At 32.1% G+C, this 144,179-nt stretch overlaps 10 protein-coding genes and 2 long non-coding RNA genes across 17 annotated transcripts; 4 read left to right on the forward strand and 8 right to left on the reverse strand.

Annotated features, from left to right (window-relative positions):
- Window positions 1–10,973: 10,973 nt before the first annotated feature.
- On the reverse strand, window positions 10,974–11,670 carry LOC135123048 (uncharacterized). 2 transcript variants are annotated; one of them, XM_064047544.1, is made up of 2 exons: window positions 11,408–11,670; window positions 10,974–11,309 (listed from the first exon to the last, which is right to left on the reverse strand). In XM_064047544.1, the coding sequence occupies exons 1-2, from the start codon at window positions 11,651–11,653 to the stop codon at window positions 11,040–11,042; spliced, it is 516 nt and encodes a 171-aa protein (XP_063903614.1). In that variant the 5' UTR covers window positions 11,654–11,670; the 3' UTR covers window positions 10,974–11,039. The 2 variants fall into 2 exon arrangements, with proteins under 2 accessions (XP_063903614.1, XP_063903613.1); XM_064047543.1 differs by having other exon boundaries at window positions 10,974–11,321.
- Window positions 11,671–12,715: 1,045 nt separating this feature from the next.
- Window positions 12,716–13,485, forward strand: LOC135123049 (uncharacterized). Its single transcript, XR_010279530.1, has 2 exons — window positions 12,716–12,913; window positions 12,968–13,485. It is a non-coding gene; the product is annotated as an uncharacterized LOC135123049 (long non-coding RNA).
- Window positions 13,486–20,567: 7,082 nt separating this feature from the next.
- Window positions 20,568–21,847, forward strand: LOC135123050 (ribosomal L1 domain-containing protein CG13096-like). The gene is made up of 2 exons (XM_064047546.1): window positions 20,568–21,573; window positions 21,630–21,847. Exons 1-2 carry the CDS (start codon window positions 20,655–20,657, stop codon window positions 21,797–21,799), a joined length of 1,089 nt encoding a protein of 362 aa, XP_063903616.1. The 5' UTR covers window positions 20,568–20,654; the 3' UTR covers window positions 21,800–21,847.
- A 160-nt stretch (window positions 21,848–22,007) lies between these two features.
- LOC135123458 (uncharacterized) lies at window positions 22,008–39,097 on the forward strand. 3 transcript variants are annotated; one of them, XM_064048114.1, is made up of 5 exons: window positions 22,008–22,203; window positions 27,815–28,254; window positions 28,308–29,035; window positions 33,012–38,375; window positions 38,426–39,097. In XM_064048114.1, exons 2-4 carry the CDS (start codon window positions 28,076–28,078, stop codon window positions 33,038–33,040), a joined length of 936 nt encoding a protein of 311 aa, XP_063904184.1. In that variant the 5' UTR covers window positions 22,008–22,203; window positions 27,815–28,075; the 3' UTR covers window positions 33,041–38,375; window positions 38,426–39,097. The 3 variants fall into 3 exon arrangements, with proteins under 3 accessions (XP_063904184.1, XP_063904182.1, XP_063904183.1); XM_064048112.1 differs by lacking the exons at window positions 33,012–38,375; window positions 38,426–39,097 and having other exon boundaries at window positions 28,308–29,851; XM_064048113.1 differs by lacking the exons at window positions 33,012–38,375; window positions 38,426–39,097 and having other exon boundaries at window positions 28,336–29,851.
- Window positions 39,098–39,138: 41 nt separating this feature from the next.
- Window positions 39,139–62,865, forward strand: LOC135123457 (kinesin-like protein KIF11). The gene is made up of 7 exons (XM_064048111.1): window positions 39,139–39,838; window positions 45,900–46,188; window positions 46,239–46,390; window positions 53,828–55,235; window positions 61,610–61,912; window positions 61,966–62,133; window positions 62,185–62,865. Exons 1-7 carry the CDS (start codon window positions 39,783–39,785, stop codon window positions 62,533–62,535), a joined length of 2,727 nt encoding a protein of 908 aa, XP_063904181.1. The 5' UTR covers window positions 39,139–39,782; the 3' UTR covers window positions 62,536–62,865.
- A 5,376-nt stretch (window positions 62,866–68,241) lies between these two features.
- Window positions 68,242–69,357, reverse strand: LOC135123051 (uncharacterized). 2 transcript variants are annotated; one of them, XR_010279532.1, is made up of 3 exons: window positions 69,168–69,357; window positions 69,024–69,112; window positions 68,242–68,938 (listed from the first exon to the last, which is right to left on the reverse strand). It is a non-coding gene; the product is annotated as an uncharacterized LOC135123051 (long non-coding RNA). The 2 variants fall into 2 exon arrangements; XR_010279531.1 differs by having other exon boundaries at window positions 68,242–68,969.
- A 2,994-nt stretch (window positions 69,358–72,351) lies between these two features.
- Window positions 72,352–73,907, reverse strand: LOC135123052 (CLIP domain-containing serine protease HP8-like). The gene is made up of 5 exons (XM_064047547.1): window positions 73,696–73,907; window positions 73,417–73,648; window positions 73,165–73,364; window positions 72,788–72,927; window positions 72,352–72,734 (listed from the first exon to the last, which is right to left on the reverse strand). Exons 1-5 carry the CDS (start codon window positions 73,760–73,762, stop codon window positions 72,456–72,458), a joined length of 918 nt encoding a protein of 305 aa, XP_063903617.1. The 5' UTR covers window positions 73,763–73,907; the 3' UTR covers window positions 72,352–72,455.
- Window positions 73,908–78,372: 4,465 nt separating this feature from the next.
- LOC135123461 (uncharacterized) lies at window positions 78,373–80,501 on the reverse strand. 2 transcript variants are annotated; one of them, XM_064048118.1, is made up of 6 exons: window positions 80,129–80,500; window positions 79,506–79,665; window positions 79,192–79,447; window positions 79,034–79,144; window positions 78,872–78,974; window positions 78,373–78,819 (listed from the first exon to the last, which is right to left on the reverse strand). In XM_064048118.1, the coding sequence occupies exons 1-6, from the start codon at window positions 80,280–80,282 to the stop codon at window positions 78,671–78,673; spliced, it is 933 nt and encodes a 310-aa protein (XP_063904188.1). In that variant the 5' UTR covers window positions 80,283–80,500; the 3' UTR covers window positions 78,373–78,670. The 2 variants fall into 2 exon arrangements, with proteins under 2 accessions (XP_063904188.1, XP_063904189.1); XM_064048119.1 differs by lacking the exon at window positions 79,506–79,665 and having other exon boundaries at window positions 80,129–80,501.
- A 5,077-nt stretch (window positions 80,502–85,578) lies between these two features.
- LOC135123459 (uncharacterized) lies at window positions 85,579–87,356 on the reverse strand. The gene is made up of 6 exons (XM_064048115.1): window positions 87,039–87,356; window positions 86,556–86,715; window positions 86,247–86,502; window positions 86,089–86,199; window positions 85,924–86,026; window positions 85,579–85,870 (listed from the first exon to the last, which is right to left on the reverse strand). Exons 1-6 carry the CDS (start codon window positions 87,190–87,192, stop codon window positions 85,722–85,724), a joined length of 933 nt encoding a protein of 310 aa, XP_063904185.1. The 5' UTR covers window positions 87,193–87,356; the 3' UTR covers window positions 85,579–85,721.
- A 30,149-nt stretch (window positions 87,357–117,505) lies between these two features.
- Window positions 117,506–119,526, reverse strand: LOC135123460 (alpha-tocopherol transfer protein-like). The gene is made up of 6 exons (XM_064048117.1): window positions 118,841–119,526; window positions 118,347–118,506; window positions 118,038–118,293; window positions 117,880–117,990; window positions 117,721–117,823; window positions 117,506–117,670 (listed from the first exon to the last, which is right to left on the reverse strand). The coding sequence occupies exons 1-6, from the start codon at window positions 118,992–118,994 to the stop codon at window positions 117,522–117,524; spliced, it is 933 nt and encodes a 310-aa protein (XP_063904187.1). The 5' UTR covers window positions 118,995–119,526; the 3' UTR covers window positions 117,506–117,521.
- Window positions 119,527–120,154: 628 nt separating this feature from the next.
- LOC135123462 (alpha-tocopherol transfer protein-like) lies at window positions 120,155–125,359 on the reverse strand. The gene is made up of 6 exons (XM_064048120.1): window positions 124,878–125,359; window positions 121,410–121,569; window positions 121,103–121,358; window positions 120,945–121,055; window positions 120,783–120,885; window positions 120,155–120,729 (listed from the first exon to the last, which is right to left on the reverse strand). Exons 1-6 carry the CDS (start codon window positions 125,029–125,031, stop codon window positions 120,581–120,583), a joined length of 933 nt encoding a protein of 310 aa, XP_063904190.1. The 5' UTR covers window positions 125,032–125,359; the 3' UTR covers window positions 120,155–120,580.
- A 4,566-nt stretch (window positions 125,360–129,925) lies between these two features.
- On the reverse strand, window positions 129,926–132,543 carry LOC135123794 (alpha-tocopherol transfer protein-like). Its single transcript, XM_064048670.1, has 7 exons — window positions 132,371–132,543; window positions 131,114–131,322; window positions 130,756–130,915; window positions 130,446–130,701; window positions 130,287–130,397; window positions 130,125–130,227; window positions 129,926–130,074 (listed from the first exon to the last, which is right to left on the reverse strand). Exons 1-7 carry the CDS (start codon window positions 132,541–132,543, stop codon window positions 129,926–129,928), a joined length of 1,161 nt encoding a protein of 386 aa, XP_063904740.1.
- Window positions 132,544–144,179: the final 11,636 nt, after the last annotated feature.

Genomic DNA, 144,179 nt, shown 5'->3' on the forward strand with positions numbered 1-144,179 from the left:
AATTAGTTTTATTATTTGATCGATAAGACCACATTTAAATCCAAAAACTCTCAAGCCAAATTTATCAGATTTAACTAATGTATTCGAAATTTCATCAAATTCATAATACATTTTATCTTTAAAAAAATATAAATTTCTATATCTGAATGCTCTGCTTATATTTGGAGGTATTCCAGGAAATAATTCTGAAATAAGGCCATTTTTCTTTGATCTAAGCAAACACTCATCAAACTCAGTGTACAAGACTGTATCATAAAATATATATGTCTTTCCAGAATAAGTTCTAAATATTTCATCAATTCTTTTTCCTTTAGATAATCCTACTGGTTATAGAGTTCATACTAAAACTCTATAAGCAGTAGGATTATCTTTAACACCACATCTAGGTTTACTGATCAAAGCAAGTGTTTCTTGATTTAAAGTTCCATCAGTTGGTAAATTATAGAATTCTTGAAACCTTATTAATGCTTCATTTGTTTCTGTTAATGATGATCCATTACTATCTGAATACCCAAATTGCTCAAAATAATTAGTAATATTCATTTCCAAGGGACTACCTGATAAAGATGAAATACTGAGAAATAGTAAAAAATACTGGCAGACCGAAGTAATACATCTCATTTATTACAATAAGAATCATTAATTACCGTTTAAGTGAACTTTTTCTAGGTATTTCTCTCTGGGAAAATAATTAAAATTACTGACAAATTCCTCTTCACGTATATTTATTTCTTTTTCATTTATTTTATCAGCCTTATATAAATGCAACAACTATCTATAAAATTTATAAATCAACTTATATTCTTCAATTCTTTCTGATATTTTTAATCTCTTATCTAATATTTCTGTAACCCCTGCACCAAGAGATAAACAAACTAGTGGAGGAAGGGCTAACGAAGATAATCCCGATGCACTAAATAATAATTTACTAATAGATAATCCAATTCCAATTTTATAAAAATATATGTAACTTTTTCTGGATACATACAAGCGTTTTTGTAGATATTTTTCCATTTATAACATACAAATATTGAAATAGCATTTCATTGAATTCGCCTTCGTCTCATGAGTGGACTATGTCCACGAATTTTTTCTCATTGAAACTACACGGTATCTGTTTAAAAAGAATATAATAATATATCATAAAAATCTTTACCTCTGTTTACATTAATTATTACGTAATTGATTGGATTTCACCACTTCCAAAAATTATAAAATCTTATAACAATTCTTATCATACTACTATTAAAATGAAACCAAAGGCTGTAAATAAAGGAAATGAAAGAAAATTATTAGAAACCGTATATATGATTACATTAACAAATAAAAAACCAAAATTTGAAGTTGGCGATAGAGTTAGATTATCTAATATGGTTGACGTATATCGTAACAAATTAAAAACAAATTGGACAGAAGAAATATTTACAGTTGTAGAAAAACGTGTATATAATGTTTGGATTTATTTTGTTTCTGATCTTAATGGTGAAAAAATTAAAGAGGGTATATACGAAGCAGAACTGCAACTAACATTATTATAAGAATTATTGAAATAATACAAATAAAAATAAATATATTTTTTTTCTTTTCTTTTTTTAATTCAACAATCTTTAAGTTTGCTTTGATTAATAAATTCGCTGTATTCATTTATTAACTAGAAAAAGAGTGTTTGCTAAACGTCTTTTTGCTCGTTCTTTATTGTTATACCTAATAACAGGATTTTTATTCAGTAACGCGTTTATTTTTTCTTCATCATAACTATTTACATCTTTTAATTCTTCTTCCAATACATTAATTTTGTTATCTTTATGCTCGATTTCTTCATCCATCTTTTCTATTGTTTCAACTGCAGCATTTCCTAATTCTTTTAAAATTCTGTTTTCCATATAAAGTTGATTAGATGCTTTAACTTTATTGCCAACAGATAAATTATTAAACTCAATGCAGTCTTTTTTTATTCTATTTTGAATAATTTTTACCTGATTTTTGTCTGCAGCATCAATTAGTGCCATTATTTATTAGATAGGGAATTTATAGTCTTATTAAAATTTTTATCAAATTCTTCTTCAGCCTCTTTTGTACTGCCAGCATTCAGGGACGCTTTGTAATCTGATTGGGATGTGTTTGATTTGTGTTTAGATTTAATTTGTTTCTGTTTTTTGTTATATTGTTCTATATTGTTTGATTTTTTGTTATGTTTAATTAATGTTTCACCAGTGAGAAATTTTATTTGATTCCTAATTGTATTTTCACCAATTTTATTCTGTTTAGCAAACTCTTTTAAGGTAATATTTTTAGAAGTAGGGTCTCCTTTTTGCGCTAAAAAAATTAATGCTAATTGTCTTGATCGCATGTTATTTAAATTCTTCACTGACGGAATACTAGACTCTGTTAATGTGTAATCTTTTTTAATTATTATGTTTATCTTTTGTTTAGCTGACTGTTCGCTTTTGGTATTATGAGTCATTTATTATGAAATAATATCTTCCTAATAAATGGATAAAAAAGTTTGTAAAAACTGCAATACTGAAAAAGATTTGGACAATTTTTATCCAAATAAAAAAAGCAAAGGTGGTTATTCAACTTTGTGTAACATATGTTGGAATAAACAATATAGAGGTAAAAAAATATTATGTAAGTGCGGTAAATTAGTAGAAAAGCAATACGATCCAAAACATATCTTACTAACATATTATAACCATTGATAAAGTTTAAGAGTTTTGAAAAAAATATTTTGCAAAAACTTTTTTCTTATAAATGGAGATACAGAAAGATCAACTTCTTAAAATGAGTCTTGAGGAAATTGTAAAACTTACTAAAGGGGATTTAAAAAAAGTGGGTGAGATAATTGAACAAATCAATAAAGATATTCCGTCCTCGAGTTCACCTTTGGCCAGCGGAGCAGCATTGATGAATAAATATTTTTTAACACCAACATCAGATAATGAGATTGTACTAAATAAACTAAATTTGAAAAAATTAAAAACCATTGCAAGAAGGCAAGGTTTAAAGAACTACTCAAAATATAACTCAAAAACTAAATCAGATCTTATAAAATTAATTTTAAAAGAAGAACTCAATGCTGGAGATTGGCATAACAAACTAAGCAGGATTAGTATTAAAAAATTAAAATCAATTGCTAGCAAACTAAACTTAAATATAAAGAGAAATAGTAAAAAAATAGATCTATTGTATCAAATTTCAGATAATGTAAACAATGATAATATAAACATTCTTCTCAACGAAATCAAATCACCTAGTTTAAAAGAATTATTGAAAGAAGAACCGAAGACTGGCCGAGCCAGCCCAGAGCCAAAGGCGAAGACAAATCTGGATCAAACGTTAAAAGAACTAAGAAAAATTGCTAAAAAAAGAAATATTAAAGGTTACTCAAAAATGAAAAAAGCAGAATTATTACAAAAAATTGGTGAGCAATCTTTTGCATTCGAAGATACTTATTTTACAGAATTTTCAAAAAAACCTACAATTAAAATAATAGAAACAAAAGCTGAATACACCAAAAAATGGAAGAGACATAAAGTTTACTATAAAGTTATATTATTGAAAGAGAAAGAATCATCCGAGTCTAATCTTTCAGACATAATTATGAAAAAAATTACTGTCATTAGAGAGGGTTTAAATGAAATGATTGAAATAGTAAAAGAGAAAACAAATGTCAAAGAAGGAGATTTATTAAATATAGTAGTTAATCACAATGATCTTTGGTCCCCTATTTCCACAGGGTTATCAAGAACTTCTGAAATTGATAATTCGTCTTCGACTCATGAGCCTTCGGTGAATTTATTAAACAAAATTCAAAGTATCTTAACTTCAAATTTAGATATATACGGTTGTACATTTCATGTAGAAGTTGTTAATATGCCTAAAGGTGCTACTAACGCTAAAAGATTATTAAATATAACAGAAGACTCACGAACAAAGAAAAGTATAACACAAATTAAAAATAAAGATAGATTATGTTGTCCAAGAGCTGTTATTGTTGGATTAACTTATCATACAAACATTATACTAGGCAAAGAATATAATGACAATGAATTAAAATATATAAGAATGGGGAGAAATTTACAATCAACTTTAGCTCAAGAGCTATGTAATCAGCTTGGAGAATATAATAATAATTAAGGCGAAGCCCTCATGAGCGAAGCGAATTATTTTACCTTATTAGATGATATTGCAAATATAGAAAAAGTATTAAATATTCAAATAAAAGTCGTAGCAACGGAATGCTTTAATTCCATAATATATTAGGGGCCTGAAAAAGATATAAAAATATATTTATATAAAAATGGAAATCATTTTGATATAATTGGTAGTATGACAGCTTTCTATGGTCAATCTTATTACTGTAAAAAATGTGATAAACCATATCAAAACAAAGATAAACATAAATGCAAAACAAAGGATAAAATATGCATAATGTGTTTCAAATCTAATCACAAAGAAGACTCTGCTAAAAGAATATATTGCGAAAAATGCAATAGATACTGTTTTAATCAAGAATGTTTAGAAAATCATTCTGAAGTTTGTGAAAAATTTCATAAATCCTTAAAGTGTAATAAAATACTCAAAAAAGTTGATAAAATGGTTGACGAAGGTAAAAAAATGATTGAAGAAGGAAATAGATTAATTTGTACAAAACCGAAAATGGTCCAAAAATGTAATAAAATGATAAAAAAAGGTAACAAAATGATAGAAGAGGGTAATAAAGAACACAAATGTGGCTGGGAAAAATGTAGAAATTGTTATAAAGAGGTTGAAATACGTAAACATAAATGTTATATGCAATGGAAGTGGCAAAAAGGTGGAATCTGTCAAACAAAAATAAAAGACGGTGGTAAAGAATACAAAGTAAAAGGTTGTAAAAATTGTGATGGAAAAGGTTGTACAGTAACTTTTCCTGATAAAACAAACAAAAGTGTAAAATATCACATTTATCAATGTAAAGAATGTGAAAATTGTGTTAAAATACCAAGAAAGACTGGCAGGGCCAGCCCAGAGTCGAAGACAAAGAACGAAAACGGTTATCAATGTCTTAATTGCGGATATTCACTTAATACAACTAAATGCTCTTACACACAAAAATATGTATTCTTTGATTATGAGGCGATGCAAGAAACGGGCAAACACGTACCTAATTTAGTTATAGCTCACGATTTTTACGGTAATGTTGATTCTTTTAAGACTAACAAAGATTTCTAGAGATCATAAAGGATACACAGCTATTGCACATTATGGCAAAGGTTATGATTCTTACTTTATTCTAAAATATTGCGTTGAAAAGGGTATTAAACCTTTCTGCATATATAATGGATCTAAAATAATGTTAATGGAAATAAAATCAATTAATTTAAGAATTATTGATAGTAGTAATTTTGTTCAAGGACCTTTAAAAAACTTCCCCAAAACATTCGGTCTAAACGAACTTAAAAAAGGTTATTTTCCACATTTTTTCAATACAACAGAAAATCAGAACTACATATATTGGAAAAATACCAAATACAAAATACTATGATGTTAATTCTATGAAAATAAAATATAGGCAAGAGTTTTTAGAATGGCATAAACAAAAAAGAAAAGAAAATTATTTGTTTGATTTTAAAAATGAACTTTATGATTATTATAATTCTGATGTGGATATATTAAGAAGAGGATGTCTTGAATTAAGAAAACAATTTCTAGAAATAGCTAACATAGATCCTTTTAGATACATTACAATTGCTGGTGTTTGTATGGCTATATATAGATCAAAATATATTAAGAAAGATACAATTGCAGTTGTTGATAATCTAAAAAAAGATCAATATTCTCAACAATCAATTTCTTGGTTGAATAGTTTTCATAATCCAAATATAAAACATGCATTAAACGATGTTGAAGTGAGAATATGTGGATCAAAAGTTGACGGCTTTGATGAAAAAACTAATACAGTCTATCAATATCACGGTTGTTTTTGGCATGGTTGTACAAAATGTTATAGTTCAAATTTTATTAATAATAAGAATAAAACAACTATGGAAGATCTCTATGAACAAACAATAGAAAGAAGCGAGCAAATAAAAAAGCTGGCTATAATTTAATAGAAATGTGGGAATGCAATTGGATTAAATCTAAAGAATATAAAGAAGAAATGAAACAAATTAAAAGCAAATATAAAGAAATTGAAGAACTTAATCCTAGAAATGCATTCTTCGGAGGAAGAACTAATGCTACAAAACTGAAAGTTAATGGAAAGAAAATGAAATATATCGATATTTGTAGTTTATATCCAACAGTACAATGTTATGATGATTATCCAGTTGGACATCCTACTAAAATATTCAAACCTCCTACATATAATTCAAAATGGTATGGTTTAATAAAATGTGCAATTTTACCACCAAGAGGTTTGTATCACCCTGTTTTACCTGTTAAAAATAAAAGGAAATCTGGCGATGAAAAACTAACATTACCATTATGTCAATTCGTGGACCACGTCCACTCATGAGGACCGAAGGTCGAATCTAAAAGATAAATGTACTCATACGGAATCTCAAAGAATTGTCAGAGGAACCTGGTGTACAAACGAAGTAAAAAAAGCAATTGAAAAAGGATACAAAATAATAACTATTGATGAAGTTTGGCATTTTGAACAAAAATCGAGTTATGTATTTGTTTAAAGGATATGTAAAAGCATTTATGAAAATAAAGTTAGAGACAAGTGAGTGGAGAAATGATTTTGAATCAGAAGAAGAATATAGAAAAGCCGTAAAAGAAAATCTAGGTATTGAATTGGGTAAAATAGAAAATAATCCTGGAAAGAGAGCTGTTGCAAAAATCTGTTTAAATTCCTTATGGGGTAAATTTGGTCAAAGACAAAATATGGGTGCGACAGAATATGTTACAGATATTAAGAGATTTTATGAAATTTTATTATACGACAGACTTGATAATATACATATCAATGAATTAAACGAAAATATGTTACAGATTGATTACAAGTATAAAGCTTGCTATGTAGAAAATTATTTCAATACCAATATATTCATAGCTGCTTTTACAACTGCAAATGCAAGGCTAAGATTGTACGAAATGTTAGACATATTAGGAGAAAGCGTGGCATATTATGATACAGATAGCATTGTATATATAGATAATGGTAAAAACACTGTTAAAACAGGTTGTCTATTGGGAGATTGGACCGATGAATTAGGTAAGAACGTATGGATTGCTGATTGGACATCAACAGGTCCAAAAAGTTATTGTTATAAAACTAATACAGGTAAAGTTGTTTGCAAAATTAAAGGATTTACCTTAAACTATGAAACATCCGAAAAGATTAATTCCGATAGCATGAATAATATTTTGGAACGCAAAGACAGTAAAATTTGTACACAATATAATCGAATTACCAGAGATACTAAAACTAAAAAACTTTTAAATAAAATAGAAACAAAAGAATTTGGTTTTGTTTATGACAAGAGAGTTATTCTCGAAAACTTTGATACAATACCGTTTGGATATTAATCCTTTTCTTTGTTAAATGGTAATAAATCAATTGAAAACTCAACGTTCAAGTAATTGCGGTGTCCTAAAACGAATTTTAAATTTTTTATGAATGTAGGTACAGTCGTTTTCAATGACATCCGTGCTGTCAATGTCATTTTTAATACATTGGAACAAATTATACCAATACGACGCACAGAAAATCATAATCAGAGTTCAGAATATAAACAACGCCTGGTTAAAAAAGTGTCAATCAGAAAATTGAAGTTATGGTAAATAAGAATTCATATTTCTTGAAACACAAACAATAAGTAAGAACTCAGTCTATGATATAATAATTGATGGAGGAAAATTTTTAAGTAAGATTTTTTACATAGAATTTTGCAGGCTTTTTAAGATTCATATTTTTTTTAATTTTTAGAGATGATGGATAATTTGAATTTGTCAACTTGCCTCGTCCAGGTAAATTGCCAAATTAGGAAATTCAAAATTTCTAAACTGAAACAGCACAGGATACCAACATAGGTCATATTGACAGCACGGATGTCAGTGAAAACCACTGTATGTATCTTATTTTTTTGGGATGGATAGAAATTTATCAGTATCTAGAAAAATATATCTATATTATTTCTAAATCCTAAATTGGTACTTACTTAGTTTATTTACCAAACATTTTATTTGTCAACATTAGAAAGTACCCTGTGCTCACCGAATGTTACGCCTATGGTGTCGTAGTATAATATGTGTCGTTAGAGGCGCTACCATCCAGGCGCTACAGTCATACCATTGTTTAAGTAATAATGATTATACGAAGATTTTGGCTGCGGGTTTTGTTCAGGTTAATCGCGTCAATTGAAACTGTTGAAAGCAACATGCTGAAAGTTTTTCTGAAAGTATGTCGATGTACTTGTGGTGATTTAAAGTAATAACAACATTAATTCTGATTTACTTTTTATTTATAAAAAGCTTACGTCGCACAACACAAGTGTCAATTCAATTCAAATCACTAAATTTGCTGCATAATGAAAAAATATTCAAAAGGTGATTCGACCGCCTCAAGTAACCGCGAAAATGAACTCATTAATTCCGCTTGTGATGTGCAAATTCAAATTTGCCGCCGCATATTGGAGTAAAAATGGCGACAGTTTGCGGTACTCTCTAAATCTAGGGACACTAATTACAACTTAAAACTGGATAACAGCATTAAACGCACATTTGTAAGTCATGTTTCCGTCACAATTTTTTATGTAGATGTGACGGGCTTGGGAGATTTTCAAAATTAACTTTTGTTAATTTATTATACATAAAACTGTAAAACTCTTGTCGTGGACCTTGTGCCCGACATATAGTGAAAATATTATTTATTTGTTCGTAGGCTGGTTCGTGATGATGGTAACACATTCTAGTGACTGGACAAAGGGACTACTTCAAGTATATGCATTTTGCTTAAATGAATAATTATATTTAATTTAGAAATGAGTATGTACAAAAGAGATTTAGTCATATGAGAATAATTTGGAATAACAATAAATTGTAGTGTAGTTTAATATGCAAATATAATTATCAGAAAATGAACTTCAGTATTAAAACATTTTTAAATAAATTCAAGAAAACTTTATAACTTTGAAACTAAATCTTTGAAAGCATAATAAAACAAATATTTAAAAAAAATCTAAAACAAAAATATAACAAAACTTAAAATTGGTACCATAACTCAAAATTTGGTAACAACTCAAACATTTGTAACAACTCAAAAATTTGGTAAGGAACATTATAGTAGTTGCGTGGTCAGGGTTCATCAAACAATATAACTGTTTAACTAATAATTTCAATGCAAATTAATCTTTAAAAATAGATCTAAATCTCAAAACGTTATTCAATCGAGAATACAAAGGGCGATTTATCATCAAAATTAAATTGAACTTTAAAAATATTAATAAAAACAAAACTTTGAACTTTTTATGAAATCGTGCACATTTTTGGAGATGTCAACACTTACCCCCTTGTGTCACAACACAAACACACACTAACAGGCAACTGGCTAGAGGACTCTGGTCTTTTTTGGATCTTTAGATCTTTTATAAGTAAAGACCCCTCCAAAGGAGTTGTTTTCGCAAAATTGTTTACTAGTTACCAGTTTATTTGGGGAGTCGTAAAAGTATTTGTGTTTCCACCAAATTAGGCTTAATTAACTGTAATATGAAGATTTTTAGTGGCAAAATGTGCTTTTTGTTAAAATTAACAAATTTAAACCATGAAATTATAAAACTGGACAAAGACATCGTGTCCAGCCAAACGGCGCCAATATTTAACTGTGAAATTATAAACCTTGATTAGAATGGTGTGAAATCATAAAATCCAAGTTTCACAAGGACAACCTTGATTTTTACGACAATGACGATTGTTCTGATTCATACCAACATCTCCAAAAATAAGTAAATTTATCGCCCGTTACATAGACAAGCAAAACAACAATCTAAAAAATGCGTAGTTTTGTATTATTAATTTATAGTTTCTTCACGTTCACGTACACTAATAGCTTTTCCGCCAAATTCGAACACTTAAATATGCAGTCAGCAACACTGACGCATAAGCAACCATTTATAATTTGTAGTAGATACTAGATACACCGAATAAAAATTGTAAATACATTTTAGGACCAGAACCAGTACACAGAGTATAAAATGAATTAAAAGGAACTTCAAACTTTAAAGCTGTTCAACAAAAACTGTGTTCTAGTTGGCTTTAAACTTTTAGTTGAGTTTCACAAGCAATAATTTTTACTGAAACGTTTTTTATTCAAATTGTATTTATGTATTTTCAATTTACTTTAATATTTTCAGACACCGAAGATCTTTAGAATCGTTAGACCACTATACAGAGTACACATTATTTGTTATTTACACATCTGTCTAATCACAACAAAACGAATTTTGAAAAAAGATAATCGACAACTGAAAACACTTGACGCAAAGGTGACTTTGATCACGATCATATTTGCTCGGATACGTGTAAAACATTGTCTGTGTATTCTCAAACGACTATCTTGATCTTAAACAAATAATATATAAGTCACGTTAAAGTTGCTTGTTTTATTCTACCTAATAAAATTAACTTCAATGTTTTATTGATTTAGCGACGAATAGTTTGTCATGGCAAAAATGTATGGGACTCGAATCGCAATATGGAACAGTAGACCGATTTAATTAAAATGTTCTACATCAAACGTTACCGTTCAAAAAGCTTTCAGGGTATTTTATGGTTGCAAATTTAAATTGGGACACATATGCTATCTTTTTATTGATAAAGGTACTGTTGTATGTGACAACCAAATCAATATAACTGGGTGTCAAACTGTGTCACTACACGACTTAAAACTCTGTGTTTATAAATAATTCTGCATCACTGCCACTGATAGCAAAAATATCTAATAAAACAATGGAATTTTTCACGATTAAATATGGCGGAAAAAACAAAATAGAAATAACTACGAAAACATATTTAAGATTAATATTTACATATTTGCATTTTTTATTAACTTAATTATTTTTGGTTTTCTGCAAACGCTGGTATTTTCCAATGGCGTCTTGAACTATGGCCGCCGCTGTTGCAAGCTTCTCAGGTGTCATAAAGGCCCGCATCATTGTGTCCTTATCCATGCTTGCGAAGGGTGCAAAGGATATTGTACAAAGTGAAGTGAGAGAGCAAATTGCGGTGACGAAAATTCCTCCAACCACGAAAAGAGCAACGCCGCCGATGAGAAAGAACCCCACTTTCGACAAAAAAGTCAAAATCGCTCCAAGTGGCCTCTGGAACAACAACTATTTAAAGAATTGTATCGTACAAACATATTATTGGTTTCACGGATGACTCGACTATAATTTTCTTGATTAAAAAGAAAATTCACCTGTATAGCAGCTACAGTGGATACTGGTGGATACGACGTATAGTCTTCATATGACGGATACGAGGGATAAGGGTCGTTTTGTAATCCCACATCTTGGTATGTCATGTGCGGTACGTACGCGTTTGATGCGTCCTGTGGTTTATATACGGGATGAGGTTCCATGGAAGTCGATGACATTGTCACCACATCAGCGGAAAACACATCGCAAAACGATAACAAAATTAAGAGAAAGAAAACTTTGTACATTTTGAAACTACTAAACGGACACCGCGTTTGCAAAATTCGGTTTATAACTAAGACCGGTTGGACAGAAGCTGGTCCTTTTATAGATTTTTCCTCGAAGGATGGTTTGGACACAGACAGTTGCTGTTATCACTAGTACTTCCTCTAAATTTTTACCTGTAAATTGTTTCCTCAATTCGGAAAGGTATTCAGGTACTCAGGTATCGGTGCTAAGATTACAAGGTTCGTAAAGTAGTTAGAACAAATACATGGCAACGTTTTGAAAATTCGTCTCACGTTACGTCGAAATGACGTCAGAATGAACCGACTTTTTGACGTGCAACGTCATCGTAATTCCACGTCAAATAAAAATTAGACGCATGACACTTAACCTTTGAAATCTGTGCATTTAATTAAACATGAGAGGTCACAAAATCTAATAGTTCTGTTTAATCAAAACAAGCCGATTTGATAAGAAATTTTTTAAAACTTGGGTTTCCTATAATTCGCCTTGAGTTTGATGTTTGTTTTCTAATTTGCACAATAGCGATAACGCTTATTATTGCAAATATAAAAAAGTGTATCGAACTTTTTATTACAAATTTAATTAAACTGAAGAATCTATGTTATAAAATAGGGACACTACAACATACAAGCATTGGAGATCGTATTCTATAGTGAGGGTATTCTTCTTCTAGTGAGTGTTCTGTGGTATTCTATGGTCAAAAATGATCTCTGTAAGATGATTGACGATAAAACTTAATTTTTCAAACGAAGAGTCAGTTAAAGCTACCAAGTTTTAAGTATTTTATTATAAACACAATACCACGTAAACGTTCTCATTTGGGTTTCTTGACTTCTCGATACCTGAAAACTGTGTTGAAAACTAACTCATCAATATTTCGAAACTTCGCGAGCTTGATCTTGACCAAGGAGGTTAAATGTATAGAGAGAGTATTGGGCTTATTGTTTTGTAGCGCACATATACAAACCAGAGAACATGTTCTCTGTACGAACCCTCTCTGCTGTTCGTATCGTGTTCGTACACACTCGTGAAGGCACGGCATGCACGGATAGAGAGTCAGTAGCGTAACAAAATATTGCTGTTGTGCTGGTTGTTCGTTTTAATATTAGCATTGTATATACTTAAACAATGGTCATACTATACAGGGTTGCCAGGTTTGGCTGTGGTCTTTGATCAATTCAATCTTCAATCGCAATGTTTTTTCGTCAGATTCGATAATCCGTTACTCGTTAGTTTGATTCGTTTATGTGGATGTGTTGGTAAGTTATCTAATATTAATATTTATCATTTACAACTTAAAATTATGACGGTAGGTACTTATGGAGGAAGCGAATGTAGCGAATGTAAACCAAATGCGAATGCCTTGTGTCGTTTACAATCAGGAGACAATAGGAAGAGCACATCAATTATTCGTCGAAAATTGTTTGCCTGAATTTTTTGTGGCCCACGTTGAAGTGGTTAAATGTCCCGCCAAGACGCCTTGTCGATGGTTGGTAGCCTATAAGTTTCGAGATGACCATCGTGAGTATGCAGGAGGAGATTTTGCTAAACGATTGGTTAGAAGATTTGATGCAGCGAAACCGCGGGGTACTAATATAATGAAACCGGCAATACATCTTTTCATGAGCCTTAATGATGGTCCTCGTTATATGATAAATTACGGGGTTCTTTGCAATTGTGAATACAATGAAATATTTTTTGGTGCAGGTGACGACGGCCCATTCAACGTTAATGAGCTTCCTATGTGGGCATAGAGAAATCGGTAAAATGTGTAAATTGTGCTTTTCTAATGTACGTAATTATTTCAAATAAAGTATTCATCTATTTTTCATTTATAGATACAATTTTCACATCAATTTTACAGATAAAGTGTTTTACCCCGTCGGAAAAATCTATCAATATTTGAACTGTTGTGCTGAACAGACCCATCTACATGAGTTTCTATAGCATGCCTTCTACCTTATTAAAACAGGGTAAAATCATCAAAAAAAACAAAGTGTGTTCTGAGGGGGCCTACTAGTACAAAATTCAAAACGGTAAAATCTTTGAAAAATGTTAATTTTAAAATATACTTTAAAAACAAGGTAAAATTTTTAATTTTAAGTGTTTTTAAAAGGGGAATTTGTTCGGCCAAAATCATATTATTCTTATTATTATTATTATTATTATTATTGGTTATGTTGGCCAACAGGTGTGAACCCAATTACAGACCAACAATAAAATTGCAAACATAATCAACAGCTAATTAATTACTGCTTATCTCAGATAAGACTAGTTAAGCAATTCAACCGCAGGTATAATATTAAATTTATCTATTGTATGCAGAAGAACAAAGGGACAGGTAGAAAGAGAAATGAGAGAGCAAGAAAGAGGAGAAATATTATCATGTTTATCTAAATATATCAAAGGAATTCTGAATTAGGTTATATTGATTACACATCTCATAAATAGGAGAGTATTTTTCTATATTAAGACGAGGTGTTCGCAGATAAAAACAGGCGTGAGAACGAGCAGACGATCTAGGAACGAAGAACGATAATTTACTGAGAAGATCAGAACAGTCAATATCAAAATTTATTAACTTTTTAAGAAAAATTAACAAAGCCTTTATTCGTCTTGTATTCAGATCCTCCAACTCAAATCTTGAAAGAAGTGCCGAATTAGGTGATCCTCTGGCTGGGTAAACACCATCCTCCCTATATGCCAAGTATTTTAGAAAACGACGCTGAACTTTTTCCACTGCCTGGATATGACATTGTGTAAACGGTGACCATACTATACTAGCATACTCCAGCTTCGATCGAACATAAGCAAAATATAAAACTCGCATGCAACCAAGGTCCTTAAAATTCCTGCTGCATCTAATAATAAAGCCTAGTGACTTTAGGGCTTTTGAACACATGTTGCTAATATGATTCGCAAATGTCAAATTGGAATTAAAGAAGACTCCTAAATCATAATGTGTCACCACTCTGGTTATAAGTGAATTGCTTAAGCTATAATTAAACAGTATTTGCATGCTTTTATTAGTGATGGACAAGATTTTGCATTTACTGTAATTTACAGGAAGGAAATGGGAAGAACTATAGCTTAGAAAAATATCAAGATCATTCTGCAAAATAATACAATCTTCAACTGATGTAATTTGTCTGTAAATTTTTAAGTCATCAGCATAAATTAAGACATTTGACTTAATGTTTTTAACGATATCATTGATGTATATGACAAACAACAGAGGTCCCAATACCGAGCCTTGAGGCACACCAGAGGGTACAACAGTAGGTAATTATTATCGACTCATGACCTTGATATTTGACACACTGTAATCTACTACACAAATAAGAACCAATTAGCTTAATGAGAGAATCAGAAAAGCCAAAGTTACACAATTTTGCTAACAGGATATTATGATTAAGTTTGTCAAAAGCTTTAGAATAATCGGTGTAAACTACATCAACCTGAAGTTTTGCATCAAGTTGGTCAGCTGCAAACTGTGTAAAAGCACACAAATTTGTAACGGTAGACCGGCCATTGAAAAATCCATGCTGAGAATCACTAATTAAACTGCGAATATTGAAAAAGAAAGATTTATGCAACACCGTTTCCAAGATCTTGGCGAAGTTACATATCAAATCTGTAATTTTCCACAGCAGTTCGTTCACCACATTTAAATACGGGAGAAATTATGGACAATTTCCATACATCAGGGAAAGTGCACGTCTTTAAGATTAGATTAAATAATATGGAAAGAGGATAAGCCAACACAGCTGCACAATCTGACAATAAGAAAGCAGGAATATTGTCATGACCCGATGTATTATTCGCTTTTATTTGCTTAAGAGCACAAAGGACCTCGGATTCAGAAATAGATGTTAAGTTGAAACTTGTGTTTGAAGCTCCGTCAAGAGAATTATCAATATTATCAATATTACAAGTATTATAGTTGCTAGAAAAATGTTCTGCAAAGGCATTAACGATGTCAACAGGTTTTGTTAACAACTTATCAGAGTACATCATCTGCGAAGGAATGGCATAAGAACTATTTAAATTATTAACATAAGACCAAAACCTGCGAGGTTCAAACTTGATTTTAGCTTCAAGATTAGATGTGTAGTTGACAAAAGCAACTTTTATATTCCGTTTAAGTTCAGATCGAACTCTTTTAAAACGACTATATGTTCCCACACTTTTCCTTAATCTGAAATTACGAGGCAGCCTCCATTTAAGTTTTAAATTGCTGATGATTGCAGCCGTGAACCAAGGAGGAAAAGATGATTTCCGTAAGCGATGGGTTTTCGGAACATGCAATTCAAGTGCCATGTTAATCTGATCATAAAAAAGAGAGCAAGCCTGATTGACATCATTAATGTTATTAAGGAACTCCCAATTGTAATCTGTCAAATATTTATATAAACCAGGATAATCAGCTCTTCGAAAATTCCACTGTTTATGAGCAGATCTCTTATTGTTAATCGATTTCTGTTTTGGTTTCTGCCGCTTTATAGTGATCAAAAGGGATGGGTGATGAAGATCCTCATTAACCAGAGAATCAGAAGCCTTTTCAACTAAACAGTGGATTCCTGAAATCACTAAATCGAGACACCACCCATTAGCATTGATGATATTGTTAAACTGTCGGTAATCACAAAAATATAAAAAGTTATATAAAGATGACAGAGGGCTATTACCCGTTACAAAACCAGATGAACTGTATTGATAATTAGAAATATTAAAATCCCCAATTAGGAGAACTCGCTGATTATATAATTTAGTTGTGGCAGAGATTAAATGAAATAACAATTCATATTCCTCGACATTGGCTTTAGGTTGTATATAAATTACGAAAATATAGATAGTGAAACTGGCTGCAGAACATTTGACACAAACTAAATCCGTGAATTGCAACGATCCAAATCCTCGAGACTGTAAATCTATCTGAGATACTGTATATTCGCAAGTAGCAGCTAACAGGACGCCTCCCCCTTTTGACACATTCATTTTTTTTTCAAAGTTCCTATCAGATGTAATAACTTGGAAATGATCTGGACAAAATTCAGAGTCAAAAATCGAAGAGCTAAGCCAAGTCTCCGTAATGCAGACAAGATCAAAATCACAACGAATCATTGAATTACGTAGGTCTGCCAGTTTGGAATTTAAATCTCTAGCATTTTGATAGTAAACTAGAATATTAGGAGAGCGAGTATGAGAAGAAGAATATACAGATACTGATCGTGTAGAAGAAGTCAGGGAAGCGTTGATGTTAATGTGTGAAGCTAAGCTTTCCCAGGAAGAACTTAAATCGTGATTTGTTGTGAAGAAGAAAGGTCCATCCTCGGATAATATGGAAGTTGATTGCTATGCCGATAGTCGAAAGAGATCTTGTTTTATTTTGTTGATGGCCGTGTTATATGCATGACAACTATCGCGGTCCCATGCAGCATGATCGGTATTAATAAGTTCAGAAGTAACAGTACCTTTTATGTTTTTACAATTAATACAGCAAAGAGTCTCTGCTTTACACTCACTTCACTCATGTACAACGAGGACAACATAAATTATTTTTGCAGTATTTAGACGAATGATTGAAACCATTGCACTTAAAACAGCGGGAAATATCGATACCACAAAAAATTGAACAGCTATTTAAACCAATTAAGCAATGACCAATGCTAACAGCTTTTTTATAAGTGCGAATATCTACTTCGATAACTGCTTGGAAGCGATCAGACTTATTTTTTACAGGAGAGTATTTTAATAACTTGTATTCGTTACTGTTATCAAAAATAAATTCATTCTGTTTAGTCAAATAATTTATAACACTGTCTTTATCGACGTCATCAGATATACCAGCTATTCTAATTCGAGGACGCAGCGTTTTAATTTCGCAAATATCATAGGCAGAAGAAAGTTTATTTTTCGCTAATTGTGTAAATTGCTTAAGATCATCACAACCTAATAGCACACAGCCATCTTTAAGGTTCTTCACTTTGCCAATGTTAACCGAAGATTCAACAGGGTCCACGCTAGTCATAATATCAGACTTAGTTTTGTTAACTGTTTGAGTCTTATCCTTTGGTTTGATAATAACAGTTTGCTGAGAATTTTTAGCGATAGCCTCAGCATAAGACGTTTTAGTGGTCACATCAATAGGTGTAAAATTATTTTCAGTAACTGGACAAGAATGTAAATCTTTGGTTAATTTTACGACTTCATTTCAATTTCTGTTTGTAAAATATCAATTTTATCCACGAAAGGCTGCAATTCACTTTTAACAATGCCTGCCACTAATTCTCTAAACTGGTCAGTGGAGAGGTACCAACCTTGTCTTCCAAAGAAACTGTATTACCAGATTTAATGCAAACTCCAGAGATCACACCAGGTTTCGATTTACAAGATGTACAACAAAAGCTAGTAAGGAGTCCTGCATCCTGCATATTATCAAATGCAGTATCTGATACACCATCGCATGAAACGTGATAATTATGGAAACAATCTTTACAGGAGATGTAATTATCCGTACGTCCGATTGTACGCAAACATTTGTGACACTTGACAGCCATTAGGTGATAATTTGCAAATAGCCAAATATAAAGCAACAACTAGAAAAAAATAAAGAAAACACCGCCTCCACAAGGGAGGCAGTGAAAAACACAAATCAGCGCCTATCTACTATGCAGAATGTAAAAACAAGTGATTAAAATATACTACTAGGTCACTGCAGATAATAAACCTAACAATTTTCGCTAATTTAGCACAAACCCTTTAACTTATGGATGCACTAATCCCCCAAGAGGATCAGACCTTTCATTCGTGTATAATGAACCAACAATTCAGAATAGTTTCACAGAAAAACCACTATAAAACCAATCAATTACGACGAGCTCACAGCACACACCACAGCACCACAATCGTAATATGACATGTTCCTAACAAAACAGCTTTTTGAATTTTGATAATTATTGAATCATTCAAATGTAAAGACTTTAAATTCTCAACTAAGCTATTTGGAACTACACCTACATTAGAGATAACTAGGGGTAGAATTGAAATTTTTTTAAGATTCAACATGGATTTCATTTCTATCGATAATTGTAGATATTTTGAAATCTTGGTGTGGTATGTTTGAATAATGTTGTTTGTGTTAGGAACAGCAATGTCAATGAGAATGGCTTCGTTCATGTGTTTTTTGATAAGTATGATGTCTGGTATGTTAGCTGTAATGTTTAAGTCTGTAAGTATTTTGCGATCCCAGTATAATTTGTATTTGTTATTTTCAAGGAACGGAGATGGAATGTAAGTGTAATAGGGTGTCGTATCTTCGATTAAGTTAAAATTAAATTCTTTGTGAATGATTTTGGCTGCGTTGTCGTGTCTAGCTTTGTAGTCAGTTTGTGCCAGGATGCTGCAGGAGGAGATTATGTGCTAGATCGTTTCAGGTTTTGCTTTGCAGAGGCGACAGCAGTGGTTTCTTATATTCGGATCTTTGATGATGTATTTTCTGTAATTCTTGGTATTGATTACTTGGTCTTGAATAGCAAACATAAATCCTTCTGTTTCGGCATACAAACTTGATTTTTTTAACCAAATCAATGACATCTTCTTATTGACATGAGTTTCTTCTAAGTCTTTGTAGAATTTTCCATGTAGTTGTTTTTGTTTTAGCCCACTTATTATTTTGTCTATTGTGTGGGGGGTGTGGATTTCTTCGGTGTTCGACAGATTTAAGGGTGTGTGGTTCAAATCTGCCCTTGTGATAGTGCGAAACATTTCATTTCTTTCTGCTCGTTTCAAGAAATACTTCTTCAGATCTGAGATTTGTCTCTGATATAAGTTTTCTAGGTTCTGGAAACCCCTTCCTCCAATCTGTATTGGTAACGAGAATCTTTCAATGGACGATTTTGGATGATGCCTTCTATACTGTGTGAAGATTTTCTTTGTTGCGATGTTTAAATTTTCAAGATCAGTTTTGGACCATTTAATGACTCCAAAAGAATATGTTAGCAGTGGAACGCAGAATGTATTCACTGCTTTCATTAAATTTTTTCCATTTAACTGTGTCTTCAATATTAATTCTAATCTCGCTAGGTATTGATCTTTCAACTGTGTTTTCGTTTTGCTATGATTGATATGGGAAGATTGACAGAAACCCAGATATTTGTATGTATCATTTCGTTCTTGGGCTTCGATTATTTCGTTATTCTGGGTTATATGTGGTACTTGGTGTTGGACACCTTTTCTGATTGCTTGGGTCTTACATTTCTCAATACCAAAACACATACCAATATCACCGGAAAACTGTTCAGTCAGATTTAATAGGTTTGTTAACTGATTTTGTGTACTTGCATATGTTTTTATGTCATCCATATACAACACGTGACTTATTCTGTTTTCTCTTTGTTTGTTAATTCATATATTGAACCCATAATTGTAGCTGTTCAGGATATCGGAGAGGGGATTTGTTGCTAAGCAGAACCATAACGGGCTAAGAGAAAAATTCCTCTTCGGATCATTATTGGATCTGACTGAATTGTTTGTTCATTTAAGGTTATTTGGAGGGTGGTCTTCCAAAATTCCATGGAACATTTGAGAAAAGTACAGATTTTAGTATCAATTTTGTATAATTCCAGAATTTTGCATAGCTGGGAATGAGGGACAGAATCGTAAGCTTTCTTATAATCAATAAAAGCAGTATATATGTTTCGGTTTTCTTTTCTAGATATGTTCTGTGTCGGTGAACTTGGTAAAACTTCAACAAAAATTTCTAGAATAAAAAATATAAAAATTACAAATTGTTTATAATTCGAGAATGCAACCAACTTTACACCTTCAGTATTTTCGTTTTCTCTCAATGGATGGCTCTATCTTACAAGAAGGCCGCGGTGCCGCGGTCGGAACATTAGCCACTTCCTTATTTTTAACTCAAGTCAAACGTCAATCATATAACCTAAAAATCAGTGTATCAGTTCGCACGTGTTTATATTCTGTACAAAAACCGCAATCATGTTGAAAAGTGCCCTACTCGCGAAATTAAACCCCGAAAAGAAAATAAAGAGGAAAGAACCCCTCAAATCAGCACCACTTAAAAAAGCAATTGCTAAGAAAATCAAAACAAAAACGAAACTTCCACCAGCACCGAGTCCTGAAGAATACGAATTCGGCGAAGAAATCACCGAATGGGCCGAAAAATTCCGCATAGAACCCACCAACGTACAAAAAAGTGTCGAAGGTCTCATTAAATTTACTTCTGAAAATCCCAAGTTGAAAAATAATCTCTTCAGCGACGAACAGTTTCCCATCTACATCCAAATTAATAGCTTCAAAGTGCCCCGCAACCACTCTAGAATAGCCCGCATTCCTTTAAAACACTCAGTTTTCACTCCTGATAGCGAGATCTGTTTGATTGTGGCCGACGTGAAGGGAATTCCAAATAAAAGCCATGAACAACACCTGGAGCACTACGAGAAGTTACTGCGACAAAAAGGAGTCAACAACGTTAAGAAAATCATGACTTTTCACGAGTTCCGCACGGATTATGAAACCTTTGAGCTGAAAAACCGGTTGGTGGAGCTGTATGATGCATTCTTGGTTGATGGTAAAATCAGTGGGAAAACTGTGAAAAAGTGTGGAAAAATATTTTACAAGAAACGTAAAATTCCCACTGCTGTTAAATTGCGGGCGACTAAATTAAAAGATCACATTGACCAAACTTTGAGGAAAACGCCGCTGTATTTGCATTCAAAAGGGGACAGCTTTATGGTGCAGATCGGTCATAGCGACATGAAAGTGGAAGAGTTGGTGGAAAATGCTTACTACGTCGTTAATGGGTTAGACAAGGAATTTCCAGGTGGTTTCGGAAATGTGAGAAGCTTAAATTTGCGTGCGCACCGAGGATTAAGTATTCCAATTTACACAACTCTCAGTAAGTAGTGACAACATTGAAATTTTGAAATAGTGGGATTTTTTTTTTTTTTGTAGAAAGTCCAAATGACGTTCAGCTCACAAAAAATGTGAAAAAAGTGAAGAAGAATGAAACCGTGTCAGATGAACTGAGTACAAAATTAAACACAGGAGTTGTGGTAACATCCAAGGGAGAAGTTACTACATTTAAGTTAAATCAAAAGAAAAATAAGAATAAAGGTGTATAATTGTTAATCTTTATAATTTTTATTAAAGCAGAATGACCGATCTCTGTAGATGTTATCATTTTTTAATCTTTTTTTATGTAGTCTGCTCTCTATGCAGCCAGTATTACATGCGTGTAATCAAGTTAGTTGTTTTTAGTTTTAGGTGATATTTAGTTTGGTTGGCAGCACTTTCAATAATTTTAAACCAACGACTGTCAAAACAAAAACATCGTTCAGCACAAGGTCATTTAATAGATTCTTTCATTTAGTAAATAATCTTGGTTCAACATAGAATATCCAATGTTGAATAATTTTATTTTTTCACTAGTGATTTGAACGTGTTGTGTTTTTTTTTGTAATGTATTTTGTGTATAGTGTAAGCAAGATGAATACCGCCGAAAAAAGATCTGCTTCATCCGAAAAAGGTAAATAAAAAACACGCTTGCAAAAAACTATAGAGTCGATTGAATAACTCAGAAACTATTCATAATAACTTGAAATTTTGTACTGGTTTTGAAGAATGAGTTGAGCCGGACGTCCAAAATTTTAAATACAGATGTGTAATAAATAACCTACGAAAATAACATGTGGTTGAAGGTCAAGTCAGGGGATTATTAATTGTAGTTGCGAACAAAAACATTAGGTGAACGCTACACTGTAAAAGTGAAGTTATTTTCGATAAAAAATGTACTGTAAAAAGTAGGGCTAGAATTAATTATACAGTGGCGGAAATATCATTTCGAACATCATTTTTCTGTAATTTCAAAAATTTGAATGTAGTAGGGTACTCGCAGTGTCAAAAATGTGTTTCACACTTTTTGACAGTGGAATGACATTGATGTCCAAGATTTTTGTTAATATAATAAACTAATAAAAATAATTATATAATTAATAAGGTTGAAGGACAGTTTTAACTGCTTTTGTAAAATATCGAAGATAATTATTTTTCATCTTGAAATTTGTCAGTTAAATAGTTTTAATATAAACTCAAGAAATTTTGGACAACGAAACTGTTATATAAACAGAAAAGGTAATATTAATCTCACCCACTTCTACTTTTAAATTTCATTGGCTTATTTTATTTACTGTGAAATGAAGATTGATTTTTATTTTGTCAACCCGGTTTTTTTCTCGATCACTCGTTTTATTGGACGAAACGTGGATTTTATATTGCTAAATAGGGAAATTTAAACAAAAGAGGTAAAGTAATCCCACCCACCTCCACATTTGAATTTTATTGGCTTATTTTATTTATTGTGCGATGAATATTGAATTTTACTTTGACAAGTGTTCGAATCTACAATTATTGAAACAAACTACTAAGTGGCCCCGCCCACCCACCCGGGTTTTTTCTCGATCAATCATTTTATTGGACGAAAAGTGGATTTTATTTTGATAAATAGTGAAATAGGTATAAACAAAAAAGTAAAAGTCATCCCACCCACTTCCATTCTGGAACTTCATTGGCTTATTTTATTGGATGAAAAGTAAATTTTGTGTTGATGAATAGTGGAATCTAAACTAAAAAGGTAAAACTAATCCCACCCACCAGCAGTTTTTAATTTCATTGGTTTATTTTATGTACTGTGAGATGAAGATTGAATTTTAATTTGACAAGTGACAATCTACAATTATTGAAACAAATTTCGAAGTGGTCTCGCCCACCTACCCAACCATCCAATTGACATGGGGTGGGCGGGGTTTATATTTTCCTTTTTTTTCTTAATATACATAGTATTTTTTGTACAACACGATACTCAAAAATATGTTTTTAATTTCTTGGTTCACGGCGAATAAAAAAGATCATTACAACTGAGACAGGGCGGGTGGGCGGGCCTACATTATGTCTTTTTGTTTTAATACGTGTAGACTCTTTTCACAATATGAAACTTAAAATATATTTAAAATGGAAAATTTGTATAAGGAAATGTCGATTTTGCAATTAAGCTCCACCCATAATTGCAAAATTCATATTTTCTTGCAAAAATGTACAATTTTAACCATGTTTCAAGTTTCTTGATGTGAAAAGATGGCTATGTATATTAAGGAAAAAAAGACAAAATATAAGCCCCGCCCACCCACCCTGTCTCAATTGTGATGAATTTTTCATTCGTTGTCAGACCGAGGGGCGGAGCGTAATTCCAAAATACAAATATACCATTTTAAACATGTTATAAGTTTCTTGTTGTGAAAAGATGAATAAATATTTAAATATATTTTTTTTGGAATTTAAATTTTATTTTGTCAATTGTCGAATTTAACATTAAAAAAACTCCAAAGTGGCCCCGCCCACCTCTTTTTCTTTTGGCTCAGTCATTTTATTGGAAGACGACTTGGTTTTGTACTGATAATTAGTGGAATATAAACAGAAAGGGTAAAACTAGTCCCTTCCACTCCACTTTTAAAATTCATTGGCTTATTTTATTTACTGTGAGATGAGAATTTTACTTTGACAAATGTTTGAATCTACAATTATTGAAACAAATTTCAAAGTGGCCCCGCCTACCCACTCAACCATCCAATTGAGATGGGGTGGGTGGGCGGGGTTTATATTTTGTCATTTTTTTTTCTTAATATGCATAGTATTCTTTGCATAACACGATACTCAAAAACATGTTTTTAATTTCTTGTAAAAAAAGAAAAATTTTGCAGTTAAGCTCCACCCTCTTGGTTCACAGTGAATAAAAATATCATCACAATTAAGATAGGGTGGGTGGGCGGGTTAACATTTTGACTTTTTGTTTTAATACATATATGCAGACATCTTTTCACAACATGAAACTTAGAACATGTTTAAAATGGAAAATTTGTATAAGGAAATATCGATTTTGCAATAAGGCTTCGCCCCTATTTTAAACATGTTTTAAGTTTCTTATTGTGAAAAAATGGCTATGTACATTAAGAAAAAAAGGCAAAATGTATACTCTTAGTTTTTTTTTTTTTTTCAAAAACTATCATTCTTGCAGTAAATTTTGTTTTGCTGTTGCAGCATGTTGGAAATTGTATTGAGCGATAAGTCAAATTTTTCTTAATTACTTTCTTCATGACTTCCAAAACATTACCAGTGCAAAAATTATTATTCTTTAAATAATCTCTCAAATTACAAAATATTTGCTCTACTAAAATTGCTATTTGGAACGCGTTTTCTGAAGCGTAATGTAAAGCACCAGTTTTATATTCTTTTAATGCCACAAATTTTGCATAATTTTCATTACAATTCTTCTTAGAGACAAAAGCAACAAAACATTTTTTGCAAAAATTTTGATTTTTTATCAAGCTTGTAACAACGTAACCTGTGCAACTGTACAAAGCATTTTTTTCTCTCAAAGAAAGTTCTTTTTTCTTCAAATTCCAATTTCTAGGTAAAGCTAAATTTTCTTTTCCTCTAGGAACATCGTTTTCTTTTCTGTTATTATTTTTAATATAACTCAAAAAACCAACTAAAGGTGTTGTTTTGTCCGTTTCTTAACTTGAGTTATTTGAAACGTCCAAATATTGAGAAACTGATAAAAGTTTTAAGTTATATTTAAATTGAATGGCCGGATGTCTTGACCGAATTTGGGAAAATACATTTTGTAAACAATCTTGAGAAAATCTCGATGTTAATAAATATGAGTATTTTTTTTCGTTCAAGAACAAGTTTTGCAGGTCTAAAATTGATGTTGAAGTCAGTATAACACCTGTTTGAATAGGCTTCCAAACTGTTTTTCCAAATTTGTCAAGAGCGACTTTTAAATTTAAAAATAACTTAATGAACTCTTGAAGGAATTCTATAGTTTCCCTATAGACAGCCATATTAAACTTGCTCAAGGCCTAAACAGTTGATCTAGAACTAATCAACTGGAACCATCTATGTACAACATCAATAAAAACGGCTGTCGTTAGAGAAGATTTGCTCTCTCCTCTTCCGCATCAAATTTTATTCCACAACTAACATTTCAATTCAAAACGTTTAGAGAATTTGACACCTTCATTTTGTTAAAATGGTTAGATTGTAAAAGATCCACATTTAATTTAGACGCCCAAATTGCAGCTCAAATTTGCCTTCTTCTTCACAAAAATGTTGCACGTCAACCAAATCAGAAGATAGTTTATATTTTTCAACAGAATCATTTGATAATTGAATGATTTTGTTTTGTACCAAACATTGCTTTATATTTTTTAATAAATGTGGCCCATCTTCTAAAAAGTAAATTTTTTCGTCATTAACTGGGTTTAGGACATAATTATTTGTTTCTCATTTTCTTCCAGCTTTTATCCCAAAGGTTTTCCACATAGCTTGATTCGTCGATCCCATATCTGAGGTTACAGAATGAACCTTCAAATCAATTGCACTGATTTTCTTAAAAACTTCTTTGAGAAAATCAGCTAGAACTGCCCCATTCATACTGTCTCCAGTAAAATAGTATGAAACAATTTGTTTGCAGCGGGTAGTAATACGTCCACAAGAATTACCAACGCTTTTGTCGCTACTCGCTCATGTTTTGGTAAAGTAATTCCCTAATATACGTCCCACTACGTACACATTAATCAACCCCAGCTTTTATATCCATCTCGTCCAATACCACCATACAATCCCTCCCAAAATCCTGATTAAGCGATTCACATTTAATTTTCAAAAACCCTATAATTTCATCCAAAACTCCAGATTTAAACTCTAAATTTTGTAAATGAAAATTCAATGTTCGAATAGCTGGAAATGGTAGTTTCATTTTTCTTAATGAGTTATATCCACTGGTCCCTCATCCAAATTTAAGCTTCAAAGATTTAGTGATTGTTTGCTCGGAACATTTTTTGAATTTCTTCCCTTTTAGAGCCTCAATTTGATCCTTTGTTAATATATTTGCCAAATTTTTCCCTAAATTTGCATTACACACTTTTTGCAAGTATAATTTCTGGCTTAATTTTTTGTTACTAATTTTTAATATTCTATTTTTACAACTTTTCACGCTGCAGCCGGTCATCGTTCAAATTTCTACTTGACGAACGGTTATGAATGTCAAATTGACAACATTAATATAAAATTTCTTTTAAATAGGCCGTGGAAAAAATGATCCACCAATAGAAATGAATCCCGCTCTTTGCCTTTTACTCTTCTCATAATTATTATCTAGGTACACTAGTTAGTACCTGCTAAGATAAAACTGATTTTGACAAACCTGCTAAAATCCGCCATTTTCCAGACATCCGGTATTTCATGGGTGAGAGAAGTTCTCTCTAAATGAGTATGGACCAATTTTTTTCCTTAACGTTTTTATGTAAATGTTTATCTGCAACACTGGACTTTCAATCCTAGTGAATCAGGCTGTCTAATTGGCTAGTCCTTTGCGGGAATGGATGTAAGCCCCAGGAATTCGAGTGGTTAAAATCCATAGCACTTATAATTTCCCTTTTCTTTGTGTGTTTAAATTTGTAATATTCAAATATGTATTTGTATAGATGTATATGGAACATCGTGTCGAGGAATTTAATTCAAGAAAAAATAGTAATATATTTGTATCACATTCCTCAATAATATAGCGAACAGGATGCCTTAGTACTTGAAAAAGATTATGTAAACGTGTTCCTGCCAGTGGAGGACACTTATTTGGTCAAATGCTGTTTCAAAATTCGTCATTCCTTCTGGGTTCTGATTCGTGGAATTTTTAATAAATTTCACAACTAAACTTTGCGGAACACGCCAATGTAGTCATTTTTTTAGAGTGTCAGATTAAGAAGTTTAAGGAGTTCTCTTCAGATTGTGCAACAATATTATATAGTAAAAATACACTAATAGCCGATTGCTTTATGAACACGAGAAAACTTGACTGATACTTTCCTGATCAGAGTGCACACTTTAAGTCTAGTTCTATAGAAAGCAAGAAAGTAGCAATGAAAGCTCTAGTTGATCTAAGCGGAAAAACAGGTACAATTTATTGACCTATGTGAAAACGGTCGTGACCAATTCAACTTAATCAGGATTTTTAAAGATCATGCCGTGATTACGCACTTATAACTCCATCCATTCGGTAAACGAAGTATAGTGTCCTTTTTCAGTTTCAGGTTCAGAAATCAAACAACTAATCAGAAAGAAAAAGCAACAAACAGTCCTCTGTTGACTCATTCGCGCTAATGAATAAAGTAAATATTACAAGAATAAACCTCAGTTTCCACGAAAACTTTTAAAAATAGACCATAAGTTAGTCGTGCGCAGGATGTAGAGAGCCTGCATTTACACAAAAACGCGCAGTGTGATCAATCTGGTTAACATTACATGGTACAGGAATCAACACGTCCACGTTTTTAGAATGTTTGACAATGAAGCGTCTGCGAAATTACGTTTTTCCACGAAAATCTTGTCCGCTCATAGAAAACTTAACAATTGCCATCAAACACGGTTATCTGGACAGAGTAAAAGACCTTTTTTCAAAATCGTTAATCAGAAAACGAAACGAAGCAGGTTTTACGTTGCTTCAAGAATCGATTCTACGCAATCGGTAACGTACAGTTTTTTTTTTACAAATATACTTTAGAGTAGTATTTATTCCAGGAGGTCGATTTTCGAGTATCTGTTACAGTTCCACGACAAAGACGATCTAGAGGTTCGCAGCACCCTTGGTGAAACAGCATTAAGGTACGCACTTGGCCACTATAACAAACAAGATGAGTACTACGCACTGGTGTTAATTGAAAGAGGTGTTTCGCTGAAAGAGAAAGATCCAAAGAAACCTTATCTACACGACGCGGTTAAATTTTCATCCAGAATAACAAAATTTTTGCTGGACAACGGAGCGGACGTGAACTTCGAAAGCCGATATGGTATTACGGCGTTACAAGAGGCACTTTTTAATTCCAGTAAACAAAATAACGACGAAATCATAACTACTCTGCTGTGTTATGGTGCTGATCCATTTAGCGAATTGGCAGACGCACATAATGTGTTTGAGAGTGCTGTAATATATGGACAACCTGCTTTCATTCAAGAACTTTTATTTTTATACACATTTGATGAACATATACCTTGTGACATCATGTTTAAAGTTTTGTTAATACTTGCAAAGAAAAAATCACCCCTGTTCCACACAATCCTTGAACGTGGCATGGATATTTTGGTAAACGAGACAGAAAAAGTTGATTTTGCTAAACTTTTGTATGATTTGTTGGCTCCAGACAGTGATTATTTGGAAATTCTTGTAGAAAAGTGCAACACGCTTGTATCTGACATTTTCGAAAACTTGGTGTTTTACAGTTTTACTTCATATCCGCCGTCTTGCATTGGTGAGTATAACAAATACGAATACGAGGAAGTGTTTAGCTCACATCTTAATCTGCGAAAATTAATTCTTCTTCTTGAAAAAAGTGCGAAGGTGCGTCAAAGTGTCATTGATTTTATTAGTACCCTAAAGAGTAACACACTTTTTCATTGTATATCTGAAGCGAACAATAAATCAATAACAACAGAATTATTCATCTACCTAATATTACACGGTTTAAAAATTGAAACCAAAACCCTGGAAACGGTTTTTTGGAAATATGGTTACAACGATTTATTTAAGCTTCTTTTGCACATGGATCTTGAAGATAATACAGAGGAACGTGATAACACAATGTTATGGAACCACCATTCGAGGATACATGGTTGTTCGGATTTCTTTCCGCAGTGGACCTACCAGTTCGATAATTTAGTGTTGGTTTTTATTTTTTATGTCATTCCGAATCTAGAACTTAAACCTGATAGATGTACTATTTACAACGTTAATGGTCTTTTAGATTGTTTTGCGTGTTCTGAAGTACATAAATTATTGTCAAAACTTGCTAAATCTAGAAAACTATCTGACGAAACTCTAAAAAGGTTACAAAATCATCCACGTGTACCTCTTCTGGCTGAAATAGCGCGAAATGTTTTTAGAAAGTATTTTATGTGTAAATTTAATATTACAACAGCGAAGCAGTTTTATTCTCTTCTTAATGGTCTTCCTATCAGTAGCACTCACAAAAAAGTCATTACTTTAGAAACGAAACTTTATCAGCTGTAAAGTACAAACTGGCTTTTTAATTGTAAAAATTTGACGCTTTTGTTTCTACTTCGTTATAATGTTCAGTATTTTGTTCGAATCTTAACTTTGTTGTATGTTTGTAAAAAAATCTGTAGGTACCTACATTAAAATTACACACTTAAGTGGTAGATTTATTTTACCTGTTAGACTTACCTGTGTACTTACTATACATTCTTCATTTATTATTTTTAGGATATTCTGTCATTTTTTCTGAAACTCATAATTTCTGTTTCTATGTTTCCCTCTGTTCTTGTCTTCCTTTTATCTTTTCGTATGTTCTTTATAATGTCTTTTTCTATCGTCCGTAGTCACAACCACAATTTGTTAATAATTTTTTACATTCTGACTTTTTTTGGTAGCGTATCATTTTCTTTCTGTAGCGTTACATAGTCAGGTGGTTGTTTGCAGTTTAGCGGTTTAGACGAAACAAATTCAGGCCAAAGAGGTTGAGAAGAAAGATAATTATTTGACAGGGGAGATTCAAACTAAAAAGATTCAATGGAGAGCTTACTATTTGAACTATTACTCTGCAAAACTTGTTTTTCAACGAAACAAAATACTCATATTTATAAACATCGAGATTTTCTCAAGATTGTTAACAAAATGTATTTTCCCAAATTCGGTCAAGACATCCGGTCCCTACGGCCATTCAATTTAACTATGACTTAAAACTTTTAAAATTTAGCTTTACCTAGAAATTGGAATTTGAAGAAAAAAGAACTTTCTTTGAGAGAAAAAAAATGCTTTGTACAGTTGCACAAGTTACGTTGCTACAAGTTTGACAAAAAATCAAAATTTTTGCAAAAAATGTATTGTTGCTTTTGTCTCTAAGAAGAATTGTAATGAAAATTATGCAAAATTTGTGGCATTAAAAGAATATAAAACTGGTGCTTTACATTACGCTTCAGAAAACGCGTTCCAAATAGAAATTTTAGTAGAGCAAATATTTTGTAATTTGAGAGATTATTTAAAGAATAATAATTTTTGCATTGGTAATGTTTTGGAAGTCATGAAGAAAGAAATTAGGAAAAATTCTACTTATGGCTCAATACAATTTCCAACATGCTGCAACAGCAAAACAAAATTTACTGCAAGAATGATAGTTTTTGACAAAAAAAAAAAAAAACTAAGAGTATACATTTTACCTTTTTTTCTTAATGTACATAGCCATCTTTTCACAATAAGAAACTTAAAACATGTTTAAAATAGGGGCGGAGCCTAATTGCAAAATCGATATTTCTTTATACAAATTTTCCATTTTAAACATGTTCTGAGATGTCTGCATATATGTATTAAAACAAAAAGTCAAAATGTTAACCCGCCCACCCACCCTATCTTAATTGTGATGATTTTTTTATTCACCGTGAACCAAGAGGGCGGAGCTTAACTGCAAAATTTTTCTTTTTTTACAAGAAATTAAAAACATGTTTTTGAGTATCGTGTTATGCAAAGAATACTATGCATATTAAGAACAAAAAGGCAAAATATAAACCCCGCCCACCCACCCCATCTCAATTGGATGGTTGAGTGGGTAGGCGGGGCCACTTTGAAATTTGTTTCAATAATTGTAGATTCAAACATTTGTCAAAGTAAAATTCAATCTTCATCTCACAGTAAATAAAATAAGCCAATGAAATTTAAAAGTGGAGTGGAAGGGATTAGTTTTACCCTTTCTGTTTATATTCCACTAATTAACAGTACAAAACCAAGTCGTCTTCCAATAAAATGACTGAGCCAAAAGAAAAAGAGGTGGGCGGGGCCACTTTGGAATTTTTTAATGTTAAATTCGACAATTGACAAAATAAAATTTAAATTCCAAAAAAAAAATATTGAAATATTTATTCATCTTTTCACAACAAGAAACTTATAACATATTTAAAATGGTATATTTGTATTTTGGAATTACGCTCCGCCCCTCGGTCTGACAACGAATAAAAAATTCATCACAATTGAGACAGGGTGGGTGGGCGGGGCTTATATTTTGTCTTTTTTTCCTTAATATACATAGCCATATTTTCATATGGATTTTGCAATTATGGGCGGGGCTTAATTGCAAAATCGACATTTCCTTATACAAATTTTCCATTTTAAATATATTTTAAGTTTCATGTTGTGAAAAGAGTCTACACGTATTAAAACAAAAAGACATAATGTAGGAATGTCTCAGTTGTAATGATCTTTTTTAATCGCCGTGAACCAAGGGGGCGGAGCTTAATTGCAAAATTCTTATTTCTTTACAAGAAATTAAAAACACATTTTTGAGTATCGTGTTGTAAAAAAATACTATGTATATTAAGAAAAAAAAAAAAGGAAAATATAAACCCCGCCCACCCACCCCATGTCAATTGGATGGTTGTGTAGGTGGGCGAGACCACTTCGAAATTTGTTTCAATAATTGTAGATTGTCACTTGTCAAAGTAAAATTCAATCTTCATCTCACAGTACATAAAATAAACCAATGAAATTAAAAAGTGCTGGTGGGTGGGATTAGTTTTACCTTTTTAGTTTAGATTCCACTATTCATCAACACAAAATTTACTTTTCATCCAATAAAATAGGCCAATGAAGTTCCAGAATGGAAGTAGGTGGGATTACTTTTAGTTTTTTGTTTATATTTCACTATTTATCAAAATAAAATCCACTTTTCGTCCAATAAAATGATTGATGGAGAAAAAACCCGGGTGGGTGGGCGGGGCCACTTAGTAGTTTGTTTCAATAATTGTAGATTCGAACACTTGTCAAAGTAACTTGACAAAGTAAAAATCAATCTTCATTTCACAGTAAATCAAATAAGCCAATGAAATTTAAAAGTAGGAGTGGGTGGGATTAATATTACCTTTTCTGTTTATATAACAGTTTCGTTGTCCAAAATTTCTTGAGTTTATATTAAAACTATTTAACTGACAAATTTCGAGATAAAAAAAATAATTATCTTCGATATTTTGTTTATTATATTATGTAAATAAGCTTAACCACTAATTCAGTAGTAGCCCCTATTTAAAATTTTCCTAGTAACGCCACTGACCTTTTGGCATTAGTTTTGGATCAAAAATTGGGTCCTTTATGATGTGGTGCTTAATTATTCCTTGTTTAATAGAGTCAGGATGCACCACGTCAAAGAACTTTACAATTTTATTCTTTAACTTTAGATTTTTTTGTATCAAAAAATGGAGTATTAATTTTTTTGTTGTTTTCAGACCATGGACCAAATCTGAAAGTGACTTAAGGCTCCGCCACACAGTCATTAAAAGATGCCAAAATAAGGCAAAACGCCAACCTATTTTGCGCCTTTATTTTAACAGTTGAAGAGCAGGGCGATACATGTGCGTGCTCATGATATAAAAATCTTTAAGGAAGCGTCTTGTATTTTTTAAAAAACGTAGCAGTTTTTAAAATAAAAAATAAAGTGCGTAAAACCCCAGCGGATTTTTAGCGAAAACTATAACTCGGTGTGCTTTTAAAAAATATCGAGGTGATAGAGAATTTTTTTCTACTTTAGGCGCCAGTCTTCGTTTTCTGTTAAAATTTTACTTCTTTTAGTTATTGTAAAAAAACTGCAAAGCATTTTGGGCAAATTTTGGTAAGTTAGGCAACCCAATATATTAGCTGAGGCGCTAAGCTGTAATTTATGGCCCACACAATACCACCTTTTAAATACCTTAAGCTTATTTGACCATTCTTTGAAGTACCTGAGAATAGCATTAAGAAGGATAAAGACGAGTAAAATTTTTACAGAAATATGATGACATTTCTACGTTGTTGTCTTGATTTCATTCCCCCTTTTAATTAAATGAATGATATTAATTAAATGGAATTTTATTATTGGAATACATTTATTCAAGCTATATTAGGGATGTAGGATTTGTCTATGACAATATGTGCAGTAAAGCAAATAAAATTGCAGCTATAAATTACTACAATTCCTAAGAGAGGAGTACTTATACTGCACAAATGGAAACAGGTACAAACTGGCTGATGCGGTAACATCGCACACCTCTTTGGCCATTTGTATATTGTTATCAGCATATCGTGGTCGTTTTGTTGGTGATTCCATATCATTATTGTCATCAACATTATAATAGTCGTAATTACTTTCATCCCTAATCTTCTGAATATATATTGGACACATTCCAATAAATATTTTTCATATTTACTGTACTTTAACGTGGCGCTTACACTTGCTTTTATGAAAGATCTTTGTAGTAAATACCCAAGGGAATTTGCTTTTTTGATGACACTCACTGTCAATTCTGAGTTTACTATTACACTTAGATCCAATTCGGAATTACTTAGTACTGATTAATACTACTCCATCCATTGAGTAAACATATTTATTATTTATTAAAGAATCACAGGAAAAAATCATCATCAATAAAATCATATTAATAAAATAAAAATAATAACAAAAAACCAAAAACCCCTTCAAAGCATAAAATTCAACATTTTACACTTATTGCCAAAAAAACTTAGCACATCTCTATAAATCTTTTTTCAATATATTTCGGAGTTGCTGATTTCGACTCCACCGCGAGTCAATAATTTCTGGTAGCATGGCATTTAAATAAAATTTTTCTAATTCATTTGCCATATGTTTATACCAGAAGTCATCATTTCTTTCAATTAAAAAATATTCTAAATCTACGTTAGTGTAGATGATAAAATAACACCATTTTCTTTTAGTTATATGCAGTTGACCCTGCACCTGATACATATAGTTGTGGTTAGGGTTCAAAATAATTTTATTATCTCCATTTATTGTACAATAATTAATGATTTTATTTTTAATAGCTTCTTTAATATTTTTATCGCAAGCTGCATATGAACATTTAATCTCTGCAATTGAATCAGAATTTATTAAGCCATCTGGAGAAGCTCCTAAAAATTTTTTTTCGTTATCTATAAATAATCCACAGGAGACAACTTTCAAATTTGTCAGAGCTTCAAATTTTTCTTTGGCCTTTTCTTCATTGTCAATACCAAACTGTATAGACTTGGGCAATTTTTTCATAAAAGTTTTATCGGAATGCACAATACCTTTAACGGTATTTGCGGTGTTAGTTCCGTCTCTCATTTTGCACACCTTTCCAAAATTGCTTGCATTTAACCGAACTGCCCTTTCTTTACTCCATTCACAACACATTCGCTGGCCACAAGTAGCTTTTTCAATAGCGTTTACGTTACTTTGTGACAGCTTTATTAATAACTCCGATTTTTTTCTTTCATACACTTCAGGTAATATATCTGCAGTTTTCGTTTGTTCATCGTCGGCGATATTATTTTTGCCGTAATCGGAATCGGCACTTTGGATACGCATCATTTTGATATGGGTTTTATTTTTATTAACAGTTTTTATTTTTTTCAATCTTTTTTCCGCAAATGCCTTCGTATATACACCAACATTGGCCTCCCCAAAAATGTTTTTGAATAACTGAACTAAGAACGTACCCTTATTATTATAACTTATTGCCGCAGCAAAGCATCGCCCTTGATACGACCCTCGTGCAGAAAAATTTATTCTTTTTCCTCCCACAGATTTATTAACGACGGAATTGTAGCATTCCACAGCATTGTTGTCCACATCGAAAAGTAAACTAGACGACAAATTTGCAACTCTATTTAAAACTTGTTTGTAAGGTTCGTATAAAACACTATTTGCAAAAGTAGAAAAAAAAATATCATTTGACTGTCCACTCTTACGACAAAAATAGCTTGCACAGTGTTCGTGATTTCCAAATATATGCTGTGGCCCATTTAAAATATCCTTTTTAAGATTTTCAATTTTTTTATGTAAAGGAATAGGCTCATTTTTGCGAAATTTGATAGCACTTATAATAGCTGTTCTAAATTTTAGAGTACTGTTTTTAAGAACGTTTTTAACAGTGATATCTGCTTTCGTTGTTTTAACTATTTCTCTAATTTTAGAACAATAATTACGAAGTATGTGATTTCTACATTCAATTTTTTCGATAAAATAATGTGCACCATATGGTTTTGCAGCCCGAACTTTTTTTAATACGCTACTATCCCCGTCGCCTATAATTCTCCTATAACGTAAATTGTGAAGTTCCTCAGACTTTCTAAATCCCTCTAAGATAATTGAAGCTTCCATAGACGTAGATGTCTGCTCCCAGTTTTTAAAACAGTTATGTGTTGGAATTTCTTTTTTCTGTTTCATATAGATTTTACAGAAACTACAAAGTTTGTTTTTCACTCCAACATAAAGAATTTTTTTAGTTCTGGCACCAATTACGCATCCTACCCCAGACAATGCATTGTAATTGGATTTGTAAGAGCGTTTGCTCCACGCTCCATCGACAATAACGGTAATATATGGAACGCCATCATTATCTACCTCCCCCGCCTCAACTGCTAATCGGTATTCTTCTTTACCTGCTTTTTTGATTTCTTCTTCTAAAAGTCCTTCTATGCTCTTTAGAACTCTAGCCTCAGCTTTACGGTATGTCGCCTGGGACATTTGAGGGATATCTAGAGCTGAACAAAATTCTGAGATTTGAGAATAGCCTACACCTATTGATATAGCTCCACAAATAGCTGCATCATTCACTTTGTTTATGTGATTTTCAGGTTCAGTACAAAAATTACCGAATATTCCACACATTTGTAATAGAAAAAACTTTTTAAACCGTAACAATTTTCATGAGTTATTTCAATATTATCTAAAGTGCAACCCAACATATTATGACTGATTGATTTCAGTGTTGTTAATAAGTGGCCTATGTCAACAATTCTACGTCCAGTAGGAAAAAAAGTGTTTGTATTGGTCGTAGAAAGAGTATCCTTCTCGACAAGAAATACATCATCTGAAAAATCGCTGTCAGTTTTATAACAATCTAAGTTACTTGTGAACTGCTCTTTCTCTGTTTGAACCACAGTGTTATCATTATTAGACTTTGATTGTTTTTGTTTTTTTATCAGTTTGTTAACTAGTTGTTTTTTACTTTTGCGCTTACCACAAACGCTAGGATTTTTCTTGGAAGAATGCCCCATGTTTTCAAATAGATATATATCTGTCCACTACTTACCTCGTCACTATTCTAAAAACTATTAAATTAACCTACTTAAATGCTACACTAACTAAACACTAATCACTAAAATATTTGTCTATTATATATACGAAAATTCACAAAAGCAACACAAAAATACACGAAGTAGTATGGATACACAGTCAAGTAGGTAACTTTACACTGACAAATGACAAGTAATGAGTTCGTAAGGAGTTGTCGTCTATTTATACAAAATTCCCTTCCCTTAATACCTACTAATATAAAATATAAAAGATATGATGTGCCCAAAGAGTGGAGAGTAATAAAAGTTACAACCATCCTAATCGCTTCAATGAGTGACAGCACGACCGCGCCCCAGGCAGCATTCGGTCTAATTTGGCGGCCACTTTACCTTCTAGAATTTTTCTTTACATTTTAGATTGGCTGGCATTATATTGCAAAACTTATTCTTTATTTTTACCTGAAAACCCAAAGGATTAGTAACTAAGTCCTCGTAATCCAATAACTTCAGGGAATGCCTAATATTCTATAATGAAATGATTTCTGCGAAAGCTCAGGTAAACATCAAATTTATTATTGTTACAGTATTTCGTAGGGGTGTATTTGTCTGATATATAAGTGGTAATACTAACTAGTCACGAATTTCACTAACTTTGTAAAATTTTTCTTTGACCTTTTCTTCATTGTCAATGCCAAATTGTATAGACTTGGGCAATTTTTTCATAAAAGTTTTATCGGAATGCACAATACTTTTAACGGTATTTGCGGTGTTAATTCCGTATCTCATTTTGTCCTTTCTTTACTCCATTCACTACACGTTCGCTGACCACAAATAGTTTTTTCAATAACGTTTACGTTACTCTGTGACAGCTTTATTAATAAATCCGATTTTTTCTTTCATACACTTCAGGTAGGTAATATATCTGCAGTTTTCGTTTGTTCATCGTCGACGATATTATTTTTGCCGGAATTCGCACTTCCGATACGCAACTTTTTAATAGAGGTTTTAATTTTATGAATCGTTTTTATTTTTTTCATTTTTTTTCCGCAAACGCCTTCGTGTACTAACATTGGCCTCCCCAAAAATTTTTTTGAATAACGGAATTATTATTAATTTGCTTCATTCAAAATACATTCCGAGAGGTAACTAGGTACCTACCTAAATTTCTAAGATTTTGGGTTGAAAAATTCCAAGATTAGTAAGAAATACTTCCTTAATCTGCTCTACCTGCTGGGATACACTTCCCCCGCTGACAATAGCAGTAATAAAACTAGTTACTTATTGTAAACGAAGTAAACGATTTTAACCCTTAGAGATGAGTGGCAGCTGTCATAACGAGGTAGCATGGGTGTTTTACAAGTTGCATATCTTTTAAAATAGAAATTTTCTTGAGGTGTGGTAGAGCCTTAAAACAGTTCAGAAAATTCAGCCTGGACAATTCAATTTAAAGTGTGGAAGTATGAAGCAAAACTACATGTTCACTTCATCAAAGGAGGAAATAGGTCCAGACAACGCTAAATATTGAATTTGCCAAGGTATTATCGACATTTTCTTGTTTATTGTTGTATTAAGGGCCAAGTTGTAGGATCCTTCCATTTGTATGATTCTATGGCGGTAATTGACGGATTCTCAGAATCAAAAGTATCAGCTCCATGGTAGAGAAAGCTAAGAAAGAACTGGTAGAAACGAAAAATGAAGCAAGCAAAAACCACATAGATGAAAGATGATCTCTGAACTGGATTTTCCAAAGCTGTTTTCATGTCTTTTGAAACTTGCTTCAATTCCACCAAATTTTGTCATTATTAAAATTATTTGACAAATTTCGTTGAGATATTTTTTCTAAACACGTGGGGTCATTTTATTCAAAAATCACATTGATTGTCATATTGTTGGTACGATAGATGAGGATATCTAAACTTGTGTATTGTATAACAATCAGTGATTGGTCGACAAATAGCGCCAACGTTTCTAGAAATATTTATTTAACTACGTGGTTTCGGTTCTCTCAAGAACCAGCAAATTTATTTAAATGTTTGTAAGAACAGAGTTAATGCAATGAGAGACAAGTAGAAGCGGAATTCGCTGAAACTTGACTAAGTTTCAACAGACATTAAGACGACTTTGGAAAATCTTGAAAGCAGTGCAGGCAATATGAGGATATTTTACCAAATTTGTATACCCTATTGTTTATTTTGGCACGTTGCCTGTTTTTTATGTATGTACATATATTTGTTTGAATAAACAATATTATTTTGTATTACTTTCTAGTAGTTTTCGAGTCAAATTATATTTATTTTATAAAAAGGTTAATAAGTAATTAATGTCTTTGCCATTTCTATTGAAACACCACTTGTTGATCGTAAATTTGGCAACGTTGATATTCAGACAATTTTCTAACTAAAAGCCGTTATCAATCAACCGAAAACTATTAGCAATTGCTAAATTTTAGGCAAAATCAACAGGTGGTGTTTCAATAGAAATGGCAAAGACTATATTTTTAAAATACACTGTTCCATCATTCTCTAATAAAAGTATTTTCGAGAGTTTAATTACAAAAATTCAATAGTCGTTGACATAGATTTAGTTGATAGTTATAAATTTAAAATATGAACAGTATTATAGGACTATCTTAAGGTTATTTTTATTAAAAACAATCAAACATAAACATTTGATGTTGGTATAGGCAACCAGTATTGCACACTTGCATGCCGTGTGTAGAGAATTAATCTAGGGACTTTGACATATTATTTCTAGTTGGGTTGTTCGTTGGTAGCACTTTCAGCAATTTTAAAATTTAACGTTCACCTAGACAAGCCAGTGACAAAAAGTATTTGTTAGACGCAGCTGTACGCAGTGTAGTCACTTTATAATATTATAATTTAGCTTGTTGCTTTGTGTTTTTTATCGTGTAATTTACATACAGTGTATACAAGAGTCACAAGATGAGTGCCACCGAAAAGAAGGATCTACAACTTGTAAAAGTCTTCATCAGAGAAAGGTATTTAAATATAGGGTTGTAAAATATAGGGACTGTTCCGAAGAATTCCAAAACTATAGGGTCATGAGCTCTGAATTCTTTAAATATTGTAGAACATGAAACTGGTAGAGGGTTGAACCCGAATAAATACAGGGGTTATCAGTGATTTATTATTATTATACAGAGTATGTAAATGATTTTTGTATGTAGCAGTATGTTTACTTCAACCTGCAATTAATTCTAAACCTATTTATAGCGAGTTTCGTGGTTGTCGAAAATAGTGTCACTTTTAAAAGGGTGATTCACTCTGTTAATTAATGACGACTGTTCATTATCGTATTGTCGGTATTCTGTTTTTGAGGCGTTACACAACTGAATTTTTTTAAGCGGAAGACCTATATCTTTATACATATTTTCATTAGTTTCTTCTTAGTCCTTATAACTGTCGTTTATTTTTGAAATTTCTAAGCGACGTTGTCACTGTTTTTTAAAGTGCAAATAAAACTTTGATACAATGTTCGTCAAAATTTTGACGCTATTGTATTTATTTAATAAGGGTAATATAATATTTTTCCATAAAATATTATAACAGTTTTAAAAATAACAATTTTGCAATTTGTTTACATATTCTTAAAATAAAATATTACTGAAAACCTTAAGAATAGGTCAATTAGAGCATATAAATGTAGTAGGTATATAGGGTGATCTGTTATTGTACTAACTTGTATATTGCGCCTCACAAACAAAGCATTATAATTATATTTCTGAAAATAATTTTGGGTTATGCAACTCAAAAAACCATATTAATATAAAAACATTGGTTGAACGTTATTTCGACAGAACTAAACAAATAAATTTTGCTAAACGATTTACCATGATTACGATAACCTTAAAATATTTAGATTTCAGAGCAATCGGTTTTGCAGTTTCAAAGTTATAATGCAAAACATAGTTGTTCAGTTTTGAATTTTTTCCAAAAATTCTGGATATCTACACACCACAAATGTAGGAGTATCTTATTTTAAAAGATTAAAAAAAAAGTTTTATTATAAATTTTGGAAATGGCGTCACCCCATTGGTAACGGGGATGATTATCCAAATTTTAGTTAGTATTTAACCATCTACATGATACTCATAATATACTCACCTACAAAATGTGACAACAATCGGTCCAGTAGTTTCGGTGATTACTTCTCTAATAAAAATGGATAGACAGACAGACAGACGGAGACGGGGGACCACTTTTTTCTTACTCTTGAAAACATGAAAGTGGCAATTCGGCCGATGAACTCGATTACTATACTTCCTTACGCTCGGGAAGTGAAAATTGAAATACTAAAAAAAGTGAAGAATCGAAAAACTGAAAAATCCCAAAACTCGAATATCGAAAAATTGATCAATCAATAAATTGAAAAACTGAAAAATCGAAATCTGAAAGATCGAAAGATTGAGTATTCGATATATTAAAAAATTTAAAAATCTAAAATTGAAAAATCCAGAAATGGAAAAAATTCCACAAATTGAAGTGTGAACAAGTTTAGAACTCGAATATTTTGAAACATTGAAAAACCGAAGTGCCGAAAAACTCGAAAAACTAAAGTATTAAAAAATCGAAAAATGTAAATTTTAGAAATAGAGAAACGAATAGAGAAATTAAAATTTGAAAAAATTGAAGAATTGAATAATCCACAAATGGAAAAATTCCCAAAATTGAAGTGTTGAAAACTTGAAAAATAGAAATATCAAAAAAATTTAAACAATGAAAAACCGACATGTCGAAAAATGGAAAATTCGAAAATTTGAATTAGGAAAAACTTGCGGAATCGAAAAATTGAAAAATCAGAAGAACGGGAAACGAAGGAACCGAAAAAATTAAAATTTACAAAATCGGAACATTAAAAACCGAAAAATTGGAAAATCGAAAAATGTAAAATTTAAAAATAGAGATATTAAAATTTGGAAAAATTGAAGAATCCCAAAACTCAAATATCGAAAAACTGAAAAATCGAAAAATAGAAAAACCGAAAAATCGACATCCGAAAAGTCGAATAATAATCTAAAGATGCAGCAATCGATACATTAAAAAATTTTTAAATCGAAAAATTAAAATATCGAAAATTTGAAAATTCGAGAAATGGAAAATCCGAAAAATGAAAAAATTTAAAAATTGAAAAATAAAAAAAGTGAAGATTGAAAAACTGAAAAATCCCAAAACTCAAATATCGAAAAATTGATTAATCAATAAATCGAATAATTTAAAAAATGAAAAATTCAAAATTGGAAAAAAAATGGTAAAATTTAAAAATAGAGAAATTAAAATTCGAAAAAATTGAAGAATCTCAAAACTCAAATGTCGAAAAATTGATCAAATAATAAATCGAAAAACTGAAAAATCAATAGAAGTCGAAAAATAGAAAAACCGAAAAATTTGCATCCGAAAAGTCGAAAAATCGATTCATTAAAAAATTTAAAACTCTAAAATTTGAAAAATTTAAAAATCTAGAAATGGAAAAATTCCCAAAATTGATACCTTGAAGAATTGACAAATCGAAAACTCGAAATATCGAAAAATTAAAAACCGAGATGTCGAAAAATGGAAAATTCCAAAATTGAGAAATTGAAAAATTGAAAAATCTAAAGAACGGGAAATCGAGGATCCGAAAAATCTAAAATTTACAAAATCGAAACTTTAAAAACCAAATTGCCGAAAAATTCGAAAAACTGCAGTAAAAATCGATAAATGTAAAGTTTAAAAATTGAGAAATTAAAATTTGGAAATATTGAAGAATGTCAAAATTCAAATTTCGAAAAATAGAAAAACCGAAAAATCGACATTCGAAAAATCGAAAGATCGATACAATAAAAAATTTAAAAATCCAAAATCCGAAAAATGGAAAAATATGACACTAAATAATCGTAAAATCGAAAAATGTAAAAATTTTAAAATAAAAAAATTTAAAAAAGTGAAGAATCGAAGAACTGAAAAATTCCAAAACTCAAATATTGAAAAATTATCAATCAATGAATCGAAAAATTGAAAAACTGAAAAATCGAAATCCGAAAAATCGAAGGATTCAGCAATCGATGTATTAAAAAATTTAAAAATAGAAAAATCCAGAAATGGAAAAATTTTCCAAAATTGGTGTGTTAAATAAAAAATTGAGAAATCGAAAAATTGAAAAATCAAAAAAACGGGAAATTGAACCGAAAAATGTAAAATTTAAAAAACGAACAATTGAAAAATTAGAAAACTCATTCACAATACTCAAATATAGAAAAATGGATCAATCTATAGATCGAAAAATAAAAAATCGAAAAAAAATTGAAGAATCGGAACAATGAAAAATCCAAAAACGTCGAAAAACTGAGATACATATCTAAATAAAATAGAAAAATCGAGAAATCGAAAAATTTTGAAACATTGAATAACCAAAGTACAGAAAAATTCGAAAACCTGAAGCAAAAATCGAAACATGTAAAATTTCAAAATAGAGAAATTAAAATGTCAAAAAATCGTCATCCGAAAAGTCAAAAAATCGAAAGATGCAGCATCAATCGATACATTAAAACTTTAAAAATCTAAAAAATTGAAAATTAAAAAATCCAGAAATGGAAAAATTCCCAAAACTAATGTGCTGGAAAATTGAGAAATCGAAAAATGGAAAATTCTAAAAATTGAGAAATCTAAAGAACGGGAAATCGAGGAACCGAAAGATCTAAAATTTACAAAATCGAAAAATTAAAAACCGAAAAACTGGAAAATCGAAAAATGTAAAATTTAAAAATTGGAAAATCAAAAACTCAATCGCAAGACTCAAATGTCGAAAAATTGATCAATCTGTAGATCTAAAAATAAAAAAATTGAAGAGAAATTGAAGAATCGGAACACTAAAAATTCCAAAACTGAGACATCGAAAAACGAAGATATCTAAAAATAGAAAAATTGAGAGATCTAAAAATTTTAAACATTATAAAATCAGTGTCGAAAAATTCGAAAAACTGAAGTAAAAATCGAAAATATAAAATTTAAAAATAAAGAAATTGAAATCTGAAAAAATTGGAGAATCCCAAAAGTCAAATATTGGAAAATTGAAAAATAGAAAAACCTAAAAATCGACATCCGAAAAGTCAAAAAATCTAAAATGTAAAATTTAAAATATCGGAAAATTTAAAAATCCATAATTGGAAAAATTCCCAAAATTGAAGTGTGGAAAAATTGAGAAATCGAAAACTTGAAAAATCGAAATATCTAAAAATTTGAAACAATGAAAAACCGAGATGTGGAAAAATGGAAAATTCGAAAAATTGAAAAGTCAAAAGAACGGGAGGGAAATCGAGGAACCGAAAAATCTGAAATTTATAAAAATCGAAAAATTAACCGAAAAATTGGATAATCGAAAAATGTACGGTTTAAAAACAAAAAATTGAAAATCGTAAAACTCAATTGCAAAACTCAAATATCGAAAAACTGATCAATCTGTAGACCGAAAAATAAAAAAAATCGAAGAAAAATTGAAGAATCTGAACACTGAAAAATCGCAAAACTAAAACATCCGAAAACTGAGAATTCTAAAATTAGATAGATGCAGCATTCGAAACATTAAAAAGTTAAAAAAATTTAAAATATAAAACATTAAAAAATCCAGAAATAGAAACATTCCCAAAATTGAAGTGTTGAAAAGTTGAGAAATTGAAAACTTGAAAAATCGAAATATCTAAAAATTTGAAACAATGAAAAACCGAGATGTCTAAAAATGGAAAATTAAAAAAATTGAATCATCAAACATTGAGACATTGAAAAATCTAGAGAACGGGAGATCCAAGAACCGAAAAATCCAAAATTTACAGGATCGAAAAATTAAAAACCGAGAAATTGGAAAATCGAAAAATGTAAAATTTAAAAAACGCAAAATTGAAAAATCGAATAACTCAATCGTGAAATTCAAATATCGAAAAAATTGAAGAAAAATAATTGAAGAATCGGAACACTGAAAAATCCCAAAACTCAAACATCGAAAAACTGAGATATCCAAAAATATAAAAATTGAGAAATCGAAAAAGTTGAAACATTAAAAAACCAAACTGCCGAAAAATTCTAAAAACTGAAGTAAAAAATTAAAAATTGATAAATGTAAAATTTAAAAATTGAAAAATTAAGAAAGTGAAGAATCGAAAAACCGAAAAATCCCAAAACTCAAGTATTGAAAAATTATCAATCAATAAACGAAAACTGAAAAATCGAAAGATTCACCTATCGAAGTGTTAAAAAGTTGAGAAATCGAAAAATTTGAAACATTGAAAAATGTTAAATTTGAAAAAAATTGAAGAATCCCAAAACTCAAATATCAAAAAATCAAAAAAAAGTCGAGAATAGACAAACCGAAAAATCGACATCCGAAAAATCGAAAGATTGTTTACAAAAGAACGACGAAAACGAACGGTTATTTTTAATGAATAATCTAGCGATCGAACAAATTGATTATACTTTTTTTAATTGTTCGTAGGGTGTTGAAAAATTGGGAAACCAAAAACTTGAAAAATCGAAATATCGAAAAATTTGAAAAAATGAAAAAATCGAAAGAAGGAGAAAACGAGAAACCAAAAACTAAAATTTACAAAATCGAAAAATTGGAAAATCGAAAATTTAAAATTCAACAGACGAAAAGTTTAAAAATCCCAAAACTGAAACATCGAAAAACTGAGATATCTAAAAATTGAAAATTTGAAAACCTGACAGTCGAGAACTAGGAAAATCAAAATATCGAAAAATCTAAAATTTAGAAACCACAAACATTTAAAAATTCTTGAATGTTCAGGTTGGGCTTAATTTTAAACATTGTGAAGGATCACATGATCGAAAAAAAGTCTTCTAGTAGGCCATGAAATTAATTTTTAATTGATTAATGACACGCGTCCCTTGTTCAGTGTGACAGTTGCAGTCATACAACCGTCAAATGAAGTGTCAAATACTTCCAATGCCAACATTAAAAATAAATTTCATGGCCTACTATAGGACTTGTTTTCTATCATGTACAATGTGAATAAAACTGACTTGGGACACTAATTTTTTCCTTGTTTCCAGACCATGGACCAAATCTGAAAATGACTTAAAACGAATATGTACCATTCAGAAAATTCAGCCTACCCAAATCAGTTTAAAGTGTGGAAATATGGAGAAAAACTACACGTTTGATCGTGTGTTTGATAAAACTGCATCACAGGAGGAAGTCTATGAAATCGTTGTATCTCCTTTGATCAGATACGTTTTGTCGGGTTATACATGTTCAGTATTCGCATATGGACAGACAGGAACTGGTAAAACCTACACAATGATAGGTCAAGACGCAGCACTAAATATCGAATTTGCCAATGTATTATCCACATTTTCTTGTTTATTGTTGTATTAAGAACCAAGTTGTAGGATCCTTCCGTTGGTATGGTACCCAGAGCAGCAGCTGATTTGTTTGCTGAACTGGCCACACTCCAGGTTGAGTACAATATGCTCATTTCATTCGTGGAAATTTACAATGAAGAAGTGCGCGATCTTCTAGTAAGCGATAGTGTGCCTTTACGGTAGGTGATAACTGATAGTGATAACATTGTTTAAGTATATTATAGTTGGACAACCTAATACAAATTTTACTTCCCCTAAATAGTGAGCTTTAGGACAAGGAATCCAGGGGGCGTGGGACAAATTTTTCATCAACGCGCATTTTCACTACAGTGAGCCAATGTATTAGGTTTATTTTACTCTACATCAGATGGCGCCATCAAACATTAGCAAAGGCAAAAACCCTTCATTCTGCTCTTATACGAGGAGTTATCCATAAATCCATAATTAACATTGTTCCGTAAACAGTAATGTGTATAAACATATATGTACAAAATTGATTTCTCGATGTCTCAATTTTTGAATTTTGCGATGTTTCGCTTTTTCGATTTGTTGGTTTTTCGATTTTTTGCTTCTCGGTTTCTCGATTTTTCGATATTTCGATTTTTGATTTATCCGATTTTTTAATTTTTTAAATTTTCGACTTCTCGATTCGTTGATTTTTCACTTTTTCGATTTTTAAATTTTATATTTTCGAATTTTTATTTTTTTGATTTTTTGATGCTTGGATTTCTCCATTTTTCAGTTTTAGGATATTTTAACTTTTCAATGTTTTAAATTTTAGATTTTTCGATTTCTCGATTTTTTGACTTTTCAGTTCTTCAGTATTTAAATTTTTCTATTTTTGATTTTCCCACTTCTCGATTTTTGAGTTCTTCAATTCTTCGATTTTTCGACTTCGTTTTATTGGTTTTTCGATTTCTCAATTTTTGGATTTTCTTTCAGTTTTGATATTTTTCAATACTTCGATTCTTTGATTTTTCGACATCTAGATTTTTCGATTTTTTATTTTTGGATTTTCAGTTTTTCATTTTTTATACTTTCGATTTTTCAATTTTTCGATTGTTTTATATTTCAATATCTCAATTTTTCAACTTATCCATATTTTAAGTTTTAAATTTCTGGATTTTTTGGTTTCTCGAGTTTCCAGTTCTATATTTTAATTTTTCAAGTTTCTGAATTTTTAAATTACATATTTGAGATCTCAATTTATTGAGATTCGGATGTTTCGATGTTTTGATTGTTCAATCTCTCGCTTTATCAATTTTTCCATATTTTTGGCCTATTTCGGTTTCCCAATTTTTCGATTTTTCCACTCCTAGATTTTTTGGTCTTTTGATTTTTCGATTTCTCGATGTCTCAATTTTTGAATTTTACGATGTTTTGATTTTTCGATTTTTTAAATTTTCGACTTCTCGATTCGTTGATTTTTCAGTTTTTCGATTTTTAAATTTTGTATTTTTGAATTTTTATTTTTTTGATTTTTTGATGTTTGGATTTCTCCATTTTTCAGTTTTAGGATATTTTAACTTTTCAATGTTTTAAATTTTAGATTTTTCGATTTCTCGATTTTTTGACTTTTCAGTTCTTCAGTATTTAAATTTTTCTATTTTTGATTTTTTCACTTCTCTCGATTTTTCAGTTCTTCAATTCTTCGATTTTTCGACTTCGCTTTATTGGTTTTCCGATTTCTCAATTTTTGGATATTTCAGTTTTGATACTTTTCAATACTTCAATTATTTGATTTTTCGACTTCTAGATTTTTCGATTTTTTATTTTTGGATTTTCAGTTTTTCATTTTTTATACTTTCGATTTTTCAATTTTTCGATTTTTAAATTTTATATTTTCGAATTTTTATTTTTTTGATTTTTTGATGTTTGGATTTCTCCATTTTTCAGTTTTAGGATATTTTAACTTTTCAATGTTTTCAATTTTAGATTTTTCGATTTCTCTATTTTTTGACTTTTCAGTTCTTCAGTATTTAAATTTTTTTATTTTTGATTTTCCCACTTCTCTCGATTTTTCAGTTCTTCAATTCTTCGATTTTTCGACTTCGCTTTATTGGTTTTTCGATTTCTCAATTTTTGGATTTTCTTTCAGTTTTGATATTCTTCAATACTTGGATTCTTTGATTTTTCGACTTCTAGAATTTCGATTTTTTATTTTTGGATTTTCAGTTTTTCATTTTTTAGACTTTCGATTTTTCCATTTTTCGATTGTTTTAATTTTTAAATTTCTGGATTTTTCGGTTTCTCGAGTTTCCAGTTCTATATTTTAATTTTTCAAATTTCGGAATTTTTAAATTTTTTCAGATCTCAATTTATTGAGATTCGGATGTTTGGATGTTTTGATTGTTCAGTCTCTCGTTTTATCAATTTTTCCATATATTTGGCCTTTTTCGGTTTCCCAATTTTTCGATTTTTCCACTCCTAGAATTTTTGGTCTTTTGATTTTTCGATTTCTCGATGTCTCAATTTTTGAATTTTGCGATGTTTCGATTTTTCGATTTGTTGGTTTTTCGATTTTTTGCTTTCCGGTTTCTCGATTTTTCGATGTTTCGATTTTTTATTTATCCGATTATTCAATTTTCCAATTTTTTAAATTTTCGACTTCTCGATTCGTTGATTTTTCAGTTTTAGGATATTTTAACTTTTCAATGTTTTAAATTTTAGATTTTTCGATTTCTCGATTTTATGACTTTTCAGTTCTTCAGTATTTAAATTTTTCTATTTTTGATTTGATTTTTCCACTTCTCTCGATTTTTCAGTTCTTCAATTCTTCGATTTTTCGACTTCGCTTTATTGGTTTTTCGATTTCTCAATTTTTGGATTTTCTTTCAGTTTTGATACTTTTCAATACTTCGATTCTTTGATTTTTTGACTTCTAGATTTTCGATTTTTTATTTTTGGATTTTCAGTTTTCCGTTTTTTATACTTTCGATTTTTCAATTTTTCGATTGTTTTATATTTCAATTTCTCAATTTTTCAACTTTTCCATATTTTGATTTTTAAATTTCTGGATTTTTCGGTTTCTCGAGTTTCCAGTTCTATATTTTAATTTTTCAAATTTCCGAATTTTTAAATTTTTTGAGATCTCAATTTATTGAGATTCGGATGTTTCGATGTTTTGATTGTTCAATCTCTCGCTTTATCAATTTTTCCATATATTTGGCCTATTTCGGTTTCCCAATTTTTCAATTTTTGCACTCCTAGATTTTTTGGTCTTTTGATTTTTCGATTTCTCGATGTCTCTATTTTTGAATTTTACGATGTTTTGATTTTTCGATTTGTTGGTTTTTCGATTTTTTGCTTTTCGGTTTCTCGATTTTTCGATATTTCGATTTTGGATTTATCCGATTTTTCAATTTTTTAAATTTTCGACTTCTCGATTCGTTGATTTTTCACTTTTTCGATTTTTAAATTTTATGTTTTCGAATTTTTATTTTTTTTGATTTTTTGATGTTTGGATTTCTCCATTTTTCAGTTTTAGGATATTTTAACTTTTCAATGTTTTAAATTTTAGATTTTTCGATTTCTCGAGTTTTTGACTTTTCAGTTCTTCAGTATTTAAATTTTTCTATTTTTGATTTTCCCACTTCTCTCGATTTTTCAGTTAATCAATTCTTCGATTTTTCGACTTCGCTTTATTGGTCTTTCGATTTCTCAATTTTTGGATTTTCTTTCAGTTTTGATACTTTTCATTACTTCGATTCTTCGATTTTTCGACTTCTAAATTTTCGATTTTTTATTTTTGGATTTTCAGTTTTTCATTTTTTATACTTTCGATTTTTCAATTTTTCGATTGTTTTATATTTCAATTTCTCAATTTTTCAACTTTTCCATATTTTAATTTTTCAAATTTCTGGATTTTTCGGTTTCTCGAGTTTCCAGTTCTATGTTTTAATTTTTCAAATTTTCGAATTTTTAAATTTTTTGAGATCTCAATTTATTGAGATTCGGATGTTTCGATGTTTTGATTGTTCAATCTCTCGCTTTATCAATTTTTCCATATATTTGGCCTATTTCGGTTTCCCAATTTTTCGATTTTTCCACTCCTAGATTTTTTGGTCTTTTGATTTTTCGATTTCTCGATGTCCCAATTTTTTAATTTTACGATGTTTCGATTTTTCGATTTTTTGCTTTTCGGTTTCTCGATTTTTCGATGATTCGATTTTTGATTTATCCGCTTTTTCAATTTTCCAATTTTTTAAATTTTCGACTTCTCGATTCGTTGATTTTTCAGTTTTTCGATTTTTAAATTTTAGATTTTCGAATTTTTATTTTTTTGATTTTTTGATGTTTGGGTATTTCCATTTTTCAGTTTTAGGATATTTTAACTTTTCAATGTTTTAAATTTTAGATTTTTCGATTTCTCGATTTTTTGAGTTTTCAGTTCTTCAGTATTTAAATATTTCTATTTTTGATTTTTCAGTTCTTCAATTCTTCGATTTTTCGACTTCGCTTTAGTGGTTTTTCGATTTCTCAATTTTTGGATTTTCTTTCAGTTTTGATACTTTTCAATACTTCGATCCTTTGATTTTTCGACTTCTAGATTTTCGATTTTTTATTTTTGGATTTTCAGTTTTTCATTTTTTATACTTTCGATTTTTCAATTTTTCGATTGTTTTATATTTCAGTTTCTCAATTTTTCAACTTTTCCATATTTTAATTTTTCAAATTTCTGGATTTTTCGGTTTCTCGAGTTTCCAGTTCTATATTTTAATTTTTCAACTTTCCGAATTTTTAAATTTTTTGAGATCTCAATTTATTGAGATTCGGATGTTTCGATGTTTTGATTGTTCAATCTCTCGCTTTATCAATTTTTCCATATATTTGGCCTATTTCGATTTCCCAATTTTTCGATTTTTCCACTCCTAGATTTTTCGGTCTTTTGATTTTTCGATTTCTCGATGTCTCAATTTTTGAATTTTACGATGTTTCGATTTTTCGATTTGTTGGTTTTTCGATTTTTTGCTTTATCCGCTTTTTCAATTTTCCAATTTTTTAAATTTTCGGCTTCTCGATTCGTTGATTTTTCAGTTTTTCGATTTTTAAATTTTAGATTTTTGAATTTTAATTTTTTTGATGTTTGGATTTTTCCATTTTTCAGTTTTAGGATATTTTAACTTTTCAATGTTTTAAATTTTAGATTTTTCGATTTCTCGATTTTTTGAGTTTTCAGTTCTTCAGTATTTAAATTTTTCTATTTTTGATTTTTCAGTTCTTCAATTCTTCGATTTTTCGACTTTGCTTTAGTGGTTTTTCGATTTCTCAATTTTTGGATTTTCTTTCAGTTTTGATACTTTTCAATACTTCGATCCTTTGATTTTTCGACTTCTAGATTTTCGATTTTTTATTTTTGGATTTTCAGTTTTTCATTTTTTATACTTTCGATTTTTCAATTTTTCGATTGTTTTATATTTCAATTTCTCAATTTTTCAACTTTTCCATATTTTAATTTTTCAAATTTCTGGATTTTTCGGTTTCTCGAGTTTCCAGTTCTATATTTTAATTTTTCAACTTTCCGAATTTTTAAATTTTTTGAGATCTCAATTTATTGAGATTCGGATGTTTCGATGTTTTGATTGTTCAGTCTCTCGTTTTATCAATTTTTCCATATATTTGGCCTATTTCGGTTTCCCAATTTTTCGATTTTTCCACTCCTAGATTTTTTGGTCTTTTGATTTTTCGATTTCTCGATGTCTCAATTTTTGAATTTTGCGATGTTTAGGTTTTTCGATTTTTTGTTTTTCGGTTTCTCGATTTTTCGATGTTTGGATTTTTGATTTATCCGATTTTTCAGTTTTCCAATTTTTTCAATTTTCGACTTCTCGATTCGTTGATTTTTCACTTTTTCGATTTTTAAATTTTATATTTTCGAATTTTTATTTTTTTGATTTTTTGATGTTTGGATTTCTCCATTTTTCAGTTAAAGGATATTTTAACTTTTCAATGTTTTAAATTTTAGATTTTTCGATTTTTCGATTTTTTGACTTTTCTGTTCTTCAGTATTTAAATTTTTCTATTTTTGATTTTCCCACTTCTCTCGATTTTTCAGTTCTTCAATTCTTCGATTTTTCGACTTCGCTTTATTGGTTTTTCGATTTCTCAATTTTTGGATATTTCAGTTTTGATACTTTTCAATACTTCAATTATTTGATTTTTGGACTTCTAGATTTTTCGATTTTTATTTTTGGATTTTCAGTTTTTCATTTTTTATACTTTCGATTTTTCGATTGTTTTATATTTCAATATCTCAATTGTTCAACTTTTCCAGATTTTAATTTTTAAATTTCTGGATTTTTCGGTTTCTCGAGTTTGCAGTTCTATATTTTAATTTTTCAAATTTCTGAATTTTTAAATTCTTTGAGATCTTAATTTATTGAAATTCGGATGTTTCGATGTTTTGATTGTTCAATCTCTCGCTTTATCAATTTTTCATATATTTGGCCCATTTCGGTTTCCCAATGTTTCGATTTTTCCACTCCTAGGTCTTTTGATTTTTCGATTTCTCGATGTCTCAATTTTTGAATTTTGCAATGTTTCGATTTTTTGCTTTTCGGTTTCTCGATTTTTCGATGTTTCGATTTTTGATTTATTCGCTTTTTCAATTTTCCAATTTTTTAAATTTTCGACTTCTCGATTCGTTGATTTTTCAGTTTTTCGATTTTTAAATTTTAGATTTTCGAATTTAATTTTTTTGATTTTTTGATGTTTGGATTTCTCCATTTTTCAGTTTTATGATATTTTAACTTTTCAATGTTTTAAATTTTAGATTTTTCGATTTTTCAGTTCTTCAATATTTTTTTATTTTTCAAATTTTGACGTTTCTGAATTTTTAGTTTTCGGATTTCTCAAGTAATCTTATTTTTTTCATACTCCCATTTCTCCATTTCCCAAAGTTTCGATTTTTCAGTTCTTCAATTTTTCGATTTTTTAAGTTTGCGATTTTTCGACTCTGCTTTTTTGACATTTCTGTTTCTCAATTTTTTAATTTCCTAATTTTTGGATATTTCGTTCAATTTTGTGATTTTTCAGTTTTTCGATTTCTCAATTTTAACTTTTCAATTTTTAAATGATTAGTTTTTTCGATTTTTTGAGTTTTCAGTTCTTCTATATTTCAATTTTTCGATTTTCGGAATTTTTAAATTTTCGATTGTCCAATTTTTTTTATTTTTCGATTTTCCAGTTTTTCGATGTTTGGATTTTTGAATTAATCGATTGTTCAATTTCTCGATTTTGAAATTTTAGATTTTCCGATTTTTATTTTTTTTGATTTTTTTATTATTCGATTTCGAGGATTTACTGCGTTACATATTACAATATATTACATATATGTAAAGTCCTCAACACGTACGTTTGCTTATTTTGTGACTGCTACCCGTACAACGTACTGACTAATACGTCCGTTTACTACCTTATCGACATCACGTGCTTACAGACTATTTTTACTCCCTTTCGTAAGGTACCGCCTCTTCATAGTGAAGCGAGTGAGATGTAGAATATATGTTCATTCTTTTCTACATGGGAAAGTGATTGTCCATATAGGTTGTCCAACAATATACTTAAACAATGGTGATAATAAACCACTAGATGACATTCTTGTACCTATATTCCAGAGTGTTTGACGACCCCGATAATAAAGGTTCCACTTGCATCAAAGGACTCACAGAAGTTCTAGTCCACAGTATTAGCGAATTGTACGATTTTTTGAACAAAGGTGCTGCAGAACGACAGATCGCCTCAACCAATTTGAACCGATTGAGCTCGCGTTCGCACACCATCTTCACCATTGTGCTCAACATAAGAGAAATGACAACCTTCGACGAAGAAACCATCAAAATTGGTAAATTCCACTTGATCGATCTGGCGGGTAGCGAAAATATCGGACGATCAGGCGCTACAGAAATGCGTGCCCGAGAAGCGGGTTCCATCAATAAGTCTCTACTAACCCTGGGAAAAGTGATCAAAGCGCTGGCTCTAAAGAAGCAGCACGTTCCATACCGGGAATCCAAGTTAACGCGGATTTTGCAAGACAGTTTGGGGGGAACGAGCAAGACCTCCATGATTGCCACGTTCGCGTCAACAGTTGACGCTTTCGATGAGACCGTTAGTACTTTGGAGTACGCCCATATGGCTAAGAACGTCGCGAACTGTCCCACTGTGAACATCAACAAGCACAAAACCGAAGTGTTGACGGATTCCCAGAATCAGATCTTGAAACTGCGACAGGAATTAAATGCGATGAGGGAGGGAGATGGTTTCTACATGAGTAACGATTTTTATGAGAAAATGACTTTCGATATTCAAGCCAAGCACGAACGAGCTTTATACTTGCTCCAGGAGATTGAGACGACGGAGGAAGCAATGGCGGTGCAAAATCAGCGCTATGACGAACTTAAGAACTCCTTCCAAAGTACGAGTTCCTTGGTTGAGAAAGCTAAGAAAGAACTGGCTGAGGCGAAAATCGAATGCAAGCGGAAAGCTCGAGCTGCGAATTTTATAACCGGTAAGACGACTCAACTAGAGGAAACGTCTAAAACCCTTCTTGATGTTTGTGAAACTTCTACGAAACATGAACATCTATACTACAAAAAGTATGACAATCAGTGCGATTTGTTGACAAATAACGCCAACGTGTCCAAAAGTATGTATTTAACTGGTATGAGTTGGTTCAAGGAAATTCTTACTATGTCAAATAGTTCTCTCAAGAATCAGCAGACTTGTTTCAATGATTGTAAGAATAGAGTCGGCGTAATTAAAGGCAACCAGAGTCAGAATTTAGTGCAACTGGACCAAATTTCAACACAAATGAAAACAGCTTTGGAAAATCCAGTTGGTTTAGTTTCTGGTGACGTTTGTGGAAGTGATAAACTCATGAATCGTCTTACGTCACTGCGCAACAGTAGTAGTGAAGCATGCTTGCATAGTCTTCAAAACACGAAAACGGATATTGAAGAAGTTCAAAGTTACGTTTTGGAGAAGAATGTGGATGTAGAAAAACGAACAGAAGAGTGTACAAAATTGGTAAGTATTAGCACTGTTGTATTCGAATCCATCGGGCGACTTGCTACTTTTAAGTTTTCTGGACTTTCGTGTTGCTTAGAGTACGAAAAAAGTGGTCTTCCGTTTCCGTCTGGTTGTCGTCTGTGTCAATTTTTATTAAAATATTTTCTCTGAACACGTTTTTTTTTTTTTTATTTGATCGAATCTTGTTTTTCCTTCGTATTTTCTGAAATACCGGCGCTTTGTATCTTTTCGTTTTGAATTTTTGTTGTCCAGACGACCAACGAAAAATCGAAAACTCGAAAAACGTAAAATTTTAAAATTCAAAAATTGAAAAATTCCAAAACTGAAATGACGAAAAATTGAAAAATTTAAAATTAAAAAGAAAAAAATTAAAAATTGGAACACTAAATAATCAATAAAATGAAACACCGAAATCTCGGTCTGAAAAATTGAAAAATTTAAAAATTAATAATAAAGAAAAATGAAAAATTGGAACACTGAATAATCAATAAAATGAAACACCGAAATCTCGGTCTGAAAAATTGAAAAATAAAAAAAATTTAAAAACCGAAAAATTGAAAAATTTAAATTAAACAAAAAAACGAGAAATTGAACAATCAAAAAATCTAAAACCAAGAAGTCGAAAGATCGAGAAATATTTTCAAAAATTGAAAAATTGAAAAACAGAGAAATTAAAAATCGTAAATCCAAAATTAAAAATTTCCAAAAATTGAAAATTAGAAATACCAAGAAATCAAGAAGTAAAAAAACTGAGAAATCGGAAATTTTAAAAATTGCAAAATTAAAATATGGAAAAATTGAAACATCGTGAAATCGAAACACCAAAAAATTGAAAAGTCGAAAAATCGGAAAATGACGAATCGAAAAACTGAAAAGTTGAAAAATTAAAAAATTAAAACTGAACTGACGAAAAATTGGGAAATCGAAAAATTTTAAATTAAAAAAAATAATAGAAATTTTCGAAAATGCGAAAACGAAAAATTGACAAACCGAAAAATCTAAAATCAAGAAGTCGAAAAATCGAAAAATGGAAACTGAAAGATCTAATAAGTATTTTAAAAATTGAAAATTTGAAATATCGAGAAATCGAAACATCAAAAAATGGAAAAATTGCAACGTTGAAAAACCGAGAAATTAAGAAATCATAAGTGCAAAATTAAAACATTTCAAAAATTGAAAAATCGGAAAACTGAAGTATTGAGAAGTCAAAAAACTGAGAAATCGAAATAGGCAAAATCGAAAAGTTGCAAATTGAAAAAATTAAAACTAAAAAAAAAACTCTGAAAAAACTGAAAAATCGAGATACCGAAAAATCGGGAAATGAAAAATTGAGGAAAAAACATTCAAAAACTGAAATGACGAAAAATTGGAAAATCGAAACAATCAAAATTGAAAAATTTATAATTAAAAAAAATCGATCTCGACAACTATAAAAATTGCGAAAACGAAAAACTCAAAAAACGAAAAATCAAAAAATTGAAAAACCGAAAAACTAATGATTCGAAAAACTGAAATAATGAAAAATCGGGAAGTCAAAAAACTGAGAAATCAAAATGAGCAAAATGGAATAATTGAAAAACTCGAAGAACTGAAACATTTAAATATCGAAAAATCTAAAATTTTTGAAACTGAAAAATTGAAGTACCGAGAAATTGAAAAATAGAAAAATTTAAAAACCGAAAAATTAAAAAATTCAAATTAAAAAAACGAGAAATTGAACAACCAAAAAATTTAAGTTAAATAAATCAAGAACTAGAAAAATTGCGAAAACGAAAATATGAAAAATTGAAAACCGAAATATCTAAAACCAAGAAGTCGAAAGATCGAAAAATTGGAAAATTGGAAAATTGAAAAACCGAGAAATTAAAAAATAGTAATTTCAAAATTAAAAAATCCCAATAATTGAAAATTCGGGAAACTGAAGATTCCAGAAACTGGAATAATGAAAAATAGGAAAATCGAAAAATCTAAAATTTTAAAAACTGAAAAATTAAAGTACCGAAAAATTGAAAAATACAAAAATCTAAAAACCGAAAAATTGAAAAATTCAAATTAAAAAAACGAGAAATTTAACAATCAAAAAATTTAAGTTAAATAAATCGAGAACTAGAAAAATTGCGAAAACGAAAAATCGAAAACCAAGAAGTCGAAAGATCGAAAAATTGGAAAATTGGAAAGTTGAAAAACCAAGAAATTAAAAAATAGTATATCCAAATTTAAAAAATCCCAATAATTGAAAATTCGGGAAACCGAAGATTCCAAAAACTGTCATAATGAAAAATTGGAAAATCGAAAAATTGAAAAATCTGGAAATCGAAACATCAAAAAATTGAGAAGTCGAAAAATCGGAAAATGAAAAATCCAAACACTGAAAAGTTCAGAAATAAAAAAAATTAGAAATTGAAATTACGAAACAGTGGGAAATCGAAAAAGTGAAAAATCCAAAAATCAAAATCGAAAAGTTAAAAATAGAAAAATTTAAAATTGAAAAAAAATCTATAAATCGAGAAATTGAACAATCAATCTAAAGAACGAAAAAATGAAATTTTGAAAAACCGAAAAATCTAAAAATCTAAAACCAAGAAGTCATAAGATCGAAAAATCGTCACAGAAAAATCTAATAAGTATTTTAAGAATTGAAAATTTGAATATTGATCGAAACATCGAACAACTGGAAAGTTGAAAAAATTGAAAAAACGAAAATCCGAGAAATTGAGAAATCGAAATGGGCAAAATCGAAAAATTGAAAATTGAAAAATTTTCAATTAAAAAAAAAACGAAAAATCGGAAAATGAAGCATTGAAAAACTGAAAAATTGAGAAAAAAAAATAAACTGAAATGACCAATACTTGGGAAACCGAAGATAAAAATTGAAAAGTTTAAAATTAAAAAAAAAAATGGCTAAATCGAGAACTAGAAAAATTGCGAAACGAAAAACAAAAAACGAAAAATCAAAAAATTGAAAAACCGAAAAATCTAAAACCAAGAGGTCGAAAGATGAAAACTGAAAAATTTAAAATCTTAAAAATTGGAAAGTTGAAAAACCGAGAAATTAAGAAATCATAAATCGAAAGAAAATGGTAATCCGAGAAATCGAAAAATTAAAATGTAAAAATTTTAAATTAAAAAAAAAATGAAAAACCCGAAAAATCTAAAATTTAAAAATTAGAAAAATTGAAAATTCGAAGAACTAAAAAATTGAGCACTCGAAAATCTAAAATTTTAAAAACTGAAAAATTAAAACATCGAAAACTTGAAGCCTCGAAAAACCGGAAAATAAAGAATGGGAAAGCTGAAAAATTGGGGGAAAAAAATTCAAATATATGTAGAAATGACGAAAAACTGGAAAATCAAGTAATCGAGAAACCGAAATGGGCTAAAATCGAAAAGTTAAAAATTGAAACTTTTTAAATTAAAAATAAAATCGTTACAACGAAATCTCGATAAATGGAGAACTAGAAAAATTGCGAAAACGAAAAATCAGAAAATTAAAAAACCGAAAAGTCTAAAACCAGGAAGTCGAAACTGAAAAATCAAAAACTGCGAGAAATTGAAAAACTGCGAGAAATTGAAAAACTCTTAAACTGACGAAAAATTAGAAAATTGAAAAGTCGAAAAACCGAGAAATTGAGAAATCGTAAATCGAAAGGAAATCGAAATGTTAAAATTTGAAATTTAAAAAAATCGAAAAATTGAAAAACCCAAAAAACCTAAAATTAAAAATCGCGATATTCAAAAATCTAAACTTTTAAAAAGTGAAAAATTGATAAGTAAAAGATTCAAAAATCGAAATGACGAAAAATTGGGAAATTAAAAAATTGAAAAATCAAAAAATCGAGAAATCCAAATAGGCTAAAATCGAAAAGTAAAAAATTGAAAAATGTGAAATCAAAAATCTAATATTTTAAAACTGAAAAATGGAAATATCCGGAAATAGTAACCTCAAAAAAATCGAAAAATTAGAAAGTTGAAAAACCGAGAGATTAAGAAATTGTAAATCCAAAATGTAAAAAATCGGAAAATTGGAAACTCGAGAAATAGAGAAGTCAAAAGACTGAGAAATCGAAATGAGCAAAATCAAAAAACTAAAAACTCCGAAAAATCTAAAATTTAAAAATTCGAAAAATTGGAAAGTTAAAATATTAAAAAGGTGAGAAATTGGAAAATCGAAATAGGCGAAATTCAAGTTAAAAATTGAAAAATTTAAAATTAAAAAAATATGGAAAAATTGAGACACTGAATAAACAAAAAATTCAAACACAAAATCTACATAAATTGAAAAATCCAAAAATTTAAAAACCAAACATTTATAAATCAAAAAATTAAAAAATCCGAAAAATCAAAAACTGTAAAAGTTGAAAAATTGCAAAATGGTGAAATCGAAACATCGGAAAACCGAGAAATCGAAAGTCCAAAATTTATTAGATCGCAAAAATTGAATAATCGAAAAACTGAGAAATAAAAAATTCAAAAATTGAAAAATTTTAAATTAAAAATAATCGAAAAATCGAGAAATTGAACAATCAAAATATCTAAATCAGGAAATCTCGGTAAATAGAGAACTAGAAAAATTACGAAAAACTGAATAACTGAAAAACCGAAAAATCTAAAGCCAACAAGTTGAAAGATCAAGAAATCGTAAATCCAAAATTAAAAACTCGGAAAACTGAAGAATCAAAAAACTGGAATAATGAAAAATTGAAAAATTTGAAATGAAAACAAAAAAGAAAAATCGAGAAATTGAAGAATCAAAGATCGAAACATCGAAATCTCGATAAATCGGGAAATAGAAAAATTGTCAAATCGAAAAATCTGAAATCCGAAAAATTGGAAAAACGAAAAATTTAACTTTAGAAGTCAAAAAATTAAAAAACTAAAACTAAGAAGTCGGAAGATAGAGAAATCGATAGTGAAAATTTAAGAAAAATTAAAAAATCGCGAATTCGAAACGTTAAAAAATTGAAAAATGGAACGTTGAAAAATCGTAAAATTGAAAATTCGAAAAACTGAAAAATTGGAAAGCAAGAAGTCGAAAGACCGAGAAATCGAAACATCAAAAAATCGAAAAATTATAAAGTTGAAAAACCGAGAAATTAAGAAATCGTAAACCCAAAATGTTAAAGATCTCAAACATTGAAAAATCGGAAAACTGAAGTTTCGAAAAATTGGAAAATTGAAAAACCGAAAAATCAAAGTGGGCAAAATCGAAAAGTTTAAAATTGAAATATTAAAAATTTAAAAACTGAAATGAAGAAAAATTGGGAAATCGAAAAATTGAAAAATAAAAAAATCGAGAAATCGAATTTGGCTAAAATCAGTAGGTATACACTGTTAACTAACCGTTTGTACTGTTGTGCAATAAACGTATCTATCTATCTAAAATCCAAAAGTAAACAATTGAAAATTTTCAAATAAAAAAAATCGAAAAATCGAGAACTAGAAAAATTGCGTAAACGAAAAACTGAAAAACCAAAAAGTCGAAAGATCAAGAAATCGAAATTAAAAAATTGAAGATTTGAAAAACTGAAAAATGCAAAAAATTGAGTAATCGAAAAGTTAAGATTTGAAAAATTTTCAATTAAAAAAAAAACGAAAAATTTTAAAATCGCAAAAGTAGAAAATCGAAAAGTCGAAAAACTAAAGAATTGAGAAAAAAAATGAAGAATGAAAAACTGAGGATTCGAGAAATAGAAAAGTCCCAGAATCAAAAATCTGAAAACAAATTTTGATTTTTTTCCAAAAATCTCGATATCTAGCATAAAAATTCAACACTGATTCATAAACCACAACTTCAGAACTATGTTACTTTTTAGTATTTCAATAATATTTATTTGACAAAATTGTAAGATGACACCATTAATTCTTGGGGGCATGAATGAACAAATGGTTAACGATTTTCCATGCTTCCGATAGCCTTCAAACGTTTGTAGGATTTCAAAGCATTCGATTTTGCAATTTTAAAGTTAACTGACTTATAAATGATTTTGATTTTTTCAAAATATCGTGATGCCAAAGTTAAAAACTCAACACGGATTCATAAACCACACACTACCTCGTTTTATAAAATTAAAGCAACATTTGCTGTTGTAAAATTTGGAGATGACGTCATTGGTGGGGATGACCAGAAAAATTCGAACAGACGACAGACAGGTACGAAAAAATAAGTCTCCCGTTTTTTTTTCGTACCCTTATGAAACGTCGAGAAAACACGAAAGTAGCCAGTCATCCAATGGACTCGATTACAATACTTCTTTAGCTTACACTCGGGTCCGTTTGTTTTTTTGACAACAATTCAGATTAGCAAATAAAATTAAGCAGGGTGATCGCTAAACTTGAAAATTAATGTTTCTATTCTCATTATTTTGCTTCAGGTTAATAGGAAATTCGATGAAATCGAGCAACAGAGAGTTGAAGCAGATGGTTTTTTAAACGAGTTGTGTGAATCATTGGAACGTTCTCGCATTCAACAGCAGCTATCTCAGATAAATAAAACTAAAGAACTGCAGGAACAGCTTGTGCAAATGTATTCAGCGAGAAATGACGAATTAGACAAAGAGTTAGAACATATTGATATGATGGAAGAAATTAGTGACAAAATAATGGCAACGATGGAAGCTAGTTCCGTGAAAAATTTGTTAGATGTGCAAGAAGATTTAGTTCGTTTCAGTACATACGTAAGTAGTATCCTGTGTTTCATAGTGCTTTTAATAACTTTTTTTTTTGTTAGTTGGAACCATTACAGCAGGTTCCGACGTTAGTCCAGCGTGCAATAGACACTAGTGACAAAAATACCGCGAGCTGTAAGAATCAAATCGTAACTTACAACAGTCAAGCACAACAGGAAATTTCAGATTTTGTAAAAGCATCAACAGACGAACTGAATCGACACAATAATGTATGTTTATTTTTTTATTTTTGACTAATATTACAGTATTCCGAATTGTAGGAATTAAAGACACAATTACATAATTGGGCTGGCCACCTTGACGTTGTAAAACAAAGTCTAGAAAGTACTGTAGAAGAAAATGTGCGGGAAATAAGTCGCCAAACTGAACACTTCACTCGCACTGAGAACGCATATCATAGTGATGTAAAACAGTTTAAAGAAAAATCTTACGAAGATATTCAAACCAAAGTAACGAATCTGAAAACGACTATTCATGCCGGTGACACGCCAGTAAAACCTGTCTACACGTACCCTCAAGAAATAGATACCGAAGTTTCTGCAGACATCTTGCAGGAAATTATGGACGTTTCTCTCGAAGTCATAGAGGAACAACAAGAGGATGTTAAGTGACGATTACGTTTTGTTCTTTTGTTGTTATGTTTTGGTGCGAAAGTTTTGTGAGTACGTGTCATGGAGTGACCGCGTAGACATTCACTGTTGGTTAGTTATATAGTCTAGGCCATAAATACAAATGTGATCATATAGTCTAGTTCTGAGTCTATTTTATATTATCGTTTATTTATATGAACACATTGATGAATTAATTATAGCCATCTTTATTTTCTGTTGTTGATTAATGTTTGACTGATTGCAATTCCACGTTCTATCAACCTTGATACTCATCAATGTATTTTAGTATTTATTATCTGGTACCATTTAAAAATAAATTTTTAATTTTGTCATCTGATTTTTTAGTAGCTGTATTTTGTTTTTGAAAGAATTTTAAAAAATCTTGGAGGGTCCTAGAGGTTTGTTTTAGAACGATTTTGAAAGAAGCTTTGGGACTCTAGTGTTTTGTTTTAGAGGGTAGAGTTATTTAAGTCACATGATCTCTATAATTATGTAGAGTGTTCAAGAATTCGCGCCATTCCCGTGAATGACATGTTTCCTGTCCCGAATTGCCGTAATTCGCAAAAAGAATTGTAGGGTTGGCCATGAAAGTCTAGTTTGTTGGTATTTGATGCAGAAGAATAAAAATTCCCTGAACTTTTTTCGTTAGGTTATGTTTTATTAAATTAAAGGTTAAAAAATATGCCAGAAATATAAACATTGTTGCCGATACTTTCAGTTTTCCGTATCCATTTCTTAGAAAGCATAAAACTTTACGCTATTTAAAACAGTTATTCGGCTTTTTGTAAGTGCTTATTTCATATATAAGGAACAAACACTAAAATTTAACTTAAACATTGTTTTTATATGAATGGGGGTTCTACATACGACTATTGTCTCATGCCACATTTAGCATCTTATCTTTAATTCTCAATCATCAGTTCGTTCTGCTCTTCCACTCTTCTTAGAAATGTAAATTTCGACCTTTGTGAACAGCCTATTTCCATATCTTCCAACTTCTTTTTTCACTTTTCTAAGATTACTAAAAGGTAAAAGTAAAAGACAACAACCTTGCTCGAGTGCTTTGACGGGTTTAGCTCTTCTGAAACATTTTTCCGGCCTTAAATTGAATGATTTATCTATATAGCTATTACTAATGCTTACGTAAGTGCTCTTTATTTGCTTTTACTAAGTACTTCCAAACGCTTATTAATAAGAACGTTACTCTACGCCTTCTCCAGGTTCATGAAGAGTTACAAAAAAAATGAAAATGCTTAAAATTTGGTGCAAAGTAATAACGTGGATGATTTAACTAAAATTATACTTTATAACTAATTAATTACTTAATAAAGATCGTGAATGGATAATAACTAGACAGCGGATTTCTGTCGGGCTACGTCACGATTATAGGTGGGGACGCGCTGGATCGCCGGGACTCAGTAGGGGGTGATAGATAATCACTGAATGTAATTGTCACTTATTCCTAACGTGACCATAATTTACGAATACGAATCCGGGACACATGGTATTCATTCATAATGTCCAGTGCGTAATAAATAATGGCTATGAATTAAGAGCCACAGTAACTAAAACACTTGAAAAAAAATGTAAACAATAAGACAATTAATGAACAAAAAAGTTTAATATTCTAAAAAAAACAAAAAAAAAGAGGATACAAAAACATTTCACATTTAAAATATTAAGCAAATAACTTTACAAATATTTATCGGAACTATGTACTTGTTTTAACACCACGACATTTGAACGAATGCGATCATATAACTCTTCGCATGTGCCATTCATATTATATTTCACAATAAGAATTGATTTTAAGGAATCAACTGTTAATTGGGTCTTCTCTGTGGTCCATATTTTGTTCATTGGTGAAAATATTCGTTCTGTGGGGGCATTTGTTCCGGGCAAACAAAAGGCAAATTCAATTATTTGCAATATATTTTCGAATGGAATATTTTCCGATTTGTGATGCTTAAATATTTCTGTCCATCTAAGATCTGACGATGTTCTGGCCTCATTCCATTCACAAATTTTTTGCTGGCTTGCGTACTGTTGAACATAGCTGACTTCATCAAATAATTGATTTTCGTCAATCTTAATTCCTTCCACCATTTTTGTTACAACAGCAAAACTTTCCTGAACCTGGGACCATACAATTTCTTTTTTTAAAAGAGACCATTCCAGATGCTTTATGGGTTCAAAATGAGCGGCCCATTGATTTAAATATTCAAAACAATTAGCGTAAAATAAATTAATATGTGATTCAAACCAAGTTCGGTTGATTTCACCGTTTTCTTCTAATTGCCGCAAATTGTCTCTCAAAATTAAAGGAAGAAATTTATGGTTTTGCCTTTCTGTCAATTTTCGTTTTAAAGAGTCAATTTCATTCGCCACTTCCATAACAGTGACGTTATCGCCCTCAATACACTTAATTGAAGACGAAAATAAGGCCTGGTTGTGTATAAGTTTTAACCACAGTTCTGATGATGGAGTCTCAAAAAAGGTTTTTAGAACTTGAGGACATTTCTCCAATGATAAAAAAAAAGATTTTAAAGGTTCAAATAGCTTTAAAACTCTTTCCATCGCTGGCAAAAGGGCTAACCATCTTGTTTTACTATAACCCAACAGTTTTTGATATTCAGTTTCTGCTTCTTCACAAAACTCTTTTAATGACTCAACCCTCAAAGTAAATATACTAAAATGCTTATACAAATTCGCAATAATATTTTCAATATCTACAGGCAATAGGTCACAGGCTGTTTGAATTGCATTATGAATAATATAATGTGAGCTGCGCATCCAACTCCAATTATTTTCCGTTTGAATTTTTTTTCTAGTTTCGCAAAAATGTTATTAGTGCCTTTCCTTTTTAAACCACCAAAATTAGTGTTTGCATTATCGGCACAAAATCCTAAATTAGCTCTGAGGTCTCTCCTGGCAAAGACACGATGTCTAATAACTTAGTTTGCATACCATCATTTATATCAAAAAATCTTACTAAAGTAGGAAAACATTTAATGGCTTGATGGTTAGATGCATCTGAATAAACTAAAATAGAGTGTACCTGTGACAATTTATTGTTTAACTCATTTCTGCACAATGGAGCCAAAACTTTTTTTATTATTGCTTCACACTTTGTTCTTTTACATGTAAACTTTTTTTCATATATTTTTTGTACAAGTTTTGTCGTACAATCCATGGATCGAAAGCTTTGATTGTGTTTCACTGTGTGAAATGAAAAAATTGCTTCTGCTGCAGCCAATTCTTGTTCTTTTAAACCAAATTCAGTTTTTCTAAAAAAATTGTCGATGGTTGATGAAGAAGCAGCAGCTTCCAACATATTTTTATGTTTTGTCGTCTAGAAATGGCGAGTGATGTCATTTTTGCCCCCAGAGGCTATTGAAAATTCACTTATTAAACATTTCGTACAATATACGTTGGTATCCAATGCAGTATTTCAAAATACGATCTCGTCGTGAATATGCTTTGAGTTTTAGAGTGGGAGCAGATGTGAGCCCCCGCTCAGCGTCTTTCCTCACCTGACCAGAGTGAGGGCGAGCAGAAATCGCCTTACATTTTGTCCGAAAACATGCGCTCTGATTTTTCGTCTTACAGCAACATTTTCTAATTTACAACGTCGCAATTTTATATAGACAGTTACGAAACGTTGATCTTGCTGCCTCCATTTGAATTTTTCGAAGGCGTCACTTAATTGCCGAGTTACAAACGCTTCTTTTAAGCCAATTTTATGTGATTTTGTGAATTTTTATTGCAACAGTTACTTATTGGATTTAAAAAATTCGAACGGTGGCAAAATGCCACATCCTTTGACAACACGCAGTTAAATTTTCAACTATTTTTAAGCAATAATAAATCAGTGATGCGAAAAATCATAACCCATTGCACGGGCTACTTTCCGTGTGGGTAAAACCTCCTCTTAAGAACTACTCTTTTTTCAAATCTTCCGTGAATTTAGATTTTCGTTTTGGAGCGAGTTTTGGAGGCATGTCGATGGTTATTAAAGTCAATCTAAGTACAAGTACATATTGTGACGGTTTTTGAAAATCAAACAACTTTTGCTCACCTCTGAAGAACCAAAAAATATGAATTGGAAAAGCAAGACACGATTAATTATAATTCAAAAAATGTTCGGTTTCGCAGTTCTGACAGTGACACAACCACACAAGAGAACGAAGATCCAAGAAAAGTATAGAGAGTAAATGCGCATCTGTTGAAGACAATGGGTAGGGATATATTATCGAAACGGCTTGATTGTTTTTCGCGGAATTCTTGGCGATAAACAGTAGTAAGAATTGCCGGAAATTTATAATCTGAACCTAAAAACTTAATGAGACAGCTTCATTGCATTTTGAGGAATTCTGGAAAAACAGCAAAAAACACGGGAAACTTAAAATTTAAAAACAGAAATATAAAAAAAAATCAAAAATCCATTTTTCTTTAAATGCGGGACATTTTCCGGGACGCTAATAATCCGGGATTGCATGTCTAAAAACGGGACAGTCCCGCGCAATCCGGGACGAATGGTCACTTTACTTATTCCATAAATACAATTAACTATTTATTAATCAAGCGGCTAAGTAAATGAGAACGGGAATTAACAGCAGTGCAACGAAGCAGCGTTATTCTAATCTCAAATAAACGAAGTGCAGCCCGTAACTGCAATGAATTCCCATCCCGTACGAGCCGTACCGAGGTTGGCTTTGCCTAGCCCCACAGAAATCCGCTCTCTAATAATAACTCACTCATTAAACTCCGTTTAAGTTTGTATTATCTGATGGCCTTAATGGTGAGGCATATGCTAATTTTTGAGACTAGAACTTCCGGGGTTGTTGGAAGATGTTCCATTGAATGTACGGCGGAATATGTGGTTTCAGCACAACGGAGCTCCTCCACATAAATCGGTACTTGCACAGCGAACATTGAAAAGAGTCTATCCTCATAGGTGGATTGGGCGTGGCAGCAGGGCCGGCTCTAAGGGACCAGGCGCCCCGATGCAACTTACTATTCAACGCCCTTTAAACAATTTTTGTAAAAAAAAAACAAATAAAATTTTGTAATCACATATTTTTGTAGAGAGATACTTTTTATTAACAAACATACATAAAATTATGATGAATCAATCTTAATATACCTATAAAAGTGTTTCTCCTAACTGACTGATTTATCGACGCAAAGCCTAAACTACTGAAGCTACAAATATGAAATTTGGACAGTAGGTTCCTTTTGTTTCATAAGCACCCATTAAGAAAGGATTTTTGGAAATTCCGCCCCTACGGAGACAAAATAGGGGACGGAAATTTGTGTAGAAATCCCGTGAGTTTTTAAGTTAGACGGGTTTACTGGGGAGGGAGGAGTGAGTGAGATGAAAAATGATGTGTCTTACTTGCGAATTCCACGCAAGCGGAGCTGCGGGCAACAACTTTTCTACATAGTATACCCCAGTAACATTTTATATGTAATCAATATTGAAGTTCTAACATTTAAATAATATGGGTAACGACAGATTTTTTTTTAAAAAATCAATATTGGTTTTAAATATTGAATATATATTTATTTTCAATGTTTAATACTTATTTAGTTCAGAATATTTAATAAATGTTCTTCATATGAAAGGGGGTATGGATATAAAAAAAACTTGTATGGAATACAATATAATATTTATTAAATACGAAAATACATTGTCACTGGAAATAACAGTGTATTTGAAACGTCGCGGCAATATTTATACATTTAAAAATAATTTGTCCTAGAACCAATTCGTTGAAAATTTGTACCGGGTGATTTTTTTTTAATTTCTGCTGTAGTTACCCATGCCAGCAGTGAAACTGAAACTGCTGGCATAAGCTTCATGGGCAACCAGAGCATAAATTTAAAAAATCACCTGATGTGAAACACAATATAAATTTTTTAAACATAAAAATACACTGCCAACTTACAATTAAATAAAAATACATTGTCAATGGAAATAACAATGTTCTGCTACATTTCAATCGTTATACAGAAATATTTATTTAATAATTATTTGCTCTATAACCAATTCATTGAAAAGCGATATAATTAATTAAAATAAAAAAAATCATACCTCATGTTTTTTTCGATGAGAATTCATTCTTGCTTTTGTCTGCGCTTAATGAGGATCCTACCATTTTTTAAATTTCAGTAGTTGTGGCGTTTTTGTGACGTTTCCGTGTGGTACCTGCAATTAAATTAACTTACAAAATTCGTAATTTTTAAGAAATCACATAACTTGACATATTGTAGCCTTGTTAATTGTGAGTTCACTAAAAGAGAGCTTATTTTTTTCCTTGCCCTGAAAACTTGAAAGCAATTTGGTTCATTATTAATAATTTCTTCAAAATTGTGTACATGTTTTTTACGTCTTCTCTTCCTGACAAATAAACATTATTATCAGTCTGAAACTAGTTTATAACTTAACTAGTAAGTTAATAATAATATTAATAATAAATGCTTACCAATTCATCCAATTTCTGCGTATCTCCCGCAATTTCTAACTCGATTCCTTCTTTTTTTTGGTTGCGCCCGGACATTCATAATTTTGTCTCTACATTAATAATATGCTTATATTCAGAAATATTAAACCTCTTAAATATACTTACGTGCTGAGAAATTGCATTTTCTGCATTGCATGTAGAAGTGAGGTTATGTAGGTTTAGTGCTGTTTTCTTGACAAAACGGTATTTACTACACTATTCTGAATTTATCGCAGTACCGATAATCACAATTCACAATAGGACAAACACCATGAACTTACACAAAACACTTTTTGAACCACCAACAATAACAGAAAATATGTATATGTTGCATCTGTAGGTGAAACGCAAATTTAAGTAAGTTTTATAAAAATGATGAAAAAAATTGTTATTTTTTGTTCACAAAAATAAAAAAAATATTACTTTTTAATGAGAAATTAATAGTGTGCAAAGCCAGATTTCGAATAGTGTCAATTTCGCAATAGCTGGTATTTTTTCAAATCAATTTTTAATATTGCTCCAATAAAAATCCTATGAAATAAATTACCTACAAGTTGTCCCAACATGGTACTTTTTTTTTTCATTTTTGTTGTTCGATATCTTGATAAAAAGACATTTCATAAATATGTAATATATGTTGAAATTTATATATAAATTTATAAATATAAAATGAATATTATATAAATATTTGTAATATCTAGTCAACATTTAATATTATATCAATCTTGTATCAATATTAGAAAAATATTGCTTGCTACTGGGGTAAGTATAAAAATATTTATACTGGAAAATTTTTCAATTTTTAATATTGTAAAATTGATACGATTTCAAAGTTATTTTTAATTGAGACTTACTTTAATGTTGATCGAAATTTAAATTTAAAATTCATGATGACATAGAGCCACCGAATGATACACAGAACCAAATTCGGCTACAAATAGGAACAGTGAAAAAAATCACAAAACTGTTGAACAACCACCAGAACCAACCGACTAGACTTGGAAAATAAATTTTCTAAGTATGTGCCAACATAGAGTTTTATGGTAAAAACAAACAAATGTTAGGAAAAACATCTGGTTTTCGTCATACCGCTGTCTCGTCAAATTGTTACCCAGATAATGCAATTATAAATCTGGTTATTTTTTGTCGGTATTGATCTAAAGGTCCAATCACCCAACCCAAAGGCGCACTCTTTTTCAATTATAGCCAGAAAGTACCAGGAATTGACTTCTTAGGACCTGTTTTGGTGAACCACTCTTCATATAAAATGATGAAATGAACTTATGCAAATAAAAATATTATGTGAGGTTAAAACTGCAGAGCATGGAAATTTACGTGCATTGTGGGCCATTGTTATACATTTCCCCAAACAAACATATAAAAAAAAACATGGCAGACAATCTGCAGGTTCAAAGTGGTGTCGGACGAAAGCGTCCTTCCAAAAAGTATGCGTCAAAAATATGCGATGCACAAATGCGATGAATCCTGTGGCGTTGTGCAAGCAATGGTCTAAATCAAAGCAATAAAATGCACGTCCCCCTCTGACCCACAATGTTGTTAATTTGTTCAATGAGATTCTACAGTTAAAACATGTGCTCGGTTTAAAAAAAAGGACGCTTCCAAAATGGCCGCTGCCTGAACAAAGAACAGTGAAAATAACGGCTCGTTTGCCGCCATCCAAAATACAGACTCACAAATATAGCTAAATAAAGCATGGCCCGAACTAAGAACCACGTGCTGTAAAGCCCTACTACGACGGATTTTAAACCAAAAGATAAAAACGAGAATAACGGAAAAGCGCAGGCGGCCGTCCGCCATTAGCGTCGATGAACATTCCATGGGTTTCCCAAAGCGTGTGAGCCCCCATACGTCAGAAACGCCGTCGGTTGACTTGAAAACACGCTACGAAACAGCACCCAGTCAAAACCCATGTGGTCAAAACATACCTCTCCAAAGCTTCGAAGTTTCGATTCGGCTTACCACCAAAAGGAACACAAAACCTTCCTGCTTGGCTTTCCAAAGGATACAATATTTCAACAACACGTTCAAATTTTTGAAATAAAAAGTCAAAGTGGCGCAATAAAACTTTGCAAATTCTCTTAGAATATACTAAACCAATTAGTCTGAAATTTAGCATGTGTTTTGAGGTTATCAGTCTGAGAGATCACTATCTAAAATTTGACCATCCCCACCAGAATTTTGATGATATTACTTTAAAAATATGCTAAGCCGGTCTTATTAACATATTTCTACATTAGGCAAAAAAACTGGTCGAAAGTTGTTTCGACAGAACTTCCCTCGCACCTAAAGTAAGTATAATGAAACAGCATTTTCGAGTTGAGTTTTTTTTTTTTTTACACAATTTTGCACGGCGATTTTCAGTTATAGACCAGGGAATTTCCCCAGATTAATGTAACATAGAAACCCTTGGTAACCATCAAAAGCACTATGATAAAGGTTTGTGTGAAGATCGGAGGTTGTCAGTTCGATCACCACTGAGTATTAGGATTGGGCTGCTTTCATATTTTCTCCACGTTTGAGCACGAAAAGGTAGGTCTCCCGTTTCCACGTGTCTGTCGTCTCTGCGTGTGTCGATTTTTATTAAACAACAGATAATCTCGGAAACTACCGAACCGATTGTTGTTAAATTTTACACGTACTTACTTTAGGCACCTAGGCATTCAGATTTTTGGAACATTAGACAAATTAAATTTGAAACTGTAACATCGAAAGCTTCGAAATCTCCGAAATCTTGTAAGTATGCTTTCAGAATTTCAGATTCCATCACAAAATTTTGCTGTGGGAAAACTCACTTAAAACATAGGGATAGCAAGGTTCTTATTTTACCTACCTACGTCGAAGCTCCGGATATTTTATTTTTGAAAGGATCTTGTCGCCACCTGGTATTTTGTTTTAGAACAAATTTAAAAGGACCTTGAAAGAGAAGACCTTGGTGTTGAATGAATTTGCAAGAAGTTTAGGGTCTCTGGTCTTCTGTTTTTGAATGGGATTTAAAGAACCTTTTGGTATCTTGTTTTTGAAAGAATTTGGAGTTGCTAGTAAGTAAGTATCTTTTTTTAGAATTTGGTACGTGTTTCGTTTTTGACAAAATTTGAAAAAATCCAAGGACCCGCAATCTTTTCTTTTAAGAATTCAGAAAAATCCTAAGATCCTTCGTATCTTATTTTTAATTTAAGAAACTTTGAAGGCTCTTGTGTTTTGTTTAGAACGAATTTCAAGGAATCTTTGATGTTCTTAATGATATCTGGTATCTTATTTTGTGAATTTTTTTAAATAAAAAATAATCACCTACTGTCCGCAAAAACTTTACTTTACGAACTTGTTAATAACATAAAACAATTATTTACAGTTTCTGTACACAGTCGATTTTTTACTTTTAATTTCAGTTCCAAGTTACGGAAGCATCTTGCTTGTAATCCAGTCAACATAATGCGCCACTCTGGTATACACGGCAGGAGAGTCTTGCTCGCCACACGTTTCGTCACCGAACGATAAAATTCCCACAGCAAACCAGTTACTTTTACGTTTTTTTAAATGTTCAGCCATCAGAGGCCCACCGCTGTCGCCCCTACACGAATCCTTTCCTTTTTCACCACCAGCACAAATTTGAGAATCCCTTAAAACACGATAAAACTTGATTTGTTTACAACTATCTTTATCCACCACCGGTATCTAAAAAACAACACTCAAAACAATCATGGCTACGTGTGTTAAACTATATTTACTTGCAATTTCTGTTTGACAATGGAGTTTCGATTTCCGTGTGCTGTAGTAGAGCCCCACCCAGCGATCATTAGTTTCTTTCCTTCGTAGCTAGTGTTAATGAGTTTTCGTTTTGTCGGCAAGCAAATAGGTTTGATGGAATCTGGAAATGATATAAACACTTAAGGATGCGGTTACACCGCTGACCCGGAAAGGACCGGCATTCAGGGAAGGCTTCTATCATTACGGTTACTAAGACCAGATAAAGAATAATATGTATTGATTATACAAATTCTTCTGCTATTATTCTCTAATATATTACTCTGACTTACTGATGTTACCCTATTCTGACTGACACGGGTCAGTTTGGTACCATGGATGCAAACAAATTAACGATTACCTGAGTAAGTAATATTCCTATCTAGCCTGAGCAGAGCAATATCGTCAAACTTTCCAAGAACGTCTGGATCGTAAGCTTCATGCTGAATTGCATCTTCGATTGGCACGCTAAGTTCCACAGGGGCACACTTTTTTTCCTGCCCCTTATAGAAACAGTCTGGTGAGGTCTCAATGTTGCATTCACCTAAACGCACACTAACTCTGAAATTACAATTCACTAAACGAGTTGCAAGTAGAGTTGAAACAATCTCACAATTTTTTGTCGTCAACGTTAAGACAATGCGCAGCAGTGAGAACATATCTTTCGTTAATTAAAGCACCCCCGCAAAGGAGTTCTCGTTTTCTTTCTGGGTAGATTATATCCTGGTATTCAAGATTGACCATCCAAGGATATTCATTTATGGTCGCGTCGCTGCCCCCAATGATAAAATCTTGAACCACGTCTTGTATACCGCATACAGTCCGATTGGGTAATAATGGGTTTTCTAAAAAAATGAGGTAAAAATTTATAGAGTAAACTGTTAAATCTTACTAGCACTTTCGGCGACAGAAACCACCAAAAGTTCTATCGTGATTGTGGCCAGAAGTATGAAGTTCATTTCTCTAGGTTTGCTTGCAGTCTTCGAAAAAGTTAATTATGTTGGGGTACTGTTTGTTGACAATGCGTTTTATCAGTTTTATTTAGCTCGACGGTTCTTGGAAAAACATACGGGACCATGACTCTTGATAGTATTCTTTTAATGTTTATGCTCGTACAGCTCTGATTTATGTTAATTAATGTGTTGCTAACTGATAAAGTTTTTATTAAATAGTTAGTAGGGTCAAGGTTTGCAAACTGTATGAAATGAGATGGCAAGTTATCCAAGTGTACTACTTTTGCTAATTAATAAGCTTCGGATTTTAGTTCGTTAAAAAATGAATAAAAGGAGACGTTTTTTGGTCCCAAAATTAACGAATTAGGTTATAAAAATTGATCTAAAGAGTTTAGACAGTACTTCCCTTGCTGTCGGAAACTTGACGACTGCATGCCTATTGTGTTTTTTTTCTCATTACATTTTTGTAGTGGGAATTTAAAAAAAATTGCGATGACGTCATCAACATCTTTGGAAGGACACGTATATCAGTTGGGATAGATGTAGTGTAATACTAAGAATAAAATTATTGTATTCCCAAATTTTCGGGAAAATGAATTGGGTCGTTTTGAATATTGATTTGTTAAAATCAATAAAATAACGAAACAATTTACTCACGTATACGGCGCCGGCGTGTAATATGAGAGGGAACTGAAAATCGTGTATGTATAAGCATTCTTAATTTAAGATGACAAGCGTAACAGCATACGTGAGAGTCAAACAGAGAAACTGTAAACAAAACGACCTTCGGTTTTATTGCTTCGACTTCCGCTTATTATATAAAACATTGGGTTTTATTTTAATTTTTGACGGTGGAATTCACAATTGGTTGATTATAAACATGTCTATACCACATTCGCGGAACCTAGTCAGGGCACAAAACAAATGCACGTCTGTAATGTTAAAGTAGATGTAAATAAGCGTGTTACCCTTATGTTTCAACCGAGTTTTTACTTTAAAAAATTTTGTGTCTACCAAATTGGGTTGGTCCAATGTAATTCTAATAATAAGTGTTGCCTTTAATTTAATCAATAAAATAAATTGACTTCATTAATTTTTTTGAGCCACCTCTTAAGATAATTTAAAAAATATGAATGAAATGATAAATCACAAGTACAAACTCATCATATTTTTTGCATTTTAGATAGGATTTATTCAGCAAAATTTAAGGGTGACGTCATCCATTTCTTTACGAGGGATGAACAAATACATTTTGAACAAAAGTTTACCATGCTTATAATAACTTTAAAATATCTCCAAGATTTCAAAGCATTCGGTTTTGTAATTCCTGATTAAATCGATACAATAAATTCACGCATTCATTAATTTTTTTCAGTCACCCTGTATATGCAAATCCAAAAAATATGATTGGAATGATAAATCACAAGTACAGACTCATCATATTTTGTACATTTTAGATAGGATTTATTCAGCAAAATTTGGAGTGACGTCATCAATTTTTTATGGGGAAGAGTAAATACATTTTGATAAAAAATTTACCATGCTTATGATAACTTTAAAACATCTCCAAGATTTCAAAGCATTCGGTTCTGTAATTCCTGATTGAATCAATAAAACAAACTGACGCACTCATTAATTTTTTTCAGTCACCCTGTATATGCAAATAGAAAAAATTTGAATGGAATGATAAATTACAAGAAGAGACTCACCATATTTTAAACATTTTAGATAGGATTTATTCAGCAAAATTTTGTGGTGACGTCATAAATTTTTTAGGAGGGACGACCAAATACATTTTGATCAAAAATTTACCATGCTTATGATAATTTTAAAACATCTTCAAGATTTCAAAGCATTCGGTTTTGTAGTTCCTGAGTAAATCAGTAAAATAAATTTTGCGCATTCATTAATTTTTTTGAGTCACCCTGTATATGCAAATCCAAAAAATATGAATGGAGTGATATATCACAAGTACAGACGCATCATATTTTGTACATTTTAGATAGGATTTATTCGGCAAACTTTTGAGCTGACGTCATCAAGTTTTTGGAGGGGATAACCAAATATATTTTGACTAAAGATTTATGATGCTGTTTATAGCCTTAAAACATCTGCAACATTTCAAAGCATTCTGGTTAGCAGATTAAAAATTAAATTTCAAAATGTTGTTTTATAATTTTGATTTTTTTCCAAAAATCTGGACGTTTTGGGTGAAAAGTCGATTCAGAGTTGTAAACTACATGTGTAGGACTATGTTATTTTATACAATTGAAAACCCATTTACTATGTACAATTTTGAAGTGACGTCATCGCATTAGTGGTGGGGATGATTAGATAAACTGTAGTTAGCGTTTTACCATCTACATGATATTCCTAATATAAGTACAAAATTTCACAACAATCGGTCCAGTACTTTCGGAGATTATCTGTCTAATAAAAATCCGGGACGGCAGACAGACGGACAGACGGACAGACGGACAGACGGACAGACGGACGGACAGACGGACAGACAGACGGACAGACGGAAATGGGAGACCTATTTCTTCGTCTTCTAGGGGTCATGAAAGATCGAGAAAACGTAAAAGTAGAGAGTCGGCCGACGGACTCGATTACAATACTTCCTTTGCTTACGCTCGGGAAGTAAAAAGGTTAATAAGTTATTTAGATAGAACTTCCCTAACGTATAACAGGCTAACAAAGGCAGATTATTCATAAAAAAGAAACACGCGACCTACTTTTTCGTACTCTAGGGGACTTGAAACGTCGGGAAAACAAAGTAGGCATTCGTCTTTAGCACGCTCGGGAAGTAAAAATTTGCATCTTTGTTAAACTTTTATTTATTTTCTTTTGCAATTATCATTAATAATCGTAAACAAACTCCTTGCATGTGTTGCGAATGGAAGAGTTTTTTACGTAATTGGTTTTTGTTAATGGAAGGTTGGAATTCCGTTTGTATGAAGTCTAATTAAGTAATTATAAGAGCTCGGATTTATGCAAAATGCATGTTTACTACATAATATAATAATATGCAAACTACTCTTTCCTATTTTCTCATTTTGCCACTCACAGAAATTTTCAGGTCTAGTTTTTGTGTTTAGAATCATTTAGCTGAAAATCTCAATTTTTTCATTTCATTTTAATCACGTTTTCGAGTTGGAAATTTTTGTCCACAAGGTATTTGGCGTAAACTTATTGACAATCCTCATAAATAATAGGTCAATAAAATATATTCACAGCTATTTTTTTTTATTTTTCCAGGTAATCAAGATTAAAGCAACTCAAACCGAAAATTGTTCTAATAAAAATTTGAGTGTTTTAATAAAACTGGTGTACCTAATTCATGTTTTCAAGAGTGGGATTCATTAAAATGTTGCAAAAATTTCGTTCGACTTTGGTGATTTTAGGACATATAATTAATGTGTAAATAAATATGATTAATATTTAAGATGTACTATAAAAGTTTATACAGGGTGATTTTTTAACTTGCAACTTTCAAATATCTCAAAAAATAACCACTCTACCAACAACGTCCAGATTCAAAAATTTAATCATTCCATGGGGGAAATACTTTGGTGCAAAAACTAGTTCCCCTCCCTCTTCTTTGTAGGTGGGGCGAGACGTAACTTTGAAATCCTAAATAGGAACCCCGAATTTTTATTACAGATTCGGATTCTACGGCTAAAAGTAGGACGTAGAATTTGTCTAAAACATTTTTTTATATTCAGGACAAATCACACTGTAATAAACGAAATTCAATTGTTTTCGATCTCTCCTGCTGAGAACCTGTGCATAAAATTTTGCAGTAAAAAATATTACGTTTTCATTGTAAATAACTAACAATATATTATTATTGTTATAGAAGAAAGAAATCAAAAATTCTTAGTAGACTCCAAGTGTCCAAGTTAAGGTCTATTTATAAACTTGCCGTTGACGTTGAAGTTCCCACTGAAGTTGCTGTTCCCCGTGACCTTGATTTTATAGCTGAAAATTTATATCATTTATAAACTCCGTTGCCAAGTTGCCGTTGATAGTAGTTAGACATGTTTTAAGTTTCTTAGGCGGAGCCTAATTCCAAGATCCATATTTTCTTACAAAAATTTATCATTTTAAACGTGTTTTAAGTTTCTGAGAAAATCATCACAACTGAGATGGGGTGGGGTTTAAATTTTGCCTTTCTTTTCTTAACGTACATAGTATTCTTTGAACAACACGGTACTCAAAACCAAGTCAGTAGCCTATATGTAGATACGATAAATGGACTATCCAACACAAAAAGATTTTTTGAATTCGAACCAGTAGTTTCTGAGATTAGCGCGTTCAATTAAACAAACACTTCAGCTTTATAATATAAGTATAGAAGTATAGATTTCGAGTTTCGCATTTAGTGTTTGGGTGGGAAGTAGAGCACTGTGACATATATATAAAAGGATCAAAATAAACTTATTTATCAGAGAAGATTGTACCAGTGATGCAATAATGTAAAATCCACAAGTTGTCCTTGCGTAATAGTTTTTTTAATTTTTGTGCATTTATATAACATTCAGTAAGTATTTACGTCCGACTGACGTCAGTGAATAACTGGAAATGAGGAAAAAAAGTAAATTTCAATAGCAATGATAAAATCAACATTATTAATTTGTTTTTACAGTTTCTAAATTGTAAAAAAAAGTGTAGATTATGCATGATTAGATTGAATTTTAAGTATTGTTTTCTAAAATATGCTAATAGTATTAACAGGTGTAATGGGTCCGATTAACCTCGAATTTTATTTTGTGGTCTGTGCAACTAACGTAACGTTGGAATATAATTTCAGTCCTAAATTATACACAAATATTTAAAATACCATCATGATTCGTACATTATCTGAAACTAAAACAATCTACTAATACGTTAAAATGTGTGGCAAATATTAATTTAATCAATTTCTAATTTTTTAAAATTTCCGGAAAACCCGAACATGTCACCATCTTTAAGCTTTTGAGGTCTCAGTTCTTCATTAAGACGAAGTTCATCTAGTTGATCAAAGTACTCCTGGCGTCTTTTAAATTCTTGTCGGAGGATATCTAAAAATACTGTTGTTAAAATACACATGAAAGTTTTAAAAAATTGTCTTACCTTGTAATTTTTCCAAAGATTTTTCTTTACCTCCACAGTCTCTCGGTAGAATTTCCTCGCCTATCTGTTCAGAGACAGTATTCCAATTTTCACATACATGTATCTGTAATCCAAATTTATAAATACTGGTGATTAAAACAATATACATTGAAAATTCCTCACTCGCTCGAATAGCTTAGGTTTTATAACGCTCTTAATAACATTTAGAATCCATTCTATAGAAGAAGGAGCGTTAATTAGATAAAGTGCTTTCATTCGATTCGAGAAAACCCTCTACAATACTAAAATTGTACAATGCAAATTGACAAATTTTATTTTACCTTGTATATAACTACTAATGCGTTGTATAGAGTTGTTAGTTTAACTTTGAACACAAGACTTGGGGGAGTATTTTGACCGTCTATTATAAAGACATCGCCATAAGCAACATCTTCAGTCAAACGAAGTTCTTGTATATTTACCACAAGACGGACAGCGTAGTTATAATCAAAGTTTGCCGCTAAGTGTGCATCGCGTATTTTATGGTAAAATACTCTGTAATTGTCCTTTGTAAGTTTTGGAAGAGGAACCATATACCTAAAACACATTGTGATTATTATTGTTATATCATAACAATCTATAAAACTGGTAGTACATTGCCTTCAAGGTATATTCCATGTAAGGTAATTTGGGATTAATATTTTCAAATATTTCAGTTAAGTGGGTTCTTACGCTGTAGTAGTTTTCTATTTTTTCCTTACATCTTTCGACGCTGCCTTTGTTTAAAATAAGAAAGTTTTCAATTTTTTTGTCGGCTACAAAAATTGAATCGTTTTATTAAATTTCAACAATTCAATAAAAAAGCACATATTAACATTGGTAAGTCAAATTTAGTTTATATTTTTTTTAAACGAAAATTAATCTCATTCGATGCCACAATCTTCGTCCAACGAGCGTGTTGACGGTTTGCACATTTTGTTTACTCGTCAAATTTTTGGATTCTCACAGAAAAATCTTGAAGCATATTAAATAAACAAATTACAATTAATTAACAAAAAAATTGACTTGAACAAAGAAGAGTGTGGTTGACCTCTGTGGTGATTTGAAAGTTTAAGGCTACAGATAAGTACAACTAATATATTTATGTTTAAAAACTAGGTGCACTACATTAAAATAACGCTGCAACATTTTCAGCATGTCACTTTTCTGGGTTTGTATATTCGTAATTATACTTTGTGTCTATATTTTTAAAACATTAGTTACAGTTATGCTACTTACCCATTACTTCTGGAAAATGTGGTTGTTTCATCATCCATTCTCTAATTTTGCCAACATCCTCGTTAAAAGAGTTTATGGATGAATAATTTAACAAATTTAGTACAAGCTCCAAAATATTGTCACCAACTTCAAATAAGTGAGTTGAACTTTCCATAATACGATGCACAAAATGTTGCGTTGTTGTTTCTCTTCAAAATGACTAGTTCATTAGAATTATTATGCACTTTATCAATACGCAGTTAGCTTAATAATATGATGTTAACTGGTGCCATTTACTTTTAGTCGATGAGACTTTAAGCACATTGATGCAGTAGCGCGCATTATATTTTTGCTTCGCCCATCGCTACAGTTTGCGTCATTGCAATCGTCGTGCGACACTGGACTTGCAATGGAGTAGGAGATCTCTGCGAGCACTTAGACTAATTTTGCATAACTAGTAATAACATACTCTTTCCACTTTTAGCAACTAGTTGCATTAGCTCAAAAAAGTGACTTGACATCAAAATAGATTATTTTGAATTAAATAAAAAAATTGGTCTAAAGAGTTTAGACAGTACTTCCCTCGCTGTCGGAACCGTGACGACTGCATGCCAATTATGATTTTTTTCGCATTATATTTTTGAAGCGGGGCATTTTAAAATAAATTGAGTATTAATTTTTACTTCCCGAGCGTAAGCAAAGGAAGTATTGTAATCGAGTCCGTCGGCCGACTTTCTACTTTTACGTTTTCTCTATCTTTCATGACCCCTAGAAGACGAAGAAATAGGTCTCCCATTTCCGTCTGTCTATCCGTCTGTCCGTCTGTCCGTCCGTCTGTCCGTCTGTCCGTCTGTCCGTCTGCCGTCCCGGATTTTTATTAGACAGATAATCTCCGAAAGTACTCGACCGATTGTTGTGAAATTTTGTACTTATATTAAGAATATCATGTAGATGGTAAAACGCTAACCAAAATTTGTCTAATCATCCCCACCACTAATGCGATGACGTCACTTCAAAATTGTACATAGTAAATGGGTTTTCAATTGTATAAAATAACATAGTCCTACACATGTAGTTTACAACTCCGAATCGACTTTTCACCCGAAACGTCCAGATTTTTGGAAAAAAAATCAAAATTATAAAACAACATTTTGAAATTTAATTTTTAATCTGCTAACCAGAATGCTTTGAAATGTTGCAGATGTTTTAAGGCTATAAAGAGCATCATAAATCTTTAGTCAAAAAATATTTGCTTATCCCCTCCAAAAACTTGATGACGTCAGCTCAAAAGTTTGTGGAATAAATCATATCTAAAATGTACAAAATATGATGAGTCTGTACTTGTGATCTATCACTCCATTCATATTTTTTGGATTTGCATATACAGGGTGACTCAAAAAAATTAATGAATGCGTAAATTTATTTTACTGATTTACTCAGAAACTACAAAACCGAATTCTTTGAAATCTTGCAGATGTTTTAAGGTTATAAAGAGCATAATAAATGTTTAGTCAAAATATATTTGCTTATCCCCTCCAAAAAATTGATGACGTCAGCTCGAAAGTTTGCCGAATAAATCCTGTCTAAACTCTAAAAATATGATGAGTCTGTACTTGTAATTTATCACTCCATTCATATTTTTTGGATTTGCATCTACAGGGTGACTCAAAAAAATTAATGAATGCGTAAATATATTTTATTGATTTAATCAGGAACTACAAAACCGAATGCTCTGAAATCTTGCAGATGTTTTAAGGTCATAAAGAGCATAATAAATGTTTAGTCAAAATATATTTGCTTATCCCCTCCAAAAACTTGATGACGTCAGCTCGAAAATTTGCCGAATAAATCATATCTAAAACGTACAAAATATGATCAGTCTGTACTTGTGATCTATCACTCCATTCATATTTTTTGGATTTGCATATACAGGGTGACTCAAAAAAATTAATGAATGCGTAAATTTATTTTACTGATTTACTCAGAAACTACAAAACCGAATTCTTTGAAATCTTGCAGATGTTTTAAGGTTATAAAGAGCATAATAAATTTTTAGTCAAAATATATTTGGTTATCTTCTACAAAAAACTGATGACGTCAGCTCAAAAGTTTGCCGAATAAATCGTATCTAAAATGTACAAAATATGATGAGTCTGTACTTGTGATTTATCATTCCATTCATATTTTTGGATTTGCATATGCAGGGTGACTCAAAAAAATTAATGAAAGCGTGAATTTATTTTATCGATTTAATCAGGAATTACAAAACCGAATGCTTTGAAATCTTGGGAATATTTTAAAGTTATTATAAGCATGGTAAACTTTTGTTCAAAATGTATTTGTTCATCCCTCCTAAAAAAATTGATGACGTCACCCTTAAATTTTGCTGAATAAATCCTATCTAAAATGCAAAAAATATGATGAGTTTGTACTTGTGATTTATCATTCCATTCATATTTTTTAGATTTTCTTAAGAGGTGGTTCAAAAAAATTAATGAAGTCAATTTATTTTATTGACTAAATTAAAGGCAACACTTATTATTTAGTATTACACCCCAACCAACCCAATTTGGTAGACACAAAATTTGTTAAAGGAAAAACTCGGTTGAAACATAAGGGTAGCACGCTTATTTACATCGACTTTAACATTACAGACCTGCATTTGTTTTATGCGCTCACTTGGTTCCGCGAATGTGAAATAGACATATGTGTATAATCAACCAATTGTGAATTTCACCGTCAAGAATTAAAATAAAACCCAATGTTTTATATAATAAGCGGAAGTCGAAGCAATAAAACCGATGGTCGTTTTGTTTACAGTTTCTCTGTTTGACTCTCACGTATGCTGTTACGCTTGTCATCTTAAATTAAGAATGTTTATACATAAACGATTTTCAGTTGCCTTTCATATTACTAGACAGCGGATTTTTGTCGGGCCACGTCACGATTATAGGTGGGGACGCGCTGGATCGCCGGGACTCAGTAGCGGGTGATAGATAATCACTGAATTTAATCAGTACTAATTCCATAAATATAATTAACGATTTATTAATCAAACGGCTAAGTAAATGAGAACGGGAATTAACAGCAGAGTGCAACGAAACAGCGTTATTCTAATGTCAAATAAACGAAGTGCAGTCCGCAACCGCAATGAATTCGCATCCCGTACGAGCCGTACCGAGTTTGGCCTTGCCTAGCCCGACAGAAATCCGCTCTCTAGATATTACACACCGGCGCCGTATACGTGAGTAAATTGTTTCGTTATTTTATTGATTATAAGAAATCAATATTCAAAACGACCCAATTCATTTTCCCGAAAATTTGGGAATACAATAATTTTATTCTTAGTATTACACTACATCTATCCCAACTGAAATACGTGTCCTTGCAAAAATGTTGATGACGTCATCACAATTTTTTTTAAATTCCCACTACAAAAATGTAATGAGAAAAAAAAACACAATAGGCATGCAGTCGTCAAGTTTCCGACAGCGAGGGAAGTACTGTTTAAACTCTTTAGACCAATTTTTTTCGCTGCTTTGAAATTTGGAGATATTTGAGAGTTTGAGACGTCATTCTCTATGTTTGTCATAATCTTCAAAATATCGTCCTTAATATTTTCCTCGGTCACTGGTGTAAAAAACTTGTGCCAAGTACGTGGCTATGACATATAAATTGTTCTCTTCCAACAAAGAAAATTTTGCTGAAACTTCAGTTTTCAGAGCCGTGACAGCCACCTGAATTTGATCAGAATCCTGTGCTCTTGTTAAATAATCATCAAGTTTTTTTCCAAGCATTTTAATTATTGGAATCACAGATGATATAAGTGTATGAGAGTGACTTAGTTCCCGTGTGGCTTCTTCAAAAGGTTTCAATAGCTCAACACAACATTCAATAATTTTCCACTCTTCTGGCAAAATAGGGTCAATTTCACTGTCAATGAAAGACTCAATGCATCTTTTACCTTTAAAAAACGCTCAAACATGTGAAACGTGCTGTCCTGGATTTTTGCAGTTGTTTTTGAGCAATGGTGGAATGGTTAAAGTGAGTCGAAATTTTCTTACATTTTTGTTTGACGGTTGTTATGTTTTCCTGCGATTGTAAACCACTTCGAATAGCGAGTTGCATCTTGTGAACTGCACAATCCAAATTATTCAATACTGCTAATCGCATAGCTCTTTTTATATTGGAGCCTTCGTCACGAATAATGCAGTGCACTTGTTCTTTTGAAATATTCCATTCAGTAAGCATGGTGTCAAATTTTTCTGCAATTATGTCACCTAAGTGACGGTCGTCCAAGGTTTCGCATTTCAATATAATCAATGATCGATCAAAGTTTTCTACGATTCCATGACAAGTCAGGTTAAGCAAAGATGAATTAGAGCTTGGATCCGACCAAATATCAGAAGTAAACGCCATGTAATCAAATTTTTCGATTAATTCTTTCATTTTGTTAGCAACTGCCATAAAGTTCCGTGCACACAAAGTCAGTAAAAAAATTGCGCCCTCTTAAATTATACCTTGGTGATAATTCTTGTATCAGTTTGCGAAAACCGAGTCCCTCTACAAAATTAAACGATAAATTTTGAAGTGCAATCATTTCTCCGATGAGTTTGTCAATTTTTTTCGAATTTGAATTGTTGGTATCCCATTTTTTTTCTTTTTGAACTGCTTCCTCTATCGAAAGTTGTTTCTTTGCTTCTTGTAGTGAGTATCTAAAAATAAATACACACATAAATTATAACTTGTTATGGAAATTAACAAAAATAAACGGATGCAAAATAGATTTTAAACAACGAAACTTTTATTGCACCGATTTTTTTGTATTAAATACAAAATAAACCTACTTTGGGCTTAACTGCTGTTAACATTTCTGTTAATTTTAATTAATTCCTTAAAGCAGCTTATCTGACAATCTATTAAGAATAATATACTTTTAAGTAATTAATAAAAGCAAAATGGTTTATTAAGGCTAATAAATAAACGCTGTTGATAGTAAAACTTACGTGCATCAGCTTTCATCTTCTGCATTTGTTTTTCGTTACTCGAACTTTCGAACAAACTAAACTGTTCTGGGTGCATGGATTTCAGATGATTTTTCAAAGACGAAGTGGTACGACCCTTGCGAGAATATGTTTTATTACATATTATACACTGAGCTTTATTTCGATCATCATCTGGTTTAAAATAAGTTCAAATCTCACTTTGCATCGGTGGTGCCATTGTAGATTCACTTGTCCAATAACATACAAAAACAAAACGTTCACAATTCGCGCAACCCCGACTAAACACGTTCTGATGTGCGAAACGGAACACCGAAAATAGAAGCCTATTGGTCAATGCATCACGAGTGCACGCTATGCGTTACGTTTCTTCATGATAGAGGGGTGCTGGGCGGCATGTGCTTGCCGATAGAATAGAATCATCGTCGTGATTCCCAAAAAAAAAAAAGAATTAACCAAAGACAAAGATGAATCAAATGATTTATTTTTAATTAGATTCATGTTAATAAAATGGCAAAATGTCATGCCTTAGCTGACGAAAATTTTGAGTGCCCTACCTAAAATGAAAACCAGAAGAAACAAATCAAACAAAATACGTAACAAATATGAATTTAATCAATTTCCAATTTTTTAAAATTTCCGGAAAACCCGAACATGTCACCATCTTTAAGCTTTTGTGGTCTCAGTTCTTCATTAACACGAAGGGCATCTAGTTGATCAAAGTACTCCTGGCGTTGTTTAAATTCTTGTCGGAGGATGTCTAACAATCACCGTTGTTAAAATACACATGAAAGTTTTCAAAAATTGTCTTACCTTGTAATTCTTCCAAAGATTTTTCTTTACCTCCACAATCTCTCGGTAGAACTTCCTCGCCGATCTGTTCAAAGATAGTATTCCAATTTTCACATACATGTATCTGTAATCCAAATTTATAATCATTATTCGCGATTTAAAAAATATACATTGAAAATTACTTACACGCTCAAATATTTTAGGTTTTATAGTGTTCTTAATAATATTCAGAAACCATTCCGCAGAAGAGGGGGCGTTAACTATGTAAACTGCTTTGATACGATTCGAGAAAACTCTCTGCAATACTAAAGTTTTACTAGGCAAATTAACAAATCTTATTTTACCTTGTATATAACTACTAGTGCGTTGTACATAGTTGTTGGTTTTACTTTGAACAGAAGACTTGAGGGAGTATTTTGACCGTCCATTATAAGGATATCGCCATATGTAATATCTTCAGTCAAACGAAGTTCTTGTATATTTACTAAAAGGCGAACAGCGTCATCAAAATCGAAATGTTTCGTTAAGGATGTATCTCTTATTTTATGGTAAAGCACTCTATAGAAGTCCTTTGTAAGTTTTGGAAGAGGAACAAAATACCTAAAAGAGCTTGTGACAATTATTGTTATACGAATTCTTGTAACTGGTAGTACATTGCCTTCAACATATATTCCATGTAAGGTAACTTGGGATTAATATTTCCAAATATATCAGTTAAGTGGGTTCTTACTCTATAGTAATTCTCTATTTTTTCCTTACATCTTTCCACGCTGCCTTTGTTTAAAATAAGAAAGTTTTCGATTTTTTTGTCGGCTGCAAAAATTGAATTGTTTTATTAAATTTAAAAAATGAAAGTTAACGTTATTTTTGTGAACTGACTGACAAAATGGACCCAAAAGACCAAAAATTGACACAGGAGTAAAGTTATTGAAAGAATATTTTGAAGCATTATTATTAATTAAATAAACAATATTCTAGTAGGTAATAGGAAATAATTGCAACCTTAGATTTTAGTTAAATTAACAAAAAAAAAAAATGTATTTGAGTTTAACAAAGCAGACTAGGTATAATATAAAAAATAATTGTTGCTTTATTTCGCCTATTTGAATGTTTCAGACTTATAAGAGGCTTCTTACCCATTACTTCTGGAAAATGTGGTTGTTTGATAATCCATTCTTTAATTTTTGTTATATCTTCATAAAAAGAACCTGTTGATGAATAATTTAATAAATGCAGTACGAGTTCCAAAATGTTATCATGAACTTCAAACAAGTTCCTTGAACTTTCCATGACTCGACGCACACGTAGTTGTTGATTTTTGGTACAAACTGAATGAATTGTTGCCTTTTTAAAATAAACACCCACTTAATTACTGTTAGTGTATCAACTGGTGTTGTGCATAATGGTTTTATCTGATGCTCTTTGGACTTATTGTGACTGAGAAAGTGAACTGGTCACCAGGTACTAACGACCTCAACTGCAGGAGTGAAAAAATATTAACGGAGGAGTACGATTTTGCTAAAAAATCCTGTCGTACTGGTACTCCATAGGCGTATTGTGTTCCCTCACGTACTGTGTGTGCTTATACGTTGCGTTATTTTTTTGTTTTTAATAAACTCAATATGTTGAGCTGCAAACTTTGTAAATTATCGGATTTGTGTAAATATTCTTTTAAAAGCAGTTAATTTTAAGTTTTAGTTCGTTTCATGCCCATGACGGATGATAAACTAAATTGCTGCGCCACTGGTTGGCCATACTTTGGAACCAGAGGCGTGGTTAACTCGAGTGCATAGTGGTAAACCCTGACACAAATACTGTATAAACAGAGAGAAAGAAAACACAGGTTAGGGAGCTACGTTACGGTGGAGAGGTTAAAATTTTTATAAAGATATTTGGAAACAAGAGTTGTTGTGTATTTAACAGTTTAGCTATTTTTATACTATTCTTTATTTCATTGAAATGTCATCGTTGAAAATTATTCTAAACATAATAATAATAAAGCCTTTGTTTTTGTTAACATTGTAACTTGATTAATATATAACAGTCTTGCCTCCCTAATTTCATAGTTCAAATCAGTAAAATTTTTAGATTACAAAATTAACCTTTGAACTGGTTTCTTAATTCTAGTCATAGAGATCTCAGACTGGAGAGACGTTAGAGAGAGAGGGTACGGTGACCATTTGAGAGGTCCGAATCGGTAGGCAAAACAAAGCAACTTCCAGTTAAAATTTACTTTTAATTACTCACTTCCTGGTGTGTGTGGCATTTCTGTGCAGTTCTAAAGTGCTTTTTTTCTTACAATCGCAATAATAACAATCATATTCACGATGGTTACATCTTGTTGTGCATTTGGATGCGAGGAGCGGCATCACAAAGGCTGTAATATTTCATTTCATCGGTTAGATATCTGCTGAATAATTTTTTCATACAATCTTTATTTAATTTAATTTCAGTTTTCCGACAAATCTGTTGCTAAGAAAGCAATGGATTGTTGCACTTAAACGAGATAAATTTGTTCGGACGTCTGCGTCAAGAGTGTCTAGCAAACATTTTAAAAATGAGAATTTTCGGCAGTTAATAAATTCTGTTAATCCCACACAACAACTGAGAATTTTTCAAAACATAAAAAAAAATTAAACAAGGCCTAGAAAACTGACTAACAATGAGACCCAATGAGACCCTTTCGGCACTGCTAAATTTAAAAAAATAGAGGTGAACTTACAAAGCCATCAGTTGATGTCATCAAAGTTTGTAAGATAGCTGAAACCACTTTCAGAACTATGAAATATAATATTTCAGCGAATGTTATTAATATTCTTACAATTAAAACCATTAGATTACTAAATTTCAGAAATATGTTTAATGTCTTAAATGACCACATTTTGGATCAAGATCCACTTAACAATCATGTAGTCCAGTTGCTTTATGTAATTTTACGTATTTTTTTATTATTAGACTGAATTATGAAAACAGCAGAAATAATCAAGTTCCTAATAAAATCAGACAGGTATACACAAAATTAATTTTGTTCAATAAATTGTGTGTTTATATTCATTTTGTATTGTATGTATACAGTGTCCTACAAAATAAAAAAAAACGACAACAAAGTTGAATTTTAAAATCATTTTTACATTATCTCCTATTTAACTCAACGGCACCGAAGCTCGTTCTTGCCTACCGATACGTGTTGGCCTTGTCTAACAACACTCACTGTAGATATGTTTATTTCTCTCTCTAGTTGTCACCGCATGCGAGCGGTATTACGCGCCTCAACATTCTATCCATTAGTTATTAGATCATTGATTCTAGTAGATCGACGTATCGCGGGCTGTACGCTTGTTTCTGGATCCATTAATTGTTGTTCAAGTTGATCATCTTTTTGAATAATAACTGGTAGTGTTCTTCTGTTGATCTAATTTCTTTCTTTCGAATGAGCTCTTGATTTAGTGTGTTTTGTGTTGATTGAATCAGAATGTTGGTGTTTGGAGAATTCTTACAATCAACTTCTAGGTCCAAGGTAGTGCCAAAACCTGTTGCAGTGTTGATATTCATTTTCTTCTCCACATTACAGGAACGAAGTTGATTGTAATGACGCTTAATTACATAACCGTCACCTAGTTCTACTAAATAGTGTAGATTACCAATACATTTTGTAATTATTCCATACTTCTATAATCCATGTCTTGATAATTTCTGGATTGAACTCTATCACCCACTTGAAAATGTTTCTCGAAACTCGATTTGTTTTTCTTTTTTGCTGATTCAGTTGGTCTCATAAAATCTAACTTGGTTCGTACATTTCTTCCTAAAAAGAGTTCAGAGGGCGTCTGTCCAGAAGATAACGGAGTAACTCAGTTCATTCATCATGCATTTAAATTTTGTTTGACAGTATCGTTCTGCTGGATGTCCTGGTGCAATCATCCGTTGTTTAATACCATTCCGTTCACAAAATGCTCTAAATTCATTTGATTTGAAGATGATTGTCACTAATATTTCTGGTAATCCATACCGGCTAAAGATTTCTCGTAAATGATAGATGGTGCTCGGTGATGGAGAATTTTTAACCATAATTACTTCTGGCCATTTGGATTTGGCATCAACAAGAATTAGAAAATGATGGTTGTAAAATGGACCTGCATCCATCTTCTTCCCATAATGGCTGTACCATAATCAGAAACGACAAATAAATCTCCCATGAACTTATTCTTTTTATATGTAAGAGGTATTCGTATGTAACCCAGAGGTTTTTATGAAGCAACAAATATTTAAACCTCTGACCGACTGGACTGCCAGTATCACACTCAAATTTAACTGGTTTGCCAAAAATTTGTACTGTAATGAACATTCTTGGTTTATAAGCTGACGAAGAGGTATTGAAGATATCGACAACATTATTTATTTGAAATTCTTCATCAACAGAGGAATTTGAACCGATGTCGACACTTTGTCGATTTTTTTGAAGTAATGTAGAAAGACATACTTTATTTATGTGCCCTTTGTTTCGACAGAGATTACAGTGAAGTTTTTCTTTGATGCGACATTTGTCACTTTGGTGATTATTTTTTCCACAATGTAAGCACAATCCTGATAGACCCAATTCTTGTAAATTTATGCTTCGACCTGTTATTTTTGAAGATTTTTGACGTGAAGATATAGTTTGACTATATTTTGATGCTGATTGCCCTTTAGTAAAACCAATTGTATGAAGATTATTTGACGCATGTGATGAGTCTTCTCGATGTTAAATTCTTGAAGTTTCGATTGCCAATGCTGTTTCTAATCCTTTACCAAAAGAGACGTTTACTAATTGAAGATAATGCTGGAATCTTGCAGTCCTCGGATAAACTGAGCTCGTAGTAACATGTCGATCACAGATTTCGAACAAGTTAAACAAGGAGGTTTTTTCTTTTTACATTCCGTTTTGAATTCACAATTTTTAATTAATTCTTTCAATCCTGCAATGAATGTAGAAATTGATTCACCTGGTTGTTGAACTCTTGAAAAGAATTTATGTTGTTCATCTAAAATATTTTTCTTCGGTGCAAGATGATTTCTTAGAAGATCCATTAATTCTTGGTAGGTTTTTGTAGCTGGTAGTTCTGGAGAGGTCAAACTTGCAAGTAATTTGTAATGTCTGCTGCCCAAATAATTTATTAATACCATAATTTTGGCATCACTAGTTTCTTTGTCGTTTTTATGCAAACCTCTTAATTTGAAAAAAATTTCGAGTCTTTGACTGTAACTCTCAAAATTTTCAACGATTTCATCAAATCCGTCGAAAGTTATAGCCTGGGTCTGCAAAACTTCTTGTATACTTGCAGTCGATTTAACAGTTTAGATATTTCTTATATTATTCTTTATTTCATTGAAATGTCATAATTGAAAGTGGTTCTAAAACAAAATAACAATAATGTTTTTGTTTTTAACATTGTAACTTGATTAATAAGTGTAACAAGAGATAATCACTTTATGTCCTTGATCAAATTTAACTACATATATTATTTTTCAAAATTTAAGCAAATTTCAAGGTCGACAACTTACCAGTGTAGTTAGCGGAGATCACAACCCTCGCAAAACTGTAGGGTCGCGGACGTTACAGTAAACAACACGTTTCGTTGTACCATCGCTGGACAAAAAAAACTGGGACACAATAGGTAACTAGATAATTTTGAAAATTCGAAATTTAAAACGTGTAAGTTGGGCTTTTCCTGCCAAAAGTTTTATTTATTAGGTTTGTGAAACATTTTCGCATATTTTATTTATTGTTTTCAAGAAATTAGTCGGAAAGATAAAGGCATAAACGAGAGCGTAAAATTAGGAACGTAACTTTATTCAAGAGAAAATAAAAAACTGGAATTATAACTAGAAACATTATACTGAAGATGCCAATTCAACTGATCAGTATTTTGTCATTGCACCATTTGCATCGATCACATTCTGTAGTCGACGAGGCATGGAAGCAACTAACTGCCTCATATATCCAGGTGTTACCGTTTCCCATGCCTCGACAATTTTTTCTTGTAATTCTAGTGGATTTCTAGGTCGAAAATCATTTTGATAAATATATTTTTGCATTTCTCCCCAAATATTTTCAATTACGTTTAAATCTGGGCTCCTAGAGGGCCAAGGCAAAACATTGACTCCCTGGGCTTCCAAATACCGACTTACCAGTCGGGCAGTTATCCTGCAATGGGTTTTATAATTATTAAAAAAAAATGAAAAGAAGAATAGCACAAACTTGTTGAAATATAAAGTTTCGTTCTCCAAAAACTGGTATTACTGAGGGGAGCATAAGTTCTTCTAGAAGCCTTCTGTATACATTAGCGTTTAATCTTTCTTCTACTATTGCGCAAATTCCACGTCCTCTGCTGCTAACCCACCCCCAAACATTAACGGAAAAGCGACCGGATTGTTTATATTTATTGCAATAGCGTTCATCATATCTCGTTCCTGGGGGTCTATAGACACGACGACGTCCATTACTATATGATTTGAAAGTTTTTTCGTCGGAAAATATCACATTATTCCACATATCTGCAGGTTCATTGACAAATTCCTGAGCAAATAATACCCTATTTTCCTTGTTTTGCTCAGTTAAAAATATTTTATTGGCAGCAGCCCGATTTCTTAATTCAGTTTCGTGGACTCTCTTCCGGGCTGTTTTCAGTGACGCAGGGAAATTCGTTTGCTGCCTTGCGTTAACCACTGTTTCGAAAGGATATTCTCGAATGAAATTTGCCAATTGAATGTTTTTGTCTGCAGTCGTTTTTTTTGGACGACCCGACCCCGCTCGTCTGATAATTCTACCATATTCATTAATTTTTTTTTTCGCCAGTAGGACAGTATTCTTGCTGATATGCAGCTCAGTTGCTATTGTTCTAATTGAGACCCCATCCCTTAAACGTTGCGCAATAGTTTGCTTTTGAACTTCATTCAAACTTGGCATTTTTTAATTGGCACTTGACATTAATCAAGGTGACATTTTTTAAATTTCATTTTGAATTACATTTTAAAGAGATGTTTACAATGCAAAAATTTTCAGTGTCCCAGTTTTTTATTTCCACCGATGGTACATCTGTGTTGTACTCGTCTATAATATTGTAAACAAAAGAAAATGTAACTAAATAGTATGTTATATGACGGAAAACACAGAATTTACATTGCTTTTACTCTCATGTTTCAACACTGCTGCTGTACATAGCAAGGATTTTAGAGCCGTTTGCATCGAGGGCTTAATGCTGATTGTTGTTGACATTAAATGCCAAATGAAAAAGTGACAAGCTGACAAGTTATTAGAAAAACATTCTGATTCAGAATCAGAATCGAGAGAAATTATGATTGGGGGTATGTCTTCATATGGTGCATTACCCATTAAACGCTTCCAATCATCCCTGATCAGCCGTTCACAATATCTAATAAAATTTTGCCATTTGTCTGCACCTACTGTAGCAAGAGCCTCCCGCCATAAGGACTGTACAACACTAATAGCACCACCGTGTTCCCGAATATGTTTTTTGTAATATAGTTTACACTGTCCCCACACCAGTTCAATTGGATTATACTGACAGTGGTAGGAATATTGAAAAATAGGTGGATAATTCCTCTTGCTCTCGTCACTGCCATACCATTTATCCTGGGCATATTTATAAATCTGTTCCTTTAGGATCTCTGCTGGGTGCTTTTAAGTTGTTCTTCTAACTTCCCCACTCCGTAAGAACATAATCTATCATAAATATTGCGACAGAACGCGCTCATACAAAACGATTCAAAATTAATGCGGTTCTTGACGTCTCAAGTGACAGATCAGTCACTATCGCATTGTCGATAAAGTAAAATAAGGAGGTGTAAAAAAATACTAAACTACACAGTTAAGAGTAAATTTTTGGGTTTTGCGTGTCCTTGACCTTCGCGCCCATTTTGAAAAATAATATACTACTGAGGTTTATTCAGTCACTTTACAATTATTTTTTTTTATTAAGTACTTTTAACCCAAATACTCAAAAATATTGTTTTGTTTTTCTCTACGAATCGTTTACCTGACCTGCTGGGATTATTATACTGTGTACGTCCCCACAAAGAGAAGATTAACGTAGTAGGGATTATTTCTCTCGCCTTCGGCTTCAGTCCCTTGGTACATACTCGTAATATAATATTCATTGACGTTTTAATTTGCTGTTTCGTATTTAAGGCCCTGAAGATTATGAAAATTTGGTCTTTTTTTTACTTCTGAAGTGTTGTAATCCAGCCCATTTGACGAATGGCTACTTTCATGTTTTTTAGATATTTCGTACCTTCTGGAAAAAAAATAGGTTTTCTGTTTCCGTCTGTCTGTAGTCTGTTGGCAATTTTATTACACAAAACGGTGGTCTCTTTACTGTGAAATTCTAATAAGTCTCTTAGAATTATTTTTATGCAGCAACAAACCTTGTTTCTTTTTTTAGTTCTAATCTTGTATTAAGATGTAGGTTTTCAAAAACAAAAAATCACAGCATAATTTTAGAATAGAAAAAACCTGCAACTGCTTGAAGGTTAAATAAAACGTCTGTGTTAATGTAATGACTTGTTATTTACGACTTTTAACTTTTTTTCAATTAAGCGAATTATTAAATTATTAGATTATTCAATATTCATTCAAATTTAATGAACTTTGTTAATGAATGCATTAAACACTGAAAATTATTTACATCTTTTTAAAACTTATGATTGTCAACTATTAAGTGCCTAAGTACATACTTACTGACACAATGCATAATCCGTACCCAGTTTGCCTTTTGGTGTCTGGGGCTGACACACTAGGCCATACAGCTGGGTGGACCGTCCAAGCCTTGACTTGGTAGATTGGTTTAACTCGCATGATTTCTATAATTATACAAGTTATAAATTTTTTTTATATGAAAATTTTGTATCTCATTTAATTGTATCCGAGGCAAGAGAATGTCGTTAACCCCGATTAACAATATGAACATTGAATTTACTTTCAACAATCAGCTCGAAAGAATCAGGGTTTTTATCAGTTTATTATATCTGTCTTTTCGATGGTGACGGTAGATCACTGTTTATTAATAACATTTGACTTGAACAAAATAGATAACATTGTCAAAATAGTTACACTGGTTATTTCATTTCTTGTCACTTAGATAATAATAATAATAATAATTTTATTCAGCCGATACATAGAAACACAAATTTTGACATGATTTCTTTCATCTCATAAGAACATTACCTCTACCAATATTATCGTCAGTACTATACCTGAATCACAGGCCGATACCCCTGAAGAAAAAAATAAAGATGATCTAAACAGCGTTATGAAACTCATTACAGACACTGTAAGCACAAATGAGATTGTCAAATGTTTCCGTATTGGAAAGCCTATGCAGTCAAAAATTCGTCTGTTAAAAGTAGGCTTCCTGACAGCTGAACATGCTCAAAGTGTTTTAAGAAATTATAAATCATCACGAAATAATGTCTATGTCAATAGGGACTTAACTCAGCTTCAGCAAAATAAAGCAAATTCTGTCCGGAAAGAGTTTAAAGATCGCATTACCTAAGGTGAAACAAACATTAAGTTAAAATATTACAATGGGGGCACCTAACATTATTACATTAAAAAACCAATAATTGTCCAACAGGAAGTTGCCAATAATAGTGCCACAAACTTGTTCAGATTTGATATAGTGTATCAAAACGTTAGGGGTCTAAATACAACAACTGATGGACTTAACGGATAAAGTCTTATCGTTTAAATTGTTTCCAAATAATTTTACTGTATTCCGTAATGATAGAGCTGAGGGTAGAGGAGGAATAGCTTTAAGGCACGAGAGATTGAATTAGTATGTCCAATTGAGAAAATAAATGTATTGGGTATTAAAATATCTCAAAAAAAATGAATACATATCCATTTTAATGTGTACATTCCATCTTCATGTACATACGAGGATTATTGTCAATTCTTGGATTATCTAGAATCTTGTATTGATTTTAAAAAACTGGTCTTAATATGTGGGGATTTTAATATACCAGAGCTGAGGGACTGTGTTGTATAGCATAGGACTTCTCAACTATTTAATATCAATAATGGGTTTTTGCAATTCTGCAATTTTCGTCAACATAACATAATCACGAATTCATATAATCGGCTTTTGAATTTAGTCCTGTCAAACGAACATATAAATGTGGAAGTGGTGAGAGAAGAGATGGCCTTACTGAAGGAAGACGCACACCATCCGTGCTTGAAAATCTACGTAGAAATGAAATGTATGAAAGAAACACCCTTTCAGGGTAACAACCGAATGAACAAACTTAATTATCGTAAAGTAGACTTTCAAAACTTGTACGCAGCAATAGCATCAATCGATTGGTCCTCAATCCTATATATTGAAGATCTTGATCACGCTTGTGACCGCTTCTACAGTATCGTAAACCATACAATTGAGCAATATGTATCAGTATGTTCCCATTCCACTTTTCACAATAGTTATCCTGTATGGTTCACGAAAACCATTATAAGTAATATTCAGCTGACGCGAAGGCACTGGAACCATTACAGAAAAGCAAAATCACTTTTTGATTTGGACATGATCAAAAGTTTGAAAAAAATCATAAAACGTGATATCCGCATTGAATATTCAACTTTTGTGAAAAATACTGAAAATTCAGTGAAAAATGACCCAAAAAGTTTTTGGTCATTTGTTAATTCAAAAAGGAAGACTATCCGCATACCTGGTTATATGGTGTATGAGGACAAAGAGCTTTCCACGTCATAAGATATTGTGGATGCATTTGCATGTCAGTTTGCATCGGTTTTCAATGAAGATGATGTATGTGACAAAAATTATGATAACGCAAACTATGGCTGTGACCTCTGTGATTCAATGCGGTGCCGTTCTCTTCGTTGTAATAAATTGATCTATGATAATGTTAATGTTTTACATAAGTTTGTAATAACTGAAGGTGATATTATAAAGGCTGTGAAGAAATTTAAGGGAAATAATGTTAGCGGACCTGATATGATTCCAGCTTTTCTTGTCAAACATTGCATTAACTGTTTTATAATACCTTTATGTTATATATTTAAATTTAATTTAGTTTTAAAACGTTCAATTTATCCTTGTGTTTGGAAAATATCTAGAATATGTCCCGTGTTTAAGTGTGGAAACAAAATGAATATTAAAAACTATCGCCCTATTGTTCTTCTATCAAATTTTGCAAAAATTTTTGAATCCATTGTATCAAATAAAATTTATTCACATGTTTTGTCAAGGGCAAATCAACAACATCCAATTTATTTGAATTTACAAATTTTATTTCGAAGTCTTTGGATCAAAGGAAACAGGTGGATGTTATTTATACTGATCTGTCAAAGGCTTTCGATAGAATGAATCAGTGTATGTTAATGTCTAAGTTAAGAATTTATGGAATTTCTAATGAATTAATCATGTTATTGAAATCAGTAATTACTAATAGAGTGCAGTATGTGGAATACAATGGTCATAACTCGAAAAAGTTTAAGATTAGCCAGGGAGTTATACAAGGTTCAAATTTGGGACCTTTACTATTCGTTTTGTTTTTTAATGATGTCCTCGAGAATCTTAATTGTAGAGCTTCTATATATGCAGATGATGTAAAAATTGTAGGTGTTAAAAATTCGACAGCAGATTGTTTTAATTTACAAGAGAATTTGGATAGATTGCTATTATGGTGTGACAGGAACATGTTGGAAGTGAATAAAAAAAAGTAAAATAATGAAATTTGGGAGAATTCCAAATTTGCATAAATTTTATTATAATGTTAAAGGCACTCCCTTAGAGTTATGTGATCAAGTGTTAGACTTAGGTGTTATGATGGACTCGAAATTAACCTTTGTTCCGCACATAGAAAATATCAGTTGTTCTGCACTAAAAATGCTTGGATTTATTATACGAAATACATCTGATTTTCAAAATGTATCATGTATTAAACTCCTATTCTATAGTCTTGTGAGGTCCAAACTGGAATATTGTAGCATTATCTGGAGTCCATTTTATCAAACACATATTAATATACTAGAAAATATATTAAGAAAATTTGATAAACACTTATATTTTAAAAAGTTTGGGCATTACCCAATACGGCATTATGAAGAGCGTAAACTTATTTGGTCTGTTAATGAAAGTTCACTATATGCTAGGCGAAATATTTCCAAATTGGTATTTTTACAAAAAGTCCTCAATGGACAGATCAATGAGTTAAACTTGTTAGTTCCTAGGACAGGATCCAGATCATACAACACCTTTTTCTACAGAATTTTCCGAATACACATCAGCCCACTGATTTCCAGCATAAGGTTGGATAATTGTCTTAGCTTAAATGAGGATATTTTCCAAATAAATTTTAATTCTCCTACATTCAAGAAGAGAGTGTTAGCTTTTTATCAAGATTATAATTGTGTTTTTACATAAATGTCTCTAGGTTATAGGTATATATTTATTTACTATGTATTTATCGCAAGTATTTATGTTTAATTTTTGTATCCATTATAGGCAACAATGCCTGTTGGACAATAAATTTATTTATTTATTTATTTATTTATTTATTTATTTATTTATTTATTTATTTATTTATTTATTTATTTATTTATTTATTTATTTATTTATTTATTTATTTATTTATTTATTTATTTATTTATTTATGGAAAATGTGGTTGTTTGATAATCCATTCTCTAATTTTTCTTATATCTTCATAAAAAGAACTTGTTGATGAATAATTTAATAAATTCAGTACGAGTTCCAAAATATTATCATGAACTTCAAACAAGTTCATTGAACTGTCCATGACAAGACGCACACGTAGTTGTTGATTTTTGGTATAAACAGAATTCAGTATTGCCTTTTTAAAATAAATACCCCCTTAATTAGTGTTAGCAGTTTATCAATTGCTGTTGCGCACAGTTTTATCTCATGCTCTTTGTACTCTTGTGACAGAGAAGGTGAACTGGCGACCAGGGACTGACGACCTCAACTGCAGGAATGAAATCTTGTATTAAGGTGTAGGTTTTTAAAAACAAAAAATCACAGCATAATTTTAGAACAGAAAAAAGCTGCAACTGCTTGAAGGTTAAATAAAAGGTTTGTGTTAACGTAATGACTTGTTATTTACGACTTTTTACTTTTTTTCAATTAAGCGAATCATTCAGTTATTACTGTTATTAGCTTATTCAATATTCATGTAATAAAATTTAATGAACTTTGTTTATGAATGCATTAAACACTGAAAATTAGTTACATTTATCAAGTACATAATTACTGACATACAATACATATTCTGCACCCAGTTTGCCTTTTAGCGTTTGAGGCTGACACACTGAGCCATACAGACGGGTAGGCGATCCAAGTCTTGTCGGTCACCCATCCAAGGACTCCGAGTAGAGTCGTTTAACTCACATGATTTCTATAATTATACAAGTTATAAATTATTTTTATTTGAAAATTTTGTAAAAAAAACGATTTCAAGAGAATGTCGTTAACCCCGGTTAACAATACGAACTTTGAATTTATTTTCAACAATAAAATCGGAAGAATCAGTGTTTTCATCAGTTTATTATGTCTGTCTTTTCGATGGTGACGGTAGATCACTGTTTATTCTGTATTAGAAAAATTAATATCAATTTATATTCTTACTGGACAAAGGTCATATGTCAAAATTTTAATCAATATTTAATTTTTTAAAATTTCCAGAAAACCCGAACATATCGCTGTCTGTAAGTCTTTGTGGTCTCAGTTCTTCGTTGACACGAAGGGCATCTAGTTGATCAAAGTACTCCTGGTGTTTAGTAAATTCTTGTCGGAGGATATCTAATAATCACCGTCGTTAAAATACACATGAAAGTTTTCAAAAATTGTCTTACTTTGTAATTCTTCCAAAGATTTTTCTTTACCTCCACAGTCTCTCGGTAGAATTTCCTCGCCGATCTGTTCAAAGACAATACTGTCTTTGAACATACATACATTACAGATACATATATGTGAAAATTGGAATACTCCAATTTTCACATATATGTATCTGTAATCCAAATTTATAAATACTGGTGATTAAAACAATATACTTTGAAAATTCCTCACTCGCTCGAATAGTTTAGGTTTTATCACGCTCTTAATAACAGTTAGAATCCATTCTACAGAAGAAGGAGCGTTCATTAGATAAAGTGCTTTCATTCGATTCGAGAAAACCTTCTACAAAAATAAAATTTTACAACGTACATTAATCAATTTTATTTTACCTTGTATATAACTACTAATGCGTTGTATAGAGTTGTTAGTTTAACTTTGAACACAAGACTTGGGGGAGTATTTTGACCGTCTATTATAAAGACATCGCCATATGCAACATCTTCAGTCAAACGAAGTTCTTGTATATTTACTACAAGACGGACAGCGTAATTATAATCAAAGTTTGCCGTTAAGGGTGCATCGCGTATTTTATGATAAAATACTCTATACATGTTCTTTGTAAGCTTATGAAGAGGAACCAAATACCTAAAATAACGTGAAAATTATTGTTTTAAGAGTTTTCCAGACCGGTGGTACATTGCCTTCAACGTGTAGTCCATGTAAGGTAATTTGGGATTAATATTTTCAAATATTTCAGTTAAGTGGGTCCTTACGCTGTAGTAGTTTTCTATTTTTTCCTTACATCTTTCGACGCTGCCTTTGTTTAATATAAGAAAGTTTTCAATTTTTTTGTCGGCTACAAAAATTTAACCAGTTTATTAAATCTAAGAAATACGAGATGCGGTGCCTATATATGGTCATTTGTGATACAGAACAATAACAATAAGAAGTATTGCTAATACTGATTGCTGTAATAGTCATTTACATTACAAGTGGGGTAGAAGCGGCATTACACAACTAGTGTGGAGTATGCTCTAACCCACGACTGCTTAGATACGACACAAAATTAATAAAAATTTTGTCATGAACACTTTTTTATTAATGAATCGGGGGTGGCTCTCCCTAAATTTTACTGTCGTAATACAGAAGACGATTTTTTATTAAATATTCATCCGAATCCATTATTTTCAAATTTTTATTTAAAATCAAACAATTTCACTCGCGCAAAATGAAAAAGAAAACCCGCGATTGACTTACTGCTGCTGAGCACTATCAGAACAGGACCCGACTCCAACTGAATGCGGCGGCTAGACGCGTGGTTTCCATGGTAACGGTGTAAACAAAACGTCTAAATCAGCCACGATTTGGTCACTTTTTCCGGCTTTTATCAGCACTTCATCAGCAAAAACATATCATATATCCAAGACACAACATCTTTAATTATAAGTGGGTTTAAGTTTTGATACATTTTATAAAAGGGGAGCGAGCTAACAAAATTAATTTTGATAATTATGACACAAATTTCCGGATAATTTTTTAAGTATTGAAAATTACTATTTTGCTATGTCCAGTGTGTTTGACCCCCCCCCCCCTGCGATTTGTACGAAAAATAATGTTGCCATAAGCAAAAGCAAACCGTTGATTGCATTGTTAAAAAGGCCATCAGAAGGGTACAGACCCAAGAAGTCAAAAATATTTATTTTAGGATGAAATTGGAAAGTTGCTGAAAAAAGCTGACGATAAGCAGTTTTTGATGACTGGGGTAAGATATGCCTAAAATGTCTTCAATTTATTTTAATTCATATTGTTCTTAGCTTGGCATTGCTGGAGTTTGCAAGAAAGAAGAACTCACTAACTAGTTCCTAGAAAATGTTAACAATGAGGAGTTGGTTTTCTATATACATAGCACAACTCCCGAACACCAAAACCAAAATTTCCAGAGAATTTTTTGTAACGGTTGGTAAAATCCAGGGACCTGATATAGTGGAAATACCTAGAAAATATTTGGCATTACGTCCTCAGCATACCAACCATGGAAGACTTTTTGTTGAATACAGAAAAGGTTTTTGTACAGTACAACCTATACACATTAATACGTTTAGAAGCATGCTAAAAGACATCACTACATTTTTTAATTTATCAGATCCGAAAGAGTGCACTGGACTATATTTTGTTCGTACTGTAGTGGTCATGAAAGGTCGAGAAAATATAAACGTAGAGAGTCGACCGATTACAACACTTCCTAATATTTTGTTTTGTTTTTTCTTAATATATATAGCCATCTTTTTATAACAAACAACTTAAAACATGGTTAAAATGGTTTATGCAAGGTAATATGTGTTTTGCAACTATGGGGCGGACCCTAATTATATTAATCATAATCATAATCATATTTTGCCTCTTTTCTTAATATACGTAGTTGTCTTTTCAGAACAAGAAACTTAAAATATGTTTAGAATGGTAAATTTTTGTAGACAAAAATCGATCTTGCACTTAAGCCCCGGCATTCGATCTGACAACGAATGAAATATCCATCACAATTGAGAATTTAGATCGCGGTGGGTATGGGGGGGCCTAATCTTCGGCTTTACTTTTTTCTTAATACCTATACATTAGGGTGATTCAAAAAAAAAAATAATTTTTTTTTTCGTGTCAAAGAGGTTCAAAAGTTTCTTTTCAACGTAAAAAAATACCAGTTAAAAGTTGAGCTCTTAATATTAATATTAAGACCGTCCGCATCGCGTTTTTCTATTTCCCATAAGAATAACATGGGAAAATTTTTGTTTGCACCTTCTGATTTTTATTGCTAGCCCGTCGTGTGTCGTGAAAAAAATTCAATCACATATTTTTATAGAGAATTGAACGCTCTACAAAAAGTGTCTCCTATGATTTTGCGAGAAACCTGACTATGATTTTTTAACCCACTGATGCTGAAAATGTTCGGAAAGAGTTTTACTGGCCTTATTATAGCATAAAATTATAAACAATTACTGTTTAAAAAACTAAATTTAAAATGTGTATAAATTTTTGTGGTGATTTATTCCAATAAGACCATCAAATTTATTGTAATGCATCAAAAACGTCAAAATTTGGATAAATTTAACTTTAGCCTAAAATAACTCTTCAACTATCAGGTTTCTCGCACAATCATAGGAGACACTTTTTGTAGAGCGTTCAATTCTCTATAAAAATATGTGATTGAATTTTTTTCACGACACACGACGGGCTAGCAATAAAAATCAGAAGGTGCAAACAAAAATTTTCCCATGTTATTCTTATGGGAAATAGAAAAACGCGATGCGGACGGTCTTAATATTAATATTAAGAGCTCAAATTTTAACTGGTATTTTTTTACGTTGAAAAGAAACTTTTGAACCTCTTTGCACGAAAAAAAAACATTATTTTTTTTTTTTGAATCACCCTACTATACATAGTATTCTTTGAACGACACGATACTCAAAAACATATTTTGCAGTTAAGCTCCGACCCCTTGGTTCACGACGAATAAACAAATCATCACAATTGAGATAGGGTGGGTGGGCGGGGCACATTTTGCCTTTTTTTCTTGGTATGTGCAGACTTATTTCGGCAACAAGAAACTTAAAATATGTCTAAAATGGTAAATTTTTGCAGTAATCAACTTAAATCCTCCACTTTTCTTCTACAACTCCTTGAAATACAGCAAAAGTTGAACATCAAAGTTACAATCAACGGCAACTTGGCAATGGAGTTTATAAATAGGCTTCGGATCTTAGGTTTTTTGCCTTTTTATATCTACTTCAGGCATTGCAGCGAAATTTATATATTTAACCGAATTAAAAAAATTCTGTTTATTTAACGCCCATTTATTACTACCTAAAATGCCTAATTTACCGTTAGAGACCTAAAGTGTTAATTAAACGCCCTAATTGTACTTGCAAAATAGAGATTTTCCGTGAATTCATTGTTTTGGCTGGCAGATTGTTTAAAAATGGGTTGTAAACAACGCCTTTGAGTTTAATGGTACGGGTTGGTGTCGCCAACTGACAACGCTGCCTGCATTTCATTTAGATTATAGCCGGAAGGAGGTGAATCTTTGAAAAAGCATTTTATTTTAGAAGTTTATTGTTAGTGATACTGAGTGTCTTTGGGTGTTAGTGAGTGTGCTGGGGCCGGTTTTGATTTTTGTGCATACAGTAAAGAATCCTCAAAATGCCTAAGGTAAAATCATCCATGAAAGATAAAATCAAATTATGGTTAGGGAATAATTTGGACACTAATTTTCAATTTCCTTCTTCAACCAAAGACAATGAGTTATTCTGCAAAGTGTGTGGAAAAATTGTAAGTAAACATTTAAAATACTGAAGCTTGAATTATGTTCACATTTTTGTTTCCTAGTTTAAGTGCGAAAAAAAATCACACTTTGATTGCAGTGGCGATGCACATAAAAAGAACGAGAATAAATCCAGTAAACAGACTTTAATAAACATTAGTTCCGACAATGATTTTACGCAATTTTGCACCGATTTATGTAGGGGATTTACCAGATGGTGCTTCATACATCATCAAAATTGGTACTAATCTGAAGGTGTTTTATGAAAATATAAGCATTAAAGAAAGAATTCCTGAATAAAGCAAACGTTAAGAATGAAGTCTTGTACATTAAAACTCACTTTAAAATAATTGCTGATGCAATAGAACAATTAGAAACTATAGGTTTAAAATTAAACCAAAGTATGGAAATTGTGGAAAAAGTGTATACATCTTTAAAAAACACACCAGTAAAGGTGGGGGAAATGGCGTTTCAAAAATTATGTTTTCTATTAAAAAAGAATCCAGGATACGATTTTATATGTTCAGTAAATAACGTAATTTGCGGTTATGGAAATGCTACCAACAATACATACATAAAGCAAACCTGCTTGTAAAGCTTTTGTAACTCATTTTAAATACCTGAATTATTATTTTTGCTTTTGTTAAATGCGACTTGCTTTAATTTGATCACCATTTTTTGCGATAACTTAGAATTAGTGGACGTAATTATACATCGTTTATTTATTTAATCATTTTTTCGTTTGTTACACAAAATATTTGTTTCTAGAATGTTTTGTTTAATGTTTTTTTTTAAATATATATTTTTTTGATGTATGCTTTTTCGTTGAGCAAATATTTTTTCCTCCAGGTTTTTAACCTAAACTAAGATTTTTATAACCTAATTCGTCAATTTTGGGACCTAAAAATATCTCCTTTTATTCATTTTTTAACGACCTAAAATCCGAAGACTATTTATAAATTACAACTTTCAGCTCTAAAAGCAATGTCAGCGGGAACAGCAACTGCAACGGTAAGTCTATAGATACCACTGTCATCAAAAAAAGATGTTCATGGAATAGTTCCAAATCTCACAAAAATCTACGATGAATTTTCTTCAGAAGACAAAATTTTGGAAATTTTATGACTGAAGCGCCAGTTGGAAACCTAAGAAGCGGTTCAGTGGACTACATTGGAGATTTTCAGATTCGTCATAAAATGGGGCTGTTTTGAGTGTGTTCCAAGTTTAGCGCTTTGTCTAAGATTTTGTTAACCATTTGTGCTTCGGTGGCTTCTGTACGAAGGTACATCCCAAAAAATACTATTCGTTGAATTATGTAGCGTTGTTTATTAGATGGTGGTTGCGGACAGACTCGTAGTCCGTTCGAAATATACATTGAATTGAACAGTGAAATGGATGGGGGTAGAAACATGGGGTTGGTACCAGTGGTACTAACATGCTCCCCCACGTTGAAGCCAATTCTTCGATAAAAAATATATATACAATACAATAAAATAATCGTAACAAAATTATCAAATTAAAGTCCTTGAAAATAATAGTGCTGACGCGCTTATGTTTCCAGCGGTATCGCACACACCTTTTTCACAGATCGCTTAAACAGGCCATTCGCGGTTTTTACGGTCACTACGCGCACCACACTATCTTCACCAGGATGAAGTTCTGCAATTCGTCCCAGTTTCCATTGCATGGGCGGTAGATTTTCCTCCATTAGCACCACCAATGTGCCGACGTCGATGGCTGTTGCTGGACCCCGCTGACCCTTTGGTCGGCATTGTAGCTGCGATAGATATTCCTTATGCCAACGCTTCCAAAAATGTTGCTGTAGCTGTTGAACTCTTCTCCATCGAGATAATCGGTTGCTTGGGATCATTGTGAGGTCTTCCTCAGCAAGGGCCGTAATGGGTGCCCCACTTAAAAAATGACCCGGCGTTAAGGCGTCGAGATCGTTAGGGTCACAGGATATGGGTGTGATAGGTCGTGTTTTCAAACAAGCTTCGATCGCTGTTAAAACCGTGTAAAATTCCTCGTAATTTAAATTAGCGTCACCTACTACCCTTTGCAAATGCTGTTTAACACTTCTGACCGCTCTCTCCCACAAACCTCCGAAATGTGGGGACCGCGGAGGAATAAAATGAAATTTTATGTTTTGGCAGGTCAATCGCTCGGTTATTTTGTTTTGGAAGGCTTGGGCACGAAAGAGCTGCCGCTCGGCTCCTACAAAATTCGTGCCGTTATCGGAAAATATTTCCGCTACCTTACCTCGCCGCGAAGTAAACCGTTTTAAGGCCGCTAAAAAACCCTCGCTAGTTAGATCTCCTACCAGCTCGTTAACGAATTTTGTCCAAGCATTTTGAAATGTGGGCGGTACCGGTTCGTCCCAATTCAATTTTAATTTCCATAAACCCTGTAGCAGAATTTTGGCCTTTACAATTACTGGATTAACTAGCCCTAAAGGATCAAATATTTTAGCCACGCTTGACAATATGTGCCGTTTTGAAATTTGTTCAGATTCAATTAGTGGAATGTTGACTTGATATCTTAATTCGTCATTTTGACAATGCCAGAAAAATCCTAAAACCTTAACTTCGCTTTCTTTATTCCAACTAACTGATGTTAAGGGTTCCGATTCAGCCACAACTGATTGGGCTGATCCCTGATTAGAACGATTTGCTCTACTGAATTACTGCCTGTTAGAAGGTAGTCCATATAAAAATCCCGATTTATTATTTCGCTGGCTAAAGGATAAGTATTTTGGACTTCCGCCGCTAGCTGTTGCAGACAACGTACTGCTAAATATGGTGCACAGGTTGTACCGTATGTTAACGTTTTCAATCTAAATGTTTGAACTGGTTCATCGTTACTAATTCTCCAAAATATCCTTTGATAATTTGTGTCCTGTTCGTCAACAAGTATCATTCTATACATTTTTGTTATGTCCCCGGAAAGGACGTACTGGTAAGTTCGAAACCGACAAAGGAGTGAAAACAAGTCCCCTTGTATTGTAGGGCCCGTCATTAAAACATCATTTAAGCTTAAGTTATTGGAGGATTTTATGGACGCATTGAATACCACTCTTATTTGAGGACCATCCGGTGTTTGTTTAAAGACCGGATGATGGGGCAGGTAGAAGGTTTTGGGAATTCCTAATTCCTTCGTTGGGACAAGTTCCATGTGGTTTAACGCTAAATACTCCCTCATAAAATTTTGGTAATTTAATTTGAGTAAAGGATTCCTTGCCAGGCGTCTTTCAAGACTGTAAAATTGTTTGAGTGCTAATCCGCGCGAATGACCCAAAGTAGCCTGGTCTTTGAATGGCAGCCTTACCATAAATTTGCCCTGTACATCCCGATGGGTATTTTCAAGGAAATGAGATTCTATTGTACACGATTCGCCGAAGTTGGGTTCATCGACACTTTCTTGTTGCCAAAAATTTGCTACCTGTTCATTTAGTTGTAAATCGGCAGATAATGATAAAATATTACAGGATAAATTTTGGTTGCGATTTTTAGCTGTAGAAACCTTCCCGCTGACTATATGCCCAAAAATAGTTTCTTGTAAAAATGGTTGATTCGGTTTGAACCGAGTTGGACTACCAATCAAAAGGCTCCAAAATATTTCAGCACCGATAAGTAAGTCTACTTTGCGTGATTGTTCGAAATCGGGATCCGCTAAAATGATATTTGGGGGTATACGTATTTTACCTTTATCAATTGACAGTGCTGGTGTGCGTTCCGTAATTTTAGGCATAACTAAACAATTAAAGGAGATTTCAAATTCATTAATTCGAGACTTAACAGTTATATTAACACGCTCAGTAACAGAATTTATTGAACCATTGATTCCCGATACGAAGGTATTTATACCCCTTGGATTTAGATTCAATTTTTTGCACAAGTTATTAGTTATCACATTAGCTTCTGAACCTTGATCTAGTAAGGCACGACATGGATGCAGTTTGCCGTTATTATCTTTAATTAATAAAAGTACTGTTGATAAAAGGACTTGACTAGGTGTCGATACATGCAATGCGGAAGTAGATAGCTCGAAATTATTAATGTGCAGTAAAGTATGGTGTTTTTGACCGCAAGTTTTACAGAGTTTTGGCGAATTGCATTGTGTTACATTATGATTGGTTCTAAAACAATTATGACAAAGTTTTAATTCATCTACTTGTTTCATTCGATCTGTGACCGATTTACCCAAAAATTCAGTACATTGGAAAATGCCATGCGGACTCTTGCAAATTAAGCACATAATTTTTGTCACGACATTTGTTGGAAATAATTTTTGAGCTGGCCTTTGAGAAAATTTAAACGGTTGCTTCACTTGTTTAGAATGAGTCGAACAAAATTTGGGTTCACTATTGTTACTTGAATGTTTCATGGCATTTAAAGCCTCTAATACCTGATATCTCTTTTCTAAAAATTCATTAAATTTTTTATAAGTAGGAAGATCCTTATCCAAACCGATTTGCCATTCCCGCCTGGTCGCGAAGTCCAATTTTTCGGTAATTATAGCGATTAAAAGCGAATCCCATGTTTCTACCGGTTGGTTTAACACCTTTAACCAGTAGCGGCTCGTGGTCCTTTCGTTAGGTAAAGTAAAGTAAAGTAAAGTTAACATGTTGGCAATTACTTTTGTTAAAAGACAGATTGTTTATTCGTTTTTATGAAAACAATACAAATAGCTTTGAGTCAGTAACACATCTCTATTCTATATGAGTACACTTCTCGAATAAAAAACATTTAATTGCTTCACACAAACCAACGAGAAGGTTTAAAGACTATAGAATTTGCTTTCTTAGCATTAAATATTGATTCATATGATCTAGGGCTAATTTAAATATATTAATCAATTAATTAATAAAGTTCTCCTCAAATCTGGATGAGAGGTTCTAAATCTTTGACATACAATTGTTCGTCGTAAGAAAACCGTGCTTAAATATTTAAACTTTATAAGAAATTCTGGAGATTATAGATTCTTATGTTGCTATCAGAATTGCAAAACTGACATTTTCATTGTCCTACTCTGTTCAAGTTAACTTAAAAGTTTTAATACACAACCTTGGTAATGCACATGCAGTGAACACCTTTCCTCGCGTCTAATTAATGCACAACTAAATGCACACTAAATGCATTCAGCATCCCTGTTCAGCATTGTGCAGTTTCACCGTGAGATTAAAAAACCCGATCTGATTGGCTTAAGGACGGTAGGCGTTGGTGCCTCCGCTGGCGCTTTGATAAAGCACTGATGACTATTGTCTTACTCAAAAACATATTAGCGCCACTGACTAATCATACTGAAGATATCCGTCTTTCTGAGGCATGCCTCTGTCTGAAGCTGGCCTACACGGCGGTGATCAGCGCTTATTCCTGTCGAAAGCGCGTACTTCAAAATATGTTTTATACCAAGACGCGTTTTAATAAATCACAGTGTTCCATGAAAGTTATTTGCTATATCTGTAAAATATATTTGAAGTTAACAGATATTAAAACAAAAACTAATAGTCAATTTTTCCAGGGGAGGCACTGCCTCCCCTGCCTCCCCTGACGAGCCGCCACTGCCTTTAACGCTGCGATGTTATTATTAACTGTATCAAGTAATTGACGGAGATCTGAATATGATTGTTTTAATATATTGGGAATATTCAAAATATTGTTTATGTGTTCTTGGACAATAATTCGTTTATTTTCAAACCTCTGCCTTAGTAATTCAATTGCACTAGCATAATTATCGCTTGAGACTGCGAGACATTCGATAGCTCTGAACGCTTCGTCTTTTAAACACCCGCGGAGATAATGGAATTTTCTGATATCAGAGATACAATTATCATCGTAAACTAGTGACTTGTATGAGTCATAAAATGTGAACCATTCACAGTGCTTACCTGTGAATATCGGCAACGGCAATGGTTTTAAATTTGCAATTAACTCTGACCTATCCATGGAATAAGAACTATTGAAATTAATAACGGTCGAGTTTGTTTTATGCGACGGGTTTGATGAACTAGGTTTATTTTTCATTATTAACGATTTAATTTGACCTGCTGTTTTATAAAACTGATTCTCAACCTGGGCACGTTCTCTATCATTTTCTACGTCCCAAGTTTCTTCATCTTTACTAATATCTTCGAGTTGCAATACCTCAATTTGCGCTTGAACATCATTATATTTCTGTAAACTGTCCGTAAGATTATTTAACCGCATTTCCAGTTCCTGAATACCGTCTTGTTCGCTGATACTGTTCTGAATTCGCGTGATCATCCCTTTTAAGATTTTACGTTGATTTTTCAGCTCTTTTAAATTGTTTGCCATGCTAATAGTGGGATAAAAACTGCCAAAAATGCCGACGATTTGCAATGAGTAGCAGGCAAACGTATCCAAAATACCGTACCGAATACAACGGCGAAACTTGTTTGAATACGAATAATGTGAGGGGCATACAAAGGAAAAAAGGAATTGATCTGACCTTACAACCAAGTGGATGCTTCGTCTGTCCTCTGAATTTCGATGGTTCGGTCTTCCCTCGAATGAATTTTCGCCTTGAAGCAATCACTGCAACGGTGATCGTATATTGTTGATTGATTTCTTGTTTTGACCACTGCAATGGTGATCGTATATTGTTGATTGATTTCTTGTTTTGACCACTGCAATGGTGATCGTATAACGTAGAAGATGCGTGTACTGAACTAACGCGAGTTTTACGACTATCTGCACTAAACGCGAGTTTTGCGAATTACTACACTAGCCGCGAGTTTTACAAATAACTGCACTGGTTATCGTATCCGGCTCGAAGGACCATAAAATGTACGAAGGTACATCCCAAAAAATACTATTCGTTGAATTATGTAGCGTTGTTTATTAGATGGTGGTTGCGGACAGACTCGTAGTCCGTTCGAAATATACATTGAATTGAACAGTGAAATGGGTGGGGGTAGAAACATGGGGTTGGTACCAGTGGTACCAACAGCTTCATTTGAAAGAAGCTTTTCAAAATTAAAATTGGTAAGATCGTGTTTAACGTCCACAATGAGCTAAGTGCGACTAAACAATCTTATCACTTATCATTTTATCCATTGAAAAAGGGAGGAAAGTAAATTTTGATAACGTCATAGAATATTTTGCCACAATAAAGACCCGTAAGTACTACGGTGCTTGCAGTCTCTGGAGCATTTTACGTGTAAAACGCCATGGAGGCTGGAAATCGAATACAGTGGCGGAGGGGTACATTGATACATCAAAAGAAAATAAAAAAAAAATGGAACTAAAATTTTAAGAGAAATTATGGCAGATAGTTCTGGTCACTACAAATAAAAAGTAAAAACACGGTACAGCTAACCAGATCAGCTGGTATCAATATACATATTCAATTGTGAAAACATTGTTATTAATCTTTATAATAACTTTAATACGTAAGTGTTTTGTAGTTTGTACTTTACTTAAATAAAATGTTCCATATCTATATTTATAAATTTATTCTTGAAGATCAAAGTGACTTGTGTAATGAATTTCATTACACCACTAGTGAAATAATATTAAAGATTACGTAACTCAAATAGCCGACATAATAAGTGATTATCGCAAATAAAAAATAGTACATTATAGTAATCTTATTGATTCTAATTAAATTAACAAAAAATAACATTTGACTTGAACAAAATAGATAACATTGTAAAAATAGTTACACTGGTTATTTAATTTCTGGTCACTTAGATAATAATAACAACAATTTTATTCATAGAAACACAAATGTTGACATGATTTCTTTCATCTCATAGGAATATTTGATATTTCGAAATGATATCGTGTTTCTACATTTTCAAACAATATTATGTAGAATCATGTTTCTTACCCATTACTTCTGGAAAATGTGGTTGTTTCATCATCCATTCTCTAATTTTTCTAACATCCTCGTGAAAAGAATCTAAATCTATCGAAGAATAATTTAATTCTTTCAGAACAAGTTGTCAAATTTTCACATAAACTGAATATATAGTTGTCTTTTTAAAGTAAATGTCTGTTTAATTACTGTTACGCAGTTATTAACTAGATACTCGTATAAGAATTATACCTATAATTCCCCTTCCAGTTATTGTGCGTAGATGGGAGTGCGTAAAGTGAAGTGTGTGATACAGGAACTACATACATTGGCCGTACAATGTTGAACCAAATACTGACCATGATAAACAAGTTGCCTGAAATCAGTTTCCAACTTGGAGATGTTGGAGACAAGCCTTTACTACCAGAGGAATTTACGAATACAAGAAGTGTGTCTATTATTTTTGTAGCTACTACAAAATTTTCCAAAAAATAAATTCCAAAGAAACCACATTTTTGTCGAAAGCAGTCGCATGTTCAAAAAGGTGTCCGTATTACACTCATTAAAAGAGGGGGACCTAAAATAGCAGTCACAGATTTTAACAAACCCCTATGAAAATTAAACTGATAGAAGGACAAAGAAAGTGTCAGGCTCGAAAACAGGTTAAAAAAACAGAAGCCAAAGCAACGGAAGTCCTGAAAACAAACAAAAAGAAAAAGATGAAAGTGATACCGAGACAGAAGAATTAGATATTGATATGACAGATGTCCATGGTGATGACTAAAGCTCGGAATTATATGCAGAAAAAAACATGTAAATATGCGCACATATATGCAAAGGAATTTGGCATTATATGCAAAAAATTGCAAAATATGCAAGAAATATACGCAAAATATCGAAGAAAAATTATTTTTTTACACATTAATATTTTATTTCATTTCTTACAACACGTAACTTAGATAACACATATTTGGACTTAAACTACACATTTACAAATAAAAACTATTATCCATTCACGATCTTTATATAGTAAAGTAGGTTTTGATATATTTTTTTTAATTGGATAAACTGATTTGATGATTTAGTTTTTTGTCTGTCAGTAGTCTGATTGACATTTGCTTTGAGCTGGATTGCCACTTTTCTACTTGATTTATTAGATCAGAATTATTAGACGCAATTTTTTAATCAAGCAAAGAAATGTTTTAATTTTGTCAGCATAGATAATTAAATTTGTCATTGGGACAGATTCACAAATAATTGCGACATTATTTAAAAAGAAATTTTTTGTTTATTTATCATGTGTTTGTTTGTCATAAGCTGGGGACAGTGCACAATACAAACTCTCAAAGGAATTTTTTTAAGTAACCAGTCTCTTGGATCGTGGCATCATTTAACATCATCTAAATTCTTTGTTTCAATCGTTGATAAAATGTGGCATAATTTAACATCTTGTAAATTCTTTGTTTGAATCGTTGATAAAGTGTGGCATCATTCAACATCATGTAAATTCTTTCTTTGAATGATTGACAAAGTGCGGCATCATTTAACATCATGTAAATTTTTTGTTTGAATCGTTGATGAAGTGTGGAAAATATTAACCTCACGTAATTTTGTTAGCTTTGCAATTTTTCACCTCATGCGATTTTTCTCAATCTCATAATTTTAGCCTCAGTAATTTTCTTTGTTGTATAATAATTTAAATTGAACGTAAATTTTCATGCTCTGCAGTTCCTAACCTCACGTAATTTTTTTTGTCTGCACAAGTTTTAGGTACTACACACCAGATCTTTTTTTGTTGTTATAAATCTTTACTAGTTATTTCTACCACGCAAATATTTTGTTGATAAATGCTTCTATCATAAATTATCTGATGTCTAATCTTAATCTCAGATAAGAATGTTGTTTATTCCTCCTTTTGAAACTTCAACACTTGTTCGGTTGTAGTTTAATATCAGAGTCATAGAAATTGAACATTCATATGGAATTGGGGTAAATAACACAGAAAGACCTGGCAGAAGCTGAGGGCGCGGTTCCTGGTAGAGCTGGCGGGATTTATTGCGCCATCTGCACAAAAGACGTAGATTTTGAATAGAAGTCAGGAAAGCGGTCGGGATGACGTGATGCTCGCGGCTTGTCCCAATAGCCGGGATTTCCAACCACGAGTTTGCAAGCGTTGCAGCCTTCTCGCGCGGCACGTTTCTTCATGATAGAGGGGTGCTGGGCGGCATGTGCTTGCCGATAGAATAGAATCACCGTCGTGATTCCCAAAAAAAAAAGAATTACCCAAAGACAAATATGTCCAAAGGGACACCAAATACAAATACAATATATAAAAAATTGGTCTAAAGAGTTTAGACAGTACTTCCCTCGCTGTCGGAAACTTGACGACTGCATGCCTATTGTGTTTTTTTTTCTCATTACATTTTAGTAGTGGAAATTTAAAAAAAAAATGCGATGACGTCATCAACATTTTTGCAAGGACACGTATATCAGTTGGGATAGATGTAGTGTAATACTAAGAATAAAATTATTGTATTCCCAAATTTTCGGGAAAATGAATTGGGTCGTTTTGAATATTGATTTCTTATAATCAATAAAATAACGAAACAATTTACTCGCGTATACGGCGTCGGTGTGTAATATCTAGAGAGCGGATTTCTGTCGGGCTAGGCAAGGCCAAACTCGGTACGGCTCGTACGGGATGCGAATTCATTGCTGTTGCGGACTGCACTTCGTTTATTTGAGATTAGAATAACGCTGTTTCGTTGCACTCCGCTGTTAATTCCCGTTCTCATTTACTTAGCCGTTTGATTAATAAATCGTTAATTATATTTATGGAATTAGTACCGATTAAACGTGACGTAGCCCGACAAAAATCCGCTGTCTAGTAATATGAAAGGCAACTGAAAATCGTTTATGTATAAACATTCTTAATTTAAGATGACAAGCGTAACAGCATACGTGAGAGTCAAACAGAGAAACTGTAAACGAAACGACCATCGGTTTTATTGCTTCGACTTCCGCTTATTATATAAAACATTGGGTTTTATTTTAATTCTTGATGGTCAAATTCACAATTGGTTGATTATAAACATGTCTATTCCACATTCGCGAAACCAAGTGAGCGCATAAAACAAATGCAGGTCTGTAATGTTAAAGTCGATGTAAATAAGCGTGCTACCCTTATGTTTCAACCGAGTTTTTTCTTTAACAAATTTTGTGTCTACCAAATTGGGTTGGTTGGGGTGTAATACTAATAATAAGTGTTGCCTTTAATTTAATCAATAAAATAAATTGACTTCATTAATTTTTTTGAACCACCTCTTAAGAAAATCTAAAAAATATGAATGGAATGATAAATCACAAGTACAAACTCATAATATTTTTTGCATTTTAGATAGGATTTATTCAGCAAAATTTAAGGGTGACGTCATCAATTTTTTAGGAGGGATGAACAAATACATTTTGAACAAAAGTTTACCATGCTTATAATAACTTTAAAATATTCCCAAGATTTCAAAGCATTCGGTTTTGTAATTCCTGATTAAATCGATAAAATACATTCACGCCTTCATTAATTTTTTTGAGTCACCCTGCATATGCAAATCCAAAAATATGAATGGAATGATAAATCACAAGTACAGACTCATCATATTTTTACAGTTTAGATAGGATTTATTCGGCAAACTTTCGAGCTGACGTCATCAATTTTTTGGAGGGGATAAGCAAATATATTTTCACTAAAAATTTATTATGCTCTTTATAACCTTAAAACATCTGCAAGATTTCAAAGCATTCGGTTTTGTAGTTCCTGATTAAATCAATAAAATAAATTTACCCATTCATTAATTTTTTTGAGTCACCCTGTATATGCAAATCGAAAAAATTTTAATGGAATGATAAATCACAAGTACAGACTCATCATATTTTGTACATTTTAGATAGGATTTATTCAGCAAAATTTTGTGGTGACGTCATAAATTTTTTAGGGGGGACGACCAAATATATTTTGATCAAAAATTTACCATGCTTATGATAATTTTAAAATATCTTCAAGATTTGGAAGCATTCGGTTTTGTAGTTCCTGAGTAAATCAGTAAAATAAATTTACGCTTTCATTTATTTTCTTGAATCACTCTGTATATGCAAATCCAAAAAATATGAATGGAGTGATAGGTCACAAGTACAGACTGATCATATTTTGTACATTTTAGATATGATTTATTCGGCAAATTTTCGAGCTGACGTCATCAAGTTTTTGGAGGGGATAAGCAAATATATTTTGACTAAATATTTATTATGCTCTTTATAACCTGAAAACATCTGCAAGATGTCAGAGCATTCCATTTTGTAGTTTCTGAGTAAATCAGTAAAATAAATTTACGCTTTCATTAATTTTTTTGAGTCACCCTGTATATGCAAATCCAAAAAATATGAATGGAGTGATAGATCACAAGTACAGACTCATCATATTTTGTACATTTTAGATATGATTTATTCCACAAACTTTTGAGCTGACGTCATCAAGTTTTTGGAGGGGATAAGCAAATATATTTTGACTAAACATTTATTATGCTCTTTATATCCTTAAAACATCTGCAAGATTTCAAAGCATTCGGTTTTGTAGTTTCTGAGTAAATCAGTAAAATAAATTTACGCATTCATTAATTTTTTTGAGTCACCCTGTATATGCGAATCCAAAAAATATGAATGGAGTGATAGATCACAAGTACAGACTGATCATATTTTGTACATTTTAGATATGATTTATTCCACAAACTTTTGAGCTGACGTCATCAAGTTTTTGGAGGGGATAAGCAAATATTTTTTGGCTAAAGATTTATGATGCTCTTTATAGCCTTAAAACATCTGCAACATTTCAAAGCATTCTGGTCAGAAGATTAAAAATTAAATTTCAAAATGTTGTTTTATAATTTTGATTTTTTTTCCAAAAATCTGGACGTTTCGGGTGAAAAGTCGATTCAGAGTTGTAAACTACATGTGTAGGACTATGTTATTTTATACAATTGAAAACCCATTTACTATGTACAATTTTGAAGTGACGTGATCGCATTAGTGGTGGGGATGATTAGACAAATTTTGGTTAGCGTTTTACCATCTACATGATATTCTTAATATAAGTACAAAATTTCACAACAATCGGTCCAGTACTTTCGGAGATTATCTGTCTAATAAAAATCCGGGACGGCAGACGGACAGACGGACGGACAGACGGACAGACAGACGGAAATGGGAGACCTATTTCTTCGTCTTCTAGGGGTCATGAAAGATCGAGAAAACGTAAAAGTAGAGAGTCGGCCGACGGACTCGATTACAATACTTCCTTTGCTTACGCTCGGAAAGTAAAAATTAAAACAAAACAGAAACAAATGAAGCAGCTGATTTATTTTTAATTAGATCTATTGAATCAAACTGTTCCATGTTTCTGAGACATGTAATACAACAATTTCAACTAGCGCCGCAGTGGAAAGAATGTTTAATGTTGGCGCGGATGTTTTTAAGACAAAACGTCATGCCTTAGCTGACTAAAATTATGAGTGCCCTACCTAAAATGAAAACCAGAAGAAACAAATAAACAAAATGTGAAACAAATATGAATTTAATCAATTTCTAATTTTTTAAAATTTCCAAAAAATCCGAACATGTTATTATCTTCAAGCCTTTGAGGCCTCAGTTCCTCGTTGACACGAAGGGTGTCTAGTTGATCAAAGTACTGCTGGTGTTTTTTGAATTCCTGAGCGAGGATATCTAACAATCACAGTTAAAATACACATCAAAGTTGCCAAAAATTGTTTTACCTTGTAATTCTTCCAAAGATTTTTCTTTACCTCCACAGTCCCTCGGCAAAATTTCCTCACCGATCTGTTCAAAGATTGTATTCCAGTTTTCACATATGTGTATCTGTAATTTATAATTGTTATTGGTGATTAAAAAAATATATATTTAAAATTACTCACTCGCTCAAATATTTTGGGTTTTATAATCTTCTTAATAACAGTTAGAAACCATTCTATACAAGAAGGGGCGTTTATTAAGTAAACTGCTTTGATACGATTCGAGAAAACTTTCTGCAATGTCACAGTTTTACCAGACAAATTAACAAATCTTATTCTACCTTGTATATAACGACTAGTGCGTTGTATAGAGTTGTTGGTTTTGCTTTGAACAGAAGACTTGGGGGAGTATTTTGACCGTCCATTATAACAACATCGCCATATGTAATATCTTCCGTCATACGAAGTTCTTGTATATTTACTAAAAGGCGAACAGCGTCATCATAATCCAAATTTTTCGTTAAGGATGTATCTCGTATTTTATGGTAAAGCACTCTGTAGAAGTCCTTTGTAAGTTTTGGAAGAGGAACAAAATACCTAAAAGAACTTATGACAATTATTGTCATATGAATTTTTGTAACTGGTTATACATTGCCTTCAACGTATATTCCATGTAAGGTAATTTGGGATTAATATTTCCATATATATCTGTTAAGTGGGTTCTTACACTGTAGTAATTCTCTATTTTTTCCTTACATTTTTCGACGCTGCCTTTGTTTAAAATAAGAAAGTTTTCGATGTTTTTGTCGGCTGCAAAAATTGAAGTGTTTTATTAAATTTAAGAAATGATATGCTGACTGCGTATCAAAAGTTAACTTATAACTTAGGACACTTAGAATAATAGGAGTAAAGTTATATTATTGAAAAAAATATTTTGGGGCATTATTATTAACGAAATAAAACAAATTTCTAGTAAATAATAGTAAATAATCGCAACCTTCGATTTTAGTTAAATTAACAAAAAAAAAAAAATATGTATTTGACTTCAACAAAGCTTTTGTAGGTTTAATATAAAAAATAGTTACGCTGTGTGTTGCTTTATTTCGCCCATTGGGATATTTCAGACTTATAAAATGCTTCTTACCCATTACTTCTGGAAAATGTGGTTGTTTGATAATCCATTCTCTAATTTTTCTTATATCTTCATAAAAAGAACTTGTTGATGAATAATTTAATAAATTCAGTACGAGTTCTAAAATGTTATCATGAACTTCAAACAAGTTCGTTGAACTGTCCATGACAAGACGCACACGTAGTTGTTGATTTTTGGCACAGAGTGAATTGTTGCCTTTTTAAAATAAATACCCACTTAATTACTGTTAGGCAGTTTATCAATTGCTGTTACACACAGTTTTATCTCATGCTCTTTGTACTCTTGTGACAGAGAAGGTGAACTGGCGACCAGGAACTGACGACCTCAACTGCAGGAATGAAAAAATGCGAAGGGAGGGAGCATGTCAAATGCTTCCAATGGTATGATTTTGCTAAAAAATCCTGGTACTCCATAGGCGTACATGCTAGTTATTGTGTTCCCTCACATATTGTGTGTATGTATATATTTTCTTAAATAAACACAATATGGTGAGCTGCAAACTTTGTAAATTATGGGATGGGTGCAAATGTTCTCGGAAAGACGCTTAGTTTTCATAAGTTTCAGTTCGTTTCATACCTATGATGGATGATAAACTAAATTGCTCCGCCATTGGTTGGCGGTACTTTCGAACCTAGGGGCATGGTTAATTCGAGTGCATAGTCGTAAATCATGATACAACTACTGTAGGAGATATGATAATGCGCAGGCTGATCGCCATGTTTAAAAATTTTTGACCTGCTGGGATTATTATACTTGGTTCGTTCCCACAAAGAGAAGATAAACACAGTAGGAATTATTTTTCTCGCCTCCGGCTTCAGTCCTTTGGTATATAATATAATATTATTCGGTGAAGTTTTAATTTGAAGTTTCTTATTTAAGGCCCTGAAGATTATGAAAATTTGGTATTTTTTTTACTTCTGAAGTGCTGTAATACAACCAATTTGACGACTGGCTACTTTCATGTTTTTTAGATGTTTCGTACCTTCTGGAAAAAATAGGTTTTCTTGTTTCCGTCTGTCTGTAGTCTGTTGGCAATTTTATTTCAGAAAACGGTGGTCTCTTTACTGTGAAATTCTAATAAGTCTTTTAGAATTATTTTTATGCAGCAACAAACCTTGTTTCTTTTTTTAGTTCTAATCTTGTATTAAGATGTAGGTTTTTAACAACAAAAAATCACAGTATAATTTTAGAATAGAAAAAAACCTGCAACTGCTTGAAGGTTAAATAAAACGTTTGTGTTAATGTAATGAAATGACTTGTTATTTACGACTTTTAACTTTTTTTCAATTAAGCGAATCATTAAGTTATTAGCTTATTCAATATTCGTGTGATAAAATTTAATGAACTTTGTTAATGAATGCATTAAACACTGAAAATTAGTTACATTTATCAAGTACATAATTACTGACATACAATACATAATCTGCACCGAGTTTGCCTTTTAGCGTTTGAGAGTAGTTTAATTCACATGATTTCTTTAATTATACAAGCTATAAGTTGTTATATGAAAATTTTGTAAAAAAAAAAAACGATCTCAAGAGAATGTCGTTAACCCCGGTTAACAATACGAACTTTGAATTGACTTTCAACAATAAGATCGAAAGAATCAGTGTTTTCATCAGTTTATTATGTCTGTCTTTTCGATGGTGACGGTAGATCACTGTTTATTCTGTATTAGAAAAATTAATATCAATTTATATTTTTACTGGACAAAGGTCATATGTCAAAATTTTAATCAATATCTAATTTTTTAAAATTTCCAGAAAACCCGAACATATTGCTGTTTTTAAGTCTTTGTGGTCTCAGTTCTTCGTTGACACGAAGGGCGTCTAGTTGATTAAAGTACTCCTGGTGTTTATTAAACTCTTGTCGGAGGGTATCTAACAATCACCGTTGTTAAAATACACATGAAAGTTTTCAAACATTGTCTTACCTTGTAATTCTTCCAAAGATTTTTCTTTACCTCCACAGTCTCTCGGTAGAATTTCCTCGCCTATCTGTTCAAAGACAGTATTCCAATTTTCACATACATGTATCTGTAATCCAAATTTATAAATACTGGTGATTAAAACAATATACTTTGAAAATTCCTCACTCGCTCGAATAGTTTAGGTTTTATCACGCTCTTAATAACAGTTAGAATCCATTCTACTGAAGAAGGAGCGTTAATTAGATAAAGTGCTTTCATTCGATTCGAGAAAACCTTCTACAATACTAAAATTTTACAACGTACATTAACCAATTTTATTTTACCTTGTATATAACGACTAATGCGTTGTATAGAGTTGTTAGTTTAACTTTGAACACAAGACTTGGGGGAGTATTTTGACCGTCTATTATAAAGACATCGCCATATGCAACATCTTCAGTCAAACGAAGTTCTTGTATATTTACTACAAGACGGACAGCGTAATTATAATCAAAGTTTGCCGTTAAGGGTGCATCGCGTATTTTATGATAAAATACTCTATACATGTTCTTTGTAAGCTTAGGAAGAGGAACCAAATACCTAAAAGAACGTGATAATTATTGTTTTAAGAGTTTTCCAGACCGGTGGTACATTGCCTTCAACGTGTAGTCCATGTAAGGTAATTTGGGATTAATATTTTCAAATATTTCAGTTAAGTGGGTTCTTACACTGTAGTAATTCTCTATTTTTTCCTTACATCTTTCGACGCTGCCTTTGTTTAATATAAGAAAGTTTTCAATTTTTTTGTCGGCTACAAAAATTTAACCAGTTTATTAAATCTAAGAAATACGAGATGCGGTGCCTATATATGGTCATTTGTGATACAGAACAATAACAATAAGAAGTATTGCTAATACTCCTTGCTGTAATAGTCATTTACATTACAAGTGGGGTAGAAGCGGCATTACACAACGAGTGTGGAGTATGCTCTAACCCACGCCTGCTTAGATACGACACAAAATTAATAAAGATTTTGTCATGAACACTTTTTTGTTAATGAATCGGGGGTGGCTCTCCCTAAATTTTACTGTCGTGATACAGAGGACGATTTTTTATTAAATATTCAACCGAATCCATTATTTTTAAATTTTTATTTAAAATCAAACAATTTCACTCGCGCAAAATGAAAAAGAAAACCCGCGATTGAGTTACTGCTGCTGAGCACTATCAGAACGGGACCCGACTCCAGCTGAATGCGTCGGCTAGACGCGTGGTTTCTATGGTAACGGTGTAAAGAAAACGTCTAAATCAGCCACGATTTGGACACTTTTTCCGGCTTTTATCAACACTTCATCAGCAAAAACATATCATATATCCAAGACACAACATCTTTAATTATAAGTGGGTTTAAGTTTTGATACATTTTATACAAGGGGAGCGAGCTAACAAAATTAGTTTTGATAATTACTATTTTGCTATGTCCAGTGTGTTGGACCAGCCCCTCCCCCCTGCGATTTGTACGAAAAACAATGTTGACATAAGCAAATGCAAACCGTTGATTGTATTGTTAAAAAGGCCATCAGAAGGGTATAGACCCAAGAAGTCAAAAATATTTATTTTAAGATGAGATTGGAAAGTTGCTGAAAGAAGCCGACGATTAGCAGTTTTTGATGACTGGGGTAAGATATGCCTAAAATGTCTTCAAATTATTTTAATTCATATTGTTCTTAGCTTGGCATTGCTGGAGCTTGCAAGAAAGAAGAACTCACTAACTAGTTCCTAGAAAATGTTAACAATGAGGAGTTGGTTTTCTATATACATAGCACAACTCCCGAACACCAAAACCAAAATTTCCAGAGAATTTTTTGTAACGGTTGGTAAGATTAAGGGACCTGATATAGTGGAAATACTTAGAAAATATTTGGCATTAGGTCCTCAGCATACCAACCGTGGAAGATTTTTTGGTGAATACATATTAATACGTTTGGAAGTATGCTAATAGACATCACTACATTTTTTAATTTATCAGATCCGAAAGAGTGCACTGGACTATATTTTGTTCGTACTGTAGTGGTCATGAAAGGTCGAGAAAATATAAAAGTAGAGAGTCGACCGATTACAACACTTCCTAATATTTTGTTTTGTTTTTTCTTAATATACATAGCCATTTTTTTATAACAAGCAACTTAAAACATGGTTAAAATGGTTTATGCAAGGAAATATGGGTTTTGCAATTATGGGGCCGACCCTAAATGCAAAATCAATATTTTCTTATACAAATTTTCCATTTTAAATATGTTTTAAGTTTCATGTTGCGAAAAGAAGTCTACACATATTAACACAAAAAAGCAAAATGTAAGCCCCTCTCAATTGTGATGATTTTTTTTTATTCGACTATTCGACAACCAAGGGGGCGGAGCTTAACTGTTCTTCTGTTCTGAAAAGACAACTACGAAAATAAAAAAAAGGCAAAATATAAACCCCGCCCACCCAGCCGATTTCACTTGTGATGATTTTTTTATTTTTGAAACTTAAAACACGTCTAAAATGGTAAATTTTTGTAAGGAAATATGGATTTTGCACGAATGAAAACTTCATTACTATCTAGATCAGGGCAGTGTGGGGATTAATTTTTGGCTTTAATTTTTTCTTAACACATGTACATAGTATTCTTTCAATAACACGATACTCAAAAACATTTTACATGGTAATTTCTTGTAGAGAAATAATAAGAATTTTGCATTTAAATTCCGCTCCTTTGACTCTCAACGATTAAAAAAAATCGTCACAATTGAGATAGGGCGTGTGGGCGGGGCTTATATTTTGCCTCTTTTCTTAATATACGTAGTTGTCTTTTCAGAACAAGAAACTTAAAATATGTTTAGAGTGGTAAATTTTTGTGGACAAAAATCGATCTTGCACTTAACTCTCGGCATTCGATCTGACAATGATTGAAATATTCATCACAATTGAGAATTTAGATCGCGGTGGGTATGGGTGGGGCCTAATCTTCGGCTTTACTTTTTTCTTAATATACATAGTATTCTTTGAACGACACGATACTCAAAAACCTATTTTGCAGTTAAGCTCCGTCCCCTTGGTTCACTACGAATAAAAAAATCATCACAATTGAGATAGGGTGGGTGGGCGGGGCACATTTTGCCTTTTTTTCTTGGTATGTGCAGACTTATTTCGACAACAAGAAACTTAAAATATGTCTAAAATGGTAAATTTTTGCAGTAATCAACTTAAATCCTCTACTTTTCTTCTACAACTCCTTGAAATACAGCCAAAGTTGAACATCAAAGTTACTATCAACGGGAACTTGGCAACGGACTTTATAAATGACAATTTTAACCATTTGTGCTTCGGTGGCTTTATTACTTCATAACGAATATTTTGCCAAAATAGAGACCCCGACTGGAAATCGAATACAGTGGCGGAGGAGTACACTGATACACCAAAAGATAATTAAAACAAATTGCGACTAAAATTTTAGTAGAAGTTATAGCAAATAGTTCTTGTATGAACAATACGTCACTACAAATAAAAAGTAAAAACACGGTACAGCTAACAGCTAACCACATCAGCTGGTATCAATATATATCCAATTGCGAAAACATTGTTATTAATCTTTATAGTAACCCTAATACGTAAGTGTCTTGTAGTTTGTAATTTACTTAAATAAAATGTTCCATCTCTATATTTATAAATTTATTCTTGAATTTATTCTTGAAGATTTTCAATGACTTGTGTAATGAATTTCATTACACCACTAGTGAAATAATATTGAAGATTACGTAACTCAAATAGCCAACATAATAAGTGATTATCATCCCGGTCGCAGATAAAAGATAGTACTTTATACTAACCTTATTGATTCTAATTGAATTAACAAAAAATAACATTTGACTTGAACAAAATAGATAACATTGTAAAATAGTTACACTGGTTATTTCATTGTCACTTAGATAATAATAATAATAATTTTATTCAGCCGTTACATAGAAACACAAATTTTGACATGATTTCTTTCATCTCATAGGAATATTTGATATTTCGAAATGATATCGTGTTTCTACATTTTCAAACAATATTATGTACAATTATGTTTCTTACCCATTACTTCTGGTAAATGTGGTTGTTTCATCATCCATTCTCTAATTTTTCTAACGTCCTCGTGAAAAGAATTTATCGAAGAATAATTTAATTCATTCAGAACAAGTTGTAAAATATCATCACGAACTTCAAACAAGTTTGATGAACTCTCCATGATACGATGCACAAGTTGTCAAATTTTCACATAAACTGAATATATAGTTGTCTTTTTAAAGTAATTGTCTGTTTAATTACTGTTACGCACTTTATTAACTAGATACTCGTAGAAGAATTATAAAATTCCCCTTCCAGTTATTGTGCGTAGATGGGAGTGCGTAAAGTGAAGTGTGAGATACAGGAACTACACACATTGGCCGTGAAATGTTGAACTGACCATGATAAACAAGTTGCGTGAAATCAGTTTCCAACTTGGAGACGTTGGAGACAAGCTTTTACTACCAGAGGAAATTACGAATACAAGAAGTTTGTCTATTATTTTTGTAGCCACTACAAAATTTTCCAAAAAATAAATTGCAAAGAAACCACATTTTTGTCGAAAGCACTGCCATTTCCAAAAAGGTGTCCGTTCATCATTAAAAGAGGAGGACCTAAACATAGCAGTCACAAATTTTAACAAACCCCTATGAAAATTAAAGTGATACAAGGACAAAGAAAGTGTCAGGCTCGAAAACAGGTTAAAAAAACAGAAGCCAAAGCAACGGAAGTCCTGAAAACAAACAAAAAGAAAAAGATGAAAGTGATACCGAGACAGAAGAATTAGATATTGATATGACAGATGTCCATGGTGATGACTAAAGCTCGGAATTATATGCAGAAAAAAACATGTAAATATGCGCACATAGATGCAACGGAAATTGGCATTATATGCAAAAAATTGCTAAAATATGCAAGAAATATATATGCAAAATATGAAAGAAAAATAATTTTTTTATACAATAATATTTTATTTCTATCATTTGTTACAACACATACCTTAGGTAATACATTTGTGGGCTTAAACTACACATTTACAGATTAAAACTAACTATGTCGGTGTATTCTATTACACTATTAACTAGCTATTTTATTCACTAACTAATTACTCTCTTGAAAAATATTACTGTTTACATTTATTATAATATGTTTCTCTAGAGAGATAGAGGGACTATATTAACCTCATCTCAAAACTGACCATCTAAAGCTTTCGTCACATTAGTTAGTCGAGTAAAATCCCCATTTTTACTAAAGACTTCGTCTAGTTTTTTTGAGATTGTTTTATTGATATTTTTTACTTCCCGAGCGTAAGCAAAGGAAGTATTGTAATCGAGTCCGTCGGCCGACACTCTACTTTTACGTTTTCTCGATCTTTCATGACCCCTAGAAGACGAAGAAATAGGTTTTCCGTCTGTCTGTCCGTCTGTCCGTCCGTCTGTCCGTCCGTCTGTCCGTCTGTTGTCCCGGATTTTTATTAGACAGATAATCTCCGAAAGTACTCGACCGATTGTTGTGAAATTTTGTACTTATACAGGGTGCCGCATCCAAGTCTAGATATAGGGAATTAACATGGGAAATTGGTTTTTATTTTATAATATCTCCCCAAATCACTTTAAAGCTATTATTGAGTGATGCCTTTGTGGAGGTCGAAGAGGATTATCGGCCAGTATTTTTTTCAAATCGTTGCATCGTGCTCATTCACTGTAAAAAGGTTTTAAAAATCGTATTTTGAAATTCGCGCCTGAGCCGATTTGTCGCGAAATGTTCCGTCGCACTGTCGAAGTTCGGCGATCGCGTCTTTGGATTAATCATGCAAAATCCAAATGTCAAAGTGAAATTAGAAATTATTCTCAGAAATCAACGACCTACTCAAACTGAATTATTTTATCCAGTGTGATGATTATTGTAGGACAAATTAAACGGAATAAATGCACAAATTGATCCATTCATTCGTCACAGTGCGCGACCTCGTCAAACGAGCCATCTCCAACTACACTCAGGCTGTATCCAAAAAGCCCGAGACCAAGATTTCGAGCAGCTGGTCTTCCTCAAAACCCCATCGGCAGCATTGTGACATGTCCTGGGAGCCCGTCAAGCTAGGAATTTACTCGCGCTGACCCACTCAGTAATCACTGATCGACTCAAATTGAATTACCATAATACTCTTTTACCATTTCTTGTTTTTATAAATGATTAAATGTTTGGATTTTCTGGTAATTTGAAGAAACTTGATATTATCGACTGATAATTTTGGTTTATTTTTTTACATGTCTTTTTGTGATGCATTTAGTTCAACTGCTTTTATTTTAATGGGGTTTGTTATACAGGGTGACTGCGAAATACATGCAAAAAAAATGGGGAATAGCTCACAATGTGATTATGTCACTGGCAAAAATTCACGGTCCTAAGTGGTAGCAGTGTCTAGAAAAAATTATTTGAAATTAAATGTAAATTGTTATACGCGCCGCTGGTAATGTTTCGTGACCTACATAATTACTGCAATGAATGGGCAGGCGACTCGGATTAAGAACCAAAAAAGTAACTTTATCAGGCACTTTTTTAATCGCAACGTGAAAAACACGAAAAGGGCCAGTCATTATCGAGCGGTCGTTGAAATCGGTGTATGGTCCAGTTTTCCAATGCAGAGTGTGTCGATATGGTAATTTGTGTGCGCGAACATTTGCATCAGTGGTACAGCATCGCCGAGATCATGGTGCCTTCAACCTCAAACTCACGATCGTGGTCGTGATGGGACAGAAAGAAGAAATTGGATTTTCACAGCTTGTAGTGCATCCTACATTTAAAGTACACGGTCACAACCATACCATGTTGACAAAGTGCACTGTTTGGAGCCCGCTGATTGTCCACGTTGTGTAACTCACTTTTTGTCCGATGGAGCTCCACATAGTCGTCAACAAGTACGATTTCAAGAGACGGTTTTCGAGAAACGTGTATTGGTTGGATGAAACAATTCGTTTGCGGAAATCAACAGTGTCCAGAAATTATCGAAGAGCTTCAACAAGTGAAAGTGGCAGCCGCTACTCCGGTGTTTTTTTACCTATCAACAAACCTCTTGCGACGCTCTGACGCTTGTATTACTAGTCAAGGACAACATTTTCAACATTTCTTGTAAAAAGGTAGTAGCATTCTAAGTTGCTCTTATTTCTGTTCCAATAAACAATGTAAAATCGTTGTGACAAGGACCAAACATGCGTCAGAATCAAAATTACTAAAAAACTTTCACACTGACCTTTAACGATGAATGAGTAAATGAATGAACGAATGATAAGCAGCAAAAAGTCGGTTTTACTTTTAATTGAAACTGAAAGTGTTTAAGTCGTTTTTATTCGAACGTTTTTCCAACTCTGTTTACAAGGTGGCTCAGTGCCTTCGTATCGAGGATGGTTTACGGGGGTTTTGCCCCATTCGATTTTTAATTTGTTTTTTCTATATTTCGGCTCTACTAGGGTGGGGTATGCCGTGGTTAAAATATTTGCATATATTACGCAGTCACCCCGTATAAGGATTATTTATACTTTTTTTAATAAATATGTCTTTCAGGTGTCGGTCCTTGGACCTATCCTATCGACAGATGCTAAATTTATTAACGCAGCGTTAAAGTACCACGTGATCGACTCTACGCCAATCGGACGTCGCTAAACGCCTCGTTAAATCCGTGATTAACTTACTTAAAATATTGTACAGGGTGATTACGGTATATATGCAATAATTGTAACCACGGCATCACGTAGGTACCGTAATAATGTGGAAATATAGAAAAAACAAATTATAAGTATATTTTGAACCACTCTCGATGCGATGTCACTGATCCACCTATTAAATAGTAGGTGGAAAAAAGTTCGAATAAAAACGATGTACACACTTTCAGTTACAATTAAAATAAAGTGCGAAAGATCATTAGCTATAGAAACAAATGGTGGTCCTGAGAAGGACCCATTTTTGGTAATGGTGATCGCCTTTTTATTCTAACGGATGTTTGGTCGTTGCCACAAGGATTCCACATTGTTCATTAGAATAATTTAGAATGCTACTGCAGGCTTCAGCACATCGTAGCATGTTTGCACTTCCACTCGTTGTTAAAGCTCTCCGATAGTTTCTGGAGACTTTTGATTTCCATTAACTAACTGTTTCATCCAACCCTACAGATAAAAGTCACACGGACTGAGATAGAGTAAACGTGGGGGCCAAACTACTGGGACGTTTCTACGAACCCACTAGTTATGAAAATGGTTATTTAACCATTCAGTTACTGACCTAGAAAATGTGGTAGTGTTCCATCATGCAAGTACCACATGTGAACTCGTTCACCTAAAGGCTGTTTGGTCATTTACGATACTGGCCCACACATTTATGGAAATCTGTCGTTGGAATTGTATTTTTTGAGGAGTGCGTGGACTTTCATCGGATCAAATGTGAGTGTTGCGGCTGTTGAAAACAGCAATGCGAGTGAATCCTACATCATCCGTAAACAGAATGCAATTTAAAAAGTTAGGGCGTTCACGACATGTAAATTACACGATGTAAAAAATCAGCGGACTCCAAAGCTTGCACTTTTTGAACGTGGTATGGATATGGGCCTTGTTCTTTTAATGTATGATGCACTACAAACTGTGAAACTCCAAATTCAGTTGCAAGTCTTCGACGCGTTACAAAATGTGTTCTTCAGCTTGCAGTATGTTTTCGATCTAATACCGCTGACGTAAATGTAAATATTCTTAAAGAAAAAGGCATTTTTTTTCTTAGAGATTTGTTTAATACTAAATTTCGCGAATATAAATTTTGTTACCTTTTTTTATTTCTACATTAAAAAAGTAATCGTCTGCGTATAAGACTAGTTCCCCTACTGGAAAAGAACTGTAAAGGTCACCGATATAAATGAGGAAGAGGATAGGACCGACTTTTGAAGGACGTAGACTGTTTAATAAATTTTTTGCATTTTACATTTCGGCTATTTATTAAAAAAAGTATAATTAATCGATTAATCCACAAATAACAAACACCATTAGAATAAAACCAGTTGAACTAAATGTATCACAAAAAATAAACCAAAATTATCAGTCGATATCTAATTTCTTAAAATTACCAGAAACTCCAAAAATTTCATCATTTGTAAGTCTCTGAGGTATCAAATCGTCATTTATACGAAGTTTATCTAGTTGGGTAAAATAATCTTCACGTTCTTTAAATTTTTGATAAAGCATTTCTGGAAGTAAATTTATCGTAAGCAGACTAACAAAAACCATTTTTTTTTACCTTGCAACTCTCCCAGAGATTTTTCTCTGCCTCCATAATCTGCTGGAAGAGTTTCTTTACCAAACTTTTCAGTTAAAATATATGGATTTTCGCAAAAATGTATCTGAAATTTGCATTATCATTATTGCTGACAGTTTGAAAACACCAAAAACTGCTACTAACCCGTTCTATTAGTTTAGGTTTAAGAACGCCCTTAAGAAGGCTAAAAATCTTTTCGGCGTAAGGAGGAGCATTGATGATGTAAACAGCTTTCAGTCGGTTTGAAAACACTTGCTGTAACATAAAAACTCCGCAAGACGAATGGGTGATTTATTATTTTACCTTGTATATAACAATCAGTGTTTTATAAACCAACATGGGCGTGACCTTTCGAATGCACCGAAAAGGTGTATTTATACCATCCAATATAAACACATCCCCATAGGTAACATCTTCATTCATACGAATTTCTTGTATGTTCAACAACAGACGAATAACATGGACAGGCTCAAAATTTTCTGTTAAATGTGTAGCACGCACTTTATAGAAAAAGACTCTGTATAGTTCTTCCGTCAGCTTTGGGAGAGGAACCAAATAGCTAAAATGAACTGTTATAAATATTAATGCAGTAACTTTTACAATCACTTATTACATGGACGCTTTTAGAGTTTCCATGTACGAGAGTTTCGGATGAATATTATCGAATATTTCTGGCAACTGAGACCTTATGGTGTAATAATTTTCAATTTTTTCTTTGCTTTTTTCCACACTTCCTTTGTTTAATATGAGAAAATTTTTAATTTTTTTGTCGGCTGCAAAACATCAAAAACAGTATATAGTTTCACTTTTGTTACAAGCAGAGTTAACAAGTTTCCTCCTAGGAGTCCTAGGGTTTTGAAAGTCAAATATATAAACCAAGTCCTATCAGCACAAATTGCAGTAACCCTCACTTTAAAAAAAAATTCTCACGAAAAATAAATTTAAAGGGGTCATACAATGGAGCTACTAACCCATCACTTCTGGAAAATGCGGTTGCTTTTTTATCCATTCTTTAATTTTTCCAACATCTTCATTAAACGATACTATCGAGGAATAATTCAACAATTTCACAACGAGACTTAAAACGTCGTAATCTACCTCTAGCACGCGGGTAGATCCCATTTTTAAGAAGACTTTCCTCTTCGTTGACGCGCGGATTACTAAATGAGCCTGCTCGAATCTAGTAATGTTAATTAATTGAAATGCCACGCAAAATGCGTAAATGCAAAATTAGGAAACTTTATTGGCACTGACCTTGTGATTCTTGTTAGTTGTAAATGTTATAGCCTAATAATAAGGTCAGTAATAGATAAGATTTGAAAAAAAATTTTCTCAATCAGTTATTATTTTAACGTCACGTCTTCGACCGCATTAAAATATGTAGTGTTAAAAAAAAACAATCGAGAGCGGCCCCGAAAAAATATAACATGTGATCTATTTTTATCTACACTAGTAACTCTTGCAAAGTCGCAGATAAAACGTAGTGACAAAGTGGATTCACGGAATGACTATTTACTATTGTTTCTAAAGGATCATTGATTTTGTATTGATTTGCAAAAGAGGTATGGTCTTGAGGAAATATAACAAAGAACACAAACGTTTGTTTGTTAACTACTGGAATAATAATTGTACAGTGCAGTCTGTTAGCGAAAACACGTTGGATGGTTATAGTTATAAAGAGCTATAAAACTTTAACAAAAGAAAAAAATTTGAAATAATGAAAAATAAAAAATAGAAATTATAGAACATCAAGCCTATTCTTGAATGAGTTTTGTCTGTGCCGTGTCCTGTAGGTTTCTTTCCTGAGTTTGAATCTGTACTTCTTAATCGGGCATCGGTATTTAAGGAAAATAGATGAGACAGTTTAACTATGAACTGATTGTGTAGAACGCGAAAGCAAAAGATTAGATCACCCCCATGTCTCCTGTTTTCAAAAGGTTGTTAATTTTGACATTCTGAGGCGTGCTTCGTACGGTGGGCGTGTTCTACCGTGAGGGATGCGAGTAGCATAGCGCTGCACAGACTCCAACATGTTACGGTCTCGTACATATTCCACACTCCATATAGGACCACCATATTCCAGAATTAGAAAGCTTAGGAAAGGTAGCGGGAGAAGGATGCGTGAAAGTCTTCGAGAGAAGGAATAAAGTGGATTTTGCTTTTTTGCAAGTAGAGGTAATATGGGAGGATCATGGTAAGTCGGATGTTATCATAATGCCAAGGTCTACGTAGGAAGAGACTGGTTTGAGGACAATTCCCTCAAGATGGTATGCACACATTGGATTGTTTGATCCCAAGTGAAGTACCACACCCCAGTAAACACAGTTACGTCGTAGCGATGTTCATGCCACTTAACTCTGTCTACGATCTTGTTAGCTGTTACATCCCATACTGCGTACATTTGCGTTCCCTGTGCTATGTAATGTAATCAACAGTCACCCATGCTTGTAACATACTGGTGACATCCACATTGTTTCAGACTAGAGACGTGCTCGCTGGTACATCGTCATAACGTTGCCTTAGTACGTCGCTAGATTCTCTATATTTTGATGTATCAGTTACGTTTTATTTTAAACGCCAATCTAACGTATTAAATGGACGTATATATCGCAACATCGTTAACATATGACTCTCAGTATATTTTATTAACATGATCTATGCGATATGAATAGGCATTTCAAAAGTCTAGTTACCATTTATATGTATTATATAGGGATCCTAATTTGAAAATAATACAATATAAACAAAGACTCAGAAACTATAAACTGTCGTTGTTTTTTTCTTTCTTCAGGCGTTGACTAGAATGTCGTAGCTACTCTGAGCAGCGTTGTTCTACTTCTTTTTCTATTGCGGAATGGGTCTTCATTAGGTATAATTTCTTCAAAAATAAAAATTGTAGTAATTATATTTATTGCCAAAAATACACCTTTCATGATATTTATTGTTTTTGTCCCAGCCATTCTGGAATTTTCCTACTGAACGAAGAAGCTACAGCAAATTCGCTGAAAATTTTTTTTTTAATAGACGCCCCACATTGCTCTTTTTCCCATTACCACGTATTTGGGACAATAGCAGTTCCTGAAATAAGAAAAAGTGTTATTTTTATGTGACTCTGAAATAAGTTCGGAAAATAAAACCACAACATCACGAAGTAGAGAAAATTTTAAGTAACTTCTTTTATCTAGTCCTAATTCAGGGGAAAAATATCAAGATCTACACCTCATTCAGTGCCATTTGTTTTCATCTAAGCAATACACAGCAAAAACAAAGACAAAATTTAGTCACAATGGAAACTGAATAAATCATTGCCGCATCATTTACATTTAACAAGATGTTCCGTATTTGTTTCTTCAAACTGGAGCAGCAATTTAATTACTCTGAATCCGTGTGACAATTAAAGGATTTTTTTTCCGAATCTATTTGGAAGTCACCGCGTATCTATAACATATAGGGTGCTTCACTACAAGACTTTTCTGCAACCCACTATGTATGTAACGTGTTAAGCGAAATGTGTCATGTTTAGTAGGTTCCTAAAAAGTGTTATAGTATTACAGGCATCTATATAATATCCTATATTATGTTATATGTAAGTACATAGATATAAATTTATTGTATTTTTTTTAACTTACAAAGAAACCTGCTTGTTGTAGTAGGCAAAGATAATCTTCTAATTCTTCAAAATTTATTTAGCAGTGGTTTTGGCGGCATATCTTCTATTACTGTTTTCTTTTTGATGACGTTTTCATGTTGTAGATTTGTTCACCCGTTTCCTTTAGAATTTGTTTTGTTTCGCACATATTTTTTGTATTTGTTTCAAATCTAGAGTAAAATTATGTTCATTAGCACCTAGTTCATAAAAAATTGCAGTAACATACCTTTGCAACATTTTATGGCAAAGCGCCTCACTTTCAAAAACAATCACCGTAAGTTCTTAAAAATCAGCGGGAGTATCTTCTACCTAGTATAAACACAACCCACACTGAATGGCAGAAATTTTCACAAAACTGCATTAAAAATGAAGTGAGTTACGGATCCACGAGAAAGGTTTGGTGGTTGTGAACCAAATGCCCAACGCCAAACGGAATTCGAAAGCTTCACTGTGAGTGTGAAGTGCAATAAACATAAATACTGAAAAAAGGGATCGTCCGACTGCACCCCGCAAACATCTGATGGATAGTAAATGCAGAAGTTGAGCGTTATTTTTTCATTAGATGAAATAAATTTAATAAAATTAAAATTTACCACTCTCTAATTTTTTTGGTACCCATCATCGCTTTATAAACGTCTTTATAAAATCAAAATTCGACGAATGAACTCTTCAAAACCTTGCCCCGTTTCAGGGACAATGGACAAAGAATTTTTATGACTTTGTTTGTGTCGTTGGGTCTTCTCTATATTACCCCAGATGTTCTAGTTATAATTTTCTAAGCAGATACTTACAAAATAACACTTCAACAGTGAACAAGTTTACAGAAATAATTATTAGAAATTATTAGAATGAAAAAACTTGTTTTTGGTGTATTTCTTATAAAGCCGTTGTATTTTGCGCTCTGAATATAATTATTAATTACCTAAGCATTACGAATTTTGATAAGGTGTTGTAAAACTATATGTGAATCGCCACATCTGATATGTTTCTGTTTCTGTCTTCATCCCAAACACTGTATTTACGTGGGCAAAGGATGCCGTACGTGGGATTTTAGGGGCGGAAACGTATACCTGCTTAAATACTGTAAATACAGTGGTGTCGAATGAACACAAAAACAGAAACATATCCGATGTATTGGTTATTATTAGAGATTTTATGAAATTTGCATATCCGTTATTTTTTGCATATAACTCTTGATATTCAATATGTGAACGAATCATGCTAATTAAAAATGAATACAGCTATAAAAAATTGCATATTTGCATACATTTGCCTTCTGCTACATATTTCACGTAACGGGTGCATATTTTGCAGTTTTATCAATTTTTGTGCTACTTTGAAAAAAAAATGCCATTCGATCGGCATTTTTCTAGACAAACGAAATTTCATATTGTCCTGAGCTTCAAATAACTGGGAAAGGTTTGGGTTTTATGGTAGTTTGGAGGAACCACTGGGTGTTAAGCCATCCTTCCAGGTAAATTCGGGTCCTAATTACTTTCGGAAATACCGTTCATTTCAATATTTTTGTTCGTTACTTAAGTGTATTAATGGTATGTTTTATGGTGGTCGAAGGGACGTTATCCTATTATTTTTCATCGTGAGTTTGCATTTAAGTATTTAAAGCGATAGAGATGTGTGTCAATATGTAGATAACTCAAATTAATTTATGAATTAAACCTTTTCCTGAACTTATTCTTCAAGAAGAAAGTGTGTTTTGTTGTGCCTGCTCTAATCCGATAAGTATTTTTACATCTGTGGACGCAGTACGCAGTTTTTCTATTTATAAATACATACTTTAGAATCACCGGAAAAATTTTTGTTAGAATATTTCGAAAAATATTTAAAAATAAATTGTTATCAAAATAGTAATTATTAAATAGTCGATTACTACTATTTTTTAATTCGTTCTGTTTACCTATATTTATTTTTTAGTATAAGAATATTATCTTAAAAAATGTCATTTATTTGTCAGTGAGATCTAATTAAACACTTTGCAATGTGATTTATGTATTTTTTGTAATAAAAGGTAAGGTGTTTTTGCAATTTGTAAATAAATTTAGTTCGGTTATTACGCTTTTTTTTATTTTTGGAGCATATGCAACTGCATATCTCTACATATATTAAGAAAGTTATTGTATATTTGCATAAATTTGATGCATGTCATATGATCATATTCCCCAAAATTTTGCTGCATATTTTCCGCTCTCTAGTTATTATACATACACTCTATTACCGACATTAAAAAAAGTCTACACTATTTCGTCATATCTGCTGCTTTATTATCAGTTTTCAGTTAGCTACATATTGGATATGAAATGAAGTGGATTTTTTGAGGTAATAATAATTTAAAAATCAACCACGAAAATACTCATTTATAATTATACATTATACATTACCAGTTTATTTTGGAGCCCAAGATTACATTGGAAAAATCTAAACTTTTGAAAATTTAATGTTAAACAGATACACCTATAACTGAGTGCGAAAGTCAATACACAAAACTCGATGACCAATTATTGTTCCGTATTCAAATTATTATTTATTTTCGTTACGATCAAAGTGAAGGAATTATTTAATTCATTTTTATTTTAAAACGATATCGCTGACCTTGAAATAGATTCGTTTTTGAATTTCGATTTTTTTCTTTGTGTTGCTTTTGTTGCCGATCAACATATTTTGCATTAGAATTAAAAAAATGATGAAATATATGATTTTATTTTTCGAGCATATTTCATAATTCTGTATATGTATAATTGTTCCTTTTTGGTAGTGACGCATAGGCAGAGGTTAAAAAATAATGTCTTAATTCGTGTTATCTGTTAGATGGGACATTTTTTAATTCTGTTCATAAACTATATGCATTAAGTTCTTGTTCTGTTTTATAAAGCGCAGGTCGTTATGGACGTATAAAAATAAAATTATAAATAAATATAATTACATGGAAATATAACATGAAAAAAAAAATAACAACTCACTATTGGCGTCATCTCATTTGTGTAAGATTTAAGACAGGGAAGAATTTCTTTTTTTAAGACTCAGCATATTTTGTTTATGAATATATTATTTACTTGCAACACAGACATAATTAATAAATATCAAATAGAGCTATAAAATACTCGATATGTATGTTTTTAAATGTTTTTTGGTGTTGCCCTGTCAGAAACGTTAATTTTTGATTTGACATGGCATTTAGTAAAATGAACTGAAAAGCACTTTACATAACTAACTAATAAAAATAAAACATTCCGAAGGATGTATATATATTAAGCAGATATCTAGTAACTACAGTTAACATTACTTATTGGTTACATAACCGTAGTACTCCATTGTGATGTTACAAGGCTTACCTGTAAACTATATCGCTGCGACACAATAATGAGATATCTACTAAATGCAGTTAACATTAGGTGTTAGTGACATAACAGGAGTACCACAGTCTGATGTTTAAACGCTTATATGCAAGCTATATCGCTGCGACATAATAGTTAGATATCTAGTAAATGTAGTCAACATTACATGTTAGTTACATAGCATGAGTAGTCCATTGTGATGTTATGTAGCTTATGTCACAATGTCACAACCGTGTTTACTGGGACATTTCTCAGCGTTAGTAGACATTTGCCATACTGCATTCTAATAAGACAGACGATTGATGTCGGTTTGAAGGGTCTGATAGGCATGAGTCGGATTGCCATAGAATTTCAAGTCGTCAGCATATAAAGAGGATTTAGGCGTGAGAAGTGATGAGAGATCAGAGACAAATATCAGGAATAGGATGGGACCCAGTACTGATCCCTGTGGAACCCCACTTACAGCTGATTTAGTAGAAGATAACGTATTTCCTACTTTCACTTGGAAAGATCTGCTCTTTAGATAGCTAGAGAGCCAGAGGTGAAGATCGCCATTGACCCAAAGTGCTTAAGTTTGATAAGAAGTCGTTTATGTGGGACCTTGTCGAAAGCTTTGGCGAAGTCTACATATATCGCACTGTGAGAGCAAATTCACGTAACTCAAAACCAGCGTGTTTTGAGTAATGATGATTTAAAATTCCCAAGTTTTTATATATTATTTGTATCTTAAATACCAAAGGCTTCTAAATACGTTATAGTCGTATTGTCAATCTATTATTAATCGTATTTTTATTCCTTTATAGTAGACCATTCTACCCGTTATAGAAAACAAGAAATTTTGACTTACGTGACTATTCCACTGCTACACCATATCAAATATTTTGGCTTGCGTGTTAATAAATTTAAGACAAGAACATACTAGCAACACATTGTAATGAAAAAAACATAACAAAACACAAAACGATCACATTCATTCAACATCTACACTGACCGGCAAAAAAACCGGCCCCCCTGAAAAAATTCGCAAAACCACTTTACAATTATTAATTTAACTAGTGATTGTTACTTTATTAAAGAATCATTCACTATTGACACATGATGTACAAATTAGCACAAAAAAGAAGACAATTAAACGCAGAATTAAATTTAATTTAACAAAATAACGGAAACAAACCAAGCACGATATTTTCTTGAAAAAAACAATAAAGGAGGCTGTTGTTGTAAATAGTGTTTTTCATCATTTGATTATAAGTTTGGCAATTAATAAACGTTTTTACGCGAAAATAAAATAAAACTCTTACAGACGTCTTTCAAAGTGTCGCTCTGTTTCTGTTATTTTGTTAAATTAAATTTAATTCTGCGTTTAATTGGCTTCTTTTTTTTGCTAATTTATACCTTATATGTCAATAGTGAATGGTTCTTTAACAAAATAACGATCACTAGTTAAATTAATAATTTTTAAAGCTTCGTTCTGCGAAATTTTTCAGGGTGGTCGATGTTTTTTTGCCGGTTAGTGTACTATGGCTAAATTGTTATAAAATGTGTTATAATTTTATTTGATTCGTTTTTTTATATATAATTTATTCAGTCCATCGTATTTTTTTACGTATTGCTAAAGGACCTTCATAAATATTGTTTAATCATTTTCATTTAAGTCTGATGCCGCCGTTGTCGTGATGTTCGGGAATTGATTGACTATTATTTCCTGATATACTTCCTTTCTATACGAAGTTACAAAATTCCATCGGAATTTTTGACAAATTTTAAATTTTTTATTTCGCTCTAATTAACTTTCCTACCTTTCCTATTCAAAGAAAAATTGATTTCCATGTTTTCGGTCAATTCTTACCTATATCAGAAGACATTGTGCATTTGTTGTGTTCAATTTGTACCTAAATTAGTAGGAGTATCAGATTATCAACATCGACTGAAATCGCATAGCTTCACAGCTTGCTTGCATTTCACTTAGTTTTGAGATACGGCAGTCTTGTAAGTTTTTAGTTGCATAAGTACCTACATTTCTTAGATTTTCCCGGTAACACAAAATTATTCTTGACGTTCTAACAAAAGTTTTTGCAATATACATTTACAATACACGTAAACCTTTCTCCACCCTGTAAAAGATCCGCTGCAACTACAAGGGATTAATAGTTATTTACGTGGCAAGCTTAGTAAATTAGCCTTTACGGGCGAGCCGGAATGTTTGCAGGGCGAGCGACGTAGGAGCGAGTCCTGTAATCCGGTGAGCCCCAGTAAAGGCTAGTTGCAAGCGAGCCGCGTACAACGTTTTACTTCCTCTTGCTGAAAATCCTGAAAATGAACAACTTTGGGATTTCTAGAAATTTTACTTGAAATTACAGTCATAGAAATTATAGTCATTTTCCATAGTTTGCTCCGTTAACTATGGAAAATTGAATTGTTTGAAAATAACGCGACTGTCAATTTGTAAATTCGATTAATAATTTAAATGGTTTAATTTTGTTTCTGAGCTCTGTTAATTGTGGAATTCGATGAAGATGAAGAGTTTGAAGGTGATTTTAACGTTAGTATTAGCACAGTATTAGTGAGATTAAGAAAAAGGCCGACGCAGCAAATGTGTGTTTGATTCCGGTGCTGTCATGATAACGTTTTACAGGCAAGGTGCCTGTAAAGCTGCCACGGTAACGCTTTACAGGCAGGGTGCGTGTAAAGGCTAATTTTCCGAGTTAGTTCAGACGACAGTAAACGAGCTTTAACAAGACAAGAGGAAGTAAAATAAGTATTATATCCGTCCAGTGGAATTTACATTCGTTACATATGGATACTGTAGATGTATTATTAGTTCATAAATTTTATTGTTTGGTGATATGTACGTATAAAGGCAAGAATAGACAATAGAGGCAATTCTCTTTCAAAGTGTGTTAAAATTTAAAGGTTGTTAAAAATATTTTTTATGTTGAGTACTTATTATAATGAAGCTAGTTCCTATAATATAATAGGTAAAATAATCAACGATATAAATAGTAACAATCTCTTAAAAAAAATAACCAAAATGACAATTTATTAATAAAAAATCTTATGTAATAAGGTGTTTACGCTCGTATCTTTTAATTTTTAAAGTGCAACTACAAACTTCGTCACGTATCTATATTCAAATTGTTTTTAATTCGATATTTACACCTTACCTGATTGCTAAATTTATTGCAACTTAAAATTCAGAATACAAAATATTTAGTTTTAATAAAAGAAAATACTTCCCGATGAATTTTACCTTGCGATCAATTGACGCTGCGATCAGTTGTTTGCGACCACTTGTCGTAGAATCATATTTTGTTCACAAGTTGCCTTATCTTGTCTTATTAACCTTGACATGTTATTTGAATAAGTTCGAAAACAGATTAATTGGTTTGTATCCGGGTTCTCTTAATTTTTTTCCACAGCCTATTTTTTTGTCTCAACATTATTAACGTGGAGTTTTTGATACAGGGTTTCTTCGGATTCCAGCGATGATATGTCACATATGAATTTTTGGAGATATAATTCTGAATGATACTGGAAAAAATGGTCCACTGAGAATCAATCGAACGGATAGCTAAGGCTTGTTCCTAGTTAACAGACGCTAGTTCTTGATCTAGGTTGGAATAATTAATTGATAACTTTTTATGATTGGGAATTGTGTGAGGTATTGATACGACCGAGTCCGGAATGTCATCTCTAAGCCAAGTTTCTGAAATAAGGATGCAAGAGGGAGCAGAGTTTTGACAACGCAATGTGAGATCACAAAATTTGGAAGTTAAGGAACAGATATTAGTGTAGGAAAAAAAAATCCGTAAATGTTAGATTTAAGCCTGATTTTTTGGAGAGTAGTTATGATTTGTGGGATTCCTCGAATGTACTTGATTGTCAGACCGGTTTCGCCAACTTCAATACGTCGTTTCAATACATTTCTCACTTTATTGAGATAAGCCATTTGTGCTGGAGTTTTGTCGTCGGTAATTCGTATATTCTTGACAATTGGAGCAGTATTTGAGGATTTATTTTTTAGAATTTTACGAGCAGAAGCCCCCAATCTGATAGTGTCAAGGGGTATAATGTCGGGTTGTATTACATTCAAAATCGTTATAACCTGCGTTTTGTCATGATCAGGGCCTGCTGATTCGGGTACTTTACAGTACGAAAAGAGTTCGCCGATCTTCGGCTTCATCGTTGACATAAGTATGGATATTGGCGGTCTGAAAAGGCATGGGGGCTGGAGATCCAGCTCTATAACGGAAATAAGCAGTTCAAAATAATATTTACTCAAAAAAAAAGTACAATATGAATCAATTGTTACTATGTTTTATGTAACTATAAGTACGACAAATACAACTTAAACTATATGTATCATAAAAAGGCATACACAAAAAAAGCTAAAATGATCAGTCCATTTCTAATTTCTTAAAATTGCCAGAAAGTCCAAACATTTCGTCATTTTTAGGCCTTTGAGGTTTCAAATCGTCATTTATACGAAGTTTATCCAGTTGGGTAAAATAATCTTCACTCTCTTTAAATTTTTGACTGCTGAGGAAATTTTGTCAAAGATGTTTGCAGATTCTGTTTAAGTCGTCTCAAATCATCAACAATTTCCTCAGATACTGAAGGTCTTCCACGAGATTTCCCTTTGTTGACACTGCCAGTTCGAACAAATCTTTTGATTACATCTCTAACAACGTTTGTTGAATTATTAAATCACGGTATTTGTCCAGATATTCTTGCTTACAAGCGGTTATAGAATACACATTGCGATAACAAAACATAACAATGAAAGGCTCTTATTCAACACAATAAACCATTTTCACAGTCTTCGCTTCCTAGCACAAAAACAAAATTTTCGTGCGCAACCACCAAGAGTTTTGAAAACGACTGTTTTGTTATTTTGAGCTTGGATCAACGAGAATTACTGTAATTCATACTTCAAAAACGTTAAAACAATAAAAACGACGACTTTAAATGACAGACAAATGAGATTAATGGCAAGTGACAACTATGCTCTTAGAATCATTTATAAAAGCCCTGTATAATAATATGTTCTACTAACCCATCACTTCAGGAAAGTGTGGTTGTTTCATCATCCATTGTCTAATTTTTCTAACATCTTGACTAAACGAATCCATAGAAGAATAATTTAACAGTTTCACTACGGTTTCCAAAAACTGTCATCCAGTTCTAGCAAGGGTGTACATTCCATTTTTGTGAATATTTCTTTCTTTTTCAGTACGCTTGTTACTGAAACTAACCAAACGCGGTAACACGTGAATGCAAAATAGGGAATTTTAGCACAATGAACTTGTTTTACTTACAAATGTAATAAACATCCACGGCGATTTAGTATTTTACCTTTTTTTTCTTATATGTACATAGTTTTCTATTCACAACAAGAAAGTGAAAACTTGTTTAAAATGGTCAATTTGTAGGCAAGCGTGGGAGACAAAATTGACCAATTGAAACATGTTTTCAGTCTTTTGTTGTGAAAAGTATGAATATTAAGAAGAAAAAGTGAAATCATAATATTGATAAGGTAAGACTGATTTTGGCACTTTTGACATTTTACACCATTTTTCAACTACATATTTCCGAAAATTAGTTGAAGACATTTTCTTGTACATTTCGATATCCACAAGTCATTTTAGGCTGCGTTTCTTCAAAAATTCCTACCATTTTTCGAAAATCCCCAATTGAAATACACCTATTTTAAAGATTTGCGCTTTTTTTGACTTTCTTCACATCCTAGGTTCCATTATAAATTGCCACTCCCACTCGACAGAAGAAAATAATTAGCCCCGCCCACCCACCCTGTCGCCTTTTCAGTGATTGATTTCAGCTGATTTAAATGAAATGAGTGATCTTATCCTGAACAGAAATAAAATTAGTCGTTAGAATGAGAAGACGGGTGGGCGGGGCTAATATTGTTAAGATAAAACTGATTTTGGCAAATGACATATCCTCTAAGAAAATAGAGGGTGGGTGGGCGGGGCTAGCATTCATGTGATAAGACTGATTTTGGCACTTGACATTTTCCACCATTTTTCAACATTTCTGAAAATTAATTGAAGACATTTTCTTGTAGTTTTCGATATCGAGAAGTCATTTTCGGCTTCGTTCCTTCGAAAATTCCTAGCGTTTTTCAAAAATTGCCAATTGAAATTCAGCTATTTTATTGGTCCTTTGTTTTACTTTTTTCACATCCTAAATTCTATTATTAATTTCCACTCCCACTCGACAAAAGAAAATAATTAGCCCCGCCCACCCACCCTGTCTCCTTTTTAGTGATTGATTTCATCTGATCTGAATGAAATGAATGTGATTTTATCCTGAATAGAATTAAAATTAGTCGTTAGAATGAGAAGATAAGACTGATTTTGGCAAATGACATATCCCCTAAGAAAATAGAGGGTGGGCGGGCGGGGCTAGTATTGATAAGATAGGACTGATTTTGCACTTTTGACAATTTCCGAAAATTAGAGAAGTCATTTTCGGCTTCGTTTCTTCGGAAATTGCTACCGTTTTTCCAAATGTAACCCTCAGATAACAAATAAAATAAACGTCAAAAGAACGAAATGAGACTTGTACATTTTTTTGGTTTTTTGTATGAAAAAATGATATTAATATTATGGTATATCATACATCAAACTGCAGTTTTTTTCATTTTCTAGACCGCAGAGACCAGTTCAATCAATTAAAAAACTATGGCTGACAAATATCTTAGAGTTTTCAGTTTTTCAGAATCGCCATTAGGTTCGGCAGAATGTATACAGGCTGATTCATACAAAAAGGTTGAGCAAAAATTCTATAGCGCGCTCTGCAAGTCAAAATACTCCAATAAATTGTTCGAAATGTCTTCCATAGGTTTCGATCACAATCATTTGTGCTTATGGTCACTTATTGCAGACGATTTTTTCAACATTTCGGTAAATTTTAGTCCCGTTTGACCTTTTGGCAATATATTCTTTTTCCGTTAAACGAGCCATTATTATGCGACTTTGATAGAAATATAGACAAATAAAAAACATATTTGTCTAA

Source organism: Zophobas morio, unplaced genomic scaffold (genome assembly GCF_036711695.1).
Source record: "Zophobas morio isolate AGI-343-1 ecotype UQ-CSIRO unplaced genomic scaffold, CSIRO_AGI_Zmor_V1 ptg000006l, whole genome shotgun sequence".
Classification (NCBI taxonomy): Eukaryota; Metazoa; Arthropoda; class Insecta; order Coleoptera; family Tenebrionidae; genus Zophobas; species Zophobas morio.

What these genes read in the sequence shown, in the direction of transcription:
- LOC135123457 (XM_064048111.1), top strand. Translation starts at nt 39,783, where the DNA reads ATGAGTGCCACCGAAAAGAAGGATCTACAACTTGTAAAAGTCTTCATC. An exon ending in CAGAAGAGTGTACAAAATTG is followed by an intron (nt 55,236 to 61,609) that starts GTAAGTATTAGC and finishes ATTTTGCTTCAG; the next exon opens with GTTAATAGGAAATTCGATGA. An exon ending in TAGTTCGTTTCAGTACATAC is followed by an intron (nt 61,913 to 61,965) that starts GTAAGTAGTATC and finishes TTTTTTTGTTAG; the next exon opens with TTGGAACCATTACAGCAGGT.
- LOC135123052 (XM_064047547.1), bottom strand. Translation starts at nt 73,762, where the DNA reads ATGAACTTCATACTTCTGGCCACAATCACGATAGAACTTTTGGTGGTT. An exon ending in TTCTGTCGCCGAAAGTGCTA is followed by an intron (nt 73,649 to 73,695) that starts GTAAGATTTAAC and finishes TCATTTTTTTAG; the next exon opens with AAAACCCATTATTACCCAAT. An exon ending in TAGGAATATTACTTACTCAG is followed by an intron (nt 72,928 to 73,164) that starts GTAATCGTTAAT and finishes TATCATTTCCAG; the next exon opens with ATTCCATCAAACCTATTTGC.
- LOC135123794 (XM_064048670.1), bottom strand. Translation starts at nt 132,543, where the DNA reads ATGTACGCAGTATGGGATGTAACAGCTAACAAGATCGTAGACAGAGTT. An exon ending in GAAACTCTAAAAGCGTCCAT is followed by an intron (nt 130,702 to 130,755) that starts GTAATAAGTGAT and finishes AGTTCATTTTAG; the next exon opens with CTATTTGGTTCCTCTCCCAA. An exon ending in ATCTCTGGGAGAGTTGCAAG is followed by an intron (nt 130,075 to 130,124) that starts GTAAAAAAAAAT and finishes ATTTACTTCCAG; the next exon opens with AAATGCTTTATCAAAAATTT.
- LOC135123462 (XM_064048120.1), bottom strand. Translation starts at nt 125,031, where the DNA reads ATGGAGAGTTCATCAAACTTGTTTGAAGTTCGTGATGATATTTTACAA. An exon ending in AACCTAAACTATTCGAGCGA is followed by an intron (nt 120,886 to 120,944) that starts GTGAGGAATTTT and finishes TTTGGATTACAG; the next exon opens with ATACATGTATGTGAAAATTG. An exon ending in ATCTTTGGAAGAATTACAAG is followed by an intron (nt 120,730 to 120,782) that starts GTAAGACAATGT and finishes GGTGATTGTTAG; the next exon opens with ATACCCTCCGACAAGAGTTT.
- LOC135123460 (XM_064048117.1), bottom strand. Translation starts at nt 118,994, where the DNA reads ATGGACAGTTCAACGAACTTGTTTGAAGTTCATGATAACATTTTAGAA. An exon ending in GAATATACGTTGAAGGCAAT is followed by an intron (nt 118,294 to 118,346) that starts GTATAACCAGTT and finishes AAGTTCTTTTAG; the next exon opens with GTATTTTGTTCCTCTTCCAA. An exon ending in CACTAGTCGTTATATACAAG is followed by an intron (nt 117,991 to 118,037) that starts GTAGAATAAGAT and finishes GTGACATTGCAG; the next exon opens with AAAGTTTTCTCGAATCGTAT.
- LOC135123458 (XM_064048112.1), top strand. Translation starts at nt 28,076, where the DNA reads ATGAAGCGTCTGCGAAATTACGTTTTTCCACGAAAATCTTGTCCGCTC. An exon ending in GAATCGATTCTACGCAATCG is followed by an intron (nt 28,255 to 28,307) that starts GTAACGTACAGT and finishes TATTTATTCCAG; the next exon opens with GAGGTCGATTTTCGAGTATC.
- LOC135123048 (XM_064047543.1), bottom strand. Translation starts at nt 11,653, where the DNA reads ATGTACAAAGTTTTCTTTCTCTTAATTTTGTTATCGTTTTGCGATGTG. An exon ending in CCACTGTAGCTGCTATACAG is followed by an intron (nt 11,322 to 11,407) that starts GTGAATTTTCTT and finishes TTCTTTAAATAG; the next exon opens with TTGTTGTTCCAGAGGCCACT.
- LOC135123050 (XM_064047546.1), top strand. Translation starts at nt 20,655, where the DNA reads ATGTTGAAAAGTGCCCTACTCGCGAAATTAAACCCCGAAAAGAAAATA. An exon ending in TCCAATTTACACAACTCTCA is followed by an intron (nt 21,574 to 21,629) that starts GTAAGTAGTGAC and finishes TTTTTTTTGTAG; the next exon opens with AAAGTCCAAATGACGTTCAG.
- LOC135123459 (XM_064048115.1), bottom strand. Translation starts at nt 87,192, where the DNA reads ATGGAAAGTTCAAGGAACTTGTTTGAAGTTCATGATAACATTTTGGAA. An exon ending in ACATTTTCCAGAAGTAATGG is followed by an intron (nt 86,716 to 87,038) that starts GTAAGAAGCCTC and finishes CAATTTTTGCAG; the next exon opens with CCGACAAAAAAATCGAAAAC. An exon ending in CACTAGTAGTTATATACAAG is followed by an intron (nt 86,200 to 86,246) that starts GTAAAATAAGAT and finishes TTAGTATTGCAG; the next exon opens with AGAGTTTTCTCGAATCGTAT.
- LOC135123461 (XM_064048118.1), bottom strand. Translation starts at nt 80,282, where the DNA reads ATGGAAAGTTCAACTCACTTATTTGAAGTTGGTGACAATATTTTGGAG. An exon ending in CATTAGTAGTTATATACAAG is followed by an intron (nt 79,145 to 79,191) that starts GTAAAATAAAAT and finishes TTAGTATTGTAG; the next exon opens with AGGGTTTTCTCGAATCGAAT. An exon ending in ATCTTTGGAAAAATTACAAG is followed by an intron (nt 78,820 to 78,871) that starts GTAAGACAATTT and finishes CAGTATTTTTAG; the next exon opens with ATATCCTCCGACAAGAATTT.